Source organism: Phaseolus vulgaris, chromosome 2, assembly GCF_051622355.1.
Source record: "Phaseolus vulgaris cultivar YP4 chromosome 2, ASM5162235v1, whole genome shotgun sequence".
Classification (NCBI taxonomy): domain Eukaryota; kingdom Viridiplantae; phylum Streptophyta; class Magnoliopsida; order Fabales; family Fabaceae; genus Phaseolus; species Phaseolus vulgaris.
The window spans coordinates 37,346,623-37,490,801 of NC_143499.1; the positions used below are offsets into that span (position 1 = coordinate 37,346,623).

Here is a 144,179-nt window from a genome sequence, read left to right on the forward strand (position 1 = left end):
GTTTGATTTTGACATTTTGAGAATCTACTATAGGCATAGTTAAAAACTGGATCATCCTAACTTTTCTTTCTCTTCTCAGGACCTTTGGTCATGTTATGTTTTGATTTTGACATCATAGGCTACAAAAGAGTTACTATTAGGACAACTATAACAACTACTGTTCTTCATTTCTCAGAGAATGCACGTAATGATCGTATGAGTAGTCACCCATTAACATTTTTTGATCTACCCATGTGACTTTCTTTTATTATTCAATCATATTATATGTGTTTTATATCAGAAAATTGTTCGATTTCAAATGGCTTTATCTGCTGACATGTTACCAAATGATATGATTGGATTCGTGATCTTCTCTCCATCTTGATCCTGTGTTTGGGTCACAAAATCTGTGTATCTTGGTCAAGCTTTTCCCACTCCCTCTTCTCTCCTTTACACATGTTTGAATGAATGTGGAAAGAGTATCATTACAAATGTCAATTAAAAAAAAGAAAAAGTTGTTCTTTTAAAAATGGAAATACTTGAGTTATTCCAATGGAAAATGTTTCTGCAGAGGTTTATAATTTTTTCCAAATGTTTTCATGTTGCTATTCATATTTATTGTTCCCTTCTATAAATGTCTGTCACTTAGCCTTCAGAACGGAAATTTTAAAATGAAAAAAATAAAAACAATATATAAAAGTTTGTGTGTTTATTTATTATTTACTGATAAAAAAAATATATAAAAATCTATATTCTTCACCACGAAATTTCTGAGTTAATGTAACGAAATTGTTGAAATTAGGTTAGTTTTTTTTTTATCGGCAATAAGCAATTAAGATAAATTGGCTCACTTGGTTCAACCCTCATCCAGAGAACAAAAGATAAAAATTTATTTTCCCCTTTTTATCTAAAATCCACAGATTAATCCTCTACTTCCTTTTTCAACACTTTTTTTTATCAACCCTTATACATACCTATATAATATAGAATCTAATTGCTCTGATCTCCCAAACCAGCAAAATGAGAGAGTCAAAATTAATTTACCACTATAAATCTCGTACAATCTCAAAACAAGCACAATACAATCTCACTACAACCATAACAAAGGGCAAAATAAAACAACAGACCTTAGTCACCAACCCAACTACCAATCCAACAGTCCATAAAAACCAACAACCATCAAAATAAAGATACCTAAAACCCTAAACTAGACCAAGTCATTTAAATCGATTTCAAACAAGATAAAGTAGCAACACACCAGTCAGAAAAGGAAAAGCAAGCAGAGGGTATTTTTAAAGTACTGAACAAAAGACAAAATATATCTCCATTATTAAATCGAGTACATACATACCAGAGGTTCTAGACACCGTTCAGAGAACGAAAAACTCACTGATGATATCTTTGAATTGATCCAGGACCAAACTTTGACCTGTGCCAGAGAAAATACTTTTGTATGATCAACCACTCCTTCTTTAAACAAACAATTATTCTTGTGTCTCCAAATCTCACTGACCAAAGTTATCCAAATATTACCCATAATAAGATTAACTGAATTAGGTGCATCCGAAAACTTGAAATGTTCAAAATGTGACCCAAGAACAATAAGATCAATTGAATTCAATCCTAAAGCAATCTTCTTCCCATCTGCCCCCCAACCCCACAGAAAATTCCTTGTAAACTCACAATCTTCATTAACACCTTAGACAGAATCTTGAAAAGAGAAAAGTAAAACAGAGGTATAGAGATAAAACACACTTAATCAAACAAATTCTCTCTGCCATTGAAATGTATCTACCCTTCCATCTACCTAGTTTGTTTTTTACTTTGTTGAGATTAGTTGATGGGGAAAATAGTGATACCACCCTGAATAATTCATACCCATTCCTTTTTATGATACAAAACACTCTAATAGCTTCTTTATATTAGGATTCTACTTAAAAAACTGAATTATTTGAATAAAAATTAAAGTAAAATGGCTTTTTAATTTAGTTTTTAAAAATTGTTTTAATTTTAACATTTAAATTAAAATAAATTATAAACTATTATATTAAAAAATTACTAATTAAAAATAAATGTAATAAATATGAGTATTTAAGGGATACTTCAACCCTTATACAAAAACCACTGATGACTTTTTTTCGGTAAGTGTACCAAGTCAGAAGTAATAATTTGTCTCTAATTACAGATATCGAACTCACAAAGAATAATTACTTAAAATTTTAATAGTAACATTCACTAAGTATAAGAATATTGATAAGTGTCGTATTTCAATTAATTTATGAATTAGTAAGTAGTTGATGAGTCAGCTATTAGTAAATAAATTACTAGTTGATAACTTCATAATTTATGATCTTGGAATTAATAAAATAATTTATTAGATTAAAAAATTGAATAAAAATTAGATGATAAATTAAATGTATAAATATATAATTTAACTTGAATAAAATATTATAAAAAAATTATAGAATAGAAACTAATTTAAAGATAAAAAATAATTATTTACTATATTAACTAAGATTTTTTAAAATAATATCTAACTTAGTTAATATAGTTATTTTATAAAATTAAATTTTTTTATTTCTTAATTTAAAATAATGTTACATCAAGTTTTTTTTACAATGTTCACATAACATAATGAAATAAAATATTAGTTATTTTAATTTTTAATATTAAATTTTTAAAATTTAAATTACAATAAAATAATTAACAAACATTATAAATAGTATGATAAGATAACTAAAACAAATATTCACTATCTTTTCGATTCCCTGTTTGTATGAGAAATGTATAAAGTTGAAAAATATGGATGATAAATAAAAGATATTAAAGATAATAAATATACGTATTAAAAAATAAAAGATAATAAAAAAAGTTAAATAAATTATAAATTAGAAACTCGTTAAAATAGTTTGTAAATTATAACTTATAAGTTCTTAAAATAAATCATTTTAAATAATCTTACCAAATTTTTTTTTATAAAAGTCAAATTAACTTATAAAAAATAAATTAACTAATAAGTTAGTATTTATTATAAATATAACAAAACTATTAATAATATTATTGGTACTTTTTTATTTTTTTATAAAAATGGTTTATGTACTTGTATAGAGAAAGTGAACCTAGATAAATAGTACCTGAAACTAGTTGTATAATTGTTGAGGTGTCAATCGTTCGGTCACTCTCTTGTCCTTCAACATCTAGGACTCCCTCCTTAATTCGCTGTCGCTCGATCGGGGTTGACCTACTAAAGGTACTTCAACAATCAAGTAAGTATTCAGTATTTGGAAGGTTTATTTATAGTATTTGGTCATGGTTCATCTGTTATGATGGGTCAAATATATCATATATGAGTGTTAACTTATTTCTATGAATGTTCTCTAACTTCTCAGAACGTTACCCGAATTTGGTGAGACGTGTCGCTAATTCTTAGAAAATCTCATGTAATTGTTTTATTTATTGTAATTATTTTAAATGTGTTGAATCAATCAATTAACTCGTTCAGTCCTTATTCAATCATTCTCATATTGTATGAACAATTTAGTGGATGGCATGTTTCTAAAAAAAAATTGATTTAAATATGATTGAAAAATATTTAAACGATAAGAAAAATACTCAGTTGGCTTAAATGAATATATGTAATTAGCTTATATTTAAGATAAATTAAAAGGAAAAACTAAATTTAAAGATGATTTATTTAAACATAGAAGAAGTTGAGGTTTAAAATAATAATAATCTAAGATCTTTTAAATAATGTTGAGCAATAATATACAAATCACCCCAGTCATTCTTTTGGGGATTCTCAAAGAAATACATTTTTTTTTCATGGTCATTATGGGCAAGAAACACTTGGTCCACATTTTGCATGATTTGCCAATCACACAGCAGACAAACCATGGAACTGGGATTCTTCAAGTTCCACCAATGTCTTATTAACAAGGATTTTCTATTCCCAATATGAGGATCATCAGCATCCTACCATGTGATGCAGGCCATCAAATTAATTCTGTCACGTATTATATATTATGTATAAAATACTAATTGTAGGGTTCTGAAAAATCAAACTCTTTATTGTTCAATACCACTGCCAGAAAACTAAACCCACATGCACTAAAATAATCTTTTGGCTATGTTCATTGCCTTCTGAGTGAGGGATATTAAAAGATGTAAAATATAAAATGGGAAGAAACTTAATATCTTACGGTTTTAGATTTAGTAGAATTAATGTGGCTTTTATTTATGTAATGTGTTCATAATTTATTAATAAATATCCCTCCATATTTTATCTTTTCAACGAGTGGGGATGTCATCCTCTCATTAGCAGCTTGAAATTGAACGAAGAGTGTTTGGTTTAATGGTGTGAATAATGGAATTGATTTGTCAAGTTTAATTTTATAGAAATATAAATGTTTGATTACCATTAGGGAAAATTGTTTTTTTTTTTCAATTTCGGTTTCATTTTTTTTATCAATTTCGGTTTCATTTAAAGTAGGGGTGACAATCGGGTTGGTCTGTTCCACATAGGCTCATCCTGTGTTTGACCTGTAAAATATGGGTCAGGTTGGTCCATCCCACTTAAGGAGTGTAGGTTCATTTTGACCCGCATAAGAGATAACTCGCAGGCCAGCTCACATAAGAAAAATATCTTTTTTTTCAAAAATTAAAATTTCATTAATTATAAAAAATCTTATTGCTACTATTGAAAAAATAAAATTTTATCTCTATTTTAATTCATTCAATTAAGATAAAAAAATATGAATTCAAGTATAAGGGTTGTTAAAAGAATTTATTAAAAATAATTAAAGTTTTGTTTTGCATCTATTTTTTCTATATATGTATGTAAATGTATAAGAGTATCTTATCAAAGTTTTGTTACAAAATATTTAATGAATATGACTATTTTTTTAACTATTATATTGAAATCTCTTCTTTATATTATTTTTTATTAACAAATTTTAAATATAAGACTTTACTTAAAACTAAAATCATTGTCACTCTTAATACTAACTTCTTTAGATAATTAAAATAAAACATTCATTTTTTTAGTACATTAAATTCAAAAACATAATAATAATAATAAAGATTATAGCACAATAATGGATGAATGAGATATGATTTTTCTTTTTGTAAAAAATAATAAAATAACTTTTTATTTATTTATGCAAGCCAGCGGACCAACCTGTCCCGCCCGCTGTTGGTCTGTGCGGACTGCAGGTTATGCGGGACGGACCTAAACAAATCAACGGATCATATTAGTGAATTCGTCCCATACTTTTAGATAGTGAATTGCGCATCGCATAACCGCTCTTCATTTGTCATCCCTAATTGGTTAGGGATTGGTTAAAGGTTGTTTCTACTTTTATGTTGAAAATTTATACTAAATTTTATAAGAAAACTTACTTTGAAAATATAAAAAAACAATCAAATATAATTAAGTTTACAAAATTAACTTCATTCAAAATACACATTATGAGTATAATTAATGCATGGGATCATTTTATTGTCTCTTTTATATTAATTTTCAATTTAAGTAAAACTTGCTGATGACCCAACTTAATATATAGGTCAACTTAAACAAATTACTGTAAAAAAAACTTAAACTAATTGAGACTGTATTTGCTTCATCCTAAGTTGCACTCCATATTATATATACTATTTTAAAGTGTACATGTGAAAATTACTCTCATACTTATACCTAAATTTAAAAAATGGACCAAAATAACTCATTAATCCAATATAAGACTGAAATGAAGCTAAAAGTAAGATTCCCTTTGAAATAGGAATCCAAGTAGCCACCATTTTTGGACACCCTATTTTTAAGGAAAGAAAGCAATTGCAACTTTGCAAGAGGTAGGAGAAGCTAACTTTACATCTCAAGGGATGTGGTGTGGGGTTCTTGCTTCCAACAACCAAACACAGTGCCTAGCTATACTAGACTTAGCTGTATCATGTTATAGTGGGTCTGGAACATCTCATACACATGCAAATCCTCCAATAGTTTTTAAAAGAGACTAAGTTATCATCACAGTATTTCTCACACTTTCTCAATTGGTGCAATTAGAAATCAATAATTATCCCACCTTCACTCCACACCATAATTTAAATCAAACAAATGATATATCATAGACTAAGAAATGTGGCACATGCATTATATGAATTCATGAAGGTAAGGAAAATAGTGGAGATAAAATATACGCATTGGGAGGTGCAAATTAAGATCTTTTGCATATTTTAGCTTCAACTTCATAGGTCTATATTAACCTAAAAACTTTCGGACATGTGGTCCTTTCCCATGTGATACAAACGACTTTTTTTCCCCAAACTAGGGATAGAGATTAATGAATCTTTATCATTAATCTTGTGTTCATTGAAGTTCAAGAAAAACCATATAAATTGTGTTCATATCTCATTTTGGTATTTGTCTTTCACTGTCACATAAAGTGTTTTTGGTTGACAGATATATTCAACCAAAGGAAGGTTGAGAAAAAAAAGTAGAAAAATAATTAAATTAAATATATTTCGTGTGATCCAGGTGTGTTGTAAAATTAATTTCAAGCACATGTTTTACATAATATGTGTAATAAATAATAGTTCAATCTCGCAGCCGAACATTTAGTAACTAAAAGGGAAATGATTATAAAACAATTTCATTTGCCTACTAACAATTTGAGGTTATATTTAGGTTGTTTTTTTTTAATAATAAATAAAATAAAATGAAACACTTCAGGATATTCCAATCTTTATACAATCTTTATATATATAAGATGTTAAAGTCAAGGATAAAGAAACCACACTAATATTGTTTATAATAGTAACAAAACTAAAAAATATCACAATAAGTATATTAAAATTAGTGATAAAGATCAAATTTATCACTATTTATCTATTATTTGTGACTACTCATTTTATTTGTCACAAATGTTATTTATAATAGTGAGAAAATTAAAAAATATCACAATAATTATATTAAAAGGTTAAGAACACATCATAAATAATTACTAAAAAATATATAATATTTTTTTATAATAAGAATATAATTAATATAAATTTATTAAATATTTATAAATTAATAGTTATTTTTATCAATGATAAATTATTAATTATTAGTCTGATATAATATGTCTAACATTATTTTCATTTTATGATAATACAATTAACAGTGATAAGTATAAAAATTATGACTATTTTTTTAATTTGTCACAAAAAGTTAAAAAATAATTGTTCTACTTTATATTTAAACTCAAAACCCTTTAATGAAAAAAAATCATTACTTCCACTATACCACTTAGAATTATCATAATGTTTGTATCAATAATAATATGTGATAAATTCATTGTTACGAAAAAAATTATTAAATTTATGTTATTTTATATTTAAATGTATGGTCTTATTTTTCATAAGTCAATATTACTTTTATTTTGTGATAATGCAATTAATAGTGTTATATATAAAATTTGTTACTATTTGTATATTAGTTGTTACTATATTTTAAGTTGTCACTATTTGTATATTACTTGTGACTATATTTGAAGTTTTCAGTGTTTGTATATTACTTGTGACTATTTTTAAGTTGTCACTAAATTTTTAATAAAAATAAAAAATATACATGTTATAAATAATTATTTATTCATGTAATATGATAAATTTATTTTTCTTTCAATAAAAATATAATTAATAAAAAATTTATTGAATTTTTATAAATTAATAATGATTATTTAATATAAAATATCATATAATACTAACTTCATTATTATTATATCACTAGTAATTGTGAAAAAATATTAAATTTTTTCTATTTTAAATTTGAACCCATAATCTTTTATTAAAGAGGCAATTTTACTTTCATTTACTTTACAATTACAATACTTATTTCGGTCACTAAGATCGAGTGACTGACTTGTCTAATACCGACCGATACATTAACCATTTATGAAATTATACAACTAATGTCTTAAAGTGAAAAAGAAAACATATAATCAGAATTCATGAAATTATAGAATAAATAATAAAAAGTACATAATTCATCGGTCAACAATTTTTTTTTTATCTTTTCTTTTCAATTTAACACTATTTTTATTTTACTATGTTCTTTTTTTCTTCATACTTTATAAATGATACAGACTTACTATTTATTAAATTTTATCTCTTTCTAAAAATAAATATAATTATAAAATATAAATGATTAAGTACACAGTTTGTTATTATGTATAAATGCATAAATATAGAGGATAATGAATCAATCTCTATTTGTAGGCTTTTAGTTATAACTGGTTAAAATATTCAAAAATAAGTTTGAAACTTATAATTTAATCAGTTATAACTAAATTAGTTATCATGTACTGTTCTCCACATATGTTGAAAGAAGGTATATCTTCAAATATCTCAAAGTTAAGATACGAATAAGATGTCAGTATTTAGGCTTATTATGAGAAAAAGACAATTATTCTCTTTGAAATTAGGTTTATCAGTTGTCTTACAAAAATATGAAGTGAAGTTTGTCATTATCATCATAATATATAATATACAATTATTTAATTGTAATTATTATTATTGTGGACCTTATAATATATTTAAATAAATAATAAAATATAAATATAATTATATTTAAGTTAATATACAATGAACGCTTATTGTTAAATAAAATAAGATAATTAAGTATTACTTTATTAAAAATATATATAAAAAAATAACCTCATTTATTAAAATAAAAAATTATAAATTTATTTAAAAAATTAAAAATATATAATTTTATTAAAAGATTATAAAAAATAAATATTTTTTAAGAATATAAAAGTTTGAGTCACATGTAAAATGATTTATAATGAGATAATTATATTTTTTAAATTAAATTATAAAAAACATATGTTTTTTTAAAGTAAACTTGAAGATAAACTATTTGTTATTTTATACTTCTTATATGGATCCATCACATATGTAACCCTATGATTACACCTCTCCTCAACATTACTAAAAAACGGTATGTTTATGAATATCTAAAACTGAAGCAATCATTTTCGTGAGAAGTCTAATCTGAATAATAATAATATTAATGAAATTAATAATATAAATAATATTAAATATATGGATATTATTAATAATTTTTATATTATTAATTATATCAATATTGATAATCATACTAATAAGTATAACAATAATTATAACATAACAACAAAACTTGATTGGTGTAATGGTTAAAGTTTCTACCCTGAGTTGGCTTAGAGTATGTGAGAATTAAAATAAAATTAATTAAGCAATCAATCAAAGTAAAATATACTTGATTTCGTTGTTCTCGTCAAATATTGACACAATTTAAGTATAGTTGATACATTATTCTATTCAATGGATATTTAGAGCATCAACAATAAGTAGAAACCATGGATGGAACATAATAAGTTAAAAATGAATAGAAATAAAATGAGTATGTGTTTTATTTATTTTTTAAATGGAATAGGCCAGACTGATAAATTAGTATAAACAATGAGTTATTGAACACTGGTGAGGAAATAGAATATAAAACATATCTTACTTTTATTGTCTTATGCAATGACGTGTGTTAAATTTTTTTTTCGAAATCCTCGTAATTAATTCCCTTAATTTCTCATTTTCTAAAACACATATTTATATAAATTAAAGTTATATAAGACATGTATGAATATATAAATTATTCAAATATACATACACTAATATATTGTTTATAAATTTTAAAAAAATATTAAATCTATATAAGATTAAAAAAAAAACACTAGACCTAACATTGGTGCAAAACGATTATCAGTGAAATGTTTTCTATTTTCTTTTTTTAAGTGAATTTTGTTGTTTTCTTTTTAAAAACAACTAAACTAAACTGGAGATATAATTAGCAATTAAAAGGGTGCCATAACTGGCCCCACTGCATAATTCGCCTAGCTAGATAAAAGTTTGGCCCATGCGCAAGCCCAACTAAATGACGGGTGTACACTTTACCAGATGCACAATAAATTTTTGCAACTAAAATAATTAGTGGATTAAATTATACTTTAATTCTTTGTGATTTAACATTTTATTAACCAATTTTTATAATTTTTAATTGGTAAATCTTCCTAAATTTTGGATTAAAATGAGAAATGTTAAAATCACAATTAAAATTCTGGCTAATTATGCTTAGGAGACAATAATTAACCAAATATAACTAGAGTTCAGTATTTTTAACTTCAATACAACCTTTGGAGTTTACAATTAAAAGGACTACTGATATGATAAAAATTATAGAAGTAACTTGTAAAAGTGCGTAACTACAAAGGAGTAGAGAGCAATTTTCCTTTATTCAAGGCATCATCAATCATAGTGCATGTTTGGAGTATCATTTTAGAAAGTGTAATTTGAGTTTCATACATAGATAATATATTTGGCGGAATCATAACTCTGATATGGTCGAACTTGATTTTTTTATAAGCATTCTGAACATGATTATGATTCTTAATCCAAATTTAGTGGAAGTGAAAAAAAAAATCTCACTTTTTTATTTGGTAAAATCATGATTTGTATAATATATAATCTAAAACCTTCTCTCTCACGTGAAGGGATAAAAACTCATAAAAGAATAGTAACACTATTGGTATTACGAAGTGGACTTTAAGCCTAACTCAATCCCATAAAACCGGCTCATAGGGTTGAGGTTTGCATCCACTTATATACTATGAAAGGCTCTCATCTCTAGTCGATGTGAGATCTCCAACACACCCCCCTCACGCCGAGAGTGATAGATAGAAGCTCATGCGTGGGACTATATATTATGGGTGGTCCGATAGCGGGTGGCACGATAGGCCCAACACAAACACTCGCTAGGATAGGCTCGAAATGGCTCTGATACCATATTAAGAAGTGGACTTTAAGCCTAACTCAACCCCATAAAACCGGCTCAATGGGGTGAGGCTCTAATCTCTAGTCGATGTGGGATCTCCAACAATTGGGAATATTGAGACCTCATAAAAGAATAGTAACACTATTGAGGATATTGAGACCCTGGACGATTTAGGTGATTTAGATGATCTGTCTAGATGGTCTGATAACTCCTTAAATGATTTGATGACCAACTAGATCTGATGACCAAAATATCATATGTGCATTTATGATCTTATGTTTTGATGATAACACAAATTAACATAAAAGTTACATCTAGTCAACATAACATGTATTGCATTTGTTGAGACTCTCAACAGTTTAAGACTCAATAGACGGTCTATTGAGACACTAGACGATCTTTGACCCATTAGAGTTTGATGACTAGAAGATCATATGAGGAGTTTATGTTTTGACGATAGCAAAAGCAACATGAATGATTTATTTGTATTTTGAAGGTTCTAATCATGTTTTGTATAACTGCAGTACACATTAGACTCTCTGAGCATCTCAACATGCGTTCATGATAGACAATTTGATAAGACTTGCTAATAAAAAAATTCAAAAGGAATGTCTTATTTGTTATTAGAATGATATACTTTATATATGGTTTAAGTGATCTAACAATGGTTAAATGGAAACTTCAATATATAGTAGACCCTCTGAATGTTTACAATTTTGTTTATGTTAGATGGTTTGATGAACGTATTGAACGAGTAAAAAGTTTTTTATTATAACAGTTAAATTGAATCTTTTGAATCATATATACTAAACATGTGTTCAATCAAAGATATGTTATATTAAAAAGTAAAAGATTTCAATCAACGGAATGTCTCTGTTTGACCTTTTTTCGTATATCTCTAAAATATTTCTTTTCCTAAACATATTTGTTCAAATTAAGTCTTACAAATATTTTTTAAATATATTGTGAATAACTATTTTTTTTTCTAAATAGAAGCAATTTGAAAATCTCAAGTACTATATTTTTAGTATCACATTATATAAAACAAAAATATTTTTTTATTATGTATTGATTTGTTTTTTCTAACCCATATTGCAAATACTTTCAATTTAGTTTCTTAAATAGATTCAAAGCAAAACATATCGAAAGATTGTGAATCCAAGCTTTCTTTTTTTAGCATCTAGCACAAAAAAGATAAAGGTATGGAGATATTACAATAACTAAACTTAACCAATTCAAGTATCAAATTTTTTTGAAAATATATGTAAAGAGATTGAAGGTGAAGAAAGAAAGCAAGCCAAGCCAAGAAACAAAAGTTATACTAGTGATCTTGCTAAAAATATAGGAGTTGCAATGTTCAATCGAGCCATTAGAACATTTAGTCCTTTAAGTTGAGTGTGAAACCAGTGTAATTCTTTATATTGTGAAGTTATACCCTTGTAAGTTTTCTCTGTGCTCTCTTTGATAGTGTTATTTGTTTTATTGAGAGTTTTTAATCTTAAGGGAGTGTTAAGAAGGTGTAACCTGGAGAGGTGCAAATACTCGTTGTAACCTGAAGAGGTGAGAATTTCCGTTGTAACCTAGAGATGTGAGAATACTTATTGTGACCTAAAGATGTGAGAATACTCGTTGTAACCTAGAGAGGTTAGAATACTCGTTATAACCAAGTATGTTGGTTAATGGAAGATCTGAAGCAGTTACTTAAGGAGACTAGATTTAGCCCAAATTTGGGTGAACCATAATAAATTCTTGTGTGTTGATCTCTCGTTACTTTTGTTTTTTCTCATACTTTGATTCTTATTGTTAGACAATTTGTTAGATGGTCTGTAAAAAAACTTCTACTAGACAATTTGTTAGACAATTAGATAGACGACTAGACAGTTTAATTTTTTATTTGTTGCGAAAATAGTCTAAGGCTTCATTCATCCTTCCCCCTTCTAGAGCTGATTGTAACTATAGGGGAAGTTAAAGAGAGGTTAGGGTATCAGTTGAGTAAATAATGTTCATAATGAAATCATGGTAAGTATAGGAAATATGTTGGTGCCAATAAATAACAAATAAGTGCTATGTTGAGAGGCATAATCCTGCTATGTTATGTTTCCTGCTTAAGATAGTTGTATGTTGATTTTACTGTTCCACACTTTTTTTAAATCCCTCCACCGCTGAGATTCCTTGTACTTTTTATCTTGATTCCTTAAGCTTCTCCACCCACCATACTTAGAGTCCAAGATCTCTTTCCATAGAACACTCTTATCTGTTTTGAGACGCCAAATCCATTTTTCCAGTAAAGCATAATTAAATAGTCTTATGTCTTTTACTCCTAAACCTCCCAGCTCTCTGGATTCACAGGCCACCCAATTTATTTTTCCTTTTCAATATCCAGGTACGTCATCATATACAGTGCTCTGACAACCAAGTGTTAAATATTAAACTGACTTGAACGTCAGAGTGTCTTCTGCATGTACCATCCGAGTCTAGATTACGAGAAGATCGAGAGGTAAAACGAGTAGAGAGAAAGAAGGAGTTTTGCAAGAAGGAAAACTGAAGTACAATACAACCAACTGATCGAGGAAGAAGAGTAATCTCAATAATTCTTTGGATTTAACTCCATTCAAAAACAAGTTTGGTTTAATTAAAATATGTAATTTGATTCGGTTTGGTTGTTTTAACTTTTAATTTAGAATGAAGAATAAAGTAGATGTACAAACCTAAATTTGATCAGTTTTAATTAATTTTAGGTTTTTTTCTTACACTAGTTTACATCTTTTCGATTTTCGACACCATTACTTCATTATCTTCTTACATTTTAGTAATAGTTATTTTTTCATAACTTTTCATCTTTTGAATTTTTTTTATTAAGGCAAGCATTAATATAGTGGACCAAAATTGCGTGTATTACTAGTCTTCCTTCCTGTAGTGTATGCAGCGTTGTAAATAAAGGCTATTGAATTTGATACACAATTATCTTGTGACCTGCAATGCATCTAATTATGTGGGGACGCTTGTAAAATAATAAATAAAAATATACTAGTATTAATATAATATGGAAAAAAATACCCAGAAATGTTTACACCTTCCACAGGCCTAGAAAACAACACATTTATATATTTTTACTTTATCTTGCATTTCACAGCATTTCAGAATCATTCATACACGTACCAGAAAAATAATATAAAATTTAAACACCTTTTGTAGGAAAAAAACTCAAATGTTGGTTGTATATTTTTACCAAATCTGTTTTTTTGTTTATTCTTAGTTTCTAATGCTTTTTATTCATAAAACTTAATATACAATAAAAAAAAATTATAACAACTCACACTGATTAATCATGTAAGACGCCCTTAACAATTCTTAATCTAGGTTAACCATACATGAAAGTTTAACTAAAAGAAGGATTACTTTATTTTAAGAAAAAATTCTTTAAAAAGCTAAATATTTATATTTTGTGTATACGAAGATTTTTTTAACAGACAATCAAATACTAATATTTTAAAATGTAAAATTATTGAAATGAGTTTTATCAAAATCAATTGTATAATATATATATAGAGAGAGATTTTGAGAGATATGAAGAAGATTATTATTCATAACAGATTGATTTTAAGAAAACTTGTAATAAGATAAATTGAATGTTGCTGAAAATTATTGTAATGGATTTACTCCCGAGATTGTTACCCTTCTTATGAATTGCACCACTTCCTCTCCTTTGTCTTAAAAATAAAATGGTTAGAAGCATGAAAGTTTTGCTTCTAGAAGAAGACATAAACAAGAAGATTCTATATGTCTTTATACTTTGTCTATTTTGTCTTGCGCAGAGAGGTTGACACTTATTATTTAATAAAAGTTGAGAGAAAAAAATTCTAGTTACATCTTAAAATTGGCACAATACCTCTCACGTCTCTTATTCATAGATGATTGTTGTTATTTTCTAAAGCAAAGTAGTCTCAAATCAAACTTATTGGAAAAGTCCTTGATATTTGTTGAAATAGATTTTGTTTGAACACTTAGAAATCAAAGTTTATGCCATTCAAGAATATTTTCATGTCTAGGTAGATAATTTTGTATCTATGTATCATTTTAACCATACTCGCCACATAGGAAAATATTTTATTAAAAAAGTATATTTTAGACCTAACTCAACCTTATAGAATCGGCTCATAAGGTGAAGTTTACACCCACTTATATAATATGAAATGTCTTTATTTCTAGTCGATGTGAGATCTCAAACACACACCCTTCCGTTGAGACTTATCAACTTGTGCATGTGATTATATATTTAAGGGTGGTTCGATAGCGGATCGATAGCAGATGACCTGATAAGCTTAACAAACTATCGCTAGGATAAACTCTAAATAACTTTGATATTAAGAAGTAGACTTTAAGCCTAACTCACCCTTATAAACCCAACTCATAAGGTGAAGTTTGCACTTACGTATATACTATGAAATATCTTTATCTATAGTCAATGTAGGATCTCCAACATATTTTGTTGACATGGAGCATTATAAATGGAAATTAATGTAATACTCTAGAGAAGATTAATTCAAGGTAGGTGACTTGGAAGATAAGTTGTTGGATAGGGTAGAGAAAATCACTTTAGCTAAATCAATTCCCACCTCTATGCCCATCTAAACAATGCACAATCTTTCAATTCCCACCTCTATGTACATCTAAACCATAATCTTTCATTTATGGATGAGCTTTGAAATGATTGATTCTATTTTTCAAAGACTTGATTGAGGAAGGACTAATTTATTTATTTTTATCAGCAAAAAAATAAATAAAATAATATGCAACACTTGAGGGGTGCTCCAACCCTATTACAAAGAGAATGTCCAATAAAGAGGATCTCCAACAAAACCTACAAGACCCAAGAGAATTACATACTCTTGTGTCTCAAAACCAACATCATCAAAAAAGTTTCTCCAAAACCTTGCTCCACTAATAACTTCATGAAGCTACTAAGAATTCTTATTTCATATATACTTAGTTGCCCCAAAACCTTATACAAAACATATATATTTCATAGTATAAACAATACAAACTACAAATGATATATATACAAAATATAATTATATTAAGACCATAAACATATTTAAACTCCTTAAAAAAATCTTCTCAGAGACACAAGTTTCACTTAACTCATCCAGAAAAATAATGTCCAAACTCAATTCTACACAGAAGAGATTCAAGGTAGGTAGAGGAAGGACTAGTATTGGATGATAATGAAAATTGATTTTTTTTAATATAATAATTTATTTCAAATAATTTAAAATAATTTAAAATGAAAGTAATTTATTACTTAAAATTAAATAATTTTAAATTTTATTTAAAAGTAAGAATTTATATTTTTTTTAAAATTTATATTTTTTTTCTTTATATTCTATCTTTCAGTCAATCTTAATTAAAAAAATTATGACTTCAACTATTATAAATATGTTAAATATGTTGTGGACTTAACAAAAGTTGAGGTGTTATCAACTCAAATTAAACTTTTTTTTATTGATGTTAATAAAAGTTTTTTTAAGCTAAATCAATAGTAGTTAATTATTATTGGTTATTATCAAGATTAAATTTTTGTCTATATAAATTAATTTAATCCTTAACTTAGCTTGTTAGTTTTTTTTTTCAAAACGAATAATGTTTATTTTACTTATAATAAACACAATTTGTATTACAAAGTGGACTTTAAGCCTAACTCAACCCCATAAAACCGGCTCATGAGGTTGAGGTTTGCACCCACTTATATACAATGAAAGGCTCTAATCTCTAGTCGATGTGGGATCTCCAACAATTTGTTTTCGATTAACATCAACAAATATTTTTAGTTGACGTCAATTAGGGTCGTCTTCGACCAACATCAATGAAAATGTACGTCAAAGTTATTTCTAGACAAATATTAATATGATTATTTTTTGTCAAATTTAGTTAATATATTTTTATTGACGTTAATGATACTATTTTTCAACTAAAGTTTGAGTTTATTTTTTTTATTATTAATATAAATTAATTTTTAGTTGACATGGTTGGTTATCATTCATTCCTTGATATATGTCGGAACTATTTCTCAGTTGATGTTTGTTGAATTAATTTTTTTTATCTATATTAATTGTTCCTTCATATGGTATATTAACTTGACTTGATTTGAATCATTGTTATTTGAAAGTTGTTAATATTTCAATCAAACCATGTTAAGTTTCTATGTGATTCTCTCTTCTTTCTTCATTACTATTTACCTTCTATCATACAAGAAACAATTTTTCTATTATCGTTTCTTTTGTTTGGTAAACGCTTTGCAATGAATTTGACTGAGTTAATTCCTAACAAACTAGTGTGGTGAACATGAAATTAGATCATCATGACTTATGCAAAGTATAAGGTCGAAAATTTCAATAGTCTGAACGATTTCGAATCGTGGTAGTTGAAGATGTGAGATCTTCTAGTTCAACAAGGCCTCCTCGTAACTTTGGAAGGTGAATTCAAGCTTGATACATCCATGGCAGAAGGACAATAAAACGTTATTAGGGAAGGCTCATAGCGTTATTGTTCTTAGACTTAATGATAAGGTGTTGAGACAAGTCTCGAAGGAGAAGACCACAACAAGACTATGGACGAAGCTTGAGAGCTTGTACATGACTAAGTCCATGGAGGACCATTTGTATTTGAAGTAGGAGTTGTAATCATATAGGATGAGTAGCAAAAAGAAAACTAGCAAATTGGAGAACATTGATGTGCAAATTGATGATGAAGATCAGGAATTGTTGTTCTTGTGTTCATTTCTTAAGACGCATTACCATTTCAAGAAAACCTTGTTGTATGGAAGGAAGACTCTCTTTCTTGAGGAGATTCAATTTGCTCTGAACTCGAAAGAGCTGAATGTGAAGTTTGAAGTTAAGGTATCTGGTGTTGGAGATGACCTTATAACAAAGGGTTGAATGTCTACCAGTAATAATATATGAGGTTGAAGGAGATCAAAGTCAAGGACGAATAATGCTAAAAATACATAATTTGTAACATGTTACCATTGCAAGAAGGAAGGACACACCATACGACTTTGTTCGAAGAGGCAGAAAAAGGCTACCAACCTTGACAAGTAAGAAGAGAACTCAATGGTTAGATGCCATGATTGAAGAGACAAATTCACTTTATATGAACAATACCTGGACTCTTATTCGTAGACATATGGATTTTATGTTGGTCAATTGTAAATGAATTTTCAAACGTAAAGATGGTAATCCAAAAATTGGTTAACGAAAATTCAAGACAAGATTGGTGGCTAGAGGCTTTAGTCAGAGAAAATGAATAAATGATAATGATGTGTTTTCTCCTGTAGTAAAGCATATATCCATTAGGATGTTGTTAGCCATGATTGTTGAGCTTAACCTTGAGTTGGAATAGATAAATGTTAAGACTACATTTCTATATGGAGACTTAGAAAAGACCATCTATATGAAATAATCAAAAGGATTTGAGGAAGGAGGCAAGGATGGTTATGTTTGTAAGTTAAACAAATTTTTATATGGTTTGAAACAATCCCCAAAGAAATGGAACATACGATTTGATGAGTTCATTACAAGCATTGGATTTGAACGTAACAAGTATGACACTTGCATTCACTTCAAGTTTCTAACAAGTAGTCTATTCATTGTATTGTTGTTGTATGTAAATGATATTCTAATAGCAAACAATAATAAATCTGAGTTGTTGAAGGACCTTGGAGCTACTAGGAAGATTTTACAGATTGAAATCACTAGACGATGTAATTTGAAGTGTATGTACTTGTCTTAAGACACTTATATCAAAAAAATTCTTGATAATCTTGCATCTCACTATAACTAAGTGATGAATAATTTCCTAAGATGGTGGAGGAACAACATTATATGAATAATTTTTCATGTGCTGACATTATAGGTTTTGTTATGTATGTTATGGTCTACACGCACCCTGGTATAACATATATTATAAGTATTGTTACTAGGTTCATATTTAACCCTAAGCAGGCTTATGAGCAAACTCTTAAGTGGATTCGTTGTTATTTGAAAGGATCACTTGGAAGAGTCTTGGTTTATGGTGGACTTAAACAATTTTTCATATATGCTCCCATAAAAGGTTTTGTTGACTCGGACCATGTTAGGTGTTTTGACACCATAAAATTTCACACATGCTATATTTTCACTGCTCATGGTATTGCTATTACTTGGAAGGCCAATCTACAAAGGGTAGAGGCTTTGTTAACCATTGAAGTTGAGTACATTGTCATGACAAAAGCCGTGAATGAAACTTTATGACTAAAAGGTCTAGCCAAGGAGGTGAGGGGGCAAGATCAAATTGTCACAATCTATTATGACAACAACATTATAATACAATTGTCCAATAACTAAGTTTACCATGAAGAACTATGCATATTGATTTGAAAATGCATTTTATAATAGAGGAGATTGTATATGCATTTTATAATAGAGGAGATTGTATGAAGATATGTGAATGTGATGAAGGTCTCAACAGATCATAGTCCCTCTGACCTGATTACAAAGGTACTACTAAGCAAAAACTTCTTTCATTGCTTGCATTTGATCTAGCTGATTAGAGATTAAGCCTATAATGTGCTTAATGGAAGATAACAACTCTTGCTCATAAGATTTGTTCTGAACCATGATGGAAATTTTTGAAGAATGGTCTAGTAAAATCTTGTCTTTAAGGTTCCTAGACCATCTTACATAATTAGACTGTCTCAATAGATAGTCTAGTCTCATAGCGTTTACTAAGACTTGAAATGTCTAATAAAACTGTCTAGTGACCGCTCTATTATAAAACAAGAAACATTGCTCACATGTTTTTCTTGTTAGTTTTAAGTGAATTTAATGTGCGTTAGTTATAAAAGTATTCGCATTATATATAAGATTGTGTAACTTGGTTTTAATCTAAAAAATTCAATTAAGTACACCTACAACTTTTTTTAAATAATATATTTTATTAAATTTTTCTTATAAAAAGAAAGACTTTGTTATTAAGATGAGAGAAGACTAATTAACATTTAAAATTTTCAATAAATTTAATTAACAAGATACTATTGAAAAAGTATTAAGAGGAAATACCCCTACCAAATCTTAAAACATAGTTTTATTTATTTATTTTTCTTAAAACTTACAAAAAAAAGAACTTTATGTTTCAACAAATGCTATTTCAAATGTTAGGAAGAACTTTAAGAACTATTTTTGAAAGAAAGAATACTAAGTAAAAGTAAAATTAGGTGAGAGAAAAAAAAGAAAAAGTAGAAAACAGTTGAAAAAAAAATGTTGAATGCTGAGAAGAATAGGGATGTGAGGGAAGAAATTGATAGCCAACATAGGAAGAGGTGATAAAGAGAGAGACCATAATCTATCGCCAGAAAGGAGGTTGAGACCGAGGGAGCAACTGCACGCACTCTAGCTCTCACCGTTTCTTTCACTCCTAACTTCTCAGATCGTCTTCTTCCTCTTCAAACGTCTACGGTTCCTCTTTCCTCTTCGGCGGTTGTCATAGCATAAGAGAGCTTGCTCCATGGAACAGGTTTTGCGTTTTGAAGCTTTAGTTTCAGTTTCAGTTTCAGTTCTTCTTAGAAATACGAAGATATCCGTTTCTTCTTTCTCTCTTATCTGTGTGAGTGAATTTTTGCAGTACGAGAAGGTTGAGAAGATAGGTGAAGGAACCTACGGCGTCGTTTACAAGGCTCGTGACCGCGTCACCAACGAGACCATCGCATTGAAGAAGATTCGCCTGGAGCAGGAGGATGAGGGAGTTCCCAGCACCGCCATTCGAGAGATTTCTCTCTTGAAAGAAATGCAGCACCGGAACATTGTTAGGTATATATCCGCAATCCATGCGTTTCTCAGGAATGTGGTGGTCGTCGTTTGAGCAATTCATGTGCTAACCAAGAATATTATATGGCTGTAGCGATAGAAATTAGGAAACTGGGAAAGATTATTGTTCACTGTGAGTCTCAATGTCTCAACATAGTGTTCATTTTGTGGTGTTTGATTCTGCATAGAACACCAATGTTGAATAGTTTAATTAAGAATTTTGGTTATTATAGATGACAGAAGTGAGGTAGGAATCTGATTATTTCGGCATGGCTAAACTTGTGTAGGATGATGTTGCTGATGATTTGTGCCTCTAGTAATTGAACGGCATATAGACAATGATAACATTTTGTGCTATCCATATTCTTCACGCTTTTGTCCGTGTCTTGTGACATAACTGTTTTTATACTTTAATTCCTTTCGATTAATGTTAATATTTGGCCAACTGATGAAAGCTCTGATATATTGTCGGACAAACTGTACATTTGTGAATTGTTCACTTAGGTGACATTAGGATGCATCAAAGATATATGATCATTTCTGAGTTTGGCTGTTTATGTTGGAAAAAAAAATACATGTACTTAATGTCCCTGTGGCTCAGTGTCCCAGCATATTCGCACTGTTTCTTAAGATCTACCAAAGACATGCTTGCGGGGTGTTACGTATGGCATCAAAATTAGGATTGAGTGGCCCCAGTTATCCTGTTGACTATAGTTCCTTAAATTTATTTGTTGTCCTAATGTTATTTTTCTCTTTAGTCTTTAGTCATTTCTTTATTGTTGTTGGCAAATTGTGGTAACAGGTTGCAGGATGTAGTACACAGTGAGAAGCGTTTGTATCTGGTTTTTGAGTACCTTGACTTAGATCTAAAGAAGCACATGGATTCATCTCCAGAATTTGCTAAAGATCTACGACAAGTAAAAGTATGTGACATGTCTTTTCTTTTCTTTATAGATTTTTGAGCTTTTTTGTAACTGAAGTTATAAATGCCTGGTTCTTTTTCCTCTATCTTTTCTTGGCAGAAATTAAATAAAGCTAAAATAAGAGCCAGTGATGATTAAATAACTTTATGGTTTTGACATAACTGTTGCTTGTCAATGCAGGCCCATACGTATTATGCATGTCTCATGAATTTGTGATGAATTACCAATTATGTGGTATTACTTTGTCCATAAAAGTTTCCTGTTTTTGAAGACAAGTGATGTGTACAATAAGTTTGGCCTTCAGCATTTTGACCTCTGTTAAGTGCTTTATAAAACTGAAGGTGCCAAAGTAGAGTTCTCAGGAACAATTAGCTACATCTATAGGTCAATTATTCTCATGTGTTTCAGTTCAGTATCATGCTGTTTAAATATTATTTAGAATAGTGATCAGAAGAAAAAGCTTTATTTTGTTTCAAGTCATTACAGTATGACAATAAAGATGTTGAACTGACCTGAACCTTTTTTATGTCGTCAGAATTTGTCTCTTTTACTCATAGTCTGCCTACTCAATATTGAAGTATAAGAGGATGAGCAGATTTTGTAATTTTGTGTTAATTTTGCTCAGTTTACGTTAACTTCCCCTTTTTACTTTTTGTATGCTTGATCATGACCAACTATTTCTGCCTTATCATGCACTATTAATTGAATATATTTTATTTTTATTGTGTTGCAGAACAAGATGAGCTAATTTAAATTTTCAAATGATGCTTTCTGCAGATGTTCCTTTACCAAATTCTCTGTGGGATCGCTTATTGTCATTCACATAGAGTTCTTCATAGAGATTTGAAACCACAGAATTTGTTGATAGATCGCAGCACTAATTCACTGAAGCTTGCAGATTTTGGACTGGCAAGGGCATTTGGAATTCCTGTTAGAACATTTACACATGAGGTTTGTGTGCCATGTACTAGAGAAGAAATGACATACAGAATTTTATGGTTGAATGCTTTTGAACTCCAAATTTCACTTACTACCCCTTATAATGCTAAAATGCAACGCATCTTGTAGACAGGATTGGTAGTTTGTTATTTCTTGTCCCGATTTAAAATTCATTAGTATGTGTTTACAGCTGGCCTTCTCCTTCTTCTTGTCCTACATTGTTTTATTTATTTATTATTCAATTGTGGAGAAGATGGTAGAAAATTAAATTAGGTGGTTTGGCCTTTTGAGAAGACTATAGATGCTTGATTGTTGTCGCTTTATTAATATTGTTTGTTAATTTCAATTTTTTTTTACTAGAAATAACTTGTCATAGTTGTTTGAGTTGTAAAAAGTGTATTTTCTTCAGTATTTTGCAAATTAACACAAGAAAATTGCCTCATTGGACTTTTGAAAGATTATTGGTATTTTGGATTATCTATCCAACTTATAGCCAAATTGTTGCCTTTCTTATAAATTTGAAAACTTATTTTCATGAAAAATTTAATATGGTAGCATGAGATTCTCAATATCGGTAGCAAGAGTGGTAGGTCTCTTGCTATTTCAGCTACATTATTGTATAGTCTTTATTTTTTTTAAGTGGAAATATTAAAATTTTATTACATTGATAGATATATGGGAGTAGATTCTTTCAAAGAATATAAATATTGTGAACAGGAATAATTGTAGATGAACATTAAAACTTGAAATTATCTTTTATATTAAGTTATAGTTTTGGCAATTGCTTGTAGGTAGTAACACTGTGGTACAGAGCTCCGGAAATTTTGCTTGGATCCCCTCGTTATTCTACCCCAGTTGATATTTGGTCAGTTGGATGCATATTTGCAGAGATGGTAAATCAACGACCTCTCTTCCCTGGGGATTCTGAGATTGATGAATTGTTTAAAATATTCAGGTGAATAGCCTTCTTTCTATAATTTGTATTGTTCTTTGAGAATTATTATTTTTATAGGCGAAGTGAATATTATTGGAAAATCCCAACCTAGCACAATGTGTGTCAACGTGGGAAGATATGAGACAATACCTTTGGAAATTATAGGCATGTCTGAACAATTTCTTCATAGCACTTTTAGGAGGAAAAAATAAAATAAAATTCTTTATAAGCTAAAATTAGCTTATGCAAAAGTTAAAAATAACAATTTAGAGATGTTATATAAAAGCGTTTCTACAAATTAACTTATGAATTAGTTTATTTATTGCTTATAAAGTAATATTAGGCAACACGTCTTTTGCACCTACAAATCCAAATATATTGGTTAGAGTAAATAGCTTTTATTTCCTTTATTTCATTTTAACAACTACAAATCCTTTATATAAAGAGTTTGTTAGTTGTATATTCATTCAACGCAGAAAAATAATATATAGTTCTTCTTGATTGGTTCCTTTTTTCTATATGGTCTCAGAGCTCATTGAGATGTCTCAGAAAAGGCTACCTATTAAGGATTCTGACCATTAGGAAGTTAAGTGAAGTGTCACTAAGTAAAGTTTTGTAGGGTGAAGGTCGCCGAAACGTCAACTCTTAACGGTGGTACTAGGATAGGTACTTGGCTGTTTTGAGATGCCCAAGTACTCTAATAGGTACTTGGATGTTATGAGATGCTTAAGTCTAACATTGAGTAATATGAAATGCTCAACAAAATCCAAGCATTTGGTACCCCCCCCCCCCCCCCCCAAATTGCTAGCTTTTGAGGGTGGGTTCCCCAACTGTTTGGATCTTTCAATTGGTATCAAAGTTGATGATTCATCTTGGCAACCTTCTCAAATGAGTATAATAGGGTGCATGATGGATCTTAAGTTAGTGGATCCCTTGTATTGAAAGTCTTCTTGACATGGGTCTAGACACTTTGTTCCATTGTGGTAAACGACGGTGCAAAGAGTCACCATTAGTGTATTCATGGTTAAGAATGCTTTCGCTTAAGGGGAACATACCAATATGGAAGGGTTCACTTGAGGGGGAGATTGTCGGCGTCCACGAGTGAGCTAAAGTACCACACCATGTAGAAATAGACAAGTTAAGCAACATATAAGTGGAAAAATCCATACACCTATTGTCTTAAGATTTTGAATTGGAGGTAATACCATGTTTTCTTTTGTGGTTGGATCCTAGCCTATTGGTGAATATCTCCTATTACAAGTTATGCTTGGTCAATTGAGAAGTCTAAGCAGGTGTGAAAATTGAAGTTTATGCATGGTTAATTGAGAAGTCTAATCTTAGTTGTATGAACATCCATATTAAGCTTGGTTAGTTAAGAAGTTTTATCAATGTGAAAATCCAAGTTATGCTTGGTCAATTGAGAAGTCTAACTAGTTACTTAGAAGTGTGAAAATCCAAGTTATGCTTGATCAATCAAGATATATAGTGAATTATGCATTTGTGTATTTTGATTTGTGCTTTATTCATTCATCTTTTATCTTGGGAGTGGATGCGATTTTCTATGGTCTTCTATCTTGGCCTTGGGGGTTTTATAGCAAGGAACCGCTTGTCTATAACTTGGATGGGGGCCACCATGACTTGTTATACTACCCCGCTTGTCTATAACTTGGATGGGGCCACCATAACTTGTTATACTACCCTGACTGATTCCTAATTGATTAGGTTCTAATTGAGAATGGATTGTGAGGGTCTATGATTCAGTCCATGTACTTTGAGATTCTTGTTATGCGAGCGCTTTGTGTGAACTTTTGAGAACTGTAAATTCATCAATTTTGGCTATGTTCCCACTAAATCGTTCCACACGAGGAGCAGTGAGAGTCTAACTTTCCCAAGTTATTTTTTTTACTGTGATAAAAATATCATATTACACTTGTTAAATAATTTACTATGGTAAATAATTAAGATTTATGGTAAAAGTATTGTTACTCTTTAATTCTTAGAAATCTTATAGAAATATTCTCTTAGAAGTATTGTACTACCAAATGCTTCCTTAATGTAAATAATATGCATGTTGTTTGAAATCTTGGGTGGTTGTTGTGTTAACATTTCTCAGAGCTTTGATTCTGTTCTGTTTGTAATTATTAGGATAACGTTGGATTTTTGTCTACATAACCCGATTTTTTTTTTTGGGGCGTGGGAGGTTTGGAAATGACAAAATTTGCTTTGAGAGAATTACCATATACTTTATCTGTGGTCTTTAGACCAGCCTAGAGTTTACTTGTGTATTTTTGGTCAAAGTTAGTTTTTTAAATCTTAACAGATTGTGTTTCAAACCTTGCATTAGTAGTTAGATTGTCCATCGTTATATTTGTTATTGCCTTTCTTTAGTCTAGTATATTTAGTGAGTGTGTATGCCATTTAGGAATACTGATTAAATAGCATTTTAGCCATTCTAAACAGGTTAAAGTTATCTGTAGAGTATGATGCCTATGGCAATTTTTTATTTTTTGGAACCCAGTGCTCTGATCTTTAAGCGCACATGCATGTTTATGGACTTGCTTCATAGGATCTTGGGTATTATGGGATTGTCCTTGTCAATTGTTAACTGACTTGGTTCTCCCCCAAGACAACTGGCTTTTAAGGGAGGGTCTTTTAAATTTGCATCAATTGATATCAAATTGATAATTACTTTTAATTGGTACTAGTCAAAGTGATAGTGTGCAGGCCAACCTGTACGGGCATAGTCTCGCATTGAAATTATGGGATTTTAGGGTGGGGTCTGAAGTCCCATGTCAAGTAATATGAATTTATGAAATGCTCGGAGGAGTATGTAAGTAGGTCTTGGTTCTCCTCCTTGATAGTTAGCTTTCAAGGAAGAGTTTCTTAAGTGCTTGAGTGCATATCATTGCTATAAAAATATGCTTCTCCATGGTCAGTATGTGGATTTTGGTTCTTAGGGAATCTCCTAAGTGGCGTGTGGATTGGAAAACTCTTGTGGCTTTCTCCAAAGGGGATTTTTAATTTTTTACTTTGTATTTATTATCTTTGTGTTTAAATGTGCATGCACACACACATGGTTACTCATCTACAGTCTATCACTACTGCATGAGGGGTGAAGCCATAATATTGTAAGGTAGGTGAGTATTAATCATCTGCCATAGGTGTAAATTGTTTGTACCTGCTATATCTTCTTTGTTAATCAAATCTTCCTTTGAATTATCAATTAATTCATGAATTTAAAGTTTACAGTATAGAAACTGTTATATATTGTAGTATTGCAATCTATATAATGCAAACGATGCATTCTTTTGCTTCCAAACAGGCATGTAACAAATAAATAAACAAAGGTGCATAATGTATGCTTATATTTTGACACATCGTTCCTTGTATGAAGAATCTTGGGTACACCAAATGAAGATACATGGCCTGGAGTGACATCATTGCCTGATTTTAAATCAGCCTTTCCCAAGTGGCAGCCAAAGGTAATTAAATAGATTTCATCATTGCCCAATTTTGTCATCGCTTAAAAAATTGAATTTAATCTTATTTTGTGCTTTACAGGATTTGAAAACTGTGGTTCCAAATCTTGAGCCAGCTGGTCTTGATCTTCTTTCTGTAAGTTGAACATCATATATAGCATTTTTTTCTCCATTATGTTGATAAAATGTGATCATTAGTTATATATTTCCTCTTTAGTGAGGTGAGAGGACTATCTTTTTCTGTTGAGAAATAGCATAAAATAGAAGAAAATGCATTTTGAAGCAGTAATAGTAAGCACAAGTGTTTAGATGGTAATCTTTCTGACTAGGTTGTAGATGAGAACAACCTATATTTGCCCCAAAAATATCTGATTGTAGCTTAGAAACTTTTCAAATTATTTGGAAAGGCCAACCATGCCAAATGGTGATAAGTCTCAAATGATCTTTTGTTACGGTTATTAATAAATTGTACTGGATTTCATAAGTCGTGATTATCCTTTTCCTTTTCTAACTTGAAAGGGAGATACTAATGAATGGCCTCTGGATAACCAACTTGCTTTGTCCAATTTTAGTTGTCTCTTCTAATGACACCAACCAGTTATACCACCTCTGTGGTGTGATTATTTAGTCACAATTTATTCATGTCCAGTACTTTATTTAACTTAGTGAAAGGTCTCGTGACATTTAAGCTCCATCTTTATTATTTTTCAATCCGTATTTTGAATGAGCTTTTTAATAGATATTAACTAGTATTTTTAGCTTGTGTAATACTGAAAAAATGCATACTTTTATATAATTAAATTATAATAAATAAACATTTTTAACATATTGTAGTTAAAATTTATAATAAGAAATAATCTGATATGTTTTGTACAATTTAATTTTTATATAAGGTTATTCTTAACTGTTGGCAATTTATATAAATGCAATTATTGAAATTCAATTTAGAGATTAAGATAAAAGAAGGGTATATTGAGAGAAATGGATAATCTGTTAAGATGATTGATTTTTTGTTTGTTTGTTCAGTTATGAGATAGTGTGTGAAATGTATATTAACAAAAAAGAAGAAAAAAAAAATATGTTAAGATGTCTAATGGGGAGAATGAGAGTCTCATTTTCTAATTATTACTCTAATTCATAATAGTTTTATGTGTTTCCTCAAAATTGTGTTTCATAGATTTTTTGTGGTGCTTACTTCAGTGCATTTATGTTGTATTCCAGCGCATGCTTCACTTGGATCCCAGCAAAAGAATTACTGCCAGGAGCGCCCTTGAGCATGAATACTTCAAAGACATTAAATTTGTTCCCTGATTACTTATCTTCAAGGCTGGGGTGTCTATATTAGTATATGTAGCATTTACGTGTTTTGACTCCAATGTGTGCTACCCTTGCTTTTTTACTTCAATGCTTAGGGACAGATCATATTTCATTTATTTGTTACTTACATATTTTAGATACAGCTTGAGTGTGATCTTATTATCCATTACACTTTTCGTGTTTTAGTCTCGCTGCACTGCAACAAGCAAATTTCCAGTTTGCTTTGTGTTACATACCCAGTGCTGAATGCTGCTTGTAAAACAAATATCTACTTCCATTGGCATGGAGCATGTAAAATTGACTTACCTTCTCATCTGTAATATGCTTCCTCAAATTAGTATCTTCAATTAACAACATATAATATACCTAATAAATATATAATGCCATAAGAAAACCAATGACAAATAAATGGCTGGCTAGTTCTTTTTCTACCTCCATTGTTTCTACATGAGCTGTTGGAAAAGTCTTAAATATTCACTATTTAGATTTTCTGATTGTAGGACTAGAAAACATATTGTATAATTTGAAATAAATTTCTTGAAATTCTATTTTGGATGGTGTATCTTATAAATATATTTTAGATTATATAATTTAGAATAAATTTTTGAATTTAAAAATATATTGTAAATTTTTTAATGGTGTAATCTGAAATATGTTTTTAAACTTTGTATTACACAATCAGAAATACTACCATTATGATATCGGGATAATACACTTTTCATTTAAATGCTAGCAAAAATAAAAGTAACTAAATTTATCCTACACTGCATGTACATTCTTTAGAATATTTAGTAATATTTTTTTATGTTAGAGAGTTTTCCACGTGTTTCTTAATCTAATATTTGTTAACTCGTTTAGTGTTTCAATTATGTTATATATATATATAACTTGCATATATAATGAAACATTACATAACAAAATATCACATGGTTCAATTGTTTAATTGCTAATGGATAAATAATTTGTAATCAGAAATGTCCAATAATTTCTATATATAATTAATCATATATTGTAACACACAATAATAATTTAAATAAGGTCCAATAAACTTTATAATAATTTTAGCAAGGACTACAAACACTATGCAGAAAGAATTGATATAGAATTACTTTTGAAGGCTTACAACAAATAATATAAAAAGAAACAAATAATAATATTATATATAGCAATTCTTTCTAATTTTGTATCGCCTATGAGACATGATATTTTATAAAGAGATAAAAAGCAAAATTAGCAAGCTAATTTAAGTAATTGTGCAAAGAATTTCAAGAATTACATTATTAGAATTATTAGGAAAAACCAATAAAAAATGTTCTTTAAGACTTTCTGTCCGAGAATAGAATGTGGATCATTAACAAATGTGATGATTAAAGAAGAGGATAAACATCGACATATACAAGTGGTACTACTAGTGGGATTTTCTTGTTTTACTAGCTATGCCACTGTTGCTCAGCATCTATGGCGATGCAACTTTTCTCAGATCAACCTGTACTATGCATTCATGTAGATTCAACATAAATTGAAGGGTAGAAACGTAACCTTGACACAATTATTTCTCCTTCTACCTGATTTTACACACTCATTTCCGCTTCAATCAATAAAAACAAAAACAGTTCGTCATCGTCTACAGTGGAACCTGAGAAACAAACACAATGCAAGTGAATTTTGTTTTTTAGAAGAGTGTCAATAAGACTTTTTCAAAGAAATTATAACAGAAAGTAAAAAGAGAGAGAAGGCTGAAAAAAGACAACAGAAAAAAGAGAGTGAATTACTCCATTATCCATCTCTCCAATCTCTCCCTTCCCCACTCCCACTGATTCTAACGCCGCCTCCAAAAACAGGTTCCAGAGGCATCCACTCCGTCAACCCCCGTCGCCAGCAGCCAAGAACCCTAGCCCTGCTCCAACTGCTACCTGACTCCGCCTTCCTAAGCTGAAGCTTTAGTCGAAGGAGAAGAGAAACAGAAGCAACTTAGAGAAACCCATTTCTGATTGTGGCAATGCACATGAGGTGCCTCGGAAGCCGTAATTCAAATGTGAGATTAATTGAATTGTGTGCAAGATATGGATACGGAGATACATATAATCTTTAAAATGTAGATACGGGGACACAAATTTATATTATATAATTTTAAATTATATAAATTGAAAATAAATATTTATGTGCAAAAGTATATTTGAGATTATTTTGAGAGCATGAAAATATTTTCATAACAGATTCAAAAGAATTTGTTTTTTATTTTTATAATCATAATAAAAATTTATATAATAAATTTGAGTTTTCAGAAAATTATTGTATTTATACCTTTTAAAATTGTGTTAGAACTGTGATAGAATTTTAAAAAATCCAACAAATATTTTTTGAATTGAACACTTCATTGATAAATGTCCTACAAGTGTCGTACGAGTATTGGTACCGATACGTGTGTCCGACACGGATATGCCATTTAAAAGAAGTGTCTTATCCTCATAGACTGTGGGTAATGTTTTGTTTTTTTTCGTTTTCTCATTTTTTTTTTAATATTCCATTATGATCTATACTTTGGGTTGCAATGCAACTCTTGTACACAATACACAATGTGATTGAATTCAAAAAATTAATTTGACACTAAAAAAAAAAACTCCAACCTAACAACTAATTTTAATAGTATAATAATAATTATGATTTTATATTAAAATGTTTTTAGTGCATGTATCACCACTCCATTAAATTTTACTTTAGTTGTATTAATTAGTCGTGTCAAATGTGAGTATGGTTCCACACACCTTTGAAATAAAATTTCAATTACCGATTATTCTAAAATGACATAATTTACACTACAATTATATTAAAAATACATTCGTTTACATATTTATACGACCGCATGAAATCTTATATCTAATATTTTTTATTTAGAATGATTTTTTTTATATAAATGATAAATAAAATAATTTTATGTTACACTTAAATAAATTTTAGATATTATGGTCATACAATAAATTTTTAGATATTATGGTGATAAGTGTCATCTCATATTTAATATTTGAAAATTAAATCATACGAGTAAAAAACAATTGTTTGAATATTTGTATGATTATATGCATCATCTTATATTCAATATCTTATTTCAGTAAAAATTAAGAATGTTTTCTCGTAAATAAACTTCGCCCAATAACTTATCATATCAATGTTATTTTTTAATAATTTGTAAGAGTATCAAACATAATTGTTCACACTATTTTATACTTTAATCGTCGTGAAACATGCAAAAGGTAAAATTTTAAAAATATTAAAATTTAAAAATATGTCAAGCACTCACAAATATTTTTTTAATATGTAAGAACAACATAATTCCTGATTTTCCATTGTGAATGGATACATGCATGATGTTTCTCCTTTTGTTTATCTTCCTCCTTGTCTATGTAAATTTTGATTTTTTATTATGAATGAAAATATGTAGGAGCGAACAATATTAATCATTGTCAGGTCTAAATAAAAATCATATTTTGTTTTGTTTTGTGCATGCATTTTGTTTCATTTGTTTCATTTTTGCTGCAGTTAAGTAACAATGCACTTCTATGCAGTAGGCGGCGAAAAAAATCTTATGGAAGTGACCCAGGCACCAGTGGCACTTAAAGCGACTTGTCTGGATTGGTGAGTCAAACAAACACAAAATTTGTGAAGGAAGAAAGGAAATAAGGTCGACATTATCTCAAATTAACAATTTTGTTTTTGATAATGCTATTGATAATTGCAATCGTCCTTTCTGGATGAAACATGGAATCTTAGAAACAATTAGGCTATGGGAGTTTAGTAGACAGATTGGAGTCACTCTAGAGGCGATGAAGGGAATTTGTTGGTCAGACTAGAAGAATTAGAAGTTAGAGATAAAAAACAAAAATCAAAAAGGGAAGGGGGTAACACTTGTGATTTATGAATATAGTATCTACGAACATAAGAGGTCTGGAGAGTCCAATAAAATTGAGATATTTAAAGGAACTAGTAAAATCAAAACGAATCAAAATGCTTTGTATACAGGAAACTAAGGTATCTAATTTATCTAAACAAAGATGTTATCAACTATAGGGGGTAATAATATTGAATATATGTATATTTAGGGGTGACAAAGCGGGGCAGACCATGCGGGTCGACCCGCGACCTGCTAGTCAAAAATGCGGGGCGGGCTCAGTTTTTCAACCCGTTGACTCATTTTAGCCCGCCCCACATAACCCGCAACCAGTGCGGGCCAACAATGGGGTAAGGCGGGTTGGCCTGCTAGCCCGTAAAAAAAAGTTTGTGTGTTTACTTGAGTTAGGCTTGACAGTGATAACTTGGACTAGAAAAAAATATTAATGTTTTTGAATTAACTATGTTAATTGTGGTAGGATTTATGTTTAATGTTTTTAAATTAGCTATTTTTAATGTTTTTGGAAATGGAAGAATATTGATATTTGATTTTTATCTTAATTGAATTATTGATGTTTGACTATGTTTGAAATGGAATAAAAAAATATTGATGTTTGATATTAATATATAGCTTCAATCTAGCAATTTTTCAATAGCAAAAAGTAAAAAACATTTTCATTGAATTTCTAAAAAAAAAATGCAGGCTGGCCCGCAAACCCGCGGGCTGGCCCTTTTGCGGGTCGAGACAGAGAATCTAGCCCGCGTTCATTACGCGGGACAGACCTATGTGAGGCAGGTCGGCCCGCTTTGCCATCTCTATGTATAGTGAACTGTTAAACGAGGCTAGTGGGGTCCTAACTGTATGGCACAACAACGCCTTTGTGTGTGACAAACATATTATTAGTTAGAGTTTCATATATATTACATCGATTCCAGACAAGAACTAATGTAATATGTCTTATAGAAGTCAATAAGTTAAACAAATAAGGGCATATTACATCAGTTATATAACCGATGTAAAATGTAATAGACTTTCTATATCAGTGACATCTACATCAATGATGGAATCGATGTAATAAGTCTCATAAAACCGATATAAAATGTATTATTTGTACTAGTGACATGGGGCATACTAGGGGACTTTAATGCAATATAGGGTCAACCTAGGTCAGTCCAAGGAAAACACGTTGTATGAGAGATTGTATGATATTCTTTCCTTTTCAAATTAAGATTAGGGTATTGGAATTAAAATTGAAATGAAAAATGAACTAGAATGTAAAACATAGTGTATAAAATGTCTAGAGATAATCGTCTAACAGACCGTCTATCAACACTTAAATGTAAAGAACTAAAATGTAAGTCATGGAAGGTAAAAGGTTAGAAAATAAATTGTAATGTAAACTAAAATATAAAAGAGTTCATCCAAAATAAATTTACAACTACTAAATCGTCTAGTCAACAATAGTTTACTAGACCTTCTAATAGTTCTACTAAGAGAAAGCGAAAGAGAGCGTCTAATAGTAAAGTGCATAAAAGTAAATAACTAGAATGTAAATTGCGAGAAACATAAAAAACTGAAATGTTAAATATCGAGACACATAAAAGATTAGGATGGTAAATTGCATAGACGTAAATGACTGGAATGTAAATTGCAGGAAAGTAAATTGTTGAAATTGTAAAGTGCAGGAATGTAAAAACTAGAAATGTAAAATAGAGCATGATTGGAAGCATAAATAGTTGTAGAATTAACATGAAACAAAAATGAATTAGATGCATGAACTGAAGTGTAAATTGCAGAAATGTAAACAAACTAGAATTAAAATGAATTACAGAAAGGAAAAGCGAAATTCATTTTTAGAAACATGAAACGAGGAACAAAACCACGGTTCAATAATTTTCAACTTCAAATTTCAAGAGACCTTAATCTTGATTTCTTGTTAATAAGAAAATAAGGGTCATTCAGTTTATAAGTTCTTAGAAAACTATTTTCAATCAAAAATAGATTCTTGAAATGAATTTGAAGAGAAAATAACTAAAATAGAGCATCACCAAACATGATCTCAAGTTCATTGTTACCCAATTCCATAATTTAATTTACTTACAAAGGTAAATAGCATAATGTAAAAAAAAAAAGAGAAAAAATGCAAAAGAATGAAAAAAAAAGTTTCATAGAATTGTAAATGACAAAAATGTTATAAAAAAACTAAAAGGTAGAAACTAAATAATAATTGTTATTGCGCTTAAGTGATTCGTGAGGTCTTTACTTATACAATTATATCCTATTTATAGAGTTTCAGATCTTTACAAAATGGGTGAGCCTTTTTTTCAACTAAAATCGACCCAAAATACTAATCTAAGACTACATAATGTAAGTGTCTTCAACTTCTTTTTGCCTTTCTTTGACTGTCTAGCTTGTTGATCATTGACCTTTAACTATCTTTCATTTTGTTGATTTTAGCTCTTTAAACTCATTTTTCAATCTTAATGGTTTAATTATCTTTATTAAAGCTCCTCATGTTAAAGACTACTTCAAAAATACTCTTTATACTATTTTTGTTGATTTCATTCACACACTATTTTATACTATATAATACTCTTTCTTCACACTAAATTAAAATACCTTTTAATCCTACAAAAATTTATTATTTTTCAAATTTTCTTCTCTTTTCAAGAACGTATTCATTCACGTTGTTGTCATATGAAATTTATCAATAAAATAACTACGTCATATGTTAGTGATGTGTTATGCAAATATGTACTTATCATATTTTCACATCTTGACACATTTAGTCAATTCAATGAAAAAAGATAAATTATTATTTAAAAAATAACATAACCATGTTAAAAACAACTTAAAAATAATGCTCTATTAACTCGTTATTATGCATAATAGTTATTTTAATATATATGTATGTATAATGATTTTTTATTTATTAATTTATACAAATTGTTGTGCCGACTTAAAAAAAAACTACTTCAAAAATGTTCTTACAACAATCATAAGCAACTATTAGACGATTCAAGCAAAATTTAAGTTGAAAAGATAGTTTTTTTTTTCATTTTTATTAAAATCCTAATTTCTTAACGAAAAAAAAAATCTAAACTAATATCATAAACTAAAAACAAAAGAAATCTCTAAGAGATACAATTAGTCTAAAAAATATGAGAAAAACGAGAGTTATCACACCCTCACACTTAGATCTTTTGCACTTCTATACAAAATAAAAAAATAATTTAAACAATATTTTGTTGAATAAGATGCTATTTTATGTTTCCAAATCTGCGTGGAAAGCTGAAAGATCCTGTTGTTATGTGTGTGTTGTCTAGTAGTTTTTGACTTGTTAATTCACTCCTTGTATTGATCCAAGCTCATTTGAATCCTTAACTCTTTTAAAAGAAATGTTTTCTTAAAATCTGAAAAATTTTAGTCAAAGGTATTGAGACTAAGACAAGTTTTTCAACCTGTTGAATTGTCGAAACAACTGGTTTTTGACACTTAGTGGTTTTCAAAATAATTTGGAAAAGTTTTGCTTTATTTTTTCTTGTCAAACTGAAACAACTAGTTATTTCGATAAAACAACTAGTTTTTTTATGAAAACCTTAACAAAAAATTTATTTCAATATGTTGTTTTGGAAAACAATATGTTGTTTTTATAACAAAATTCTGTTAAGAGTTTGAAACTGTTTTTAAATGATTCCAACTGCTTTTGATTTATGATCTAACAACTTTGACCACTTGCTTAAGTCTATATAAAGGTTTTTTTTACATTCTTTTCAAGAACCCAAGAAAGAGATATTATTGAAAACATTTTTCAAAGATCAAGAGCTTTGGATCATCTCTTGTGTGTGGAATAAGACTAGGTCTTTGTATACTTTTGTTCTTCTACTTAGTAAAGACCAGGAGTATTTTTTTCCTTCACTTTGAACATTGTAATTCTGTGTATTTGGTGTAAGGCAGTTTCAAAAAAGTGTTTCTGGAAATTGTGGTGTTGCCAAGGAGTGTTGTGTGTTCTTGAGGGGTTTAAGATCATCACTCTTGGTGTGTGTTTTGTAATCTAGGTTTGATTACATAGTGAATTCTTAGTGGTTAGCCAATGATTAGATGTTGCTCTTGGTTAAAAGTGAACAAGTATAAACCTCTTTGTTGATTCTCTTTATCCCTTATCTTATACATTTATAAAGAACTATAAAACATAAATTTTATTCAGTTAAACAGAAAATCAATTGGTTGATTTTTCAGAACTTTTCACTCTACTTCCAATCTTTGCGAAAATCTTGTGAAAACAATTCACTCCTCTTGTTTAGGCTACTAATTCTAACATATTTTCAACAACTTTTTCAGAAATTAAAAAGACTTGTGAAAAACTGTAAAAACATATTTTTGAAAACTATAGAAAACCTTAGTACAAAAATTTCAACAATCAAAGTTTTCAAGGATCTGACTAATCTAAACATGTTCAAACATAAAATCTCAGTCAAGTTAAACAATGGATCAAAGTCGATAACCTCATCTGGAAGTGTTTTATTCATTTTCTCAAGTGTTTAAGCTTTTTCAGTTTAATCTCAGCACTTTATGAAACAAACATTACCGTTCACTTGCAGAAAACTTCTAATTTCACTATCTAAAAATATGCAACTCAAAGATTAGAAGGTCTTTTCATATAAGCTTGTAATGTGGTTAGGGTAAATATGGGATAATTGAAAGGATTCAAGGCTTATTGGCTTCAAAGAATAATTAGAAAGCTATTTATTTTTTCTGCCATTACATAATTCCCTTCTTTCACTTTCGTTTTTTCTTTTTTACTATCTTTTTCATATCACAATCTAGATTTTGATCCTTTTCAAACTATCTTCCAGCTTAACCTTTCAATTCAACACATTCCCAGCTTTATTTTAATCAACTTAAAGTAACGCCCCACACTTATCTTCTAAATAAGATGATTTCATAGCTCCTCAAAACTCCAACTCATGGTTATCATGGTTTTTCCAAGTTTCAAGACTTGTAAATCATAAAAAAAAGGTTATAAGACTCAAAAGGAGTACAAAGAAAAATGAGACAAGGTAAGAAAATTTGACTAAATATCTAAAATTTAAAAATGGTCTAAATCATCTCAATAGTGCATAAAAATCTAGAATTAAAAAAAAAATGCAAGTTTAAACATTTGTAAACATAAGTGAATTACACAATAAAGAAACAAGTTCAAATCTCATATAGGTTAATGCTATTAAATATGATCCAAAGAGTAATCTTCAAATAAATTTTTTTTATTTGATGAATCAATTATCGATATTGAAGCATAGTAAAAGACAATAGTCAATCGTGCGTTGATAACATAAACAAGTTAGTGATGTCTTCTATGGAGATAAATTGTCAAACAACTAATGAAATGAAGAAGAAAACATTTGGTTCGATAGTAATTTCATAGATATGCATTTGGCCTTCCACAAAGTTGACATTAAAGGACTTACACCCAAATTACCAAAAATTTGTATAACATACTATTTTGAAGTTTAAGTTGATCTGATTAAAGTCAACCTTTAAGAAAAAGCATTTTAAAAGCTGGAATTAATTTATATACAAATGAAAATAATAATAAAATTAATTTTAAAAAAATAAAATCTGAAATAATTTTAATTTTAATTTTAATTTATATACCAATTTAGAAATTAATTTATAAATTTTTATTAATAATAAAAATTATTTTAAATATCAATAATTTTTTAATTTATAAAATAATATATAATTTAGTTAATATAGTAATTAATTATTTCTTGTTTATAAAATTAATTTTTATTTAATAATTTCTTGTATAAGTATTTATTATTGTAAAAATAAGTAATAATTACTAAAGGTTATAATCATTTGCAAATCTATTTTCAATATTCTGGATTTGATATGAACTTTTTTTACCTACCCACAAAATCCTATCCCTTTATAATTTTTTTGTCGACTTTTGATATCAATTACACCATCACTTTTGTAATTTAGAAGCTATTCTAAAAGCCAAGTATACATTGACTAGTATTTTTTTTATTAAAATGATAATTAGGATTTCGACCTACTTTAATTAAGTTTTATTCTTTAAAAATGATGGATTTTGCGGGTAAAATTCTAACTTCAAGTAAGTTTTATTTTTCAATGGTGAAGGACTTTGCATTGCCAAGTAAAATTTCATTTTTTATGAGAAAAATAAATAAAATTATAGAAACATTTTAGGAGTGTTCAATCCTTAGGCAATTCAAAACATAATTTCTCACTATATTTCATCATTACTATATGATACTTCAAAATTAATATTTCGATCTATATTAAGTCTGTCTTATTAGTTAAGATTAATTAAAAAATAATGACATACAAATATTAATAAATTAAAATATATTTTTCTTGTAAAATTTTATCATAGTCAAGTTATAATAAATACATAAAATTTAAAAAGTAATATAATAAATCTTAATACAAATAGTTAAGATCAGATAAAATTGTTAAATTGAGGTAATAACTAATATAAAATGAGTGCAGGCCTTAACCTTTAAAAAAAATTATAACTTTAAAAAATACTTATTTGTAAATAGGGGTCGATAGAACTAAGACAAAATAAAGATATTGAGTGTTCTAACTTGAAAAAATGTGTATCTAACATTTATTATTATCTTTTAGTATCTTTAATCAGAAAAATGGAATGAGTTTTAATAGGATGAGACGATAATATTTTTAAATGAACTTAATATCTGTTAAGATGGAAAAATAATAAACCAGTTTCTATTTTTTTTTTACAAAATCTTAAATCTCATTTTTAAAGGAATGTATAGCTTACTAACCGTTAACCATTCAATAAACCGAAAAACTATATATTACCAATGAAGAAAATTTTTGTTTGGCACTGTATTTTTTATCTACATCCACACTTTCACAATTGTTTTTTATAATAAAATATTCTATTATAATAATAAATATAAATATAAATAGAATATTATAAAAAAATAATTTATGAAATTGTAATGTGATTGAAAAATGAGAGTGTCAAGCTATTATGGTCATTCCTATATTCAGCGACTTGGCAGTTAATGATTTTTAATAGTACCTTTCCTTTGTTTAATTATATTATTTTCTATCTGTAAAATATGAATATAAGATATTTAATAAAAATAAATAAAATCAACATAGATTATGCATAAGTCAATTTGTATACTTTCTTTTACTAATTTTTAAAATATAGTATTTAAATAATGTATAGATTATTGTTTTTCTTGTGAAAAAAATTGTTTCATCTTACTTTCTTATTTTCTTGTAACCGTTTGTGAAAAAGTTTATAGGACAATAGGCATGTTTAAACAATTTTTTTTTCTATAAACACTTTCTAAAAGAGAAAAATTAAATAAAAAATTTCATAAATTAAAATTATTGTACACCTAAATTAATTTGTAAAAATGATCTTATATAATTTCTATAAAAAAAAAAAAGGCTTACAGATGGATGGTAATTTTACCATAAAAACAAATGTACTTCCTTTATATAGGGCGTATGGATAATTATCAGGTTGTTTTTTCGAAAGTAAAGTAATTTGATTTTGAATTTATGCAAATGGCTAAGTTCTCTTACATCTTGGGCAAATCATATAGAGAGTAGGAATTAATTATGAAGAAAATTTCACTTACATTCACGATTTTTTAAAATTTTAAAAGAATTGTATATGGTAAATACAAATTCTGTGTAAATTTTATGCGCAAATTATTTACAAAGAAATCGTATGTGGAGAATACAATTTTAATTAACAGATAATTACACTAAAATCATACATGTAAAAAATAGTTTTCGCTCAAATTATACATGATCGTACTTGTCATGTAAGTTTAGTTATATCAAATTGTAATAAATTCATATTTAATATGTACGATTTTAGTTAAGTGATTTTTTTTTTTAAACAAAACTTATTATTTTTTTAAATAAAAAAAATAATTTAAGAAAAAATTATTTGTGTTATTTTGATTGAAATAATGTACTAAAATTAATAATGGAGACATAAAAAAACATGTAACCGTATAAAGTGTAAACATTTGAACATAAATCTAAAAGTATGTTGAAGTAAAAGATTTAAACGTATATTGAAAATCGTAAAATGGCTAATAAGGTTTAAAAATATTGTTTTGAGTAATTAATTTAGGACAGAAACAAAATATACAGGGCATGTATAATATAACTTATTCTAAATGAATGAACAAGAGTGGAAGAGTATTGTTAGTAATAAAATTCAGACTTATTCTAACATATATTTTTTCAAGTTCTAGAATGCAGGAATTCCTTAAAACATATATAGAAGGAAATCCCGCTATATATTAATGAGAGAGATACTATACTACCCTCACAAGCGTCTAAGGATCACCACACTTGGTGCAACCCTCAACCCTACCACATATCACTAACCATACAATAATAATAATAATAATTATTATTATTATAACATATGCTATCCATGCATCACTGATTCAGAAGGAATTAAACCCACACTGGGATGAGAAATAGGGAAGCCCATCAGGGGTAGAAGAAGAACTTATCCCATTTGAATCAGACAGCGCCTGCTGAGGAAGAAAGCCACCACCATAACCAGAATAACTGCCATCACTACAACCCATCATGCTCATCACATCATCGTTCGTTTCAGCCTTCTTTCTCTTCTTCTTCTCGTACGCTATGCCTCTCGCCTTCGCCTGCGCGTCGCGAACTTCCCTCAGGTACAGCCTCACCGCGCGTGTGCCGAACGGGTTCATCTCCGGCGCGCCGCCATGCTCCTCGAACGCCGCGCGTAGCCGGCCTATCAGCGCGTCCAGGCTGCCCCACGCCTGCTTCAAGGGACACGAGCAGGGGCCCGGCGGGTGGGAGTTTCCGAAGAAGGCGCAGGTTTCGGCGTGCACCTTGGTTTTTCCGAACTGGTCGAGGTAGCGGAGGAACTCCAGAACGTGGGCGCCGCTGCAGCGCGAGAGGGTCAAGGGTGGACGGTGGTTTTTAAGGTACTGGCCAAAGGTGTTCCAGTCGCGTCGCTTCTGGGACTCGTACCTGCTCAGAGGAGGAGACACGCACACTCGCTGCGGTGGTAAGGGCAATTCGTGATCTGTGTGCTGTCTACGAGTGGAGTTGTTGTACCCCGACATAGCAGCGGCGGCGGCCACGGCGGCGGACATGTTAAGGTTCTTGTTTTCCAGGGATTTTGATTCTAGGGTAAGGAGTAGCACCTGTGGATGTGATGTTAGGGGATTGCACTTTATCTTTTTCTCCTAGATTAGGGTTGGGACCAGGGGTGTGTGTGGGGGATTTTAGTACAAGAATGTGTTTTATGTTTGGTGGAAGATCTGTGTATATATAGAGTTATAAAAACGTCGACCTCAAGCTCGGGTGTGCAAAGAGGAGAGATGGTGGAAAAAAACGCGATTAGGTAATGTGATTAATGTAAAAGAGATAAGAAGAAAAGAAAAGTGAAAATGAAATGGCAAAAGAAGGTATTTAGGGTTTATATATAAAGGTTGTATGTATTGTGGTGAATTTGGGATAGGTGACTGTAGTTCAGGTGGGTTTGGTTAGGATTGTCTAAAGGTAGCTAGCTGGCTTGGAGGGGAAATGAAGTCGGTGATTTTGAAAAAATGATTGGGTTGGGAATTCTTCCCCTATGGTCAAAGGGAAAGAGGTAGGAGTTTGGCATGATCTTGATAAGATGGGAGGTTGAAATATTTGGTTTGTTAGCCAGGGAATTACTCAATCTAGTGGAGAAGAAAGGTGAAGAATGGGGGAGATAGGGGGAGGTAAGGAAGAATTTAGAAAGCTTAAGCAATGGATTTATGGATTATGGGTGAGGATGAATGTAGGGGTAGGCAAGTTTTGTAGGTATAGGGAGACAAAAGAGGGGTCCATGCATTAGAGAGGGAAGTGATGGCAGTTTGAATATCACTTCATTCTCTCCATCATCAAATCTCAATCATTCATGCCTCTTCTTTCTTTCCCTTCCTCCATGGCTTTAAGCTCCACAACAAAACAAAAGTGGGGAAATTGTTTAGGCCTACCTCTATAAGTAAAGTAACTACCATTACGTATTTCTCATTTTACTCCAACATTTAAAGAAAAATATTAGTTTGAGAACTATTGAAATTATATAGTGATAAATTTAAAATTAAATATATATAATAGAAAATAAATTTATAATTAAATGATATGAAAATATTAAAATAATAATATTTGGAGTTACAATGTAGAGATTTTAATGATAACATGTAGAGATTTTAATGAAAGTGAAATTACTTTCAGAACTTCATTTAATTCATTAACTTTAACACCTAATTGATACAATCATTTTGTTTTCACATACTTCTACGAAGTACACCTTAGGAACAAAAGAGGGAAAAATGATGATGTAATAAATAAACACATGAAAAAAAAAAGACAGATAGAAATAATCATTCATCTGACTGCATGTACCTGTATTATATAGAGAGAATTGATAGAAACACTGTAGTAAAAAAGAGTGAAAAGTATTTCCTACCGTGAAACAAAAGTGGGGCCAAAACCTTATTTTTATCAAATCTAGAAGACCAATCACTTTGAATTTATTCTTCATAAGCCACAAAGATATAGCAACAACACAGTGTTTTAGTGGAGTATGGAAGGATCACTTGTACATCCATCTATAACTAAATTCAGTATTCTGAACAACAGTAAGAGAAGGACAAGGATCATAATTAAGGATCACGTGTGCATGTACATAAATGTTGCAGTGGATCATGGATTTACTAAACTGTTAGGGGAAAGAACAACTCAACAACCAAAATTACAAGTTTAGTGCCAAAATAATTCCCCCAAACTTGTTGGAATCGGTGAAGAACAACATCAATAGCTGATGATAACAACATTCATAAAAAAGACAACAATGTTTTTAATTTGGGAAAACTCTCAAGGATAAGTAAAAATTCACCAGCAGATAAAATGTAAAAAAAGTAAACGAGTCAATATATACATTAAAGCAATAACACTTTCAAACTTAAAAAATAAAGAAAGAGAATGTGAAACTAATTTCTCTAGAGTTTCAATTAATGAGCCCAACGATTAAAATGAAGAATAGTATGTTGAATTTGATCCAATGGTAAAAAGAAGCGATAATCATAATTTTATTGAAGTTGCTGGGTGAATATGCGAACGAGTCTATCTTTCTTCTTTCTCTCTTCTAAAAGGTTACAAAAATTAACAATCTCTCTCCTTAGTTAAGTGAGACAAAATGAAGTTGATAAGTTTGGACTTTTTACATACATAGTTGGGACCCCAACCCAATATAAATGGGTATCCATTATTGGTGGATATGAATTTTTCAAACCCCAATATTAAATGAGGGGGTAGATATTAAGGTTTCTTCATTTGTGGGTCCCTACTACTCATAAAATTATTTAAATATTCTTATATTGAAATAATTGAATTAATTTATAAAATTATATTAATAAATTATTTTAGTGAAGTTATGTTTTTAAGTTTTTCAAAATTAAAATAATCAATATGAAGTCGTTGAAGAAATTTTTTTAAAAAATATCTAATTTTGTTTTATGATGTCATTTACTTGTTGTTTATTTGTATCTTTTTGTTTGAAGGTGATAAAAAATTTGTATTATTATTGAATTAAATAATTTGTATTTACATTTATGTTTATGAATTTCTCCTCGTATATTCAAAGGATCCATTGTAACAAAATAATAAAATACATGTTTAATTATTTTTTTACTCCTTATATTAAAACTAAACTAAATTCAATTCATTCGTGAGTTTTAGAACCATTTAATGTGGTTTTTTTCTGTTAGATTTTTCTCATTAAGATTTACTTCAGCAATTCTACCACAACACATTGAATTATATGTTACATTTAAAAAGTTGAGACTACATTTAATTGTTTTAAAATTAAATAAGTTGAGACTACATTGTACTTCTAAAAAAAAAGTTTTGACCAAATTAAAATTTAAAAAAAAAGGTTGGAACAACATTGAACATTTTAAAATTTGAGAATAAAATTGATTTTTACCTTTTTAATATAAGGACTAAAAGAATAATTAAGTCTAAAATAAGCATCTATATGAAATGCAAACACATGAATATACTTGCATAACTCGGGTAAACGTGATTATAAGAATATTGAATCGATAAATATCATTCAAGTACTATATAATTGACAATGGAACATGGGTATACAAATATTCAACCAATAAATATCTTACTCCTAAATCTTTCTTTACCATTTTTTAGTTCTTCTTCTCCAACTTTTGAATCTTTGCAATCATTTCTGTTATCAACAATCGCTCCTTTTTAGTAGTGTATGATTGACATACATTATTTTGGCAGAATCCAAACATCTGACTAAACCCACCGTCTTCAAGAAGCTTAACGTCGTAGCGAACCGATAAATCACCACTCCCACCAAGTTTCATATTGATATGCCATATTGAGTTGGAGTTTGGTGCAAAAGTAGACACATGGTTTAATTGAATTAGAGGTTCCTCTTTGCTTCTTACGAGTAGCTCGGGCAAGGAAGGATGAAGGCATTCTAGTTGAGGAGGTGAGTGAGGTATGCTTGGCGTGGCATTGTGTCTTGAAAAATTAATTTGTGGTGTTTCAACTACGAGGTCGACAACTGTTGTGGTTGTAACTATATATTGTTTTCAAAATAACACTTAACAAACCTTCACCACTCTAATTGTTTCATCTTTTTTTCTTTTTTTAAGGCTTTTGCGTGTCAACCAACAAATATTTATTAAGGGATCGAATCTCAGGCTTTGCATGAAGCCTCTTCTAATTAAAATATTTTTGCATAAGATATGGGTACAAAGAAAATTAAGCATACACAAACAAGATATATACAAGGATATTAACATGATATAGGAGTCTAACCCATAGGACAATAGGATCCTCAGTGACAAGTATGCTATTGGTTTAGGAATTTTTTTTTTATCAGCAAGAAAAAAATAAATAAATATGAACCATTTTAGGGGTGGTCCAACCCTTATACAGAGCACAATAAGTCCTCTCATCCCTTCTAAACAACCTAACCTTCTAAAACTTATAACAACAAACAACCTAACCGAAGAAGTAACTCTACTCAGAGTAAGTAAAACTAGCAGAAACAGTTTTAGATGTTAGCTAAGACCAAACCTTTAATTGTGCCAAAGTGAACACTTCCGAAAAATCGATCACCCCTCCTTCGAAAATATGTTTATTCTTGTGCTTCCATAATTCACTAACTACAGCAATCCAAACACAATTTCAAACAACATTAACCTAGACAAGAGCATTTAGCAAATTAAAATGCAAGAAGTGAGTAGTTGGATCAACATGATCAATCGACGCAATCTCTAACCATGCATAACATTGATTCCAGACTAACCAAGCAATCTTGCAATAAAAAACATGTGTTTTGTCGACTTCACTGCCATCCTGCAAAAACTACATAGATTGTTATCAACTAAAACCTCACGCCTTTCCAAGTTAATTTTTGTGGCAATAGAATTGATCAACACCCTCCTTGAAATTTATTTATTATTTGAATGTCTATTCTATCCTTCGCCAAAAAAAGTACTCAATTCTTCACTTAAATTTACCATGTCTTTGCTAATATAAGGAAAATAGAGGAGTATAATTAAAATAAAAGAAAAGTTGTTTATGATAATCTTGTGACTAACATTTTAGTTTGAAAATTTTGTTTTTAAAATTCATGAAGTAAGAGGTATAAATCATAAAGTCATAAAAGAGGACTATGTTCAACACCATTCATTATTCAATTATTTTTTGTCTTGCAATTTATAAATTATATACTCCAACACCAAATATTGTCTCACGTGTTCATTTAACACATTTGAAGATACCAATTTTTTTAAAAATATCATGCTCCAATCATAACTTCCATTCGGGAGAGAGAGACAAAGAGAGAGAGGGAGAGGTTAACATCAACCTACCACATAAAAGGAATAAGTTAGATTTATTTTATTTTGTTAAATCTTAGATGACAATTCAAGTCATATATATTAAATGAAATAATGCATCAATAACTTAATGAAATAATACTTTATAGTTTGTGGGCATAAAATATAAGCTACGAGCACTTTAAATAAGTTTTAAAATTTTGAGTATCAACTAACGTACAAAAAGAAAAGAGGGAGTTCATTAAAAACTAAAAAAAAAATAGAAAGAAAAAATAATGCCAAGAAAATGGAGGCTAATCTTCTTGATTTATTTAGAGAATAAAAAAGGTTGGGAATGAAGTAGCAAAAATGGAAATATTTATGTATTACTTTTTGTAGAAATACTTTTTTATTATTTTCATAACTTTGATAATGTTATTTCACTTTTATTTTCTTTTGTCTTTCTGTCTCTCTTTTTGTGGTGCAAATATTTGTACGCAAAAGATAATTGAGGAAAAGGAAGAAGTTGAATAAAGAAATTGAAAGAGGGGTTGTGATAAATGTTATAGGTGAATTGAATGAAGAGATATTATGTGTGGAAGTTTGGTGTCAAATCTTCAAAAACGTGTCACAAGTCAAGTCTATGCCTTTATGCTTGGTAGCCTTAGCATGTGACTTTTATTTATTTACTTTTTTTAATTAAATATCATTTGAAATAGGTATGATATATACCCTATAGCCCCATGTGATCTTAAAATATTATTTTTTTATGTCTAATTTTTGTCACTGATGGGTTTTTATGTTACTTTTAATCTTAATTTTTTTTATCCAAATACAATTCAATAATTAGCAGAAAACATTTTCAATTCATTGTTTTAATTTCAATTTTAGGTGATAAAGAAAAGGCCCAAGTTTTCTAACTTTCTGTCTAATTGTACTGAAGTAACCATGAACGCTTAAAAAATATATGATGAGCGGAAATCAAACTAATTAAAAATAAAGACAGATTAATTTTTCTTACTAAATTTTTTTGTAATTATATAAAACTTTTAGTATTTTTTTATTGAGAGTTTTGGTCTTGATTGTGGATTATATTTGTACTAGAATTCTAAGCTTCCATTTAGTAAACAGAAAAAAAAAGTGAAAAATAAGGAAAAAAAATAATGAAAACAAAGATTTTTTGATAAAAATAATGAAATGAAAGTATAGGTTTATAATATTATTTATTTATTTATTTTTATTATATATACCCAATTATTTATATTATTTTTTTTACAAAAAGAATAAACATAAAAAACAAAACTAAAGAATGTTATAAAATTTAATATAACTGATAGAAAAATAATGGATTATATACTAGTATTTTGTGCACAAAAATATGACAAATTTTTATTTAACCTCCATATCTTTTCTTGAAGGATCTGTGAAAAATTATTTTTAACTTTTTTAAATAATTTTAAATAAAACATAATTTTATTCTTTTTTAATAATACCAGTTGCACTACTGTATTTTATACTACTAAAATAAATTAATTTTAGATATTAAAATAATTATTTATTATTTAACTAAATTAAAAATTATTTTATAAATTAAAAGCTCCTACGCAAAGTATTCTATTATTAATAAAAATTTATGAAATAGTTTATAAATTGATATTTAATTATTCATTATTAAGGTTTTAGCTAGTGACTAATTTATATTCTAAGTTAGTCTCTATTAATCTTGTAGAGACTAATTTAATATTAGGACCTAAAACCTAGATAGTCAATTTAGATATCAATTTATAACTTATTTTATAAATTTTTATTGATAATAGAAATTACTTTAGATACGAGTAACTTTTTAATCTCTAAATTAGTATTTGATTTTGTAACACCCCAAAAAATACATCCAACTATTACAATATAAGTTCTACATATTTCTATACAAGCTTAGAGTTTTTCAAAATATTTCTATTACAAGATTATGACTTATAGAAATACAAATATTTACAATATAAGGTTTAAAACATCCTAAAGTCTTCTAGGACCTCCTACACTTGTATAATCGAGTAAGCTAATGAAAAGAAATTTCATAACATATATAATTCATGCAAAAAGAACTAATCAAACTAATCATTTATAAACATTTCTTTAATGTTGTTATATAAAATTTCGATATCAATTACATCATTCATATAGATCACAAATGGATCTATTTTCAATAACAGTCATTAGATTTCATTTTAATCTCAATGACTACACATGAATTCATCATCTTCCGGGAGACTCATTAAGCATGCCCCTACCAGAGACTCATTAAGCATGCCCCTACCAGAGACTAACACATGATCCAAAGATTACCAACTAAACCAAGAGAAAGGATCGGGGTAAGTTCAAACATTTAATACCGAGTGTCTACAGTGGGACTCGGTGTGTATGAATCAGTGAAGCTAGATGATTTCTGTTAAACATAGACTTTTCATACTTAATGACATTTTGTGTGTTTGATGCCTTCCGTATATAAGTATTTTTTATTATTTTTTCCTTTCTTATAATTTTAAAATATAATTAAAAATAAAATAAGAATTATAACACTAAAGCCACACAGTGAAAGTAATAAAGTTGTTCTAAGGTCATTGAATTCAAACGAATTCAAATACAAAGTAGAAGAAATTTAATATTATTTTAATAATAATAATTTTAAAATATAATTAAAAATAAAACAAGATTTTGGAATGTATCCACAAGAATGGGAGAATATTATTTAATATAAAATATATATACCATTGTGTGTTGTTATAGAGTAATTAATTGAAATATTTTAGGAAAACATATAAGTATTATAAATATGTTAATAACTATATTAGAAATGAAATTTTTTGATATTAGGTTTTTTTTGGAATTATCCAAACTTCATGTTTGAAATATTTAATTCTTAACCTAAGTATACTACAATAAAGCCATCAAATAGAAACCAATTTTTAGAACCAAAATAATTAGTTGCAATAGTAATTAAATTAGAGACCATTTTAGAAACTAAAATAAAAATTAGTTTCTAAATTAGTTTCCATTATTTTTAAATAGTTTCTAAATTGATATCTAATTAGCCACCAAGGTTTTAGAGACCAAATTTAGAAACTAAATAATTGGTAGTTAAAACATTGGTTGCTAATTAGATACTAGAAACTATTTAACAATAATATAAATTAATTTAGAAACCAATTTTTGTTTTAGTTTTTAAAATGGTCTCTAATTTAGTTACTATTGCAACTAATTATTTTGTTCTCTAAAAATTGGTTTCTATTTGATGATTTTCTTGTAGTGGGGTGTGTTTAAGAATTTATATGAACTAGAGATATACAATTTGTTTTTTTAGGAGTTATATTGTTCATGCTACAAAATTCTTTCACTAATTATTGTGATAGTAAATATTTATATTTAGTGTTCTATCATGTTTTTTAAGTAATATTATAAATTGAAAATAAGTGGTTAAGTTTAATGTCATGGGTTGTTATGAATTTGTCTTGTAATCCCAAGTTGTAAGGTATTCAATCATGAAAGTGAGAAATGAATAACAATGTATTTCAAACAACCTTTCTCCTTTTCTCTTCTCTTTTGCAACTGCAGGTCCTCATTATATAACTTATACATCAAGTTACTGTCTTCAAACATGCTTTTGCTTTTGTCATTTCTAATTGTCTTTTCCGAGACACAACCAATGCAACTAATAATTGCACACAAATTCACATGCTGTGAAAACAAAAGCAGATTCCTTTTCTCATTTACCTCCTCACTTCAACTTTATGTTTGGATTATAAAAAATTTGAGATGAAAGAAGATAGAAAACAAGTTGTTTGGATTAACACTCTGTTTGTGTCTGATAATGGAAAGATATCAAGTAAAAATATGAAAATCTCCGAAAACAAGATAAAAATTAGAGAAAATAAGAAAAAATCTCTCTTCATAATTTTCGTTCTAACTTGGGGGGAGAAAGTTCTATTTTTAATAATTTATAAAGTTAATTTATTACCATTAAATAAAATGTAACAAATATCATTTTTTATTTTAAAATATATAATAATTAAATTTATAATAGAATAAAAATATTAAAATAATAAATAAAATAAAACTAATTAAATTTGAATATACTTTTACTTTAAAATATTACTTTTTTATTTATTAAGGTGTTATAATAATTTTTTAATTTAAAATTTAATTTTAACTTTAATTTATGTTTATAAATTTTATTAAATATATTATATGTTTTATTGTATATATGTTTATAATTATTATATTAAATATATAGTATATTTTTATATTATAAATTAATATTTTTATTTATATTATAATTAAATAAAAATAATTAATTATATAATATAATATACAAAAAATATTATTATTAAAATAAAATAAAAAATATTAATAATAAGATAATTAAAATAATAAAAATATAATTTTTTGTCACATCATTCACGAATTTTGATAAACTTTCTCTTCACTTTTCACTCTATTTATTTTAATATAAATAATATGAATTTCTCTCACTTTCCTTTCAAATTATCTTCCTAATTCAAACAAAGCATAAGAGAAAGATGATAAAAAATAAAGGAAAAATTTACAAAAATTATTGATTGATGTGAAAGACATGATTGATAAAATATTATTTTTAAATAAATAAAAGTATAAAATTACAAATCTATCTTTATAGTTAAAATGAAATTAAAAAAAATATGATTAAATTTTTTATGCATAAATAAAATAAAATTTATATAAAAATATTTTACAATTTTTTTGACATATATATTTTATACAAATAAAATTCCTAAATTATTTAATATAAATAAAAAAAATTATTAAATTATTAGAAATTCTAAATAAATACAAATTAAAAGTATTTAATATCAGTATTTAAATAAAATATAAATAAATAAAATTCTTAAAGTATTCAAAATCTTATATAAATACAAATTTAAATTATTTATTATCAGTATTTAAATAAAATATAAAATAAATAAAAAATATACCGTGTGTCTATGGTTATGAAAGAAGAATTTTTAAACTTTTCAAAAAGACAAAAATGTAATATCTTTTGGCCTATGAGGATTTTCTTCCAGTCACTGAAAAAGGCACAAAGAAAGTTATTTTTATTTCCTTTTAATCTTTACTCTCTATTCTTCTTCAATCAGTAAATAGAAACACACATTTGCTATTCCATCTGCATGTGGAAGCAAAGAGGGACTTAGAAATTCGGTAAGTTTACATGAATGGATGACAAACCTATTCGGTTTGGTTGCCTAAAAGGAATGGATGACAAACCTATCATCCTTACGATATCCTACTGCAAAATGTGCTGTTCTACACAGAGTAGCTGGGAGGCTTTCTAAAATAGATTTCTATTTTGGAGAAACAATAAAAATGTACTAAAAACATTGCATCATTCAATTTGAGTGCATGATACTTCTCCAGCAATTTTTGGAGTTTTGAAAGAGCCACCAGTCGCTGTGGTCCTCCTATAACAAGCAGTAAGCACAGGGTATTGGATGTAGTTTGTCACAGACTTAAGTCACTAATAACAGAAACGGCTACTTGTTCAATCCCGGGACCATCACATGACAATCAACTTCTTGTCAGTTTTCATAAAATCAAATGTTTACACGAGAATTCACAATGGAATGTGCAAAATAGGAGGAAGGTAGGAATGTACATGTAAGCAAATTACAACATGATTAAAAAAAAATAAAAATGCCCATCTTTGATTTCCTGTTTTGGGGGAGAAAGCCCTTCAAATGTTATTAAGCCACCACTACATGGTGCTAAATTTCCTAATCTGATATATGCCTATGAAACTTGTCCTTTTTTCCAACCTCCTGTTTCATTCACGAACTTCAACTATCTCCAATCCTTGCACGTGCTTCTCTACATCTACGCCTCCTACCAGAACGACCCAATAAAACTCTGCCACCACCATGGCGGCGGAGACGACTAACCAAAGATACACCACCATCATCACCTTCATTGTACCTGCCATCATTATCATTGTCTTCATCTGAGATATCCAGCACGTCAGTCACATTCTGACCTGCAACCATGTTAGAGGTCAGCTCAGGCCTTAGCCGCCTACCAAGGTTGTTAATTTCATTCCCTTGACGGACTGCATGCAACAGGAGGAAGAAATTCATTGCCTCAATACCCATCTGAAATCTTCCATTTCTTTCTGCATTACCTGCACCCTCCTCTTCATCTGTATCAGATTCATTATGGTGACCTTCTATAACATAATCTCCAAAAACTACGGCACCAGGCATTGCCGATGTCACTGTGCTGATAACATCTTCCCTTTCACGTTCCCACTCAAGCCATCTCCATTTCTGTTCATCAGCTGGATCCACCATCCGAGGGCGTGCCAAGGGATGCTCTGCTCGTACATGCTTCTTCAACTCCTTATAGCTCCCCACATATGAGCATTCATCCTGCATGCAGCCTCTTTTCTTTGCATTGAGATAATCCCGAGCATGTTCCACGACAGTCCAACCTTTCACCTGACCCCTGCATAGAGGACACGCAAGCTCTGTGGCTTCAGTCTTCTCAAGAGACAAGTTTGAGTCTTGTACACCTGCATTGCCTTGCATAGGTTCCCCATTAGATGAAATTACTTTAGTATAAGCTTTCTTGTACTGATCAAGGCAATTGGAATGACGAAAGCTAGTTCCACACATATAGGGACGGCAACCCTTGTCATGAGAAGAACAAAGAAGAAGAACAGCATTGTGTGGATATTCCATACACACAGAACATGTTACATCTTCCCACTCTTTCATTTCCAAAGCCTTAGAACATTTCTTTTGGCACATGTCTTCACAAATTTCCCTTTTGAGAGGAGCTAGTGGATATGGAGTCACTCTGTAGTGACGAGAAGCAATCCTGTGCCTTCCCCTGCTACCTTTTGCCATTTTTGATATTCCAACAGACCTGGAATTTAAAAGTTCAAGATGTTATCAAGGAAACTCTGCATAAATCAACATTAGGTTCTCAAACAACAAACGCATTCATATATTTTTCATGTAATCTTGCAAAAAGTAGTCATTGGATTTAGAAATTATTCAAAAAATAAATAAAACACTCTCTAGTTGCTACTGGTGGGTATACATATAATGCTTGTAAGTGTTCACATCCCAGGAATTAAAAATGATGGCCAAACCAATATTTCCTCCAACAGTCAGGTTCCCCACAAAAGATGAACAAGAATGAACAGAAAACGTGGTTTTTCCGCACATTGCACAAACATATATTTACTCATTTTCTACAATGAACCCTAACCCATTGCAAGAACATGTAGTAAGCTGTTTTGTTTTTGTTTTTTTATAAAAATTATATATTAGATAGGAGGTCACCAAGATAGGAGAACTTGTCTTCCTAAGAGCAACTCCAACTCGATTTGGTTGCATGAGTTCCTTGTCGAACGCATGCAAACAACTATCATTGGAGATGCTCAAAGATGCCTACAACTTCAATTAGTCCCCCGTTACAGACAATGTAACCTAGTTTTGTTTCACTCAATTCATCATAAAAGGTGATCTGACCCTCAGATCATGGTGAAAAACACTTGTAACCAAGTTTTTACATGAGTAACGTTTATTTTCCCAGAACTTATATTTTCAACTGACTAACCGATTCAATCAGTGCCTAAGCGCCATATGTTTTGAGGGAGGTAAGGGAACCATGTACACTCAGACACAATGAATATAGCGTTTGAAGAAGATAGTCTTAGACAAGGTAATTCTCCAATGTTGATATGAATAGAAACCTAAAAGTAAAGAATCATCAAGAACTTCAATCAAAGAATCAAAACAAACTATTTTGTCCTTCAAATTTCAACACGTTACTTTTCTTTTATGTATTTTAGGTCATGCTGCAAGGCACTCTGTTCTGACCAAACTATTTTAACTAGTTATCATAGACTTCAAAAATAGTAGTTGAAATGTAAAGCCTATTCAGCTATTGGAGAAATAATGACCCAATATTTTGAACAGACTATTATTTTACTAGAATTTTATTGGAAATAACGAAACTTTTTATATGTCTTCCTATTTAACAAGTCTCAAGATTTTGTAGTTTTATCAGTAAGTTTTAACTAATAGTAGAGGATGCATTAAAGAGAATATGCAAGGCAGTATCTTCCTAGCTCTCCTCTCAGCTATTATACAACAAATGGTTGGGGTGTAAAAACAAAGGCACTTGTTCATATTGATGTATACATCTACATACATATACCAAAAATCAATCCTTCCATCCCCTTGATTTATCCATCTTTTACTGATCAGCTACTCAACAAAAAAGCACCAATAATAAATGTATAAATATTTATGTTATCCATTTGAAACACAGTAATTTAAAATTTGAACCACTCATTGAACACTTCCAAAAACAGTAGCTGCGAAATTGAAATATCCAGTTCACACTTTACTCAATTATAAATAGGTGTTTATTAAATTATTGTATGTTAGGGACGATTGTGATCATAACATCCTTACCAAATAGAGAAAGAAAGAAAGAAAATTTATGTAATTCAGGGTTAAGGATTCTTTCACAGCAATACAAGGACATCTCTACTAGTCAAACATTAAAAACCACTAAATGGATGACCAACCCAAAAATACAATGGCAGGCAACAGACAAATGAAAGACAGCTAGAGATAAACACAAGTTGCCTGATGATGAAGTAGAAGATAACTAAGGCTGAAACTTCCCAAGTGCGTTCTCATAATTAACACCAAAAAGTTAATAGACAATAAATAAAACCTCTAACAACTGTAGATTAATTTACTCAAACAAGCATAAAAATTCTTGGCAGCAAATAACAGGAAACATTGTTCCTTTGGCTGCAGCAATACAACATGGACCTTTAAATTAATAGTACTATTGCAAGTATCTGTACTAGATCTAGGACAATCTATTATTTATTTTCGACAAGAGCTTTATTATATAGGAGAAATAATAAAGAATTAGCTGATGAAACATCCAGTTAAAAGATACCAGAGAAAATTCACTTATCTATTTAAATCAAGGGTACAATCATGCAATACCATAGTAAACCATATTTAATTTTCCTAGTTAGGTAGTATTATTAGACTTTGAAAACAGTTGAGACAGGTTCATGCCTGGCCCAGGTGCCATGATACCAATTTCATTTCAGTTAGGATAACAACCAGAGAAGACCACAAGTCAATTTAGCATTACATTATGTGGCTGTCGAAAATATGACTGGCAGTCTTGTTCCACTAGCAAATTAGCATATGACCAATAATAGCTATGACAATCAAGTGACATCATAGATTCACAGTACAAAATTCATTTAATTCAGTTTACTCTCGTCTCGCTACACAATTGACTTCAGAAAATTTAACAATCTCTTGAATGGGAAGAGTGCAGATTCTACATAAGAGAGCAAAGGAAGAAACTAGCTATGAATCAAAGCATCTCAATAATGATGCGTACTTTATAAAAAATAACATAAGCTTAGAATTGAACTTAAGAAACATTATCAAACATTTATTTCGAACTGAATACAAAAAGAACACATGCCAAGCATAACAAGTCAACACACTGAAGAATAGATACGCGCCACAATGGACTCAAGCACTCAAAGCAATTGAATCACATGTAAAACAAAACAGAAAGGCAACTGCCGGAAACAGCCTCATTGGCCAACAAAGAAGCCTCACACATTCTGATTGCTGAAAGAAAAAAAAAAAGCATATCATCCATCAAACCACCACAAAGGATAGGGACAAACTTACCAGCTCACAATCGAAGTAATGTAGTGGCCAACGAACTGATTCGCAAAATCAAAGTGCCTGGCCACAAATAATTGAATTTGAACAGCAAGAGAGAAAACAAAGTAAGAGATTATTTATACAAGTCGTGTCAGAGGGAAACAACGTGGTGGTGAGGGGCAACAGCAAGCAAAGACAACTAACAAAGCAACATTATTATAATATTAACCAGAACATGGAGCTAAGGTCACAAGCACATGTCGTAAACTTTACCCATCCATCTTACAGATCCAATCAACCCACTTAAAAAATAATTTTATTTTAAAACTAAAAAACAAATGGGCACTAAAAAAAACTGCATATCTATTTGGGAACAGAGAAAACAAAGCAAGATGGGAGTTTGAGGTATCTTATCCGTTCTTCAATTGCCGGTTGAAGAAACTAGGTTAGGTCAGCAAAGATAAGAATGTCGAGATGTTACATAGATGAATCGAAAAATAGGCAAAGGGGGAAACAATTAACATAGAGGAAATTAAATTGAAGCGAAAATTGAAAGGGTGGAGGGAATGGAGGGATTGTGTTCGTACCTGACGGCTAGGAAGAGAGTGAAAATGGAGGAAAAGAAATGGATTTTGAAGGGATAAACATAGGAGAGAGAAAGGAATCAGGTTCTCAAACAAAGGATTGAAAGCAAAGGCGAAGGAATCGAGAGGGAAATGGAAGGGCAAACAAGTTTCTCTCTCATATTACTTTTCTCATGTTTTAGAGAGAGAAAGTTGATAATCGAAAAGATGGAGTCATTTCTACGCTACATACACAACACAATACACATCCTCCATCCTCCTCAATACGCGCTTCCCTAGCGACTGTGCATCACGCTCTTCTCAACGTGATGACGTGCCACAAAGTGCGCCTTCACGTGGTCTCTCCATTACCAAACCAGATGAAGAACCTAGCATATTCTTTTGTACCAATTTTTAAAACTCCTATGATTTACTTGTAAAAAAAAATCATAAATATTTTAAAAAAATAACTGTAACATATATTAAATGTGCAACCATTCAAATTTAAAGATATTATTGTCATTAAAGAACGTTAATGTGCATTAAAGTATATTTTTAATTTGAGGAGAGACTAAATTTAAAACAACATCACGACTTAATTTATAAATTTGTAACCAAGGTCCTTAATTACATTGCTTTGGAGTTTTTGAAAACATATTTCGGTAGATTAAGAGATAAATGTATAATTAAATTGTTGTTCTCAACTCTGGTTTCGAATTTATATGTTTAAAACATTGATCACAAACAAAAATAAAATAAGTAAAAGTATTAAACTATTTACATAAAAGATTACAATATCTTTTTAATTTTATTTTATCTAATTATAATGAATTAAATTTTATTATTTATATTAATTTTAATTTTATACATTTATTTAAATATATATGTATATATTATTTAATATGTAATTTATAATTTGAATGAAAACAATACTGAAGAAAGAATATAAATTACATAAGAGGAAAAAAAGTAATTGTATTATAATTTAGTAATGTATGTTTTTATCTTAAGTGTCTACTATTTTCCTTTTTTTCTCTTTTTTTATTTTTTATATATAACAGAATAATATGAGATTTAAAATATTAAATTTAAAAAAAAAATATATATATATATATATAATAAGAAAATAAGAATGAGAACACTTACTAGAAAAATACCGATTTTTCTTTGGTGACATAAATTCAATAGCTTTAATTAGAAAATGGGAAATTACACCATTATATGTGTATTCACATTTTTATAAAATAAAAAATATCAAAACAATAAAAGTAAATAATATATATAACCAAAAATAAATATAGAAATGACGTCTTAATATGGATAATATCATAAAGATAGAAGTGCAACTCAATGAACTTAAGCAAGTGTTGTCATTATAGTGTAATATCCATCCACGGAACGGATGCCTTTATTCCTTCACTTTCCAGACACTTATTTACTTCATTTCTATCCACAACCAAAATTCCTAAGTTTTATTTTGACATCATTATATAATCATCAAGAGTTTGTACCTATATCTCTTATCCAGTGTATATTAATATACAAGTTCTATATAACTTCATCTATTTTAATTTCTGTGGAAACAAATAGACACAATCTTCGTATGATGTGAAAATCTCATGATTCATTTGTTTTACACCCTTTTGGATATATAAGCCTTCACATGTAGACACAAAATAGTAAATATATTCAGCCCAAATAGTGAAAGGGGAAAAGGAATCTAAAATAAAGTTGCTAATTTAAATAGTGATGCTTGAAGAAACAGTATGGTACTTTCATAAAACAACTATTGTAATTTTTAATCATTTGAATTTTTATCTGCACGAGCAATAGACTTATCTAGTGGCCAAAAATGTTACAAATTCTGAATTTCACAAATTTGTTAAATTGTCTCACTAGCTTGTTTTGGTCTCTTTCCCTACCAATGACTAGCAAGTCAACACAACCAATATTTATTGTGTTTGCAACTACCATAGTGGACGCTTGACATTAGTAATTAGCATTATTAAAGTGAGTCAATACACCTCATTCATATTCACTCCATACCAAAAAAATTAATTTCTTCAATCAACTCACTTACCATCCAAATTAAACCATAATATTAATTCACGTAAAATATGTTTTTGTTTAATAATCAACCTACCTTTATTTATTGCAGTATAATATAATGGAACAATTTATCATTATTGACTAGTCCTACAAATTTATTGCAGTTTAAGAAAGAATATTTAAATAAAGATATTCAAAAGTTCATATAAAAATGAGTTATAATTAATGTACTTCCAGTCAACTTTAAACCCAATTAACTTGATGGTTGTTAAATGAGCACAATTCATTTTGGCACATTTCAAAAAATATAACAGATATTATACAAGTGGCATCATTTTACAAAAGAGATAAATAAATACAAGTGGTAATTCCTTGGGTGGGGAGAGTGCTACAATTATGTACTGTTTAACTGTGCTAAGAAAAAAATCTCCAACATTTGTACTTAAATTGTTGCTCTATCATAGAACATCCCTTTCCTGGTATTTACATGTTGGGCAGGTCACAGATGAGGCCAAGTATGAAGAAGCAGCTGATAGGATGAGCAGAAGATGACTACTGATGTACAACTTTTACGCAAGAACATGAGTTCCTGACAGAATCAAGTGATGACCAACAACTGTACTTGGCCATAGCAACGTCCTGCCGCCCACTTCTGCCTCGTAGATGAAGAATAATCAGTTGGAAATGAAAAGATCCATCTACTCTTAATACTCCATTTCTCAATTTAGTCAAAAGAAGATTCACATTGTTGGATTACAGAGGCTTTGCTCTCTTCATTTTGCATAGAGGTGAAACTTATAGCTTTGTGAGACTCTGATAATGCATTCTCCCCCCTCCATGAACCTACCTTCACAATGGGATCAACATTCTGGGGCTAAGATGAGTTGGTTGAGATAAACAACCATCTGAGAGTTGTTAGGTCCAACTCCAGATATCTCTGCAAACCCATTAAACTTGTCCTGGGCATTCCACCAGTAGACCCAAGATGTGTATGGATAAACTTCAGAATAGAGGATAAACTTCAACTTCTCAGTGCCGGTTTCGGTGGTGATTTAGATTTAGAACTCTAATAATTATGACCGATACATATTCCTTTGGGGAGAAGCAAAACTTAAGGGAGACAGTAATGGTCTCCTTAGAAATGGATGATCCAATAGCCGAGCTGCCGTTGGACGTTCATTTGGGTTAACTTGTAAGCAATCAAGGATGAAATCTCGGGCATCCTTAGATAAATAATCCGGAATACGGGGAGGTACACCCTTGCCAATCCGAAATAATGCTTGCATCTGTTGCAACACATAAGACATTTAGATACAGTGGCACCAGTTATCCAACTGAACTAAAATCCTGAATATTCATTCATGATTGGAAGGAGGCTAAATACCGTCTCTTCTATAAATCAATTAATGAATAATAGGAAAGTAACAAACTTAAGATTAAGAACGATAACATAAGTGTTATAATACATACTCCTTCCAAATCCGAATAAGGAGGTTGGCGTGTCAACATCTCCAAAACTGTACACCCTAAGCTCCATATATCGGCGGCTAACCCATAACCACCTTGGTCCTTTAAGTTAACAACCTATTAACCAACAATTTTAGGTTAAAGCAGTCACAAAAAAAGCTCACTAGTATAAAAATATTTATTTTCCAGTTCACTGAACCATATCTCATTAATCACAAATGGATGGAAAGACTACTATAGTTTCAAGATTATGAATCTGCACTCTGGCACATTTGGAATATGTACTACAGAGTAAAACTGAATTACACAAATGATAAAAGAGCAGAGCCAAACCTCAGGGGCCATCCAGTAAGGGGAGCCTTTGCTTGATCTCACATCATTAAATTTTGTTGCCTGAGAAGGTTAAAGACCGAAAAAATATAAATTATATAACTACAAGCAACGTATTTAGATTGTGTATGATAAGAAGCCGAAAAGAGAATTTAGCTTTATTTCAAGTTACCTTTGCCAACCCAAAATCTGCAAGCTTGACTGCCCCACTTACATCAACCAGTATATTAGCACACTTGATGTCCCTATAAAATTGAATATTTGAATTGAAATATTCAGAATATAGAAAATCAATGGCATATCAAGATATTTCAGAAGTTAATTTCCAAGCACTCCATACAACTTTCTCAAGTTACTTCTTGCACATCCCTATTTCATTTTCAAAAATTTAAATTCTTAGATGAAGTTGCAATAAGTTAAGTTCTTAAATTTCTCATCTAACTATTTTCTAAAGGAAATCATCATATTTCAACTTTCTTATACTTGCAGTGCATGTCAGACTTTGATAATAAGCTCAACACCCAGTATACTTTGAAAACTAGATCATGCAAGACAAGTCTACTTAACAAGCTCCAAATACACCACACAGGCTGGATTTTTATGTCATGGTCATACACTTTGAAAGATATCCGTTCTCATAAAGTTTCAAGCTGGTATAAAATTATAGTTAGATCCACATATGACAAACACAGACACACGCACTGACAGTAGTTGTGAAGAACCCTTTACTATCCAGAATATTTTCCCCTGTTTACGAATTAAACAAAAATATATTGACCCTTTTCCACAAATCACTTTAACATCATTAACCAAACCACAAAACTAACTCATGGAACAGGCTCAAATGATAGTTTTGTTATCATAGGTAGGCACAGTTATTGCTCAGTATCATGATAGGAAATCCATCCATGTTACCTGTGAACCACATTATGTTCATGAAGATACTTCAAGCCACATAAAATCTGCCTTGTGTATGCAGAAACTTGGGAATCGTTTAAAAGATACTTTTGGTAGAGACTTGCTAATGACCCTTTTGACATAAGCTCAAGGAAGATATATAGTTTACTTTTGTCCTGCAAAATACCAAATTCAAATGTAAATAACAGATAATCAATAAAAAACATAAGAAAAATAATTCATTTTAAACAAACAATAAATAATTGAGTAAATCCCTAATTTACTCCTTAAAAAATAATTAGAAAGCCCAACTTGGTCTTCAAAAAGCTTAGTGACAAACTGACACTAAACTGATGCTCCAATGTCTCTTTATTAACACAAGACATATTATTTTAAACAGAACAGATTGGGGAATGAAACATACATTTCCTGTTTTGTTGCATTTCATGTATGATTCCAAAAGAACAATATACATTAATTCTCTCAACAAAACAGTCCAAAGTATTAACCTATCTCCCTCCAATAGTCACATTGTATCTCATTCCCTCTTTTGTACATAATGACATCATTTCCTCATTCCACATACACATTAGTAGAAAAAAAACAATTTGTTAGAATTGCCACAATTTCCAAGATGCTAAATGAACAAAGTGATTTTCAGGCAAGTAAATGTTTATTTACTCAAGTCATGAAAATGCAATTATTCTTCCTAGAATTCATATTCTTTCAGAACAAAAGAGACTTTCTTTCTAGACAACACAGCATACCTTGTCCGAGCCGTAATATCGAACTATGTTTTTATGCTCAAACTTACTCAAAAGAGATATTTCCTGAAAGGAAGGGCAGAGACATCACATATAAGAATACTTCTATATATGAATTAATGATTAAATCATAAGCCTTGATGAAAAGCCTGGGTCCCCCAACCTGCTGAAGCTGGGAAATGCTCTGTTTTCCCTGAGTACCTTCATCCAGCAAAGACACCTCCTTAACCGCAAAAAAGAATCCCTCACTACAAGAAAAGAAAATGAAAATGTTACACCTATAAGAGCAATGTAAATTATAAAACCAAAAAAATGGACCTCCAGATGGTCTGTTTGAAACAAGCTTGATAATAAAATAATTGGACTCTTTACGTTTCCGACATAAGATTCCACTGGGGTAGCTGCTTCAAATAAATTTTGCAAACAAAAGCCAACAAACGGCCAGTACAATGACAGAGCTGACACATTCCATTGACCAGGTAAACCAACTTTCCAATGTGTTTAACTCCTCCTTAATCCTTAGATAATTTCCAAATAGTCTCCTGTCCTAATTTTGGGATCACAATAGTTGTGGTTTATCATATGCCAACGATAAAAAGTCACATTTCAAAAGGAGATAAGCAACAAGACTCACTGGCAGGCCGATATCAAGTTATAAGTATTTCTAAAAGCTGACCAACTGATTATAAGTGCATCTTAATAAAAAGCTACTTAACCAAAAAAAGTCATCTTATGATTAATTACTGTACAATAGATATATATCCTCATGGTTCGTCAAATTCTCTAAGGAGGAGAAATATTCAAAGTTCATATAGAACAGCTGCTGAAGCTGTAAACCTAAATACATGTCTAAAGATACTTGAATTTGGTTATATGTGGATCTCCAACACCCCCTTATGCCCGAGAATTAAACATCTTGAGCATGAAAATAGGAGGAACCCGGTAGTGGATAATACTATATGCACAACAAACTTGACTAGGTTGGACTCTGGTAACATCAAAAAAATTATAATTTAAATTTAACACAACCTCACAAAACCAATTTAACCAACTTGGTAAAGTAAGGTGTTTTAACCCACATTTATAGTTGAGTGAAATCTCCTACACACTTCCTCACGTTATATATTATACTTTGATCATATCTCCAATGGGATCTCGATCACAACTCTTACAAATATAATTAAGTATGAAATGGTGCGCAAGAATTTATAAGCAATTATAAGATTTCATTTGTAATACTATCTGATTGGTGCACATTCGGTACAAATTGAACGCAATCCGAGCACAAAAATGGTATTTAAATCATGTCTGCAACCATAAAGAAACTAAGGTAATCAGGGTTTCCTTCAAAGTGGAAGTTAGTCCAAACAACACAGACAAATAAGTACTACACCAACCAGATATTAGAAGAAACCCAAGTCATTAAATAAATCACCAACCAATAAAAGAGTGAAGTACAAAAAGAAAACACTCACTCAGTGAAGCCTTCATAGACGGTTCCGAAAGACCCATTTCCCAAGACGTCACCTTTTTGCCAGGAGGAGAAAGTCTGTCTGAACCACTCAAAGGAAAAGGAGGAGACATAAGGCACAGCCAGCTCATCCGGCGCGGCGGAATTAGAAACCGAATAAACCCTCTCGCCGCCAATGTCACTGTCATCATCGTGGGAAGTGGTGAAGGAACCTGAATCGGTGAAAAGCACGCTCCTTTCTCCGTTTCTCAACCGGCCGACACTACCTTTACCCGCGTCATGCTCCCCGGAGGACCAAGGGGAGGAACCCAGAACGGAATCGCGAAGGGAAACGACGTCGCCTTGGAGGGTAGCCGCAGAAGTTGCGGTGACGGAAAGAGATTGGATCTCGGGAGAAGCGTGGATAAGCGCGTGGGAGGTAGTGGTGGGCCCGGCGGCGTTGGAGGAAGCAACGCGGGCCTTTCGGGCTTCCCAGTCAGCGGCTGGGATGGAGAAGTCCTCCGGGCCGGAGAGGCCCAAGGTCTTGAAGATGCGGTCGAACTCGCCGTCGATGCCGAAGAGACGGAAGCTGGTTTGGCGATCCAAATGGGTGGAAGAGGGAGATGGTGGAGAGGGTGGTGGTTGGTAATTGAAGCCCTTTTTGGCGTTGAGGCGCTCCAACCGAGGCTGAGCCTGAGCCTGAGGCTGAGCCTGAGCCTGAGCCTGAGCCTGCTTCTTGGTCCGACGCCTCCAGTCCATTGGCTCTGTTCTGCTCCCAACTGAAACCAATCTCCTCACCAACTTGTTCTTCTCCTATTTTTTATGGTCTTTCAGTCTTCTTTTTCTTTAATTATTATATTAAATAAACCAATCATAATCTTTTTATACCCTTTCTTTTGGCTTTATTTAGTTCTACTTTCACTCACACCATCGACTCACCCTTTGCTAAAATAGTTATATTTATTAAGAGATATAATTGGAATTAAATAGATATTTTATTCAAAAAAATGACATCGTCTATTAATATCATTTTCTTTCCTAATAAAGCCTACTCAATTTCTAATGAAGAAAATATTTACTTCAGATTTTATGTTCATATTAGTATTTAATCTTAGGTCACAAAATCTCACTTTTTAAAAAAAATATATATACTTTTCATTTCTTTGAAAAATATGTTTGGCTTCATTTTTTGAAATGTATTTATTTTCTTTAAATAATGTTTTATGTCAAATTTTCTTACCTTGATATTATTATGAACTATTTATCGTGCACTGCAATGATGTTATGTTAGAGTTTTATGAATAGAAATCAACTCTCATTAATTATGTGAAATACTGTTTACTTAAATAATATTATCTCAAAAATATTATAATATAAACAAAACGGACTCAAGACTATGGATCATTGTTCAGATTTTTCTTTTCTACTATTTTCATGTTAATTATTCTACCAATTCATGTAAACTAAATATTTTAATAAAATCACGTTTAATCAATAAAAATATAATGTTTATGTTTATATTTTCAACACGTTGCATGCATTTAATTTTTTATATGTACCTTCTTCATTAAATACTTCGAAATTTAATGCGAAACATGACATCATCTATTTATTTTAATGTTGATCGAAATTAACTTCAAGACCTGTTTGGCTGAGTTTTTACGTAAATTATTTAAAAAATCATTTTTTATAAAATAAAACTAATTATAGAATTAATTCATTTCTAAAATATTTTATATATTTTTAATTTTTTTTACTGTTTACTCTAATTTTAGTTTTAACTTATGAAAAAAAAAATATAAAAAACAACTGATTGTTATAAAAAAAAAAAACAATGTTTATCATCGTGAATAGTGCTATATGATTGAAGATTGAGAATGAGAAGTGAAATAAAAAAGTAGTGATGTTTGAAATTCACGATAATTAAAGTTTCTTTGAAATTGGCATATGATAAACAAGAAATTCAGTGGCTATTGATATTCTCTGGACTTGGACTTATATGCAAAAGGATGTTTCCACGATGGTGGAACCAAACCAGTGGCTGCCAGCAAAGAAAAACAGAAGAAAAACGATTCATAAGTCTGTTTGTCACGATGTTCTTTTGCGAATACCAAAGTCAAGAAAATGGATTAGACTCATCTTTATTTTTATTAATTACATTTTCTTTGAACCTCTGTGTTTTGAATCCTTTTTACACAAAAGATTCAAGTTTTGATTTTTCACCTCTTTTTCTGTGCTCATTATTGTATTATACACAGAATTTTAAATACAGACAAAATAGGACGGATCTAATAAATTATTTTTAATTTTAAGAATGTGGGAGTTATGAGTTTAGGTCATGTAATTATATATAAACTGACAAAATTTAAAATTAGTTCATCATTTTCTTGACTATATATAACTATTATAAAAATGTGAATTTATTTTTAAATTTTGTGTTGATGGATTTTTTATTTAGACTTCTAATTTGATAATCGCGCAATTTTAGTTTTCCAAATTTTAATAATTAAAAGAGATTCAACAAGTCAATTTTAAAAAAACTTTTAATAGTATAGGAGGTCTCGTAGATATAGAAAAGAATGAAACAAGATTTACAAATCTAACTATGAAGATAAAGCAAACTCAAGATGGATTAGAAATTATACAATAGAACTACTCTTTTATAAATGGAGGAGACTCTAGCATCAATATAGGTGAGAAATTGAAATTTACATAAGGAATTTTCATAAGGTGGTGTTTAATTAGTGATTGGGTTGAATAGTAAATTAAAATTTATTTCTACTTTTTTTATGCAATTTTTAAGTTATGATGTCAATTTTAATGTTTTTTAGAAGGTAAATAGGAAGTAGATGTTTAGTTGGATGATTAGTGCAAATTTATTATTTTTGTCTCAAATTAGTGTTTAGCTTGACCTATAAATAAGAACATCTTTTAACATTCTAATTACATCTTTCATATTAATCAAAATTGAGTGTTTTTGTATTGGAGAAGTTTTCTCTTTATTTAGTTTTTTAGAAATTTTCTCTTACAATCTCTTTTTTTTTCCCTTTATTTTCTCAATTTTTAAAATTGTCTTTTCATCTTATTTTATCATTTGTATTTTTTTTTTCATTCATGGAGAACTAATTATTGAGGGTCAATTCTTAAAATTAAAATTAAACAGTTAATTGAGTTTTACATCCATCGTTTAAGATTCCGAGTTTGTTATTCTTCTCTCTAATTTCATATTTGCATTTTATGATTATAATTTGTATTTGTGTTTTTTTAGAAATCAAATTAGACATGGATTGAATCTTGATTTGATAATTAAATACAAATTAGATTGAATGATATTTTGATTTGATTCATATGACTACTTAAATCGATTAATTGAATCGGTTAATTGTTCAAAATTGGATCTAATTTATTTTAGAAAATTATGATAAGATGGATTGTTCAGTTCTTAAATCTTTGAATTAACCTTTCATCTTCTTGTTTGACATTTTAAATTTTTGTTTATATTTTCAATTTGTTTTCAATCCATAAACCCTCAAATTTATTTGTATGAGAAGAATATTAAAAATTGAATGCAATCAACATGTCTCCTCTCATAATCAACCAAGATTGTGTTTTACATTGTAAAGTTTTAGAAAACTTAGAATCTTTGATTTCAAAAACGACATTAAAAATCAATTGTCGTTTTTGTTTTCTTCTTTAATATTAATGAAAATAAATATTTTCTATCACTAAGTTTATTGATCTTCCTTTCTTACCTCTACTCATATAAATAAAAGTTTCAAATTGGATAAAAAGTAAAAATACGTGAAAGTTGTTAATGTAAAAGAAAAAGAAAAGAAAATTTGTGAAATTCTCTTATTGAAAATTTTTCAGTGTAAACACAAGTGACTTAGAACATTATTTGAGTTTAAACATGTGAGAAAGAGTGTGAGAATTATTTAAGATATAATTTTGTAGGATTTCAATCGTGAAGGAAGAAGGAGTAGGAGATGTTAAACTCAATTTGCTTATGTGGGTTGTTCAAGATCATTTCAAGGATCCAAATGCAAGATTGGATCCTTTACAATCTAATTTCATATATAGGACCTCTTTTAGGAGAAACCATGATGACAATGAAGATAACTCAAACAGAAAAAATATTGAAAGTAGAAGAAAACGTCGTGAATAATGATTTGACAATTACTTAGGTAATGTTAAGATGAATGTTTCTCCATTTCAAAAGAAGAGTGATTGTGAATTTTACTTAGAATGAGAAAGAAAAGTTGACCATGTGTTTAATTGTCATGATTATTTAGAAGAGAAAAAGGTATAATAAGCAATTATTGAACTTACTAATTATGCTACTATTTGGTAGGACCATTTTGTGATTAATAAGCATAAAAGTGGAGAAAAACCTATTTATTAATAGGAAGAAAGAAAGGTTATAAGGAGGAGATTTATACCAAGTCACTATCATAGGAACCCACATATAAAATTGCAAAATTTAACCCAAGCTTCCATAAGTGTGGAGGATTATTACAAGACGTTGGAGATTCCCATGATTACGGATAATGTTAAGGAAGACTGAGAGGCAACTATGGCAAGATCCATAAGAGATTTAAGAAAGGAAATAACTAATGTGGTGGAGTTACAACATTATGTGGAGATGAAGAATTTGTTGAAGAACGCAATTAAGGTGGAGAGACAACTAACATCAAAAATTCATTCCTAATTTACTTTACCTTTATGGAGATCTAATTAGAAGAACAATAAAGCTGATGCAAATCCTAAAGACGATGCAAAAGCCAAATATTCAATTGTTACACCCAAATGTATAATTAAACTCATACATCTTCTATATAACATGATATTAAATGTTTCAAGTGTCAAAGAGTTGGAAATATTGTTTCTCAATATTCAAATAAAAGGTCCCTAATTATGATGGATAATGGAGACATATAAACTTTATGTTGTAGTGATAATGAAATGTCACCATTAGAAGATTGTTGTAATGTAAAAATGTTTCTAAACCTGTACACATAAATGTTCTTGTTACAAGGCGTGTTATTAACATTCAACCTATAGGAGACAATGAAGTGGAGCAGCATGAACATATCTTTCATACTAGGTGTCACGAAAAGGACAAGGTATTAACATGACATAAAAGTTGCACCAATATTGCTAGTACCAGTTGGTTGAGAAATTAGATTTTTACCAAGAAAAAAACATCTTAGTCCTTATAGACTTTCAATTGCTAAATGACTATGGAGATATAAAGGTGACTAAATAAGTCTGTTTTATTTTTCATTGAAAATACAAAGTCCCTTGAGTGACCAAAAAAGTTTTAACCATTACACCAAACAAGTTTTGTTGTCATGTTATGATTATTATTATACTTATTAGTATGATTATTATTATTATACTTATTAAGCATTAATATTATCATCAAAATCATTAGCTATTAATATAACATAAATAATAAGAGTAAAAAAATGTAAAACATTTACCCGAGATTGAAGCAACCCAAATGAAATCAGTGGAGACAGCAAAAAATGTGGAATCAACTCAACTCGTTCCAGACACTAAAGAACATCTGAAAGCGACGACGAAACCAAACCCAACAACACAACCTAACACCGAAGATCTGTGTGGACCAAAAAGGCAAACACACAACCTGAAAAATGAGGCAATTGAGGGAGTAATCAGTATAGCAACAAAACAAAACAAAAATGCTAGCTCCTCTTCAGTCCAAAAAACCAAAATCAACAAACAAAAAAATATGTGACAATGAAGACTATAACGTAGTGCAAAGAGAGAGAACACTAGAAGTAGTCCAAATCCCAACTAGCAGCGACGAAACTCTTGCACCACCCACCACCATGGCCAACGTCATCAATGCTCCAAAGAACCCAATAACAAAAACGAAAATGAAAAACGTGTCAACTGTGAATTGTATGCGGCGCAACGAGGGAGAAGAACCGGTGAATGTCTCGCACCACCCACTATCGCGACCAACGTCACCAGAGATCCAAAGAACCAAACCAAAAGTGGATATGCAAAGAATCATGAGTACGCGACACAACAATGGAGAACATAAAACAAATGAGCGCACGAGAAGAAAGTGAACATTAAAACACGAAACCTAAAATTTCAAAACAACACATATAACATCGGTTTTCATATGCAACCGATGTAATATCTATGGCCTAAATTACAAAAATACCATCACTTAATGTGTAATGATGTGATTTTGAACATATTACACGGTTGTGAGTACAACTGATGTAATATCTATGTCAAAAATTGTAAAAATGCCACTGTGTGATGCTTTACATAAGGTTTTATTTAACCTATTTAATACCTTGTTCTAATATTTGTATTTTGCACTAGTGATGATTTATATGAACCATGTTTTGCACTATATGAATGGTTAGTAATGTCATTTGGCTTAACTAGTTTCTCCCTAACACTTTCCTGAGATTAATGAACCATTACTACAAGAAACCATTAAATAGAAACCAATTTTAGAGACAAAAGATAATTAGTCACTATATTGACTAAATTGGATACTATTTTAGAGACTAAAATAATATTGGTATTTAAAGTAGTTTTTATATATTATTAATAAAATTTATAAACTAGTTTCTAAATTGATCTCTAATTAGCTATCAAGGTTTTAGCTACCAACACAATTTACAAAAGCAAATAGGAAGGGGGTTTGGTTTTTAAAGATCTTAAAAGTTTCAATATTGGTGTACTTGCAAAATAGTTATGGAGAATTGGCACGGATGTCAAGGGATTCTAGGCAGAGATAATTAAGTCTAAATATGGAACATAAAGAGATATTTTAAAGTGTATGGTGTATAAACATGAATCATTACTGTGGAAAGATCTCAAAAGATTAACTGATCCACAATATGGGGTGCTTGGGTCATGGAAAATAAATATGGGGTGCTTGGGTCATGGAAAATAGGAAATGAGAATAAAGCTTTATATTGAAAAGATGAATGGTTAGGCCAATTTGTTTTGAAGAATAGATTTCTTAGACTTTATAACAATTCAAAACAAAAGGGGTGTTATCTAGGACAAATGGGTTTATGAGAATATATGCAATGGAGACTCTTACTAAGGAGATCATGGTTTGAATGGGAGAAATTTATGGAGGAAGAGCTAATAAATTTATTAAAAGGCTTTCGTATGTATAAGGATAAAATTGATGAATGGATATGGAAAGTGAATTTGTTGAGAAAATACTATGTAAAATCTGCATATAGAGTGATTGAAAAATAGTCAAACATACGTGGAACAAAAAGGGTTATATTAAATTATGGGAATCTAAAACATTACCATTTGCCACTGTTTTTTGTTGGAGAATTTTATGAGGTTTCATGTAAAAATTTAGACATGGATAAAATCTAAATTTATCCTATTACCTGCGTTCAACTTTTATGCCAACTTCCATAAGGTCATGTTACCTAGATTACTTTTTTTCTTGCAATTTCTCTTTGTGTTGAATGCTACTAGGATTTTATATTTGAACAGTAACTACTTTGTGCCTACTTCTTTTTTAATTTTTAACACATGTTTCCTTACTCTTTTCAAGAATTCGAAACCATCTAGCTTAGATTTATGAGAGTTTGTTTTTCTATTATCTATTTTTTTTTGGGTAGATTCTAGTTGTTTTTTTTTATGGGAAAGTGCAGTTGGATTTTTCTTTTGAGGGATCAGGACTTTAATATATAATATATGATGTTTTCATTTTTTTTTAATAAGGGTTGAAATAGCTCTAGTATTTTCTTATTTATAAAATTCTTTGTTGCTGAAAAAAAAATATTGAAAGGGTTTAAAATTTATTAAAAGATTAGCTTATCAATGTACGTTTTCTTTGTTTTCCAAATTTTGATAAAGATTTTTAAATTGAATGTGATGCTTCTGGGATTGGAACAGAGGTTGTGTTGATGCAATCCAAGCCAATTGTATATTTCGGTGAGAAACTTAGTGGGGAAACATTCATCTGCTGAGAACTTTGCGAAACTGGAAAAACACTCCCTTAGTTTTTCCTTTCAACATCACCTTCATACTCTAAATAAAAAGAACTAGTAAGTGACAGATGCTACTATACCTGTATGAACACATGCACATTAATTAACACATGCTTTTGAACTGAATTTGAGCTTAAGGCAGCATTTTTTCTCAATTAATTAAATGAAGCACGTAACTATATTCATTTTCTTCTGCTGATAAAAGAAAAAAAAGAAAAGAAATTAATTTACAAGAATCAAATATTTCCTTAACCATTAACTTGAATCCACGTGACTACAATTATATAGACTTAAAACATAGTTAAGAAAGACTAAGCAATACTTTAATAATTGAGCCTTGCTAACTGCATTATTTAAAAGCCCTTCTCCACGTGTGTGGCCTCCAACTAGTTAATCATCCAAACCTCACTTCACAACTACCAACAACAATAATAACACAAAAAATTTACAAGGAAAACAAGAAACCACCCTGGTATGTTATTTATACGAAGATACATAAAATGTAATGTCTGATAAGTCTATGGAACATGTGTAAAGTATAACATTCCTTTTTGTCTTCGACTTACTCTTGTGATCAAGTTGAAAAATCAATTTTTGAAAGAGATTTCTACGACCCAGTTGGTGTTACTAGCTAGAGCTAAAGCTAGGTACCATTTTGGCCACTCCTAGGACCAAAGGAAGTCCCAATAGGATGAGTAGCAGTGTGGCTCTCTTTATTCATGAGAGATGTTATGGCTGCAGCAACAGCAACCCTAAACTTAGGATCTGAGGCAATTGCGGACACATTGTCTTCTAGTGGCTTGCTTTCTTCTCCTTTCCAAATTCTATCATGAATGTCCACTGGTCTAGGCTTGTGAAAATTGTTGTTCATTGTAATTGCACCACCACCTTGGTATTTGTTTGGCATCCAAGAAAAGCGACTCTCAGTTGTAGTATTGGAGGAGCTACCAGTAGAAAAACGTAGTGGTTCACTGAGGTTGCTTGTGAGGTCAAGAACAACTCCTTTGGATGGATCACTGGAGTTTATGCTCCTGAAATTCGAAGCTGGGTTTAATGAGTGGAAGGTGTAAGGAAGGGGTGCTTGAGTGAAACTAGAGGTTCCATCTGAAATAGGGTTGCTTGAATCTAGCAACATGAAGGAAGCTGCTGCAGAAGCTGTAGAAGCCATGGCAGTTGCACCCACAGGGAGTGGATGATTATGTGTCCCTTCATAGGTTGTAATAAGAATGGACATGTCATCTATACATCTCTGTACCTATACATATAAATTTAACAAACACCAGAATTGAAGAGATATTAGATAATATCAAACTTTCTAGACAAAAAAAAAGGACTTGATTGATTTCATTTTAATACCTTTATTCGATGAATTATTATTAAACCAGTGAAATACAAGCACGATCATCTGTAATGAATTTATAATAGTTTTTACTATATGCAATTAATGCACAAAATTAAGCCCCATATAATTTCAAGTGGATTGTTTGTGTAAGCCGTTTGTCTTATAGTTGGATATAATTGATTTTGATAAAACTAATTTGAATATCTCAACTTAACTGAAACATATGCTTAAATCAACCCTAACAAAACATTTATTTACTTAGAATGTGTTTTCTCTTGAAAAGTGTGAAATTAATTTTTGAATGTCAAAGAAAACATGGGTTAGTAGAGTAAAACAATTTCAAATCCTTTCAAACTCTAGGGAAGCATAAAAGTGTGGAAATATAAATAGTTGAGAATTACCTGTTTCCTAACGGGGCAACCTGGGGCTACAGTGCAACGATAATAGGCTCGTGGACATGGATTTCCCTTTGCAATTTTCTGCCCATATTTTCTCCATTGGCACCCATCATTCATCTATCACAACATTGAGATGATTAGTTCAATGTGAATCCAATCATATGTGTAATGATGGTATCATGAAGAATACTTCAATTATAAATACATATAGATTTTGAACTCACTGTGGCAGCTTCACATCTTGCTCTAACAGAAACCCTAGCCTTTCTGTTTGGAGGGGTGATAGCATGGGTAGTAATACCAGGCAACTCATGATTCCGCTGTAGTTTGTTCTGCACTGATACAAAACTTGCCAATTGTTGATCTTTTCTCTCTTCCTTGTTTCCCACATCACTTTCTTTTTGACTCGTGCTTGGTTGCAACCTCAGTGATAAACCCAATTCACTCTCGCTTAAACTATCATCATCAGTGTTAGGAGGAGATGGAGCACTTTTTATTTTTTTATTAACCATCTCAAGAATTCTCGATGGTCCTTCACCGCTGCTGGTCGCAATGTCTTGAAGTGAGAGAGAAATTTCATGATCCTATAAAAATGGGATCTATATTATTATTATATATGAAAAAAAAATATAGATGAAAGTCAAAAGATCAATATTATAGGATTTTACCTTTCTTTTATTGTTTTCCTGGATAGCTGAGAATTTCATTTGCAGATCATAATAGTCTTTCATTGTTTGTTCTACAACTTTCCTCAGAACTTTGTTTTCCTCTTTCATGCTTTCCATCTCCATTTGCAGGACACTTAACTGGAGGAAAATACCATACCCTTTAACGTTCTAATTAAACAACTCTAGCATATATGTATCATATTCAAGCAATTAAAAGTTATCAAAAGAATTCTGTGTTTTCAAGAGTTACACATGCATACGCATAAGAAAAACAGTGATAGAAACATGGGAAAAAATAGTTAGTCAAAAAATTTAGCTGTTAATTTACTCATTCAGCACAATCAAATTAAGGAGGTAGAAAGGTATAAGAAAGAGGTTATGATTTTGGATCTGGTTGTTGATAATGAAAATACAAGTACCTCTTTGGTTTTTGTGTTATCTTGCAAAGATGTTTCCACCACTGATGCATCATCTTCTATTTCACCAGCTGTAGTTTCAGGGACTTCTTCCTTGTTATTATTATCCGGAATCTGTGCCATTTCTTCCTGGTTATACTCTTTGAGTTGCTCATCTGCTTGTGCTTTTTGTTCATCATCAGTATCTATCTTCAAAGAGAGATCAATTTCCATCTTTGTGGGGTTTTGGACTCTACCCATGAATTGAGGAGAAGGTTGAGGTTGTGAAGAATCTCCTTCTTTGTCCTCTCTTATGATTTATATATAAAAGTATATACGCCACTTTTGAGGCACCAAAGTCAATTCCCTCGTCCCGAAGACGTTTCTTATCTTGGACACAGAAGGACGCATCTATGATTTGACTTTAGTTGGCTTCTTAATGAACCTCCAATTAAATTAATCAGTCTATAAGCTTGTATGTTAAAATTTAATAAAAACAGGCAAGTGGGCACCCTACTATATTTGATAAGTGAACCCTCCCATTGCCAAAAAGACAAAATTAACCATTGGTACAAAGTAAGTTGATCGTGGGTCATTGACCTTTTTAATTGCCCTTTGTGTGATCAAGAATCAAATCAAGGTCTTGTATAAAATCTTCAACCAGGGCACTGAAAAAAAAGTGAGCAAAAAGCATCACATCACTTCAATTGTTTGACATTATTATTTGGCATAAAATAACATAGCCTTTTTTTTTATCCTTTTAGACCACGTAATTAAGCCGCCTAACATCATGTTTAATTGATGCCATCGTGCTAATAATACAAACCTTTTTTCATCGCTAACAGTACTAGGGCACACGCTAGGGCATGCACATCATGAATTGCATGCTTCTCTTTTCATCTATATTTGTGCATATTAGGGCACGAGTCGCATGAACAGCAATGCCCTTTTACAGTGGAAAGAGAAGGCATTCGTTGAAGGTTGAAGGGGGCACTCGTGCTGCATGTGCCTGCTAATGGCGAACAATTTGACGAGATTCATTGGACCTTTTTTATAGAGTGGAAATAGGGAAAAATATTCTAAGGCTTAACATGCAGCTCATTATAATATCTTAGTTAATATTGCATCATCTATTACCATGGAATATGAACCCCGTACGAAATCCCATATGAAGGAAAAGACCTTGGGATCAGATCTTGATTTTGTCAACTTTAACACCATATTTAACTCCCCTTACATCTCAACTCCTACTTTATAGTTATACTTGTATATACTATATAGTTTAGTTGTATACTACCTCCCACGTTATACTTTAATAATCAACAAAAAAAAAAACCATTTTTTCGTAGTAAACTCTTTCTGTAAGTAAACAGATTTATTTATTATATACTAATCCTTTCACATACAAAATTGTTTATGATATTTTTTGGACCTTCAAACACACACACACACTCTTTTCTACTTCTTTATTTGTCACATCAACTATCGTATCCCACACACTATTTTCTTTCATCGAACTTAAACTGAAAAACGAACTTTCTCCCCTTCTTCTTGGCAAATTATCTACATGTTGTGTACTTGGATTTGTTTCTCCTTTAATTATAACACCCGGATAATTATATGTAGTTGTTGGCTGCAGAAGTTACAAAGAATTTAATTTAAACGATATAAAAAGGTATATGTATATATATCCTACGTATTTTCTTATAGACAAAATATTATTAAAAAGAGTACAAAAGGTACTCCAAGCCAAAATACATTAGTCCAACAAGGTCAAATTTAACGAGATACATAAAGATAAGTTACGTGATCAATACACGAAAACCAGAAAAAGAACATTAAACGTGGTTTATCTTGACGTTAAACCATGTCGACAATTTAACCATTGAAATAAAAGGGAATACTTTAAAAGACTATATTGTTACCCATGATTACTCAACTAAAAAGAAGGGTGTTCAATTCTACATTACTTTCTTTCTTATTTAAAAAAAGGAGAAAGGTTGATTTAATAATAAAAAAATTGAAAGGTTTACCCACCCAATTTTTATTCTCTTCTTTTGTGAACATATAGATGAATGTTTCCATTAAATACTATTATTTTCACACCCATCTGGATAAGTATGACAACAGACAAGATGAATTTAGCTTTCTTCATCTCCTTCCTTACAAAGATGAATTTAATTATTACTTTAGTCCTTATATTAAAAAACACTAAAAAGTCAATTCAGTCTCAAAATTCTAATCCTTAGATAAATTCATAAGTAATTTAACCTATTTTAATTCTTAGAAATAAATTGTAACAAGCAAACTCGAACTCAAAATCAGATGTTTTAAAAACTTTAATCATTACACCAAACAAAATTATTATTATAATTATTAATATAATTATCAATATTAATATAATTAATAATATAAAAATTATTAATATTATTTATATATTTAATGTCATGATTAATTTTATTAATATTATTATTGTTCAAATTAATAAAAATATTAATTATTATAATAATGTTATTTATAATATTAATATTATTAAATATTGTTAATATCATTAAATATTATTAATATTATTAACTATTATTAATATTATTAATCTTCTTTTAACTTATCTTTCCTATATCTGAAAATAAATTTTAACAATTTTCTTTTAAAATATTAATAATTACAAAAAATTTAATCTTGCATCAAACTAAACCCTTCCAAGATAATTTCATAAACTGTGATAAGAAGTTTCGAAAAGAAACGGGAAAACTCAAAATCAAACTTTTTTTATTTGATGAATTTGAATCAAATTGAAAATTAAAAATCAAATTACAACTTGAAATAAAAAAAATAAAATAAGAAGCATTATGCCACAATCAATCTCATTAAAAACATTCAACTTAAAGTCAATCACAAATTTCATAAATTCAAAATTGTATAAATAAAAATTAAAAAAATGAGTTTAATATCAATTTCTTCACTCTTTAAATAACATGGTTCACATCTAACAACCGTTAAGTGACAAAAAAAATAAAATACATTTTTTAAACTATATATTTTTTGATTAAATGCTAAAATTACAAAATAAAAAATAACTAAAATAAATTAATAAAATAAAATAAAATATTAATAAGGATAAATTAGGAACAAATTTGTATACACTAAAAACAATTATAATGAAGAATTAAAGTATAAATTATTATTATTATTATTAATAAATTATTTTATAAACATTATTAATATTATTTATTTTATAATGTTAATAGTATGATTAGTATATTATTAGTTATGATTATAATTTATAATTATTATTTATGAATATTAGTTATGATTTTATAGTTATTTATATTATAATAATAATAATTTTAATATTACATATATAATTATTATGATTAATATTATTTATATTATTAAAACTTTTAAATTATTATTATTTATATTTTTAATAAAAATATTTATATTAATAATTAATAATAATATTAAATTTATTTTGGATATAGATTTGTAGATAAAATTTAAAATTCAGATAAATAGATAATATTTGTATATAATACTGAATTTACTTTAGAAATCAAGTTTTTAAATAAAAATTTGTCGATAAATCTAATTTTTTTTATAGTAATTATATATTGTTACTATATTCAATCATTTAAAAAAAATTAAAACTTACATTAAATTGTTTTTAAGAAAATTGAAAGAGGTGAAATTGATTTTTGTCCTCTGAAGGACTAAAATCATAATTAACCAAAAAAAGGTTGATTGACATTTGCATTTGAAATTTAATACTATATTTTCTGTCAAAGTCGGGTAGTCATGGATTCAACTGCATACTTCTCATGACTACACGTGGATCTCTAATATACACTCCAAGGGCAAAAATTAAATTGAAGGGAGCGTGCTAAGAAAGGATGAAAATACAAGAAAAAATGGAGAGTGAAAAAATATTTAATATTTTTCTTGTGTTCATTATTTACTCCCATGTTTAATGAAAAATCTCACATTCATCAAATTAAATCAGATTGTTATTTGAATTAATTTTATGCTGTTTTAAGATAAGGAAAAAAAAAAAGACATGAAAATAAAATGGAAAAATGGCACAAGTGACATAGAAACCTCACATAACACAGATGTGGGTGATTGATGTTTCCTTATAATATGATAAATCTCTTCACTGCAAGGATAAAGAAGGGATATTCTGTCACATTGAAGCACTACAAACACACATGGAACACCATTCCCAAGTCTTCAAAAAAGCAAATATTCTCATTATTTTTGCGAATTTGTGTGAATGATTTCTTCGCTTTCCTTCTCATTCAAACTTATGTTATGTTTGAATTAGGGAGACTAGGAATGAAGATTTGAAAAATAGATTTAGAGTTATTTAAGACGAGAATGTGAAGTGAATGGGGGGTTTTAGACTAATGTGTGTATAGTTAATTTGTAGAGAAAGTTTATTTTAATTTGTGAGAAATTTGATTAGTGTAATTAAAATTTTAATTTTTTTAATTGATAAAAATAAACTTTTGAAAAAATTATTGTTAAAAATGTAAATGGAATTAAAGTAAATAAATCATTATAAATTTTAATATGTAACAACTTATATTTTAAAATTATAATATTAATTTTTTAATTTTAATATCAAATAAAATAATTTATTTCAATATATTATTCAAATAAAATATTAATATTTATTTATTGTTTTAATATTTGTTTTAATTAATTATTTACAAAATGTAATTATTAATAAAATAAATTATGTTATAAAAGATTAATGTATTAAAAATATTATTTTTCACACTTTCTTCTATGTTTCAAATGGAAAGTTTGAAGCTTTGATATTCTTTCTCAATTAACGTCTTTATTCTTATTAAATTTCATGCTTTCATCTAATTTCTTAGTAAATAATATTTCTACGTGTTTCAATAATGGAGTCAGAAACAGAGAACATTCTTTGAACAGGTCAAATATAAATGTTATACACTTTAAAGTGGAAGAAACACCAAGAGAATGGTTAAAACAGTGTTATATTGGGAGGGTCTTGGATCTAACCAAAGTATCAGGTTTGAATGAAAGCTTTATTCTGGGAGACCTCAGTTTCATAAAGATTAAATTTCTGGGCGGTTTTCATGTTCTTTTGATGGGCGAAAACGAAATGAAGGTTAAAGAAGCTATAGAGGAAAACAAAGAGTGGTTCGGAGATTTGTTTGATACTATTATCCCATGGGAAGATCAATTTGTAGCGGTGGATAAATTGGTTTGGGTGAGATGCAGAGGATTGCCAGTGAAGCTATGGAATACTGAGTGCTTTAAACACATAGCTGCGTTACTAGGAACTCTGGTTGAGGTAGATGAAGCAACATTGTCTTTAGACGAATTAGAGTATGCAAGATTTAAAGTTAGAGTATCAGTGGGTTGTGAGGCAAAGATAACCAGTTATATGAGAATCAACGAAGTCCTGTATCAGGTATCAATGGAGGAAGAATGCACAGTTCCTGATTACAATCTTTGTCAATGTCATTAGGGCGGAAAGTCTGATGGAGCTGATTCTGAAGTAGATTCAATGGCGTCGCATGCATCAGGTTGTTCGGAAAATGGGGCCTTTGAAGACGCAAGCAAGATTGAAGAGGAGGAAAAAACGGTGAAAATGAGCAAGACAAAACCACTGCTTGAACAGGACTGTCGGAGATCTGTACCATTATCACCGTTACACTGCTGTGACACTTTTCCGGCAAAACCCCTAGGGGCTACATCTGCACCTAATTGTTGTCTAATCACCAAGAAGGAAAACGTAGGGTCTGCAACATCAACGGCTATAAGCAGGGCTGACAAGGCAAAGACAAATGGGTCTTTAGAAATGGCCCAATGTGTTTCGAAACAGACACACGTAGCGGATGCGAAAGGGGGGTGCAAGTTACAAAATCAATTTGAGTCAGATTATAATTCAAGCCCAATTACTGGAAGGGTGGAGGAATCATTTCGGATTGGGTTGCTGGGAAGTCCAGTTAACATAGAAAGAATTAACAATTTGGAAGAAGTTGAACACAGTGGGCAACCTCAGAATGAAAAATCTGCCGTCACACACCATGCTCACGGCCAACTCCAGAAAGACGTCGTATCAGCACACCACACTCAAAACGAAGCAATCACTACACCCCAATCCCACACAGTAGAGGAATTGAAGGAGAAACGGATTCAGCTACCGCACACCTTGAATTGGGCAACGCAAAATCAAGGGTTTCTACCCTACCATGCTCAATCGTCGGCGGAAGAAGAGATAGTGAGGGAGGCGGTTTCACTGATCTCAATTTCGAAGGTGGAGGATTCTCTTCGTACGACACACACCACGTTGGAAGGGCGATCTCCTTGTCATCATGTGCCAGCTTCCGCGGAGCACAATTACACACAGAGCTATCTTCACTCAGGGTCGAGATCGCACAGAATAAATGAAAGATTTTTACCATTCGAGGAGCAAAATAAAAGGGAGTCTTGATTGGTATTGGAAGGAACAGGAAAACAAAAGAAGGAAAACAATGAAGTGTTGTCCTTTAATTCCATCGACACAAATGAAAAAAGAGTTTTTTGGATGGGTGAATTAAGCAAAAATAGCAAACGGAGAGATCGCAAGCATATAAGGTCAGTCCTATCTCAAATTAGTAACTCTGTGTCTGACATGGCTATAAACAATTGCAATCGTTTATTTTGGAAAAAATGTGAAAGCTTAGAAACGATTAGATTATGGGAATTGGGTAAACAGTTAGGTGCTACATGTGGGGATGAAGGAAAAATTATGCTAAGTCTGGAAGAACTTGAAAAAAGGGATATAATTTTAAAATCTCAAAGGGAAGCGGGGGAAAATATGGGTTATCAATGAGAATACTATTTTTAAATGTGAGAGGTTTGGGGAGTCCGGTAAAGTGGAGATATATTAAGGATATAATTAGGAAGGAAGGTGTCAAAATGGTATGCATGCAGGAAGTGAAAATAGCAAGTTTCAATTTAAATAATTGTTGTCAGTTATGGGGGAATAACGATGTAGATTATTTTTACAGCGAACCAATTAACGGAGCAGGTGGTATTCTTACAATTTGGCACAAAAAAAAATTTCAATGTTCAAATCATATTATTAATAGATGGTTCATAATTTTTGTCGAGATTTTTAGGGAGAGTAATATTCCTGTTGTTATTACAAATGTATATTCTTCATGTAATTTACAATTGAAAGTGCAAATGTGGGAGGAACTAAAAGGAATCAGACAAAGGGAACCTTGCAATTCATGGTGCATGTTGGGAGATTTCAATGCTATAAGAAAAGAAGGGGAAAGGAGGGGGATAAGTCAAGCTAGAGGAAATAAGAGAGAAATGCAAGGCTTTAATAACTTCATTGATAGTATGGAGTTGGTTGATATACCTTGCATTGGGAGAAAATATACATGGTATAGACCTAATGGAAAGGCTAAGAGCAAACTTGACAGATTTTTAACTACTTTTGAGTGGTTGCAACATTGGCCAGGCAACAAACAATATGTCTTAGACAAACAAGTATCTGATCATTGTGCATTGGTGCTAAAAGCAAATTTAGCAGATTGGGGACCAAAACCATTCAGGTTTCTAGACATTTGGCAGGAACATAAAGAGTTTGACAACTTTGTTAGAGATAAATGGGGAAGTTATTTGGTTCAGGGAAATGAAATTCTTGTGTTAAAAGAGAAGCTAAAAATGCTAAAGAGCGATTTGAAAGGGTGGAATAAAGATGTTTTCGGTTATACAGATAAGCTCAAAATGGAAATCTTGAATAAAATACAAGAGCTTGATAGGAGAGATGACGAAGACGAGTTAGATGAAAACAAGATCAGGGAACGGAGAGAGCTCCTAAGTCAGTTACAAGATATCAATATGAGAAACGAATCCTTACTACAACAAAAGTCAAGAGCATTATGGTTTAAGAAAGGGGATTCCAATTCTAAGTACTATCATGCTTCAATTAAATGGAGGAGGATGAGGAATGAGATCAAAGGTTTACATTGTTATAATTTTGATAAGTGGGTGGAAGAGCCAAGTATGGTCAAGGAGATGGTTAAAGAATTCTACAAGAAAAAGATGTCGGCGGTCGAGGATATTGGTGTTAGGTTGGATAATGTTGAATTTAAAGAATTAACAGATTCTGACAACAAGTTCCTGACTGAACCTTTTGAGGATAATGAAATTAAGGAGGCTATCTGGAATTGTGACAGTAGTAAAAGCCCTGGCCCAGATGGAGTGACATTCAGTTTTATCAAAAAGTATTGGGATTTGTTAGAAAAGGACGTAATGGGTGTAGTAAAACATTTTCACAGTGAAGGGAAGATCCCAAAGGGATGTAATGCTTCATTCATAACATTGATACCAAAATCTGAGAACCCTCAATCTCTTGAAGAGTACAGACCCATCTCACTTGTAGGATGTGTGTACAAGATTCTGACAAAAGTATTATCTAGAAGGATCAAAAAAGTTATTGAGAAGGTGATAGATGGATCACAATCAGCGTTTTTATCTAATAGAGGATTATTAGATAGTGTCCTTGTTGTGAATGAAGTCATGGATGATTTGAAAAGAAGGAGGAAAAGTGGGGTGGTCGTAAAACTTGACTTCGAAAAGGCGTACGATTCAGTGAGTTGGGAGTTCCTAATGTACATGATGAGTAGATTAGGTTTTTGCGAAAAATGGAAATAGTGGATTACAGCATGCCTTGAATCAACCACTATATCGGTTTTGGTAAACGGTAGCCCGAAAAAAGAATTCAAACCGTCCAGAGGCCTTAGACAAGGGGATCCGATGGCACCTTTTTTGTTTCTGATTGTTGCACAAGGTTTGGCTGGACTAGTAAAACAAGCGACAAGAAAAAACTTGTTCTCAGGTTTAAAAGTTGGGGATAAAAAAGTGGAGGTGAATCTACTACAATTTGCTGATGACACTCTCTTTGTGTGTGAATCAAATGTACAAAATATTTTGAGCATCAAGGCTATGTTAAGATGTTTTGAATTAAGCTCCGGTCTCAAAGTAAACTTCCACAAAAGTAAAATAGGAGCAATTGGAGTAGACAGGTATGAGGTAAAAATGTACTCGGAGATACTTCATTGCAGCCTAATGGATATACCATTCACATACTTAGGCCTACCTATTGGTGGTAATCAGGCTAGGTGCTCTTTTTGGGACCCTGTATTATCGAAGATAAGAAAGAAACTCTCAGTATGGAAAGGGAGGAATCTCTCCTTCGCGGGTAGAGTTTGCCTTATAAAATCTGTCATCAATGCCATACCATTATTCTTTCTCTTTTTTTTTAAAAATCCCGGTTGGAGTAAGCAAGGAGATCACAAAACTACAAAGGAAGTTCCTATGGGGATGGGGAACAGAAGGGAGGAAAATTGCTTGGACTAGTTGGGAGAACATTTGTAAAGCGAAAGAGGAGGGAGGATTAGGTATTAAAAGTATTGATTTATTCAATAAGGCACTCTTGGAAAAATGGATATGGAGAATGGGTTCCACTGAGAAGGGCCTGTGGAAGGACATTCTTGAATCGAAGTATGGATTGTGGAGTACGACAAACTCATTTATATTGAATCGAAATAGGTATAAATCCAGATGGTGGAATGATTTATCCAAGGTTAGCCTTTCAGATCAAGGGGACAGCTGGGTCAATTCAAATATGGTTTGGCAACTTGGATCAGGGGACAAGATCAAATTTTGGGAAGATGAGTGGCTAGCCAATGGTCAACTCAAAGGTAGATATGAAAGAATATATAATAATTCTGATCTTAAAGACAAGACTATTGGTAAATTTGGAACATGGTCTACACAAGGGTGGGAGTGGAAATTTAGTTGGAGAAGAGAATGGTTTGAGTGGGAAAGAACGATGGTAGAAAAGTTTATGGAAGACTTATCACAGGTGGTACTATATCCAAACAAAGAGGACATACGATTATGGAATGATCCTCCATCATATACCTTCTCGGTCAAATCTGCTTACAATAAGTTAATTAACCAAACATCTAGGGGGTAACAGGAGTGTTTAAATATCTTTGGAAATTAAAGGTTATGCCATCAGCTCAGTTTTATGTGTGGAGGGCCCTATCAAATAGGATAGCAACTAAGGTGAATCTGCATAAAATGGGAGTCTTATTGGGGGATACAATATGTGTTTTATGTGGAAGAGAGGAGGAGTCAACCCCACACATTCTTGTTACATGCGAGGTATCAACTAAGGTTTGGAATATGTGCTTTAATTGGACAGGGATGAGGTCGGTAAATCATAATGATTTGATAAATCATTTCGAACAATTTTCTTGTATATGTTTTAATCAAGAAGGCAACAGACTATGGAAAAGTCTATGGGTCTCAGTGGTTTGGTGCATTTGGAAGCATATAAACAAGGTTATTTTTAACCAAACAAAGATAGATGCAGAGGAAATTTTTACTATGGCACAAGTACAAACATGGGTGTGGATGAAATATAAAGTAAGAAAAGTTCAGTTTTCCTTCTCTGATTGGATTTTATCTCCTTTTACATGCATTAATATGGCAACAAGATAAACATAGAAAAGCATTATTGTTTCCCAATTAAATACATGTTTTGTTGGTTTTGTTATAAATCTGCCAATGACTGTTTCTATGATCAATATTAAGGGTACGTATTATATTTTGAACTAGCTGAAAGGTTTGAAAGGTAGTGTTATGTGGTGCAGGTTAAAGGGTTAGAAGAACATATATCAAAGGCTGGTATTCTTGGTTTCTATTTGCTGCTGACAGGGGGCAGTTTCACATAGCTGATGCTGGCAAGGACCTACATGGAGATGCTGAAAATATTCAAAGTGTATGTTTACCCAGATTGTGAGCCACCAATCGTGCACGGTGGACTGTGCAATGCCATACACTCAATTGAAGGAAGGACCCTCTATGAGATGGAACATGATGCAGGGTGGTTGCCGCTCACGTTCACTTCCTGCCATTCAGCGTGAATTGGATGGTGAAGAACCTCCATCTACTCTTTCATAAAGTTTTTTTTTCTGTTATTCATCTTTTGGGGAGTGGATTCTTATAGCAGGGTGATTATGTTTTATGTTTGAATAACTCTATCTTTTAGTGTACCCAGTTGAGCGTTTGTGGCTGCTTTAGTGGTCTATGAGTGTAGCCAACTTTTTATAGTTTGTTTCTGATTGTGGGTGTGGTTTTGTTCTTGGTTTTGAGATGTAAGGGTTATTATTGTGGACTCCGTCTTGCTATGTTTTTTTTGTTTTTGTTTTTTAGGAGTCTTTTGTACAAGGGTTGGAACACCCCTAAAGTGTTCCCTTTATTTATTTAATTAATTCTTTGCTGAAAAAAAAAACAGACATGAAAGTCATTTTAAGTTCAATTTTAATTCTTGATTAATTACTTTTTAAGCATAAATAATGTGAACATTATTGTCAAAATTCTTCCATCATGACGAGTATATCATACTTGTAATGATTGAATTTAAATTATAATTATTTTTTAATCAGTAAAAATTAATTCAATAAATCATGATTGTTTAATGAAGATCATCTATTAAAATTATATAGTAATATAGTAATGTTAAGTCTAGAAAGATTGTCTCACACATTATTATAATGTCATGCTCATGTTAAATATTCGTGTTTAACTTTTAGTAATATAAGTCCTTTTGTATTATGTTTTAAATAATTGTTATCGACATCCTTTCTATACACATTTTATCATAAAAATATATAATTATCTTTTTTATCTCTACATTTGAGGTCAATATTAATTTAGTACCGTGATCTTTAAAAAAATCAATTTGGTCCCAAGATTTTTTACAAAGGTTCAATTTGATCACTTTTGTTAAGTTTCTATAAACAACGCATTAAATGTTGATGATGTGACGCCCACAATGACCCGGTTTGCACACGTGAACTAGACGAAATTTTAGGATTTGGGCACAAGGAAATTGGGAAAAGAAGTTTGAGGGAGAGGGAGGTGGCGACGACTATGGTGGTGGAATCAAGGGAGGGGTGATGGCTAGGAAGTGCTGCCAAGGCGTGGTATTGGGTAGTGATAACGGTTCTCTTTAGGCAAATGACGAAAGGAAAGTCGTTGACCATCTTCCAATGTCGTCACTGCTGGATCCCCATCACACTGCTCTCCATCGCCCATCACATCTTTTATGTCTCCATCGCGCAAACCTTGTACTGCATCAACGATTTCAAGTACCAACATCATTGCCACAACTCTTCGTCTCGCCACCAAGAAGCTCCGAAAGATCAAGATTAAGCTTAGCACCACCAATGGTGACTACGACGGTGTTGATGAGGAGTGCCCATTTCATTTTGCAAGAATGCCAAGTTTTCCCCTCTTCTATTCTCATCGTTGAGTGTAGAAGGTAGTTCAATTGTAAGTGTGAATCGCCGCCGCCGCCTCCCTTAATCTTCTTTCCCCAATTTCGTTCAACCTAAACCCTAATCCCTTTTCCTTCCTTGCCTCTGTTGCTACCTACACCTTTGCCTCCCTCCCACTCAATCTTATTTCTCCAATTTCATTCAGTCCACATGTGCAAATCAATGTCACTGCCACGTCATGAACCATTCACGTCATTGGTGGAAACTTAACAAAAGGAACCAAATTGAACATTTTTAAACTTTAGAACCAAATTGATATTTTTTTAAAAACCACTGGAATAAATTGAATATTGACCTCAAATGTAAGGACCAAAGAGATAATTATACCTAAAAAAATTATAAATCACAAGAAAAATTTAATAAAATACATCAACATTTTTAATAGGAGTGAAAAAATGGGTCAACTTGACCTGTTTTAGTCTACTTCATCGTAGTAAAATGGGTTGACAATATTGTTCCAACGGGTTAATGGGCCAACCAATCAAATTTTTAAAATTATATATATATATATATAATCAGATGAATTAAAATAATTATTATCTTTACATATTAAATTACTCCATTATAATTAACAATTAAAACTTAATTTATAAATGTTAATTATTTAAATTGCAATACTATTTCATATTTACATCCTTCAAATAATATAATATAAAAAAGTTTATTTTTAAAATAATTTTATTTTTTACTTTTTTAGATCCCTTTTTGTCTCGTTAGATTAAGCAAGGCAAGTCAAAGTAAACTCAGGGTAGAAAACACTAATCCAATCCACCAAAATTTGACGAACTAGCACAACGATTCACATGGAAAAATCCACTTTACCATTCCTAATTTTCAATAAATTTTAATTAATAATAACTTTATATATTTTCTTCTCTTATATTATTATTAATAACAAATGTTGGTCTCTTGGAATAATACTAGGAAGAAACTCTAAGAGAGAAACAGAGAGAAGGGAGATGGGAGTTTTAAAGAGAAGAAGCTGAAGTCAAAATTTGGGGTCTATTAGAGGAAGTAAAATAGTGATATTGACATGGAGAAAGAAAGCCACCAGAGGAGAGGAAGATTTTTTCCCAAAGTTATTAATGATGAAAAAAAATGAAAGGTTATGAAGGTAAACTTAATGGTGGCTTAGATTTCAATTTCAACATGAGTAGATCTTGGTTGTAAACATTCATTTTCAACAAATAGGTAAAAATGAGTCGTGGATATAAGCTTTTGAAGTTTGTGTATTTATTTTTTTATTTTCAACTTTCTTTTGCCTCCATGCATGATTGGGACCATCCATGGACTCTTAAAATTAGTCTAAACATTGCCAAACTACCTTGACTTCCTTCGTTTTACGGTTTTATTGCAAAACCTCTTCTGGGCCACACCAATATCAGCTTCTATTCAGCCCACAATTTGTTTCCCCTTCACACACACACCTTACGTTGTGGGATCACACCAAAATGATTTTATTTTAATAGTATGATCAAAGATGATCTAATATTCATATATCATATCAATATTAACAAGTAATTTTATAATTTTCATTTTAACAAATAATATTAAATTTTGATGAATTAATGATTATTTTAAAAAGATTCATAACATAAACAATCAAATTATTAATGAAAACAATCTCAACCTTTCAAAAAGCATCACATTGTCTACTTTACAAATAAACTTTAAATAACATTCATCGTAAGCTCGTCCGATAAAGGATGTAATATTCAAGATCAATCTTTTTTACAAATTTAATTTCAATTTGGCACACATTCTTTAGAAGCTAACAACAATTGACTCACTTTCTTACAAGGTTTTTGACATAAGTTTAGTGTTAACATAAGAAAGGAGTATTTAGGATGAAATTACTTTAACCAATACAAAGTTGAGTGCAACAAAGATTTATGTTAGTTAAAAATGTTGTTAACCTTTGCTATACACTATTATAAAAAATATATTTTACATGAATTATTTCTTACTTTTTAACAATTAGAGACTTGTTATAGATGTAGAAAGTAAGACATATAACATAAATTGTGGAATGTGGATACTAATTTATGTTATATGTCCACAAACAAGAAAAGTTGCTCAAAAACAAAGTTTCTACATTGGTTATGAAGTGAATCAATGTAAAAAGTGATAGCATTCTCTAATCTAATTTGAGTTTTTTTTTTTAATTTGAAGGAGATTGGTGGAAGCTTAATGGAAGAAGTGTGTCAAGAAGAGCTCCATTGGAGCCATGAATTCCTTATAGTTACCATGAAAAGTGGGGAGAGTGATTGATTTGGCCATATCACTTGGAAGAGGTGGAAGATGACACCAAAGCTGTTTATCCTAGAGAGGTTTAGACAAAAGAGTGCTTAGGCTTGCAATTTGGCAACACAATACTCATATATTTGATCTTTCTTTTCATGAGCCAAACACCTCAATTTATAGGAGAGAGAGTTGAACATTTTGGAGCCAAAATTTGGAAATTCAAAGTAAAACTCTGCAATGAGAAGGTGTCATGGGGACTCATGCTTTCCATATTTAGCTCATACCTTCTATGCTAAATCCTCTCCACTCCTAGGCTGCCATGCGGACGTCCATGAGTTCCATGCCAAGGTAATTTTCGTCCTCTATTATACCCTAGATATTCTACTGTTACATTGGGTTCAGAGAAGCCAAATTGTTACCCTAACTAGTCACTTTTAACCCTAACTAGACCTATTCTACTATTGGCCCCATGGTTGTCAAACTCGCGAGTCTACGTAGACTCGTGGGAGCTCCGTAGACTCGACTCGTAGACTCGTAAGAGTCTACTTTCATATTAAAAAAATAAGTGTAAATAACTACATTTAGTCCTGAATGAGAATTAATAATATACCAAATCATCTAACTTCAAAGTTTCAAATAAAGAAGGTCATACAAATACTACAAAAGTTAAATTGTTCAATTCAAGTCATAGAAATTAAATAATTAGAAATTCAAATTTCTATGTCCAATCCTCTAATGATATCCTCTCCTCCATCATCTCCATCATCATCTTCATCATCATCTCCATCTTCATCTTCATCTTCATCCACATTGACATCAAAAGTCAAATTTTCAAGATCAAATGCATCTAGAGTTGGAATTGTTATTGCCGGATTTAAGTGAACATTTGCATCTTGAACTTGATCAATCTCATCAATATTATCTCCCTCTTCAGTTATCCATTCATCATCTGATTGAATATCATCAAAGGGAAGAGCAACTATTTTTCTAATTTGCTTATTACTCAATTTCAAGTTGTACATGACATACACCAAATCATTCATCTTTTTCTGATGCAAACGGTTTCTTCTCTTTGTATGAACCTATATTAAATAGGAAATTTAGTAACTAACCATATAAACTAAATAAAGAAATTATAAATAACTTCAATTACCATTTCAAATGAACTCCAATCGCTCACATTCAGAAGAGCTACAAGTCAAGCTTAGAATTCGGATAGCAAACCTCTTCAACTCTGGAGTTCTATACTCAAACATCTCCCACCATTCTCCAGGAAGTATTGTTTTTCTACTTTCCTTTGCGTCATCCATTGCAAAGGCTCCTCTACCAAAATGATACTCAACAAGTTGCACATTAATTATCCTTCTTTCAGCAGCATCCTTAACCAATCTTCTCATGGATGTATACAAGCCTTCTTTCACCTCAGGATCATCAGATCTAAACTCAGGTTCATAATGGAATTGGGGATTGAGATAGTATGCAGCTGCATGCAGAGGCCTATGAAATTGATTATCCCATCTTGCATCAATTTTTCCAAACCTCTTCATAGCTACATACATTCATTCAATAGTAATCAATACCAACTATCATATAAGTAATAGAAGAAGAAGGAGTAATTAAATTTTTAAAGAGAAAAGCTATAAAATAAAATTGTTCTTAATCTTCTCCTTTGCACGATCTATCTCTTCATATATGAAACCCATTGCAGGTTTTGCATCTGAATCCACCAATCTTAGGACCACCATAAGAGGGGCAGCAACTTTGAGGCACGTGGAGATATTCTTCCAAAACTGGTTGTCTAATATCATATTTTCAACCTTTTTTCCCTCTTGTGAAGTTCCAAATTTACTTGTTTTCCATTCTTCAGAACTGAACATGGTCAATAATGAGGCTTTCAGTTCATGAAGACAACCTAGAGTTAAATAAGCGGGGACAAATCTAGTTACACCCGGTCTTATCAAGTCTCTTTTTTGTGTGAACTTCTTCAACATGCTAATTAGCATGGATTTTCCATAAATATAAGTGGTGATCTTTCTTCCTTTCTTGATAGTAAGCTCATGGACCTTCAACTTCTTTTCAAAATCTTCAAAATCAAATCAATGCAGTGTGCAGCACATGGGGTCCAATACAAATGCTCCCTTTTTTGCATCAACAACTCTCCAGCTGCCTTGAAATTTGCAGCATTATCAGTCACCACTTGCACCACATTTTCTTCTCCAACTAATTCAACAACATCATCCAGCATCTTAAAAACTTTATCCAACATCCATATTTTCCAATCATTTCACACATCTTTGTAAAAGCTGGATTTTTAATTACATTAAACGGAATGGCACTTGTGTAAAAAAATTAAGCAACTTGAGCATCCACTTCTTCTTTATAACCTTTCTTCATCATTTGATTTATGCTAGCTTGAACTGCCCCCTACTACCAACTTTTTCTTTTCCTTTAGAACCAAATATATTTTGTCTTTCTTCAAGCCCCTCACATCCTTGGTCTTCATCAATTATATTTAACTTTCTTTTTTTCAAAGAGGCTTGCTTAGCTTCCGCAACAATTTTTATCATCAAATCTCTTATTTCTTCTGGAACATAACAACAAGGTTCAGAGTCCTCCCTAGTTCCAGCAAGATGATGCTTGAACCTAAATATTCCTCCACTCACAATCTTTGAACAATAACTACACTTCACTTTTTTACCATTTCCATTAATATTTATCCCATGCTTCCATCCAACATCAGTTTTATTTCCTGGAGCATTTTTACTTCTATTAGAAGATGCAGATGCAGTTCTATTGAGCTCACTTGAATTTGATCCACTCCCAGACATTTCTTAACAAAAATACTGCTCCTCCAAATTCAATTTCTTTCAAAAAAACAAAAGTGCAGGGCAATCAGCAACTATTCTCAATTAAAAAACAGTTCATTCTGCAGCCAATTAAAGAAAAAACAGAACCCTAGTAATCCCTTCCCTTTCCTACCCTAATTTCACACCACCCAACTCTAACCTTATATGATGAGCAGCAACAACCCACAAGTCCGACGAACACTCCGACACGACCACCACAACGCACCACCGCGACGCCCACCTGCAACAACGTGACGCCACCACCTGCAGCAACTCGCAACGCGACCACCACCACCAGCAACCTACAACAACTCGCGACGCGACCACCACCACTGCAACTTGCGACGCGACCACTACCACTGCAACTCACAACTCAATCTATCTCTGCCACACTCCACAGAACAGAACAGAAACACAAAACGAAACGCAAAAACCTAAGTTTTTTTATTTCATTCAGGCCCCCCATTCAAAACGACACAGTTTTGTTTTTTTAAAAAAACCAGCTGGACTCGCCAACTTGGACCAGAGTCGCGAGTCCACACCGAGTCTACCGATTCCACCGAGTTTACCTCAAAACCGAGTCTGCTACCGAGTTAACTCGGTAAGGAAAAGTGGGAACGTGAACTCGGACGAGTCAACGAGTTGACTCGCGAGTTTGACAACCATGATTCCCAAATACCAGCTCAAAAACCTATGCTAATTGTCCCAAATATTTGGTCCAGTTATTTTATGCTCATAGCCCAATACGTGACCAATGAAATCCTAAATAACTTTATACAATTTATTTAAGCTAAAGCTTGGCCCAAAAATAATGTTGACTAGTCAGCCGAAACTCAATCTTTTTGTGCTCTTCTGACCATATAGTTTATGTTTTGATGAGTTGGAGGTCTTCTTGGATATGCTTTGTACATTCCTTCATCCTAGAGTAGTCCTCTTGTTTGAGCCTACAAAAATAAAAAAAAGGCCCAATTAGACCCATATTTGCAAATAAGTCCATAAACATACTCTAGGTTTTCATCCTCCTTATTATGTTGTTATGTGTGTGATACAATCCAAGTAGCCAAGAAGACCAAGGACTCAAGAGACAATTTGCACTGTGAGCAGTCATCTCAACAATCAAGTCAAGGCCCCACCAAATATTAGACGGATCTCACCTGAAGAAGAACTTGGCATAGACCATAACATCAATTGTTCTTTCTTCTGGTCTTCTTAAAAGACATAAACATGTTTGTAAATAATTTGGGCTCACTTTTGGGGTCCAAATAGCAAAATAGGTTAGAGTAGGTTCACATAGCATAAAAGGGAGTGTACTTAGAAATGGGCTTGTACCAAACCCATTTTTTCAAGACAAGGCACCTAGAATTAGGGTTTTAAACCTACCTTCTAGAAGTTATGCCTAAAGGTGCGGTTTTGACCATGGTCAACACCCTAGGCAGCCCCTCTCCCTTGTCATTTCTACCCTTCACCCATCTTGCCCACCAAGGCACCTCTTCCTATAAATAGGGTGTCTCGCCTCATGTATTTTCACCTAGATTTTGAATATAGTAAAGAAACTCGGTTTGAGTGATTAATGAGCTTTATCTCCTAAATGATTTGGGTCTTATCTTAGTGTGTGAGCATTTCAAGTGGCGACTTTTCCTTCACTTATCTTGGAGTTTTTCACCCTCCAAGTGGCGTGATCATCTTTCACCATTTTCACCATAAGCTTCCTTCATCTCATCTCTTTATCCATCGTTCCTTGCGCCATTTATGTTACTTTTTATGTTATTTCCTTTTGGTCATCTTCATTCATCATTTACTTTCATTCTTCTTAAATTCCATCCGCTACATTATTTGTCACCTTATAATTTTTTTTATCTCTTTACCCTTCTGAAGTGAACCTTCACACTTACTTAACCACTTGGTTAATTTTGTATACCTTAAAATTCTCACCATAATTGTTGAATAAAAAAAATCATAAACAAGGAACAACCAATAAAATATACAATCTTAAAATCAACTCACCATAATTGCTAAACGATTAAAGAATTTATTAATTATCACATGTCACAACATTTCTTTTTAATATTTTAATGTTCTAAATTCCTATATGTTGCAATATTAAGATTTCATTATATTCAAAATTTTCTGATAAAAAAAATTATATTCAAAATTTATACTTTAGGACTAATTTAAGTCTACGAATCTTATTCTTAAAATGTGTTACAATAAATTAATTGGGAAACAAAATATTTATAAACTATTAATCACTATAATTCCTAAGTGATGCATAATTATTATGAATTATGATATTTTCACATCTAAAATCATTTGACAATTACAATATTTTAATTAAAATAATAATTTATTATCCACACGCAATCCATCTATTTATTTATTTTATAAAAAAATGTCTCATTGATTATCATGTATTTTTTTCTATTAAAAATATTCTCTCTCGTTAATTGTGAACGCCCAATTATCCATCTAGTGATAATTTTCCAATAATTATTTAGTTAAATTTTATTTGCTATTATTTTGGAAAATTTTCCAATATAATAAACGCAATAGTCTAAAAATTCTCCATTTTCTAGATTAATTCAAATTCAATTTAAAATATATAATTTTTTATATATATATTTGATTCCATATTCACGTAAGTACTGTGAAATACAAAAGAATGTATCTTAAAACTCTTCTTTTACTAGTTTCATTATTGATAAATATTCATATTTTATTCTTAAAAGTAAAATAACATTTTTATACGTTTTCTTCTCAGGTAGCTAGTTATATGTTTTAATTGTTTTTTCTTCTCACTATTGTGATTTTGGTCCCTTATTTTTATTTCAAATTCGATCTCTAATTATTTTACTTGTACAATTGCACCTATGATTTTAATTTTTTAAATTGCAACTACAATTTAATTATACCATAAACCTTCATATTTTATTTTATTTTTTATTTTTTTAAAATAGAAACTTTTATTAGTCAAAACCTCAGATTTCAATAAAAAATTAAAAAAAAAATCAACCAAAAAATTTAGCCTTCCAACAAAACAAAAAAATTACAAAGAAAAAAAAATTATGAAGCTCCCAAAATCTTCATATTTGACCTAAATGCTAATGTAAAAATGTAATATAATTTTGCTGATATGGCAGTGTAACAACGTGTTACTTAATTTCTATTAAGTGTTAATGGATAAACTGTAATTACATAATTAAAATTATGGGAATAAATTTTGTGAAAAAATGAAGAAGAAGAACCATATTTCCAAAATAATAACAATATAAAAAGATAAAAACAAAAACAGTTATGCTGTTAAATTTGTATATAAAATTTGTAGAGAAATCAAATTAGATAAGTGTACCTCTTACAAAATGTTATATATTTTAATTTTTTAAATCAAATTATGTTTTTCAAATTTATCTTTAAATTATTTTTGTTTGCATATAAAAGTTTCCATATTAATCTAAAATATTGAATGCTTCATTTACACAAATTAATAACAAAGTACTTAGATTATTTTTAGAATATAAATAATTTAAGTACTTTATCTTTATTATTTAATTTTAACTAAATTTAATAATAAAGACACGATTTTTTTTATAGAAAGATATTGATGGTATAATAATTTATAAAAAAATAATTATGTAATTTGATAATTAGAAATATTTTAAAATTTATTATTCAGTACAAATTTAGTTTAATTTCTATATTGTTTAATTATTACTTAATATTTTCATTATCAGAATAATGCTATAAGAATTAATAGTGGTAATAATAAAAAATATCGGTATATATATGTTAGATATAATTTTCTTATATTTTGGACTGAATGACACAAGTATAATTTAATTGATTATAACGTTTCGTATAAAAGTAGGAGGAGAAGATAAAAATAATAATAATAAGATAAGAATGAATAGTTATTTTAGAAAATAAATTCTAATTTTGAAGGACAAAATAAACTTATAGCGAGTGATCAAAATTGTAAAAAATTCTTCAAAAAATTAAACTGTTAATATCTTACTAAAGATTTTGTCAAATTGTTTTTTTATAAAACTAGTTCTTTACAATATATAAAATACAATGTTAGAGTGATCACGAAAATATCTTTAAAATCTAATTTGGTAATAGATTAATAAGACTTATTTGGTGACGATTTTTTTGAAAGACGTCGAAGTGGTAATAAAACATGTAAGAAAAATATTTTAATTGACATATGTAATTTTTAGAAAATAAGTTTAGAATTTTTTCTAAATAAGTTGAAATATCAAAGTTATAGTCATTTAAATTTTAAACATATTTAAAATTAAATTAAATTAATTAATAAAATATTATTATAATTATATTTTTTCAATTAGAGAAACAACTAAGAAATAAAGTTGAATGTTTAGTTATTTAAGAAGAGTAGAAATATGAGAGAAATAGAGAAAAAATGTTTTTAAAACGGTATAATTAATTAATTTAATAAAAAATAAAAGAAGATACGGAAGGATAAATAAAAAATATATTTTTTCTCATCTTCTCCCTTAATCAAACCAACCAAATTAATGCTTTCCTTATAGTATGTTTAAATAAATAAAAAATTAGAGTGTTCATTTTTATAAAAAAATTAAAATATGTTATCTAGGATAAGAATTTAAGAAAGTGAAATTTTAAAAATGTATAAGTAATATAATTATTTAAAATAAACTAAATATAAGAATTTGAAATTTCTTTTATATATATATATTACTTTGTAAATGTATTATTGACTTAGCATTAGTTGGTACATTGATTCGATATAGATCAAAATGTAACTGACTCAGTAAAAGTTGATTTATTATTGATTTCACATAATTTTTTCGACTAATCCTTACATACTTTTGAAATTAGAATTAATTTTTATAATATTAAATGAAAAACTTACAATTAATTTTGACTAGGATAGTTTTAACTAATATAAGGAGGAGGGATTTTTTTTATCAATATTAAATAAAAGATCAAACAATAAAATCCCGATTAATAATGTTATTTTTTTTAATCAATATCAATTAAAATAATTTTGATTGACATTAGTTAAAAACAACATCAGTTAATATCAAGAAAATTCTTTATTAAGGTTAGTTGAAAAAATCTTACAAAATGCAGTTGTAAATTTTCTGAAATTAATATTGATGAAAAAATTATCCATTTATATTTTAAAATTTTTAAACAACAATTAATACTAAATTAAATTTTATAGTTAACAGTAATTGAAATATTATGATTAAATTCAATAAATTTAAATTATTTTATTCCATCAAACACTTAAAAAAATTAAAAGATAAAATTTCATAAATTTAAATTAATTTTTCAAAAACATTTATAAAATAAAATAATAAAATAATCCAAATGTATAGTTTTTTATAAAAGCTTTTATGTTAAGAAATCCGTGGTTAAGTTTCTTGAAAGTGGTTCAATTTCCGATTAATAATGCTTAACAATGCTTGAATTGAATATAAACTCAAGATTCAACTGCTTGATAAAATAAGCAATTAAAACATCGAAATTATTGATTTGACTTGACCAGAAAATTATGTAACTTCATCAGAAGAATATTATTTATAAAAGACATCATTCTCTCTTTAAAATTTTGTATAACTAAAAAAAAGTGTAAATAACGTATTTGATCCATTCAAATATTGGAACTTTTGAGGATTTAAATAATTTTAATATGATCTTAAAATATATTATTTAATGGATATAGTTAAGGTTGACTGTATCCACATGTTTTCTGCAAAATTATTAATCATGAATGGTAAACAATATTTATATTTGATTTCTCTATATAACAGATAGAGATAGAGATGGAAAGAAAAGAAAGAAACTACATAATTAAATAATTAATGTAAAAAAAGATTTTAATAATAGTATAAATAATGTAACTCATAATAAATAAGGAATCGCATGTGTTCATGCAAATTAATTTATCTCTTGAGCCCTACCAAATAAAGAGAAATAATTTGTTAGTTAAATTCAAGAAGTGTCCATATATTCTTACATACAATATATAAATTATAGATTATTTAAATACTTTTCTTTTAAATTTTATACTATTTTTAATAGAATATGTGTAAAAGTGAAAGCATATATGTCAACAACACAGTAACCTAGACCTAAATCAATTGGAGTTCTGAATTGAGTTTAGGGTTTCAAAAGAAAACAAAAGAACAAAATGAACTAATTTCTTGGCCTTTTTGTTTTTGTAATGATAATGAAGTATGGGGAAGCATTTGTATGGTCCTACAATAAACTGTATCACAGTGTGTCTTAAACAAATAACAGTAATCTGTAGAAAGAAGGAAAACATCATAAAGGCCGAAGAAAAAATAACTATCTAATACTCCTGTTCTTCTTTGCTATACTGTATACCATTCTACAGGCAGCGTCCTGTTAAACAAAGGAACATTCATCTTTGTTATCTTCATTTGCTCCTAATGCTAGGGAAACTTTATGCACCATCATTATTAAACTAGTTCCTAGTTAAGTCTCTATGCTTAGCCTGCATCTTAGTTTTTTTCTGATAGAGTTTACCAAAAGAATAATCTTATTATCCATCAACTACCTTCCAGCCATTTCCCCCTAATTTTAACTCACTAATTCACCTAAAGAAACATAGTAAATGAACATCACTTTTATAGTTCAAATCCTGCCATATCAAACTTCTGAGTTGTAGCAGTGCATTCTGTCTTTGAAGCACATGTTGCAGAATGATTGGTCATGGCTGTAACTTCATGTGCTGCAGGAGAAAAGAAATACATAGATCATAAGGAACTCATTTTTCAACTCCGAACATTATTCCAAATTAATTACAGCAAAGAAACAGTTCCAAAAGAATAATAACCTTTTCATAGAAGTCTTGTATCTCCTCTTCAGTGAGGCCTTCATCATCTCCAACACTTTCCTCCCACCCAAGGGAACGTAAAAACGCAATCTCTTCCTCTTCTGGATAAGGAAATGGATTGCTGCTATGCTGATTCTCTCCACTGCTTGAAGGTTTCAGAGGTTCGTTGGCAGCATTGCCATTCACTGTAATTGTGGAGCTGTAGTCACTCTCCATGTTCAGAGAAGATGCGTCTCTAGATTTCAGAATGGGACAACTAGAAACATTCGTTGTGCCGGCTTCAGACTTCTCCAAGGTACAAGACATGTCAATAGGCAAAACGTCAGAAGAAGGTTTTTCCAAGGAACTCTTCCTTGAAAGATTCTTGAAGAAATCATTCCTGCTCTGGGTAGGAAAAGTATGTTTCTTTTCCAATGTTATCCATGAAGAAGGGGTTGAATTGTTACCTAAGCTTCTAGAGGGAGCAGATATAGAAGTGGATCTAGTGGCACCAACTGGGCCGAGCAATGATCTACTATTGGGACTTAAGTTGTCCTTTACTACTGAAGAGACACCATTCAACTCTCGTGAAGAACTGAAACTAAGGGAATTAACAGAACTAGTTTTCTGTATATCTGAGTTCGGGTGAGCACCATGCAAAGAATGACCGGGTCGACGTGAGTAGAAGGGATACTGCTGCCGCCCTGTCTTCACCTTTGATTTCTCCGAAGAGCTAGCAGCCTTCAAGATATTGATATTCCAAAGTTAGTTATACATCAAATACTTCCCAACAATAATCAACTGCTAGTTAGTGATTTTAAATTTCCTCGCAGTTATTGAACTTAAATTACATAGCAAGCTACAAATTCAGTCCAAGAAAGTTTTAACTGCTCAATGGTTTTATTTTTTGGTACAAGACTCCAAGTTATTACTGTTTACTTCTAAGAAATGAACATGAATGCACCAAAGAAAAAAAGATTTTATGTCATGTAGACTACAAATGTCAATTCCACGAGAGTACAAAGTCAAAGATAATGATAAAAGTCAATAACCATTGAGTCAGGTGTCAAATACCTCCCCATAGATACCAAGGAGGAGAATGACATCATCTATCCACACTTTACTAATATGGTTAATAATTATTTCTAGTAAGGCATAAGGCAATAAATTGAGTTAAATAAATCTTAACCAAAATCATTCAAAAGTATCCACAATATACGCATAGGTCTTCGACACTTCCAAAATAATTTATTGATTAGAACATAGATCGATAAAGTTAGAAGAAAATACATTTTACATGTAACATGTTTCTAGTTCTAGCAGATTTTCATGAGGAATATCAATCACAATACAACATATAACAATACCATGAAATTTCTATTGTGCATAAAACCCAAAAATTGTACTATGAAAATAATCAATATATTTAAAATTAATGTTTTCATAACTATTATTTTAAGAAAAAAGAAGCAGAAGAAACACTTACCAGGGATCTAGGTGTGGATGGTGTCACTGGGATTAATAACCTAGATTGCTTAAGGGCCAATTCTTCAAGCTTTTGAGTACTAGCAGATAACTGTATGGAAAATATACCATAAGAGCACTGAACACATTTCAACAAATACAAAACTTTAAAAAGAGTTCAACATCAAACATACTTGTGATGGTGAGTAAGAGTGATGTGGACCCTGAGCCAATGTCTCAGCCATACTGAGACCCATAGAAGATGTGCTTGTAGAAATATTATACTGATGTGTCACCATAGCCTTGCTTCTGATTCCAACTGTCATAGGAATATCATGTGTTGCTGAGGTCAGGCCCTCATTGTCAGTATCTTTCTCTCCATCCCTATCATGCCAGCTTCTCTCAGAACTACTATATGACCTAGAGAGGCTAGGACTCCATTGACGACTGGAATAAGTCATATGATCTACACAGGAAGGATATTTGACACTATCAGAACTGTTCATAGATGTTTATTTCAGTTATGCAATATATTGAATAAGAATATTTCTCGCACAACATTTGGTGACTAAATATCATACACATCATGAATCAAAGTACAAGATTTCACATTGGCAAAAAATAACATCTCTGGTATGTGTAGGAGAAAAAGAAAAAATGTTCATGAGACAACAAATTGTTGAAGAAAATAAAAGGGCAATAAAATTTCCTTTCCAGTGCAGGGAATTTCCCAATCAAGCATTAAAAGATTTGTAAACACCTAGTGAGCCATGAGCATTCCATACAAGAAAGTCAAGATACCACTTCTAATCTAAAACCTTAAGAGAATAAGCATATGGGTCTTCTTCCTTATATACCACTTTTCAGACTCATACTGACTCAATGTCCGATCAAACTAACACTTGGAAAGATTCAAGAGAATTTCCTTTTTTTTTTCCAGCATGGTCATGGGAATGAATGGAAAATTGGCTACAATCATGGATCAAACTTAAAGCTATTTCCAGCCCCCACACTATTTCTTTTCTTTTCATCTAAAGTATAGAAAATAATATTGGAATCTCAATTTTTTTTCCTTACCTTTCCTAATTTTATTTTAAACATAAGAACATGCTATTAACTATTATCAGGTATTCAACACCAAGCATAAACAATTACCAGAATATGGTGATGTGAATTGGTTGTTTGTACCAGCCACCCTACTCTCATTTCCACTGCTTTTCAACCATTGTGGTACTAATGAATGATCACCTCCTTTCATTCTTCATAGCAAATAATCAACCTTTTTCCAGGATGGGATGAATTTGTGCTTCACATGTCTGAATTGTATGAGCAATTCCTTTCTCTTTTCCCGAATGACCAATCCAACGCTTCTTATTATCACTCGGTTAATATAATCGATGCTAAAATAACTAACTGCTCACAAATTGAAGTCTTTCTTCAAATTCCCAAATTGCAAAATAATCAAAGGTGATGTTCTGCACACTTCAATAAGAACCTGCTCACTCTTTCTCAATGTACACATGTACAAAACTCCCTGAACCCTTGGTGATGATGAGGAAACTTCAAGAAAAAACAATATCCCTCATTTTCTGCATTTAACCCCTTCTGCCCTCAAACAATAAGGGGTTTGATTTCAGTCTAAGTTCTTCTCGCATAAAGCAATTTGCTTCATTAAAAAAAAGGGGCCGATAAAATGGATAATTCTGAATCAAAGACACAGAATACAACAAAAGATTATATTATATTGCATGAATTCCCTGCTCTATGAACAACAAACCTAGTGTCTAATCCAATTAGTGATAAATTGAACCACAAAAGAAACCTTCAGGCAATCAATGCTTAAATTTAATAAACCCTCCACTAACCCAGAGAGAATAATAGGAAGGAGCAGCAAGCCAGGTATAACAGGTAGAAAAACTGAAGGATTAAAGGGGTAAAAAGGACTAAAGAATCAAACAAGTGAGAAACACAAGTCAAACATCCTCAGCCATCAGCAAAAACTAAGCACCACCCAGTGACTCAAATTCAGGAATTAGACCAAAGAAGGGACATGGGGTACATTGTACGGGGATTATAAGCCAGCTAAACCGATAAAGGTAAAGACTTTGGGTGGCAAAAGTGAAGAGGCCAAAAGGGGTGTCCTGGTTTCACGCAGAGGAGCAGAGAGAGGAAGAGGGAAAGGGTTAAATCGGAAAAGGGTGACAAAAAAAAAAAGAACTTGGGCAGTGTAATAAGGATGGGGCTCTGAAAAGAATTAAAGGGCGGTGTTGAATTTGGTTTGGAGTTTCATGTGGTGTGCTTCTGCTTCACCCACCAGTCACCACTGCCACCTTGTCTTGTGTTGTACCAATGTAAACGTTTGGTTGGCTTGTGCCTCAAGTATTTGTTTGGTTTAGGTATTTATGTTTACCTTATTGGCTTAAAAGATAAGTACACACTAATTAATAAACTTAATTTGTATCCATAGTCTATGCATGCATGATTGTTGCCAAACAAGATAATTATTAATAAAAGGCTTAATTAATACACACTCTAAAAAATACAAGCTAGATAATTAATTTTAACATTAATTAAAGCAGTCAATATTATTTACTTTCATTATTGTTATATTTAAAAAAAATTATTTCTAAAAATTACATTATTGAAGTTGATATAAAAAAAGAAAATATTAAAAATAAAATTTGATTGAAAGGTATTATTCCCTCCATTAGTTTTTTAGGTGTAGCATGTTTGATTTTTTTTTTCATTTTTACTGTTATCTTTAAAATTCAAAACAACATTTTTTTTTCAATTATAAGTTTACTCTTCATATAATATTTAATTTATATATATAATTTGGGTTGCAAAAATAAAAAAGGTTAAATTAAATTTTGTAATAAATATTTTATTCAAATCAAGAAAGTGTATTGCAATTATTGGTTTTCTCAAAACAATTGAAACTTAAAAGAAAATATATAGAGATAGTATTTGTAATAATCAAATATTTTACTTATATTTATTAATTGTGGAAGTATGAGTTAATTTTGTTTCCTTAAATATACAATAAATAAAATAAAGTTAGTAAATTACTAATTATATGCTTCAATATATAAAGATATACATGTACAAATATGTACATACATCTTATTGTGAACTTAGCATGTACAAATTTGTGGTGCAAAATATAAATCATTCATATGAATTTGGATTGTTGTCTTGTTGTTATTTTTTTTTAATTCCTTTAAAGTTATCCATCTTTTGACATTTGTAAGAGATAAATGTGATATTAAAAAGTTATTATTACTTGTATACCATGAATAATGTTGAAAATAACTCAATTTACAGCTGATTAAGGATAAATGATTAAAGGTTGAACATTAAGAGTTGAACTATTTATTTTCTAGATAATTTTTTTAAGAAAAATTTTAATGACAACAATGTGTTTTATACATGTTATATATATATATATATATATATATATATATATATATATATATTAAGTTATGATTCATCACACTATCCAAAGAATGTTGGTTCCAACTCAGATATCTATGAGTATAATTGTTAATCAAAACTCATGTGAAAGTAGTAAGAATATAAATATTTTTAGATAAAATATTTTATAAAGAATTTAAAATCATCATATTAACACTAACCTTCGACAACAAAAGTTTTTATATAAGGATTTCAACAATGTTTAGTTTTTCATATTAAGAAATACTTTATTATGTCCAAGCTTACAATGATTTTTCTCAAATTATTTATTCCACTTTATTGGTCATATATTTGTCCATTGTTTTTAAGATTAGTCTTGCAACATTGATAAAGGTATATTTTACTTGTTAAAATACAAAATTATGCACTTAAAATCAAATGCATTGAATTGAGAAATCTAGAAATAGAACTTTATACCACTTTGAACTGTTATTGAGATTGAAATTATTTGATCTCATAAGAATCTTGAATTGGGAAAATTGGAAGCTGAAAAAAATTGGTAGAAAACACTCAATCCACTAAGCGCATGCTAGATGTGCTAAGCGGATTCGAGTCACAAAAGGTCAGAACTTGCATTAAGCGAAAAAGTTCCAGAGAGAAAAAAAAAATCTGTAGACTGAAAAGTTGGAGTGATCCAAAGAAGCATTGAACACAAAAGAAATTTGGGGATGAAAAAAGATCTCGAGTTGAACATACGCAAAGGGAGACCGAGCGAATTGATTTCATTCACCAAGCGGATTAATTGGTGTCAGCGGATCTTAATGAAACAATATTTTGTGCTTCAACCATATAAGTAGAACTATAAGAAAATTTGTTATAACCTACTGATAATTAACTATGAATTTAGATCTGTAAATAAATTTGAACTTATGTATGGATTGCTATCGCTATGTAAAATTAGTTACCTATAATTTTTTCCGTATAAAATAATGAAGTAGTTTGATGAGAAAAATCAGTAGGTAAAATTCGTACGTAATTTTAGCAAGCTAGCATGAAAAATTGTTACCTACGAATATTACTTATGAAATTTTACCTACAAATATTACCTATGAATTTCTATCTACAAACTTTTACCTATGGATGTTATCAACAAATTTATTCATAAATTATACATATTCAAATCTATAGAAAATTTCATTAGTATTAATATTATTAACATTATGCTTCACTTTGTTATTAGACGATTTATTGCTTGCAAAAAAAGTCTTGAAATTTATTCAACCTCTCCTTTATGACTAGTTATTCCTTGAGTTGATATCTAAGTTAATCACTAGGGTTAATTATTGATTGACAAAAGGTACAATCCGGCAACAAGACTCATGTAGTCTAAAGGACATACTATAAATCATCTACCAATGTTCAAAGGTGTGGATTATGAACATTTGAAGTAAATAGTGCATGCTTTCTTTGAGCCATGCAACACTGACATGTTAAACATGTTGGAGAAAGGTACAAAATTTGTATTACAAAGATGAGAGAATGTTTATTATTACAAAGGTACTATTGAAAAACTTTTGTAAAGAGGTAATTCTCGAATTACCTAGTCAACATTTGGAAAGTTAAATACAAAAAGTTTTGCACAAAAGTAAAGATATGACAACAAATCTACTACAAGTTTTTTCTGCCAAAGGTGAGTTCTAAAGATCACATAACTGAATATGATAGTTCGTGATTTATAATGCCAAAGGTGAGTTCTAAAGATCACATAATTGAATATGATAGTTCGTGATTTATAATCTACTAGCAGACATCCTGTTCAACTTGCCTCACTTTCTCTATCTTAGCTTAATTTGTCATCAAAGGAATGAAGGACGAAACAAGAGAGGATTGAAAACAAATATGGTTTTATCTTTCTAATTCTCTTTTATTTTCAGTTATTTGAATTTTATTTTTTGTTTAGTTTTTATTTTATTTTATTTTTCGGTTATTTTGTTTTCTATTTATTTGTTTATTTGGTAATTTGAATAAATTTGGTTTTGTTAGTTTTATGTCTTGAAATAATTTTCTTGAATAAATTTCAGTTTTAATTTGTTTGTTTTCTAGTTTATTTTTCTCAAATAAAAAAGAACTAGAATATTAATTTTGAATTGTGGGAAAAAAGAATTTGTGTTTAAATATTAGATAGTGAGATGAATTAGACACATGTTAGAAAAGAAAATATGATTGAATCCCTATTCAAATGTAGTTGAAATTATGATACATGAAAATTTAACAGGATGATTGATTAAGACAGGGAATGACAAGACAAAAAAGAATGAGGCCAATTAAACCAAGTGAGTGTGTGAACCTTAAACAATTTTGAGAGTTTTGCTGATGAATTGACAGTTGTGGTTACTTAATTTTTATTTTTGTTACATCATAAAAGAACATGAAGATGATTGAGGCATTTGTTTGTGTTAATTAGGAACCCATGGCCAAATAGTCAACCTTTATCTTATTAGAATTCCATTTTTTTATGTATCCCCTTTGGGCCAAGATTTTTGTTATTATTGCACCTTAACCTTTGATGATATATTTTTCTACCCTTTAGCATGTTTAAGGAAGGAGAACATAAATGCAATACATATACAAAAGGGAATGGTTGGTTCTGATTGTGAAAGCTCAAAGAGTTAAAATATAGGAAGAATATTTTCCTATTATTGAAAGAAAAAAAAAAGAAAAAAAAAGAAAAGAAAGAGAAATAGAAGAAGAAAAAGAAATAGAAAAGAAAAAAAAAATCATCACGAAAATCATGAAAAGTCAGAAAGAAAAAGAGTAAAAAAGTGACATGGAAAGAAAGTGGTAATTAGATAACATATATGTTCTCTATAATTGAATTGTAGGTATGTTCTTCTTCTTTAAGATGTGCATTTTGTTATCTAAGAAAAACCAATATTTTTTGGAAGCTCAGCCTCATTACAACCCTGAAAAAGACCTCAAGATTCATGTTTCTAATATGTTTGTGATTTGAAGATGAAATGAAAAGCAACTGTGATTTGTTATGATTCAATGAAAATAGAGAGAAACACTTACCCGTGAGAATATGAGAAGATATTCCTTGATCTGGTGGCTAGATTGGGAATTGAACTGGGTTTTCTCTGGTCAAGAGCATCAGATTGTTTGATCCCTTATTAAAGTAATTCACGTAAGCATCTAAAAGGTATGGCGGTGTTCGACTCTGGCAAGGTCCACAGGCAGCAATCCTCAACAGCAAGCAGTGTAACAACATTCTTCTTCTCGAACTTCCCGGATGAGTATGGTGAACTTGATATGCTAAAGGTGTTCCAACGCTGGGCCAGAGTGAAGGAAGTATTCATCTCCCGTAGGCGCAACAGGTGGGGAAGGAGATTCAGTTTTGTTAGGATGTTTGATGTGAAAAACGCGGGTAGGCTAGAGAGGGAGATGGACCAGGCATGGGTGGGTAGGATGAAACTTTACGTCAATATTTCACAGTACAGGAGGGTAGAACAGGAGCGTCGACAGTATATGTCTAGAGCCATAGGGGTGAAAGCGGTGGGTATGGTTCACGTTGAAAGACCTCACCATGCACATGAACAAAGGCAGGAGAGTAACAAAGAGGAGTGGAGGTTAAGAAGGGGAAGGAGAAGGTGGAAGGGAGAGAATTAAACGTAAAGCAAACATATGCGGGTGTGGTGAAAAAATTCTCACAGGGTGCGTGGAAGGGTCCCATGATTGAGGCAAACCAAGTAATCCTACCATGGACGTGTGCTAGCGCAGTGGGCTTCTTTGCAGCAGATCTGAGTTATAATCAGTTGTGCGAAGAGTTCATAGTGGGAGGGATGGATATGGTTAAGGTGAGGTACTTGGGTGATAATTTGACTTTGTTAACTCCTAGAGAATGGGAAAGGTTGGAAGATATTATTGCACTTAATAAGCAGTGGTTTGAGAGTGTCTTTGAGTCTATTGAGCCTTGGTCTGATGCACTTGTAGCAGGCCACAAAATAACCTGGGTTAGATGCTATGGGCTCCCTATTTCGATGTGGAATAGAGATTGTTTTACCAAGGTTATAGGAGAAGTGGCTACACTGGTGGACATTGATAAGGCAACAAAAGCTTGGGAGAACTTGGAATATGCCAGACTCCAAGTGAGGCTCCTTAAGTCGTCTAACGCTAGACTGGCCAAGGGGATGATGATTAACGGTCTTGTCTATAATGTGTGCATTGAAGAGGAGCAGCCCAACTCCTTTGAAGGGAAGTGCAGGTGCACGTATAACCATTATGTAACCTCAGATAGCGTCACATCGTCGGAGTCCTTCATGGAGGAAACCCATTTGTCCGAAAAGAGTGAGAAGGAGGATGGAGAGCAAGGTGAGGGGGAGGTGCAGTGGCCGAAGGAAGTAGTGGAAGAAAGGAATGACGACAAGCCAGATAAGACAAAATTTTCGAATGTTGAGGAACGGACTGCGCAGGCTGCACTTGGTCAGGAAAAAAGTGGCTATGGTGACACAAATGAGGAAAAACGAAAGTTGGAGGAGCAGGCAGGGGAGTCAGCTTTTTCAGTAGCCCAGCTAGTTAACGTTGCATGTAAAAGCAACTCTGTCCAAGCAGCTTTAACTAATTTCCTTGTTGCGCTGGAAAACTCAAATGGTATCAAGCCCAATATGAACTTGGGCCGTGAGGGGTCCGGTGAAGTAACCCAACAGAGTGGAGGGGTACATGCCCAAGGAGGGGAGGACGGGCCGTGCAACGTAAGGGGCGGAAACATGGTGACAGTGCTCTCCCCAGCATGTGAGCAGCCTGCAGGGGTTAGGGGTAGCGAAATGTGTCCAAGTGTAAGGTTTAATGGTACGGATGATGAAGGGAGCTCGGGGAGGGATAGTAGCGGCAACCACAGCATAACAGGAAATGCCAGTGTAAAATATAAATCCTTTTCCAGGGGAGAAGGTATGATTGGGCAAAGCGGTAGTGAAGTGAGAAGGGGGAAAACAGCATTCACAGTCCATAATTAGAGGGTGTGGTGGACGAGAGGAAAAAGATGTCGGTGCTAGTGGTGGTAAAACCATGCGACACATGTGTCGGAAAGGACAAGGGGAGGTGGGCGAGCACAGTACGGTGCAGCAAAGGAAGACTCGTGGAGGAGCAAGAAACGCTTACGCTGGGAGCGACACAAATTCAAGGGTCAGTGAAAAATCCTACTCGTTGTCTGATGGGGATATAGCTAATTGTAACAGTAGGTGCCGTAAAGAGGAAGAAGTTGTGGAACCAAGTGCAGTATGGGAGGCGGGTAAACAACTTGGGGTTGCTTGCCATAAGGTCGAGAGTGATGTTGTTAAGGAATTAGAGAGAATGGAAGCCAGAGACCTTGAGGGTGCAAAGGAATATGAGGAGGGAAATAAGAGGAGTTTCCTATGATTGTTGTGAACCTAAATATAAGAGGTATGGGGGGGGGGGGGGGGGGGGACTAAGGCCAGGTACTTGAGGAATGTTATCGCCAATAAGTATGCAGAGGTGGTGTGTCTATAAGAAACCAAATCTGTTGTGTTTTCGGATGCTAGGTGTTTCTCAATTTGGGGGAATAATGATGTAGGCTGGATCCATAATGAAGGTCTAAGTGGTGCTGGAAGTTTGCTCGTGATGTGGCATAAGCAAATGTTTCAGTGTGAAAGTCATGTGATGGGCACAAGATTCATTGCAATGTTCGGTTTGCATACCAAAACGAACCTGAGATGTGTGGTAGTTAATGTATATGGAGCATGTAACTTGAAAGATAAGGAGGCCTTATGGGAGGAAGTTACGGACCTCAAGAGTGCCAATCAAGATAAGGCCTGGTTCTTATGTGGAGACTTTAATGCTGTTAGATGTGCAAGTGAAAGGAAGGGTGTCAGTGAAAGGGGCAGTCAAAAGAAAGAAATATCTGGCTTCAACAATTTTATAGAGAGTAATAGTTTGGTGGAGTTGTTGTTAGTGGGGAAGAAGTACTCCTGGTACAAAGTCAATGGTACAGCAAAAATCAGAATTGATAGTGCTGGTGACTGATGAATGGTTACGGGAATGGCCAATGGCCAAGCAGTTCATATTGCCTAGGGAGGTGTCAGATCATTGTGCCATTGTTGTCAAGTGCCTGATGAAGGACTGGGGGCCTAGACCGTTTAAGTCAATTGACGCTTGGATGATGGAGCCAACGTTCGAGGAGATGGTGAGATCTAAGTGGTGCTCGTATGCTGTTCGAGGTGACAATATAACAAAGTTTAGAGACAAACTTAAAAGTCTGAAGGCGGACCTCAAAGTCTGGAACAGGGAAGTGTTTGGGCATATGGAAACCGAGAAGAAAAGGATTCTGAAGGAGATAGAAGATCTTGATGTGTTAGACGATGCAGACAGGTTGGAGGACCATGACAGAATGAAGAGACTGGATCTTATCGGCCAAGTGAGACTGGTTAATAAGAAAATTGAATCCCTGGCCAGGCAGAAAGCTAGGTCCAAATGGTTTGTGCATGGGGATGCTAACTCTAAGTACTACCACTCAGTAATCAGATGGAGGAGGCTTAGAAATGAGGTGAAAGGGGTACAAGTGGGGGATCAATGGTGTGAGGAACCCCAGGTGGTGAGGAGGGAAGCCAGAGCTTTGTTTGAAGAAAGATTTGTGGCTCGACACGATTTTGGCGTCAGACTACACAATGTTCAGTTCAAGAAGCTCACCGAGGAGGAGAGTGCGAGTATAGTGTCTAGTATCACAGAGGAAGAGGTGAAGGAAGCCATATGGATGTGCGAGGGGTCTAAAAGTCCAGGCCCATATGGGTTTAATTTTAACTTCATTAAGCACAACTGGGAAACTATTAAGCACGATGTTCTTGCTGCTATACAATCCTTTCAAGAATCTGGAATCATACCGAAGGGGTGTAACGCCTCGTTCATAGCACTTGTCCCCAAAGTAAGAGACCCGACAAAATTAGATGAGTATAGACCTATATCTCTAGTGGGATCGCTGTATAAAATCGTTGCGAAAGTGTTGTCCTGCCGTATGAAGAAAGTGCTACCTGCGGTCATTGATGAGTGTCAATCAACTTTTCTGAAGGATAGAGGGTTACTTGACAGTGTAGTAGTGGCTAATGAGGTTGTAGAGGAGTTAAAGAGGGGAGGCAGAAGAGGGTTGTGCCTGAAAGTAGATTATGAGAAAGCGTATGATTCGGTCAGTTGGGTCTTCCTCCTAGATATGCTACAGAGGCTTAGGTTCCATAGCAGATGGATCATGTGGATTAAGAGCTGTCTGGAGTCGGCAACGGTGTCAGTCTTGGTTAATGGTAGCCCCATCGCAGAGTTTAATGTCACTAGAGGGTTAAGACAAGGTGACCCCCTGGCCCCTTTCCTATTCATTGTGGCTGCAGAAGGTCTGTCGGGCCTTGTGAGACAAGCGGTCAAAGCCAACCTGCTAGGGGGCATCAAGGTGAGTAGGAAGGAGGTCGTGGCTAGCGTTCTACAATTTACGGATGACACGTTGTTTCTGTGTGAAGACTCATTCTAACGTATTCACTATTAAAGTCATCCTCAGGTGCTATGAACTAGCTTCGGGGCTGAAGATTAATTTCCTTAAGTCAAAGCTGGCAGGAGTTAATGTTAGAAGAGAGGTGCTAGAAGTATATGCAAAAACGCTACATTGTACTCTAATGAGGGTACCATTTAAGTACTTGGAACTTGAAGTTGGAGGTAATCCTAGAAAAAAGTTATTTCGGGAACCCATCATCGAAAGGCTAAGCGCAAAATATAGCGTTTGGAAGGGAAAATCTCTGTCGCTGGCTGGGAGGATCTACTTGGTGAAGGCGGTATTTACAGCTATACCACTATTCTATCTCTCGTTCTTCGAGGCTCCCCGAGGGGTGTGTGATAGAATGGTTAGTATACAAAGAAGATTCTTATGGGGATGGGGGGAGGGAGAAAAAGCAGATACCGTGGGTAAGCTGGGAGAATGTGTGTAAGCCGTTGGAAGAGGGTGGACTGGGGATAAAAAACGTTAGGAACTTTAACGAGGCTCTCCTAGCTAAGTGGAAGTGGAGGCTCTTGTTTGAAGAAAAGGGGATGTGGAAGGACATATTATTGTCTAAGTACAATCTAGGTGTTGAACGTAACAACAAAAGGGCGAAGCTACATTCATGGTGGTGGAAAGATCTGTGTATAAGTTGTGGAGAGGGGGAATAGGGTAGCTGGTTCCACGAAGCAATCAGATGGAAGCTAGGCAAGGGTGACAAGGTGAGGTTCTGGGAGGTTGGGTAGTGTTCCATTAAGTGTAAAATATCCCAGGCTCTTCTCTGTATCTGTGGATCAGGATAGAAAGGTGAACGAGGTAGGCGTGTGGGTGGAAGATGTGTGGAGTTGGAGGCTGCAGTGGAGAAGAGCTAGGTTCCAATGGGAAGCTAAACAAGAAAGTGACTTGTTGAGCTTTGTTGACAGTGCTCGCCTGTGCAAGGTGTCCACGGATTCCCAGTTATGGGATGGCGATAGCTCAGGCTTATTCTCAGTGAAGTCAGCATATGAGTGCCTATACAATCGCACCAGAGGAAGCCCAAATCGAGTGTTTAAACTTCTGTGGCAGGTCAAGGCTTTCCCCAATGTGTTGACAACAGCGTGGAGGGCTTTATTAGATAGACTTCCAACAAAAACGTGCCTACTGAGGAGAGGGGTGGTCGTTACATCATTGCTTTGCGTGATGTGCTGCAGTGAGAATGAATCAGTGCAACATTTGTTTGTGGAGTGTATTGTGGCCCAACGCATATGGGATCGTTGTCTTAGATGGGTGGGTATACTGTCTGCCCAGCATAGAGATATACAGAGTCACTTTGAACAGTTTACCTTGTGTTGTATCAACTACAAGCAGAACCTGTTGTGGAAAGGTGTGTGGGTGGCGGTGGTAAGGTGTATATGGGAGCAAAGGAATCTAATAGTATTCCAGCAAGGGGTAGCAGATGAGGAAGAAATTTTCCACCTAGCTCAAATCAAAGTGTGGTTGTGGATGAAACATAGAATGCGCTCCTTTAACTATTCCTTAACGGAATGACACCTAAATCCTATTATGTGCCTTAAGAGTTAGGCGAGCCAAGGGCAGATGACTGCAAAGGAGTAAGGATAGCTAGTTCAGGGTGACAATGTAGTCTAAGGAGGATGCCCGATATGTGGATGTCATGCTACTAAGTCTGATTCAACTACCTAGAGTGCATGTTATATCAACCAGGGCCGATATCAGCAGTTTGGTTTCTGTATGGTGACGATCCTGTCTTGGAGGGACCAATGCTGAGCAGACTTAAAGTGGAAGGGTGATTAGTATAGCATCACGGGACTGCTTGTGTGGTGTGCTGGTGGATGGTTATCATGTAGGTATCCTAGGTTGTGGTAGGGTGAATTATGCGGTCAAACATGAAGTACTACAGTGCATACAAGTTGTTACGGGGGGGTGGTAGATTGATCCTCTGGTTTGTGGCTAATGCGTGTGGATGGACTGGTTGTGGTGAGCTACATAAAATGCAGTAAGGGTGTGGCGTGAAGAGAGATCAGGAGAGAGACCCTTCTGTACTGAATGGATGTGCGGTGGTGTGGGGAGAGCATTCAATGCCCACAGCGGTAAAAAAGGTAGAACGGTGCTTTATGGCTTAGGGGTATGTGTTTAGTGGGGTGTTGGGATGGCGCACAAGTGGCAGTCTAGAGTGTGCGAGACAACACTTATTGCTGGTGTCTTCTACCACTTAGGTGGGTAACTCTCTTTTTTAGATACTTTTGGTGTAGGAAAGTTTGTACCATATTGGTTGAGCTCTCCTTGTCCTTTATATAGCTTTTCTTTGTCTTTGGTATCTTGTTTTATCTTTGTATAAGGGTTTGGACACCCCTGAAGTGTTCCCTCTTTTATTATATTTATTCGTTGCTCATAAAAAAAAAAAAAAGATATTCCTTGATGAATTGTCATTTATTTGTTTTCATTTGATTCTGGAAATTGAATGTGTTTATATTTTTCTATATTTGAATTTGGAAGCATCATAAGTTTCTAATTTGATTTGTTGTTTAGTGAATTAAGTTGTTTGATATTTAAATTCAAATATATTCATTTACTTTGCTTGAGGACAATCAAGATTCTAAGTTGGGGAGAGTGGTAAGTATCTAATTTCAGTAATATTTCATATTAAAATATAAACACTTATGAGGATTTATTGTTAATTTACATATGAAATAATCCCTAATTTATGAATTTATACCTTTTTATGATCTTTATTTGAATAAGAGTATTTTATTTCCAAATTTGGTTTTAATTGCAGATTTCTAGGGAGGATTGAAGATTTAGAGTAAAGGAGAATAATTTGAGCTAAAAAGAGAAAGCTAGAAGGTCCCAGAATGGAAAAAGATGTAGAGAAAGATTGAGTCTTTTTTATGTTTTATTACTTGGCCCATTAACGCGACACAGGAAGTAACCTAACCCTAGAAAATTAGTTTAAATAGGGGGCTAGAGGCTCAACCCTAGTGTGCAAATTGAGAGGAAAACACCATAGAGTGAATGGTAACCCATTTGGGAGAATGAAAGGTGCTAGAAGTATGCATGACTAATTCTACCATTTGGGATTGGGAGTAATTTGCTCAAACTCTTATGTATTGAGGTGATATCTTATATATTAATATTCAGTTCTTGATTGATTATTGGTATTGTTGTTTTACTTTTAACTTTCCGTGACAAATTGATAATCTTAAATTTGACTGAGAGGTATTTGTAGGGTTCAGACCTAAACATCAATACTTAACATATTTGAGTGCTAGAGATAGACTTGAAATGTTAATTGTCATTAACGTATGATTGTGATTTCTAAGTTGTTTTTTATAAGTATGCGAGAGGTCGATATTTAGGAAATATTCTTAAGAATTTTATATTATATGCGAGAGATCATTATAAATGAATTTTCTACGGACATCAATTTCAATAAAATAGCTTAATATTGACATGCTAATCAAAATACATGAGAGTGAGAAAGATGAAACCTAATCCCTATTTTTCCAATTGAAGCAACTAATTCTTTGTTTGTTTTATTATTAATCAGTTCCAACATAACCAACTCAAAACTCTTTTTATTGTTTCAGTGTTATATTTAGCGAATATTGTACTCGATAATTCATTGTTCCTTGTGGGATCGATATTCGTCCTTAGGGACAATTATTACTTCTGACAAACGCGGTGCATTTGTCGTAAAAAGTGTGTTGAAAGTGATTGTGTTGGCAATGATCAATAAGAAAATAGGCAAAGAATTAGTTGTTTCAAGTTGGAAAAATAGGGATTAGGTTTCATATTTCTCATCCTCATGTATTTTGATTAGCATGTTAACATTAAGTTCTTTGATTGAAATTGATGCATGTAGAAAATTCATTTATATCGATTTCTCGCATATAAAGTTCTTAAGAATGTTTCCTAAACATCAATTTCTCACATATTTATAGAAACAACTTAGAATCACACTCAAACGTTAATAGCAATTAAAATTTCAAATCTATTTCTAGCACTCAAATATGTTAAGTATTGTTGCTTAGGTCAGAACCCTAAAAATACCTTTCAGTCATATTTAAGATTCTCAAACATGTCACAACTATTTAGAAGCAAAACAACAATATCAAGATCTGAATATTATATAATATGTAAATATCACTTCAATACATAAGAGTTCGAACAGGTTACTACTAATCCCAAAGGGTAGAATTAGCCACGCATACTTCTAGCACATTCAATTCTCTCAATTGGGTTACAATTCACTCATTGATGTTTTCCTCTCAATCTGGCACACTAAGGTTGTGCCTCTAGCCCCCTATTTAACGCGCTTTGGGCTTGTTGATAAAAACATAAAAATTAGCCCAATTAATCTGACACATTCCCACTCAAGCGAAAATATCTCGCTTGAGCGAGAAAAGCGTCGATTTTCGAAAATGCCTTTGGAGTATTCTCACTCAAGCGAGAATGAGCTTGCTTGAGCGAGAAGCTCTACTACTAAGTTGGACTTTTTTTCTCTTTTTTTGCGTTCTAGGCCTTCCAGTTTTCTCTTTTTAGCTTATATAATTCTTCTTTAGTCCAAATCTCCATTCTCTCCTAGAAACCTACAATTAACACCGAATTTGGGAATAAAATTCTCTTATTCAATTAAAGATCATAAAAAATGTATAAATTCATAAATTAGAGAGTATTTTATATGTAAATTAGCAATTAATACTCATAAGTGCCTATATTTTAATATGAAATACTACTGAAATTAGACACTTATCATTACCTTAATTGAAAACTTTGATTTGTATGAACTAATACTATCAAGTAAGGTTCGAAAATGTTCAAACAAGGTCATTTAATATCCTACAAACACAAAAGTCAAGTTTAGACATTCCCTGATACATTAGGCTATCTAACGCTTAGAAGACGAAGTGACCTCCTATCATGTATAAGCTTTAGTGATCTTTTAGCATGACCATTAACACTATTTCATTAGGTTTTCCTTGTGCTTTGGAATCATCTAACTTATTGTGTTCTTAGAGATCATCTGACGAGAATGAATGCTTGATCATCTAATATTAAAACGATGACAAAATATTATGATTATTCTTGACTTTTAAAAACATCTAGTGTGTTGAGTATCCAATGATCGTCTGACAAGATCTTCTATTGTGACCTTCTACTGTTAAATCGTCTAACATGTTTACTTTAGTGAAATTGTCTATCAGATTTATATTGTAGACTGTTTAGCATGTTGATTCTCCAAATACATCTTACAAAAGTGTCTAGTGTGTCTTTATACTGTGAGATCGTCTAGTCAGTCTATGCACAATAAGATCGTCTAATAGTTTAACACTACAAGACTGTCTAATAGATTTTTATATAACTAGATCATATAATGAGTCCTTATCTAAATATGCACACATATTATCTTTGTTAAAATTCTTAACACACCTTATAAAATTTGTTATCATTAAAACTTATAAAGTATTATTACAAGAAAATTATTCGAATAGAGACTAATTTTAAAGATAAAAAATAATTAGTCACTATATTAACTAAATTAGATATTATTTTAGAGACTAAATAATTTTTTGGTCTCTAAAATAATATATAATTTAATTAATATAATAACTAATTATTTTTTATTTTTAAAATTAATTTTATTTAATTATTATCTTATAGTATATCATATTAAAAGAGAGTCTAATAGATAGTAAATCTAACACGTACCTTTCTAACATTTTAAGATGACGCCCCGCAAATTAGTAAGAATTTGATAAATATTTTAAAATATTTAATGAGTATATTTATAGATTTTTTTTAACTTATATTAATTCTTGAATGCTAATAACACAATATATGATTCAATTATAATATTTATTAAATAAAAAACTGAAATTACAATTAATATAATTTTTTTAATATTAATTTATAGCCGGGAGAATAAAGAACATGGCGGGTGTTTACTTTAAGAAATTCTTGGTAAAAGTTTTGGAAAAATACTTATCCATCTTTCCTTGACAAAGAAGTCTTGAACAACAAAATAATAATATCCTTGACAATATTTTAAACAACAAAAAAAAGAAAAGAAAAAACATGGCATTTCCTAAAACAATGTTACGGATAGGTGTTAAGTAGAGCAAAATAAAAATAAAAATAATAAAAAAATGAGTTAAATAGAAATAGGTGTAAGAAGAGGAAGAGAGAATCTGAATCCAGATCCACCACCGTTTCAGCAACCCCAATTCCCCTCGCTCCGCCCACGCAGCCATGTCTCTGAATCTCCGTCAGAAGCAAACAGGTAAGCACTCTCAATTCCGATCTCTGCATTTTCCGATTCCCGGTGAGCCCCGTCGTTTCCATTCCCACGCTAACTATCCATTGGCGTTTCAGAATGCATCGCGCGCATGCTCAACCTCAACCAGCCGCTCAACGCCACCACCGGCACGGCCAACGAGGAAGTGTACAAGATCCTCATCTACGACAAGTTCTGCCAGAACATCCTCTCCCCCTTGATCCACGTTAAGGACCTCCGCAAGCACGGCGTAACGCTCTACTTCCTCATCGACAAGGATCGCAAACCCGTGCATGACGTTCCAGCGGTGTACTTCGTCCAACCTAATCAATCCAACGTGCAACGTATCGTTTCGGACGCGTCTAAATCACTGTACCAGAGCCTGCACCTCAATTTTTCCACCTCCATTCCCCGCCCCCTCCTCGAAGACCTCGCGGCCGGAACCCTAAACTCGGATTCCATTCAGCGAATCTCCAAGGTCCACGATCAGTATCTCGAGTTTGTAACCCTAGAGGATAACCTTTTTTCGCTGGCCCACAAGTCTTGCTATGTTCAACTAAATGACCCTTCCGCTGGAGACAAGGAAATTGAGGAGCTTGTTGAGAAGATCGTTGGTGGGTTGTTTTGCGTGTTGGCCACTCTCTCTGTTGTGCCGGTTATCCGCTGTCCACGTGGCGGCCCTGCCGAGATGGTTGCTTCTGCGTTGGATCAGCGCATTAGGGATCATTTGTTGTCCAAGAATAATTTGTTTACTGAGGGTGGAAACTTTGTGAGCTCGTTTCAGCGCCCTGTATTGTGTATTTTTGACCGGAATTTTGAGTTGCCGGTGGCGGTCCAGCATGATTTTCGCTACCGGCCGCTTGTCCATGACGTGCTTGGGTTGAAGCTGAATAGGCTGAGTGTGCAGGGGGAGAAGGGTGGGATGAGGTCTTATGAGTTGGATTATGCTGATTCGTTTTGGGTTGCGAATGGATCGCTGGAGTTCCCAGAGGTTGCGGTTGAGATTGAGACACAGTTGAATAAGTACAAGAAGGATGTGGATGACGTGAATAAGAGGACTGGTGGGACTCATGGTGCTGAGTTTGATGGGACGGATTTGATTGGGAACACGAAGCATTTGATGAATGCTGTGAACTCTCTGCCTGAGTTGACTGAGAGAAAGCAGGTGATTGATAAGCATACGAACATTGCGACCGTGTTGTTGGGGGAGATCAAGGAGAGGTCCCTTGATTCTTATGCTAAGAAGGAGAATGACATGTTGGCTAGAGGGGGCATTGAAAGGGGTGACCTGCTTGGTGTGCTCAAGGGGAAGGGAACAAAGATGGATAAGCTTAGGTTTGCTATCATATATCTTATCTCATCCGAAAGCATTAATCAGTCTGAAGTGGAGGCTGTGGAAGCAGCTCTGAGAGAGTCTGAGGTTGATACTGCTGCTTTTCAGTACGTGAAGAAGATAAAGTCGTTGAATGTTTCATTGGCATCAGCTAACTCTGCCAGCAGAAGTAATATTGTTGATTGGGCTGAGAAGCTCTATGGGCAATCAATTAGTGCAGTGACAGCTGGTGTAAAAAATCTTTTATCTAACGATAGGCAGCTAGCATTGGCAAGGACAGTTGAGGCCTTGATTGAAGGTAGGCCAAATCCTGAAACAGATTCATACCTTTCGTTTGATCCCCGGGCTCCTAAGTCTGCTGCTGGAGCAAGTAGCAGCCATTTGAAAGGACCATTTAAGGAAGCAATTGTGTTCATGATTGGTGGTGGTAATTACGTTGAATATTGCAGTCTGCAAGAGCTTGCACAACATCAGCAGCCGGCCAAGCATATTATATATGGAACAACAGAAATTCTAACTGGAATCGACTTTGTAGAGCAGCTTACATTATTGGGGCAGAAGATGGGTTTGGGCAATGTTGGTTCTAGTTCTACCTCAGCTCAGTAGTTCAGAGGTGAATGTATTCACATTTCAGTTTACCAAATTATTCTTTAGTGTGCAAAGGAAAACTCTCAGACACAAGCAAAATCAATCTGTTTTTGTTGTCCATTGTCTATAAACGATGAAGGATTATGAGCCTTACATTGCCTTCTTGATTATACAGCTAGTGGATTGCTTCTCTTAGTAGTTTCCTTTAGCACAGTCATATATGCTTTATCTTCATTGTAGTGGAAAGTTTTTTGAGAAGCATGATGCGCCATTTATGTTTAATTTTCATTCTGTGAGATGTTTTGGTTATTGGGAATCATTTTGTATTAATTAAGATTGATCTGTTTGACCGATTAGGGAGTTCTACCTTAAACATTAATGTCCATTGAACTCTTATAATGAAAATATGTTTATTATCAGGCTGATGTCTTTTATCATTTTATAGTTTTTCTTTTTCTTGCCAATCCTAAGATCAAGTCAAAATCGATAAATTGTGTGATGGCACATTTGTTCTGCTATCCTGTATGTTACTACCACTTTTCAGTTGGCACCAATGCATTATCATCTTAAATAAATGACTGGCTTTTAGGCACAGCAAGCATAAGATATAATGATTCTACGAGGATTACATGTTTTTGTTTGAATGTGCTTCAATTTGACTATTTCTCAAGTTTTGTGTTTAAATTGACTTGTGTCAAGGTGTTATTTTGTATGCATTGGATGCAATATGGTTAAAATAAAAATTCAGAGCTCTTTCTCAACCCCCGAGAACAATATAAATTTTAGTTTTGTTTGTTTAAATTTTTTAGGACAGCTTTCCATGAAAACTTTTTCTAAAGCAAACCCAAATTTGATAAGTTTCAGCCTATCTCTTTGTTTTCGTTCTTAACACAACAAATTGATGCTTCTCTCTGTCAAGATCTAACCCCATTTCGCTTCTCCCTGTTCTCCTTCTTTACACGAGTTCATGCTCATCCCTCATCTCCTGCTGTGCACAGAACTCGAAGTGGTCTTTGTTTTCTACTTTTCTATCTTAATTTTTCTCTTTGCTTATTTTCATTTTTTTTTCTTATTTCTGTTAGATTCAAATCTTGTCCTTGGTTTCCAAACTAAAAGTTTTGTCTTCCCTGTTTTTCTGTCTGTCATTTTATTTGCCTTTTTATCTCTATTTTTTTTTATCTCAGTATAGAATGATTATATAATGGGTCTATATTTTTGGTTGAGTGCTAGTAACAGTATATTACAAGTTAGAATTTATTCAAAATTTCAAATTTTGTGGGTCTCATTTCTCATTTGATGATTTTCCCGATTTAGAAATGAAAGGTATTAAAATTTGATTTCTAATAAATTTCAACCAATAGTAAAGAGAGTGTTAGAGGAAGTGTTGTTAGCATTCCTAATATTTTATTTCATTTTTAAGTGATCCTTTCTTCTCCATTTTGCAATTCTAAGTATATTCTTTTTCCTTTGTTCAGAGAGCATTGATTAACAGTTATTTCTGGGAGTTGCAAGTAAAAGTAGTGATTTAAATATTAGTTAGTGCAAATAGGGTGAATGCTCTATTGTGGAGGATTCCTGTTTGGAAAGGTTTATTGCCCTCATTGATAGTCTGATTAAAATTTGTGGTGGTTCTGTGGTTGTTGCACTTTAAATGATAGGGAAAGGGTTAGCTTGAGCAACTGGTATTGGGCATATGTGCAGTGGATAATTCTTGGCTCATTTTGATTCCAAGTGTCAGAGATAACTATGCACCAATGAATTGATGACTCATAGTGGAGTTAAACCCAGTTCCCAGGATAATAACGAAACAATTTCCTCTTTGAACAACTAAGTGAAATACAGTGGTTATTTCTGCTGTTAGTAGATAACGTGCTATTTTGACAGAATTCATTATAGGTACTGTAGTATTCTTTGAAGTGTCATATACGTAAGCTTGAAGTATCCATAAGAGCAGGGTTCTATGAAACTATTGCATTTATAACATGATGATAGCTTGTAATAATGTTTTTACATTGCTTGATAACCGCAACCCTTTGAATAGCACTGTTAGGTAGGGTCAGAGGCAGAAGTATAGATGAAGAGCATTAGTGGGAAGTTATTATTTTTTATTATTTGTTTGAATCTTATCTGAATGAGCAGAGTATGGATGATAATGGAAAACTAGATATATACCCGCGCCTGTAAATGGGTTTTGATTGCTAGTAATTTAAATAAATAAATGATGGAACATGTAAAAGAATTTGCTTCAGTTAATAAATAAAAACTACGTTCTATTATATACCTATAATATTCTCATCTGAGAATAATAAATGAACTACTTTCCATTAGGAAAAATATATATTAAAAATAAAACTTTCAGAAAATAGTGAAACTAAACGTTCATGAGAATTCCAATTACATGTTTTTGCACCCTATAAAAAATAACATGAAAATTTATGTAATTCGAAATATATTTTTAAAAAATGGTATTCTGGATTATATAATTTGAAATTTTAGATTTGATAATAGTTTTTAGATTATATAATCTGGACACAGTATTTGAAAAAAACTTCTGAATTACATAATTCAAAACTTAATCTCATATTAGAAAAGATTTTCGAATTATATAATCAAGAAATTAATTATATATCTGTAAAAAAAAAACTTTCGAATTATATAATCCGGAAGCTAATTATAAATTTAAAAAAAAACTTCTGCATTACGTAATATATTATAGAATAGAGGAAATTTTTTTAAATAACAAAGGCAGAGAAGAACATATGGAATTGTAGAAGAGTCTTCCAATTCATACATAAATCATTGAAGCATTTTAAACCTAAATTAAATTTGGGCTTGGGAATTTAAATTTTGGGTAAGAAGAGAGTGCGAGCCTTACATTTTGGGAACTATTTCCTCAACCTACCCGTTCAATTTGAACATGACCCGTATTTATGAAAAATAACAAAAATAACCTTAAATAAAAAGTGAGACTATAATAAAAATATCAACAAAAATATCTTAAATAAAAGTAGGATTGATAAAAAAAACTTCTAAAATTATTTTTTCCATAACAAGTTTTTGGATTTAATTTTTTAGAACATTTTTATGGAGTTTGAAGATCCTTTTCTGAAATATGTTTTTTTTTCTGGAAATGTTTTTTCGAAAACGTATTTTTTTAAAATTTCTTTTTCGGAATGGAATTTTGATTTTTAAATTCTTTTTCAGAATTTCATTTTCAGAACACAATAATCTATTCAGAATTTGATTTTTCAAAATGTATTTTTTAAATTTTGGATTTTCTTTTCAGAATAAAAGATAATTTTGGAAATTTCAAATGAGAATCGGTTTCATGTCACAATTGATAAGTTGGTGGAAGAATTTGCCTAAATTTTGATCCATGAATGTACTTAGGTATAGAGATGTGTGAATGTTAAATGAGACTACTTGGAAAGTAGATTTCACAAAATGTACCTTCTAAGATATGTGTGAGGGGCTTTTAATTAGATAAATGAATATTAGAAAAGGCATTAGTGTAGTGGAAGGATGTAGTTGTAATAGGTGAAGGTGCTACAACAAAGAGACGCTTCTTATGTTAAGTCTATATTCATACTTCATTTATGTTTTATCACTACATTTTTGGTTCCTTCATTGAAGAACTTGTTAGTATGGCTGAGAACATGAGACCGGAGCTTTTCACTAACGTTAAGCACAGTGATGTTTGGACACTCCTCTTAAATGGTGTGTCTGTGTCGGATACACGTATTCGATATTGACACCTGTAAGACACGTATCAGTAAAGTGTCAAATTCAAAAAATATTTGTTGAATTTCTGACAATTCTAACATGTTTTTGTAGGACTGTCTAACAATAAGAATCAAAGTATGAACAACATCAACACACAAGAATTTATCATGGTTCATCAAAACTCGAGTTAAATCAAGTTTCCTTACGTAACTGTTTAAGAGCTTCCACTAACCAATGCACTTGATTATAACGAGTGTTCTCACCTCTCCAAGTTACAACGAATATTCTCGCCTCTTTAGGTTACAACGAGTATTCTTGACTCTCTAGGTTACAACAAGTATTTTCGCATCTTCAGGTTACAACGAGCATTCGCACCTTCCAAGTTACACCTTCTTAACCTTCCCCTAAGATTAAAAACTCTCAAGAAAACAAAGAACATACTAAAAAAGAGTACAAACAAAGCTCACAAGGGTATAACTTATGATGTGAAGAATTGCAATAGTTTCACATTCAACCCAAAATACTAGAAGTTCTACTGGCTCGATTAGATGCTCACCACAACTCCTGTATTTTCAACAAGGTCACTTGTATAACTTTTGTTGCTTGACTTTTCTTACTTTTGTTCTTCACATTAAATCTCTTTATATAACTTATTTTCAAATTTGTTCTTTAATACTTGAATTGGTAAATTTGTTCTTTAATACTTGAATTGGTTATGTTTGGATATTGCAATATCTTCATCTTTTTTTGTGCTAGAAGTTCCAAATAGAAAGCTTGAGTTTGCAATCTTTCCAATATTGTTTTGTTTCAAATTCGTTTAAGAAACTAATTTGAAAGTATTTATAATACAGATTAGTAAAAACAAATCAAAACATAATTGAAAAATTGTTTCATTCCAGATAATAAGTGCATCTAAAAATATAATACTTGAGATTTTCAAATTTTTTATGTTATGAAAAGATTTAGAGATATTCACAATATATTAAAAAGATATTTATAATACTTATTCTGAACAAATATATTTAGGAAAAGATAGATTATAGAGACATGAAAAACAGGATAAGAAAGAGTCATTCCACATAATAAATTATTTTCGTTTTGGATATAATATCTTTTTAATAGATATATGATTCAAAAGATTTCATTTAAATGTTAAAATAAAAAAATCTATTACTCATTCAACACGTTCATCAAACCGTCTAGCATAAGCAAAATTGTACACTCTTTAGAGGGTTTATTGTATACTACAACTTCCAGTTAACCAATATTAGATCATTTAAATCACAAATAAAGTATATTATTCAAATCAAAAATAAGATATTAGTCTAAATTTTTTTATAAATTAACAAGTCTTATCATACCGTTTATCATGAAGACATTATGAAGAAGCTCATAGTGTCTATTGAGTATTGCAGTTGTACAAAACATTATTAAAACCTTCAAAAACATAAATACCATTCATGTTGTTTTCGTTATCATCAAAACATAAACTTCTCATATAATATTTTGGTCATCAGACTGTCCAGTAGGTCATAAATCACCTCATGTAACAAACAACCTATTACGTCTTAGACCATTCGTGGCCTCAACAAATGTTATACATGTTATATGGGCTAGATTTAGTTTTTTTGTTACTTTTTGTTATTATAAAAACATAAGAACACAAATGTCCATATGATATTCTAATCATCAGATTGTCCTCATGGTTTATAGACCATCTAGTTGGTTAAGAGACCATCCTAGGGACTTATTATATTGTCTAAATCGTCCGGGATCTCAACATGTATGATTATGATAATGGTAAATTTTGTCAAACAAACATAATCTAATATGAATTTGAATAAATTTCTTTTAGAGAAATTTTATCTTTCATGATGGTTAATTTTTTGTCAATTAAACATCTTTAAAAATTAAAGATATTATTCAAAATCGAATTTATTGGAATATTGTGCAAAATATATGTACTGACAATTAAACCTAAGAAATACTAAAGAAAGAAAGTTCAGGAAAGTAATATAAGAAATAGATAAAATACATGAATTAAATGGTTAAGAACATTGCAATAACATATTCATCCGTGAGCTTCCTCTGATCTAGGATTTAAGTATTTATATATTTCATCATTATTACAAAATACAAGTTTAATAAATTCTATTTACTCAAGACTTCAAATAACTTTAAATAATTTTCCCTTGATCTCTGCCCTTAACGACATGCTGAGCTTCATTCTTCAAAATCTCCACGTTCTAACGGTCTTATCATTAAGAAACATCATTCCGAAAAATCGAAATAATCTGGGAGTTAACAGATACTTTTGAAGAATCTAATGATTTTTAGAAGAGTGTCCGATACTAAGCTCAACCCACTATAAATTTCACCCATAATACTTTCCAGGTATATATACACTGGTTCAGCAACCTCAAAGTTACCTCAGCTTCTAAATATTGGTTTGTTAAGTCAAACTTCCGACACACTTTACCAGTGCCAAATAGTCACATGGAACATTTCATGGCAAAGGGATTTCTTTTAGAGGTAGGAATAAGTGACCACCTTCAGCACATGGAAGACTGGTCCAAAGAACCCACAAACAAATAATATTGTTAGTAATAAATACCATATATTCAATTTCGTATAGGTTGCTAAATGCTTATAAAAAATATATCAGTCCCCAAAACACTTTTTTGCATGGTTTTTTCCTTTCTACTTTCTTTTCTTTATGTCAGGCAATGCAATCATGAAATTGTTGTTCCAAATTAAGTTAAGCACATCATCATCATAAACAAATATTTATTTGAGGATCAATTAAAAAAATAACATACCTAATCTTCCAGACAGCCAAAGTTGAAATCACGTACTGTTGACACTGAAATTTATCTATTAGAAGAAACAAAACAAAAAAAATGAGCTGAGATTTATGGCAGTTGTCACCACGCTACAAATTCACTAAGTTATGCTCATCCTAAAATAACAAACAACTACCCCTTTCTTACCTCTGAATGTTTGCCAGAAGACATGTTTCTGCCATCTCAAACCAGCGTTTATAGATTTAGTCTACATTAAAATTTTGCTTAATCAGTCAATATCATCTTTTCCATCTGACAGTATTAACATGGTTAAGTTGAATGCGACCATCTCTAACTCTAACATTATCTGACATCTATTGTTGATTGAAAATCCTTCTAAAACAATGAAGTTTCTCACTGGCAATCAGTCTACCCAACTATATCCTGCTTGCTTCTTGACATTTTTTTCCTCCATCAATACTCTCACACTCTCAGCGTCGTCCCATTGTCCTAAATTAGCATACATATTATATAACAATACATATGGAGCTGAACTTTCTGGTTCAAGTCTGATCAAAGCATCAGCTGCTACTATGGCCAATTGTACATTATTATGAATTCTACAAGCACCTAGTAATGCACCCCACACAGCCTTATCTGGTTTAAGTGGCATGGTGTTAATCAAATGAATAGCTTCCTTAAGCTGCCCCTGGCGTCCCAAGATGTCCACAAGGGAAGCAAAGTGCTCAACCCGTGGCTCAATACCATAGTCAGTGACCATGGATTTGAATTGTCTCCTCCCTTCTTCAACTAGTCCTGCATGGGCACATGCATTTAAAACTGCAATGAACGTTATATGGGTAGGGTGAATTTTAAGCCTTTTCATCAGATTGAAAAGCTCTAGAGCTTCTGCCGCTAAGCCATGAGATGCATAGCCTCCAATCATTGCATTCCAAGTGATCACATCTTTATAAAGTTTTATCTCATCAAACACAGCGCTTGCATCAACTATTGCCCCACATCTCGAGTACATGGTAATAAGGGAATTATTTATCGGTGAATCAGGAAGAACAGTCTTCGTGACAAGCTGATGTATCTGCTTGCCTAAGTAAAGATCCACCAACCCAGTACACACACTGATAACTGAAGATAATGTGTGTTTATCTGGCCTCTCTCCCTCAAGCTGCATCTGAGAAAATAACCTAACAGCACCCTTGTAGTCTTCGTTTTTCTCATAGCCAGCTATCAGTGTATTCCATGAGATCAGGTTTTTGTGGGGCATCTTCTCAAAGAAATCTTTTGCAAGATTCAAGTTACCGTTCTGTGCAAACCCAGTAACTATCGAATTCCATGAAAGTACATCAGGACTCGGCATTTCCCTGAAAAGCTTTGAAGCTTCATCCATGTTCGAGATTTGAACATAGCCACTGATCACAGTGTTCCAAGAACAAGTATCACGCTCCACCATCCTATCAAAGAGTTCCCTGGCAGAGACTATGTCTCCCGCTTTCACATAGGACATCATCATTGAATTCCATGAGATCACATTTCGCCTGAACCTCCTTTGACCCTTGTCACCCCCACCACGATCATCTGGAATCTCATCAAAAAGGCGCCGAGCTTCTTCCACGTGACCTCTTTGACCATAACCTGCAATCAGGGTGTTATAAGCATGCACCAAATCATCCTTCCTATCATCATCACTCCCAAATTCATGCAAAATCCCAGCAGCCATGTCCAATTCACCGTTTCTAACAAGCCCTGAAATAAGGGCACAAAGAGAAGCCGAATCATGCTCAGGCATCGTCTTAAAAAAACCAACCGCCAAATCGACATCACCATTTAGTAAGAACCCGGTGATCACAGCATTGGAGGACACAACATTACGCTCCGGCATGGCATTGAAGAACTTCAAAGCCTGGTCCATCCTGCCATTTTTAGCATACCCACTGATGACCGTGTTCCAAGAGACACAATCTCTCTGCGGCATTAGCTCAAACATCTTTCGTCCTTCCTCGATGAACCTGCTTCCACGACACGAAAAGTAACCCGAAACAATGAGATTCCAGGACACGATGTCCCTTTGGGGCATTTCGTCGAACAATTGGCGTGCCTTTGCAATCTCTCTCCGATGTATGTACCCACTGATCATGGAATTCCAAGTAACGGCATTTCGGTGCTTCATAGAATCAAAAAGTGCTCTCGCTTCGCTTAGTCTACCACTTCGAATCAGATTGGATATATTTTTGTTGGATTGGTGTAGCCGTGACGAGTTATAGTTACGGGTTAGAGAAGCTGAGGTAAGACAACAGCTTCTTCTGCTTAATCTTCCATACAAAGTAGCCATTAACAAAACCAAGATACTGAACCAATGTCTTAGGCTCGTGTTTCAAGTTTCTACCATGTCATGCTACGCGTTCTCTTCACAAATAAATTCATTACAAATTTACTTTATAGAGAATATTCAAACATAATTTTCTTAAAATTTAAAAATATTACTTTTATGACTTCTTTTCAATTTTTAAAAACTCATTTATGATATATTAAATTAAAATAATATTTTTATTGATAATAATCTCTTATAACAAATCCCAATACGCCTTAAATATTTATTTTGTTTCATAATTAAATAGTTATTTAATAAATTATTATCTTATCACATAAAAATTCATGTCATATCTCTACTAATAATGAAACTTGCAGAAATAAATTACTAGTAATTGATAAGCTCTACTAAGAAATTTATTGAAATGAAATAAAATAAATATACAAAGAAAGTATATGTTATTTCTCGAATTCAAAAAATTATTTTAAAAATTCATCTAAACACTTCTTAATTTTATAAAAATTAAACATAATCTTTTTATAAGTTCTTTAGGTTTATTTTAATAAGTCCCAAATAAAAAGTAATTGATCTCAAATTGAGTTGAAAGAAAATTTTCAAACTTATGTTCTATCTAGTTATCTTCTTTATATACGAGAGTTGTATAATCTATTTTTGCATAAATTGTACATTTCTTTATTGTGAATACACGGGTATAATATATATTGTTTAGTTTATACGTTGAATAAATTTATTATTATTGTTGATATTGTTACTGTACATGCAATGTATAATTCTCCATCTTTTATATTAACATAAACATATTTAACTTTTTAGAAAAAATATTTAGTAATGAATATAACTATAATAACTACAATCACTAAAAAAAATTATTAAAAATTTAGAAAAAAAAATAATTAGTATTTAAACTGATTTCTATAACTAATACAAATTTATAGAATAATGGTCCAAAATAGTTACCTAGATTTTAATTATTGATATCTTATATTCTAAAATAGTTTTCAAAATACTAATACTAATAGAAACTAATTTAAAATATAAAATAGTAAGTAATTAAAATCTTGGTACTTAATGATTAAATACTAATTTAAAAATTATTTTATAATTTTTTATTAGTAATATAAATTACTTTAGATACTAATGATTTTTTTATTTTATAAATTAATAATTATTGACTAACATTTAGACGAATATTGGAGATTTAATCGATCTTAAAATAAAGGGAGATATGTATAATGGTCACTTTGTAATGTTCATATAGATATTGACATTTTTGTTGGAATTTGGGGATTTGTTGACTATATGATAATGTCAAGTATTTATTAGAATAATATATTTTATATTTGATAAATCACCTACTATCACTCTTATAGTGTAATTTTCATTTATTTAACGCATTGAGATTTCATAAATGTATGATAATTTCATGTCCATATAAGGAATATTGTGGCTTAACTAAAAGATTTAGAGGTTATCAATATATTTTAAGATCTCTTACAGTAAACAGAAGCATAAGTGATCTATTAATTAATTTCTGACCATGTGTTTTTAAGATGAGGAAGAGTTACTAATAGAAGAATGTGAAAGGATGAGCTTGACAACTTTTTGGAAGAATAAGAATAATTAAGTTGATTACAAGTGAAAAAAATTTGCTTAGTCAGTCATAAAAAAGTAGTCCAAGTGTTTCTTTGTAAGAGGAAGGGTCACATGAAGAAGGATGGTTAAAGTTTAAGAATTAGTTACAAAAGAAATGTAATTTATTTGCTTTTGTTTGTTATGAATCTAATATTTTATTTTTAATAAGATATGATGGATTAATTTTAGTTACACAATCCATGTTTAAGTGTGTAAAATTTAAGGACATCAATGAGAATTGAGTAAAATATTTATTTAAGGAGTAACACAAGTTCACATGTAAAGCTACTATTACATAGCTACGAGGTAGTTATGAGTTAGTTAAAAGTAATTAGGAATTTCTAAGTAACTTAGATGAAATTGTTACAAAACTATTAGATCACCAAATAACACGAGTCTAATATTGATAAATGCTCTAGCCCAATTGAAACATATAATTCTAAGCAACAAACTCTAATAGACATTCTAAGGTCTTAAATACTACAACTAGACACCTATGTCATATAAAGAAGTTCAATACAAATTCTACAACTACTTTCCACTAGAATTACTACCAAAATTCAACAAGTCTAAGCAATGAATGAACTTTTGTTTTTCACTTGCAACTTGTTTTTGGTTGTTTTTCTGTATAATTGCTACAAGCTTTTATTTATGTCTTCCATGGTGTTGTTTTCCTTGAAAGTCGTCTTGAGTTCATAGATCCTATCATCCCCTAGGAAAACTTACATAAAAAGTAATATTTGACGTAAAGATGTGTATGTGTGTGTACTTGTTTGTGTGTATGGGATCATAGTAAGAAAATCACATGGTAGATTTATATGACAACAAAAAATTATTTGTAGAACATATATCAAGATAAATATACGATAAAAAAAATCAATTTTAGATTAGAGTAAAGAATGAAAATATGTTTTAGATTAATGTATCAAACAATACACTTGTCGTGAGTCTTAAGCAAAGAATAATGTATTTTTAATCTAAATTATGTACCAAAGAATTGTGTTATCAAAATAGAAATTCATATCAAACTATATAGTACGAGAACTAATGTTATAGGTGACAAGTCTTTCTATTTAAGAGTGTAACAACCCAAATGCTATTTAAGAGTGTAACTTTCCCATTGACAATTTTGTTGGGAACAATTGATGTCAGCTGCAACAATCTCCCATTGATGTTTTCTCCACTAGGAATCAAACTCGTGATCTTGCCTTTGATACAATTATTGAATTGAGAACTTAGCTCTAATCCAAAAGTTGTAGCTGATAAACAGAGCACAACTCTTTCTACTTAAGAGCGTAACAACCAAAATACCACGATTCGATTATGAGTTGGTTCACTTGGCCTACGCCGCATGATAATTGATGTCACTTGCAATAGGTTTATCTAATGAGTTTTTTAAGTGTCAATCAATTTTAGTCCTTAAACTCAAGAAATATATGTGATATTTTATTCATTAGACAACTACAGGCTAGACATTTCATGAAGAAGTTTCAAACAACTTATGAAGAAACAATAAATGATTTATTAAGAAGTTATAGACGCATGAAAAGTTAGATAATCATGATCTTAGTACATGACTCCAATAAAACATTGGATTCCTAAAAGATCATTTATCTTTAAAGAGCAGTCTCACGACTTGAAGAAGATTTGAGCACACAACATACTTTTTTAGCACCGAATGTTCATTTAAGTGCATATGAACAACGTAACTACTTAAATAAAGCATGTCATTTTCTTCAATAAAAAGAGTATATCTATGTTCAAAGAGTTTTGGAACAAAGGACAAGCAAAAACACTAGGAAAAAACATATTTATTTGTTATGCATATGCTTGCCATGCACATGAAGACTTGATGAAACAAAAATTAATCACAAATAATATTACATGAATCCACTTGTAATTCCACATTTGGTTAGATATTTCTGGAGATAAAGGATATTTCATCATTGATAAGTGTCTAATTTCAGTAATATTTCATATTAAAATATAGGCACTTATGAGGATTTATTGCTAATTTACATATAAAATAATCCCTAATTTATGAATTTATACCTTTTTACATTTTTTATGATCTTTATTTGAATAAGAGTATTTTATTCCCAAATTTGGTGTTAATTGCAGATTTCTAAGGAAGATTGGAGATTTGGATTAAAGATGAATGATTTGAGCTAAAAAGATAAAGATAGAAGGTCCCAGAATGGAAAAGATGCAAAGAAAGATTGGGCCTTTTTTATGTTTTATCATTTAGCCCATTAGCGCGACACAATAAACAACCTAACCCTAGAAAACTAGGATAAATAGAGGGCTAGAGGCTCAACCTTAGTGTCCTAGATTGAGAGGAAAACACCATAGAGTGAATTGTAACCCAATTGGGAGAATGGAAGGTGATAGAAGTATGCGTGGCTAATTCTACCCTTTGGGATTGGGAGTAATCTGCTCAAACTCTTATGTATTGAGGTGATATTTTATATATTAATATTCAGTTCTTGATTGATTATTGGTATTGTTATTTTACTTTTAATTTTCCGTGACAAATTGAGAATCTTAAATCTGACCAGGAGGTATTTTTAGGATTCGGACCTAAACAACAATACTTAACATATTTGAGTGCTAGGAAGACTTGAAATGTTAATTGCTATTGAACGTGTGAGCTTCGTTCTAAGTTGTTCTTATAATTATGCGAGGGATCGATAGTTAGGGGACATTCTTAAGGATTTTATATGCGAGGAATCGATATAAATGATTTTTATACGGGCATCAATTTCAATCAAAGAACTTAATATTGACATGCTAATCAAAATACTTGAGAGTGAGAGAGATGAAACTAATCCTTATTTTTCCAATTGAAACAAGGAATTCTTTGTTTGTTTTCTTATTGATCAGTGCCAACACAATTAATTCAAAACTCTTTTAGTTGTTCTGTTTTTATATTTAGCGATTATTGTACTCGATAATTCATTGTTCCTTGTGGGATCGATATCCGTCCTTAGGGACAATTATTACTTTTGACAAACGCGGTGCACTTGCCGTAAAAAGTCATCAATCTTCCACTTTAAAGCTTGTTTTCTAAAGGTATTCCTTCAAGTTCTTCCACCTTGAGTTCCTTGGTGGGTGTTTTCTTGGAGCTTCAAGCTTTGAATGTTATATAATTTTCCTTCTTGATTAGTGATCACTTTTTACGGAAAGTGCACTGCGTTGTCATAAGTAATAATTTGTCTCTAAGGATGGATATCGAACCCACAAGGAACAGTTGAATAATCGAGTAAAATATTCACTAAATATAAAACATAATAATAAAAGTTTGTTGGGATTCGTTATGATGGCAATGATTAACAAGAAAACAAGTCAAAGAGTTGTTGCTTCCATTGGAAAAATAGGGATTGAGTTTCCTCTTTCTCACTCTTTTGTATTTTGATTAGCATGACAATATTGTGTTCTTTGATTGATATTGATGCCCATATAAAAATCATTTATATCAATTTCTCGCATCTAAAGTTATTAAGATTTTTCCTAAATAGTGGTTCCTCGCATATTTATAACAACTTAACCTTAAGATCAGACGTTGATAACAATTAACATTTCAAATCTATTCCTATCATTCAAATATGTTAAGCATTATCATTTAGGTCAGAACCTTAGAAGTACTTTCCAGTCAAATCTAAGATTCTAGGTCATGGTAAACTAAGCATTACAAACAAAGCAATAATACCAATCATCAATCAAGAACAAAGTATCGTGTTTAGATATCACCTCAATACATAAGAGTTTGAACAGATTACTCTCAGTCCCAAAGAGTAGAATTAGCACACATGATGACTATTACAAGCAGGGTGAGCATGAAAAGAAGATTTAGGGTGTTTCTCCTTGACAACTGCCTCCTCTAATGTTTCTCACACCTCCTATTCTCCCAATTGGGTTACAATTCACAATTCACTCAATGGTGTTTTCCCCTCAATCTTGCACACTAGGGTTATGCCTCAAGCCCCCTATTTAACCTAAATTGTTTGGGCTTAACTGGATTCTCGCTCAAGCGAGATTAAGCTCGCTTGAGCGAGTAAAACGTCGAAATTGACCAATGCTGCTGGAGCATTCTCACTCAAGTGAGAATGGGCTCGCTTGAGCGAGATACTCTAATGCTCAGTTGGGCCTTTGTGAGCTTGGTGCATGTCGGGGTCTTCCAGCTTTCCCTTTTTAACTTATATTATTCTCCTTTTGTCCAATCATCTCCATTCTCCCCTAAAATCTTGAAATTAACACAAAATTTGGAATAAATCATTCTTATTCAAATAAAAATAATAAAATATGTAAAAAGGTGTAAATTCATAAATTAGAGGTTATTTTATACTTATTTTAGCAACTAATACTCATAAGTGTCTATATTTTAATATGAAATATTACTGAAATTTGACACTTCTCAATTAGTCTGTCATGTTCCAACTTCAACTCATGTACCTTCGAGATCTTAATAATTTTCATCAATCGACATGTTATTTATACTCTTTGATGTCTTGAAAGTTGTGACCTGTGATCTCCATAAGCTAGGAAAACTGTGTAATATTTTTTCAATATGATAATAATTATCATAGTGTTTGTCAAGATACATAAGCTCATTTAATATGGTATGAAACCTATTAGACATATGTTTTATTTCATTTGGTTCCATTTCAACAATTCATCTTGGCAGTTAAAAAGAGTTAGCTTATTTCTTTTTATCTCTATCAAACCATGTTTGTTATCATTATAGTGTCCCAGATCTCCTTTGTGCCTTTGTAAGCATGAAATTTTGAGTACTCTCTCATGACAATGTACACATAAGGGTTTTTTTTATCAACAATAAATAATATGTACATATGAACCACTTCAACGGTGATCCAACCCATATACAAAGACACAATGACAATCAGACAACACAACACCTTCCAAACAACTACTCAAAATACTAAACCAGTAAAAAACAAACTCTAACACCGAATTAAAGTGAATAAAGACAGACCAAAGGATCAAGACACCAATCAAAAAAAAGAAAAACAAGCAGAGGGAAATTTAGAGGTGAACCAAGACCAAACCTTCAATTGAGTAAAAGAAAATATCTCAGATTAATCCAAAACTCCACCTTTAAAAATAATATTATTCCTATGGCTCCAAATCTCACTAACCATTGCAATCCATATATTCCTCATCCCTAAAATTACCGACTTCGAGCATTACACAACTTGAACTGCAAAAAATGGGAGTAAGCATGAATGGGGGCAATCGATGAAATGTCTAACCACGCATAGTTATTCTACAATCAAAGAATAGATGATTTAACTCCTCCACTTTTACTCCCCACAAAAGTAGCACAAAACGCTTTCGACCGCAATCCCGTGTCTATGTAAACTAACCTATGTTTAGGGTTTAGGGTTAGAATTTAGTATTTAGAGTTTAAGGTTTAGGGTTTAGGATTCAGACAAGTATTGTTGTTTTTGATTAATTGTTTATAAACCTTAGGAATAAGATCAATATTCTCATCCATTGGAATGTAGTTTCCATTCATATCATTATTCTATGTGATATGATTCAAATGTATTCATGTGTTGCTTGTAATAGTAATGATTTTATAAACAAGTTCACGAGTTCTTTTAAAAATATTTTTGTAACAACCAAGAGTGCAAAACATGAGTATGAAACGAAGAAACAAAAACTTTGTTAGGCTAACTAGTGTAGTACGAAGAAACAAAAACTTTGTTAGGCTAACTAGTGTAGTAGTATCCTCAAGAATACAAATTAAGCTTTGATTGCTACTTCCACCATGAAAACTAATTTGTTTCTTACCTCACCTAGTATATGTTTGAAAAGTTTTTATATATGAGTTTATATATGAGTTTATATACCTCTACCTCTAGGTCATTGAAGTTATACTACAACAAGAATAAAAGTTAACGTAAGTTTATTAACATTAAATTAGTCATAAAAGAATGTATCAAGGAAAATAAAGTGATTATTACGCACATTAGTACTAAATTAATTATTATCACTTTTTTTTTTTACTGAAGGTGCATGCCACTAAATTTTTTTAAAGAACATATAGCATAAATGAAACTTGATTCCATAATGTGACAAACACTATAAGTACATCTATTGTGTTGACAAAGCTTTTATTTGATTTAATTTTTTTTCATTTATTTTATGCAAGTACTTGTTTGTTTTGTAAAATATCTCAGTTATAACTAAAATAAACATATGATTTATTTATTAAGTTTCAAAATATTGAGAAACTAGATATATTTTTACACATGAAAAATTATATTAACTTTTAGAAGAAACGTAGATATAATTTATATATTTAGTTATATGTTATAATTAATAATGAAATAAATAGATTAAGTGATTCATTTTAAAACAATTACTCATTGATTATGTCATCATATGTGAAATCTTGTACCGATTTCCTCTAAATTAAAGGCTATAGAAAAGTTGATCATTTTTCTACTAAATATGCTCTTTTCTTCTGCCTATAACATTATTGTGTACTGAGAATTAAAAAATCTGAAAACCTAGAAACACATATATGATGATATTTTTTTTTCTATAAAAACTTTTATATTGGTAATTATTATGGAACTTGACATCTCAAACAATAATTATTTAAACTCACATAAAAATTATTATTAAAAAAAATTGTAAGATATTGATTATTTGTGATTTAGTTTCATCTGTGTATGTAAACACTCATAGAAAATGGCTTGGAGAACAAATTTCAGCATTACCTTACCATTCTATGAATTCACTTTCTTCCAAACCCTGTCCTTTAAGTAATCACTTTTAGGATTCTCGTTTACCTTATCATTCTCCTTCTTCTTTCATCCTCTTTCTCTCTAGTTTCTTTACAACATATCTTTGAGAGTTGTAACTTCTCCATACATTTACCCTACAAAGCACAAGTTCTCATCACCTTAATACTAGTGGCTAATATCAAATGTTATTAATCATACAAATAAGTTGCTATTAAAATATAACTAAATAAACTAATTAGAAAACGTAATTTCAAATTAGGAATATTATATAATTTCGTGTAGTAGGTACATGTCACTGCAAATACCTTACCGTCCAATTATTTTACTTACAAATTTCTTTAGCCATCCAATTTTATCTACTTATTTTTGTGAGTTTTACTATCTGATGATCCCAAATTAAAGATAAATTGGCAAGTTACCAATAACTCGTAAATATTTATTTAAAAATAAATTTAAAAATCAAATAATAACATTTAATAATGTTAAATTCAATAAATTAAATTGTATAGTTTAACATAATAAAAAAATATAATATAATATTTTTATTTCTCAGAAGATGTGTGAGTGTAATTTATTTTAACAATACCAAGTTAAATGAATTAATTCGGTATCAAAAGACAGGGAAATCCTACATTTTTTTAAAATTGTTAGAAACATGTATAAAATAATTTATAATTTAATATAAAATATAAATAAAACTAAATTAATATTTTTTATTCGGAATAAATCATTTTATTATTATTATTATAAAATTGTAAAATATTTTTAAAAAATGTTAAATTCTTAAATAAAAAGACATATTATGATTTTTATATATAATTATTGTCATATTCCTAATTACAACAACTTTATCTCATATTTATAATTAAAGTACATAAAAAATTTGCTATTGTAAATACGTTACAATACAATCAAATTCAAGAACAACCTTTAACATACATTTAAAAGTGTAATAAAGTGATTTGCTTCTGTTCTTGATTTTTAATTTGAAGGTCGAACTAATTGAATCATATGATATAAAAATAGATAAAAAAAATTATTAAAAAATCAGTTTTTTTATTAATTTATTATTATTATTTTAATTACATGTCTCATAATTCAAAAATTCATGTATCCATACCTTACATTGTTTGGTACAAGATTACATTATATAAGTTTACTTATACATTGAAAAATTAATTAATTAGGTCTTGGACGGTGTGGAAGTAAGCCTAAAATTAGTTTTGTGAAAAGTTTATAGGCCTTCTAATAAAATTTTCGAAGAGCCTAATTGTCACGTGCAAATTTGATTACGTGCAAACTTTGCAACCCTAATGCTAAAGTGCATTTTCTCAAACCCATGCACTATTTAATGGTCGGTATGCCAATACTTTTAGTTATACTAACACTTCATATTTCTTCTTTTGTTAGGTTATTCTTCTCCATCTCCGAACAATGCATGCATTTTTATTTTATTTTTTTTCTTATTGTAATATTTTTTATTTTTTATTTCATTTGTAGATTAACTTTTTTCTGTACATTTCCCAAAAGGAACCTTTATGTAAAAAAATTCGAAGAAACTCACATTTATAGCCAAACCTGTCGATAACTTTTGAGTAAGTTTCATTTGTCCACGGGCATATTACTTTCTTATGTTCTCAAACAAAATATTATTGGTGACATGCCACAATTTTGTACAAAAATCTCTTTGTTATGGCTAATTCGATGATAAAAGATGTTCTATTCTATTTCTAATATGACTTGTATTGTTTGTGTATTTAATATTCTAAATACTATGTTTGGAATAAAGTTTGCAAACTTAAAATTAAATTCCGTTTGTAAAAACAATTCAAAACTTAATTACTTGTATGAAATCCAGTTTTTATTAAAATGTTGATGTGTAAACATACTAATATAATTCGAACAAACCTCAACATGTTAGAAAATGGTTTTGTAAATTAATAGATTAATTGATACAAAAGAAATCATATAATTTGTTTTTACCGGAAAATGAATTGGAGAACTCTGAGGTGAAATGAGAAGATGTTTTTTATGGATCGAACTTTGACTAATTACTAGGAAGAGGATGAGATCCATCTATTAAATATTTTTTGATGCTTAAGTCAATAAAAATACTTAAGTATGATAGCAAATGATGAAATGTGAGTAAAAAATAGATAATGAAGAGTTTGTATTTATAAATTTTTCGAACAGTAGTCATTAGATTGATTCTAATTTTAGGATAACCATCAAAATAACCATTATGATTTATATGCAATCAATTAGTCATTATGATTATTGAATTGATCATTTATTATTATAAGAAATTATTATTTATTCTAATGATAAATCATCATTAGTTTTAAGATAAAATTAAGAATTCGAAATATTTATCACTTGAACGAGTTGTGAACGTGAGAGGAAAGTAAATGATCTATACAACATTTTTTTATTATTATATTTTTCTACCACATCATTCATCTTATCACATGGAAAGGAATGTTGTTTACCTTCATATATATACCAAGATTATCCAAACTATCACTATCATGCTCATCTTCATCTATGATTAATCAAACATACATAAAAAATATATATATATATATATATATGTGTTAATACAATGTATTTGTGATGTAATTATGGAACAATTATATGCGAAAGGGAATGATTTAGAGTAAATTTATGGTTATGAGGAGTATGATGGGTGATTAAAGATATAGATGTTAGGTGCATATTGAGTGGTGAAAGTGGATGGAATTGTGATTATTAAGCATAAAAAAAAGGTAACACACTACTTTCTTGTATTAAATGAGTAACGATGATGTCGTGCTCGTACAGAACCGATAACATTGTGATTTGGTAAATGTCAATTGTGAGCGAACACTAAGCGAGCAAACGGTGGCGTTTAACGTGTGAAATCCGTAGTCGTATAATTGCATCACTTGTACGACAACGATCGTAACTAGCATATCGACCAACAAAATCTATTCTCACAAACTTCATTTTTGCAAGCTTTCCAACGTTTTCCTCACTCTCCTAATCGCCATCTTCAACTGTTCAAAACTCAATTTGGGGCTTCCAAACCCCAATTCACCCAACACACAATCTCACTGTCTCACTCCCAAAATCAAAATGGCAAAATCATCTTCCATAATTATACAATTAAAAACACAATCTTAATCTTTACTAAATCCTCCTCCGGGATTAGCTAAAACAGCAGTACCCAGATTCATGTTGAAATCATACTATCAAGAAGGAAAAACACTATCCAAAACCACTCTTTTTTCCATGTTTTTCTTTGCAAAATCAAGAAAAAGCAATAATCTCAACAAAAGTTTATATATTATATATATTTATTAAAGAAATTGATAACCTAACCCAAATCATAGAAATTATATGAATGAACAGAAGACTGGATTAGATGGGTCAATCTCTGATAGCACTCAGAAGCAGTGTTATAAACCTTAGTAACAGCTAAAAACTGAGAAACAAATTGAAATTTCTGGCTATACATCTAGAAATTTCCAGAACTTTCTCATTAATTAACCAAGCATGCAAAAGAGTCTAGAGCAGTGAAAACCAATACGTACAAATTTTACATCTTGCAAACTCCGATAGTTAGCTTAGTAAAGTTATACCATCATCATGTTAATGTCACTTCCTAGTTGCGCCACTCGTTTTTCTGTTCCTTTTCTTCTTCGCTTTCGCTGCAAGAACAGGCGCTGTAACGCTGTACAAATCTTTAACACAACGGTACCTCTTGGTGGTGCTCGCAAAGCTTTCATCTTGGGAGTCCACGGCTGTTTCTGCGACGGAGGAAACATCGCCACCGGAATCGACCTTGCTCTGATGCGGTTTCCCTTGCACCACGCTGTAGCTGCAGCTGTTGTTGCTGCTGTGGTGATCCTCTTCAGAATCTCCGCTGCTGAGTTGAATGAGTTGCTTGGCTGCTTCGATCTCCGAGTGGGAAAACGTGATCGGCTTCTGGGTGGTCTTGATTTGGTATGTAGCCATGATTTTTGGAACAGAGAGAACGATGAATGGTGAATTGGAACTGAAACTGCTCTATCAGACATCCTTGTTTTTATACTGTTTCAAACAATAGGTCGGTTAATTGCTGCAGTCCATCTTTTTCTATTGAGTTAACTTTATTTTTCTTATTTTCCATTCAGTTGAAATTTAATGTAAAACAATTACGTTTATACCTAATTCTAAAATCATTACATGTTTGAGTTATATAGCCTATTTATTATGGGAAATAATAGTTTATAAATCAAATAAATGTACTTTTAAAATATCTATAATGAATTTAAAACAAACTTTTTTAAAAAATAGTCTTTATAAAAAAAATTATAATTTGAAATTATTGTTTTTAATTCTTTATATTCATCATATATTTTATTTTTATTTTAGAGGGACCAAAAAATAAACAAATTTTAAAGAGATTAAAATTAAAATATATTAATTTTACACTTTTTTATGACATATAAAGTAAACATCTTAACAAAAATTAAATAAGATTATAAGATTTTTTATTTAAACTAACAATTTTGTATAAATTTTCAACTTAGATTATGATAATTTTTTTATATTTTAAAATAAAAATCAATTTAAGTACTTAATTCACTATTATAAAAAAACTTATATTTATATAATTTCATCAGTTTGGTAAAAAAAAATTAAACTTGACCAGTTCTATAATTTTATGATAAAAACTTTAGAACTTAAAGAAAAACAAGTTTCAATTTAACTAGATGAATAAGGACAAATAATAAAGGTTAACTAAAATAACATGATTGAAAAAACAGTATTTGTAATACCTGCTATGTAAAAGGTAAATCTAAATATTTGCATAAATGTATTTTGAATAAATATAAGTAATCAAGTAAAAAACGTATTCAAAAGGTATTTTATTCTAAGAGTAAATCAAATTTAAATATATAATAATGAGGTAAAAGCAATTAAAGGTAAAGTAAAATTGAAAATTTTAAAAGATCGAAAAACGTTAATATGTAAACTATAGATACAGAAAATAAATAAATAAATGAGTGCATGGAATATTAAAGTAATGATACACAATGATTTATGTAATGTGTTTTTCACATTAAATATAACACAATGATATATATATATACACACACTCCATCATATTTATTAGTTCTAATAAATACAGATGAATTCCATTTTTAATTTAAGTGAATGATTACAAATTATAAGATACAGGCATATCATTCAATTATGTTGGATCCAAATTTATCAATAACACCTCCATATAATATCTTAATCAATTTTATGTTTGAAAAATCGATCAACTTTCTTGTTTTCCCTTCTTATATTTTATTGATAATAACATGCAAGCCTATTTACTTTACATTAGTTATATTTATGATGTAGAAGCCTTTATGTATTCATTTTAACACCAAGTTAAAAAATTAATCTTTGGCTATCTACTATTAAAACATTAAAAACTTTTATTGTTTTTATTAATTAATAATATATAAAAGAATTATATTAATTAATATAAATTATAATTTTCATTATATAAATCAATACATTAAGTCCTAATTAAATATAAATATAAAATACATGCTTCTTAATCTTTCTTAATTTGAATGGAGGGAGTTATGCCTTTCTATTTTTGGGATGGACAAAAATGAACATTTTGAAAGGATGTAACAAATGAAAATATATTATGAAACGTAATATTGATGCAATGATAGGTCTAGTTGCAGTGTAATTTTTCGTCATTATCTACTATACATTACAAGAAAAATTATTAAATAAAAAATAATTTTAAAAATAAAAAATAATTAGACATTATTAACTAAATTAAATACTATTTTAAATATTACAAAATTATTGGTATCTAAATTAGTTTCTATTATTGATAAATAATTTTTAAATTAGTTTCTAATTAGTTATCATAGTTTTAGCTACCAGTTATTTAGATTATAAAATTGGAAGAATGGAGATGATTGGGCTAAAAAGGAATAATATAAGCTAAAATGAGAAAGCTGAAAGGTTCCAAAACGCACAAAAGCACAAAAAGTCAAACTCAACAATAGAGAATCTCGCTCAAACAAGCTCATTCCCGCTTCAGTGAGAATGCTCTAGATGCATTGGAAAAAATTGACACTTTGCTTGCTCAAGCGAGTTATATTTCGCTTCAGCAAGAAAGCGCCAGAAACATTAGGCCTTTTATGTTTTACTCAACGAGCTCATCAACGCGACGCAATAAGTCACCTAACCCTAACAAATTAGGTTAAATAAGGGGTTTGTGGCTCAACCCTAGTGTGTCAGATTGAGAGGAAAACATAATTGAGTGAATTGTAACCCAGTTGAGAGAATAAAAGGTGTTAGAAGATGTGTAGCTAATTCTACCATTTGGGATTGAGAGTAATTTGTTCAAACTCTGATGTATTGATGTGATATTTAAATATGATATTGTGTTCTTGATTTATTATTGGTATTATTCTTTTGCTTCTAATTTTTTTTTTTATCTAGAATCTTGAATTTGACTGGAAAGTACTTTTAGGGTTTTGACCTAATCAGTAATACTTAACATATTTGAGTGTTAGGAATAGACTTGAAATGTTAATTGTCATCAACGTTTAATCTTAATGATAAGTTGTTTTTATAAATGTGCGAGAAATCAATATTTAGGAAGCATCTTAATAATTTTTATATGCGAATAATCGATATAAAGAATTTTTATACGAACATCAATATCAATCAAATGACACAATATTGTCATGCTAATCAAAATACAAAAGAGTGGAAAAGATGAAACTCAATCCTTATTTTTCCATTTGAAGCAACAAACTCTTTGGCTTGTTTTCTTGTTAATCTTTGGCATCATAACAACTTTCAACACACTTTTATTATTATTTTTTATATTTAGCGAATATTTTACTTGATTATTTAACCATTCCTTGTGAGTTTCATATCCGTCCTTATGGACACATTATTACTTTTGACAATGCGGTGCACTTGCTATAAAGAGTCATTAATACTAATATATTTTTTTAGTTTCTTAAATAATATCTAATTTAATCAATATAACAACTAATTACTTTTTGTTTTTAAAATTAATTTTTATCTAATAATTTTCTAATAGTAGTAAGAATGTTTCTGATTGTTTCTCGGTATTGATGATGTTATATATGTTAAAACTATAAGAGGGATAATTTCTATTAAGAGTATTATTGCTAATGGGTAGAATAAGCTATGAATTAAGAATTAAGAGTGTTTAGTAGTCGATTATAGTGTGATATTGCTATTGAGATTGTTATTACTAATGGGTAGAATAAGTTATGGATTAAATGTGTTTATTAGTTGAGTATTCCATCTTTACATAAGAATACTCTTATCCTATGGCAAATTAGACATAAATGGCTTAATTAAATTACTAAAAGTAGTTATATGTGTATATATTAGAATAAAAGAATGAGTTTAAAAGGGACCCGAATTGAAATATGACATTTTTTTAAATAAATGGTCAATTTACTTCAAATTAGATTGTATTTTGAGGTTTTAATTTCTTGAAAAATAAATATACTAGTTTTAATATTCTTGAATTTTAAAGAATATCAAAGTTAGAATATTCATAGTACAATAATTAAAATTAAGAAATAAATCCGTTGTACTTTCAATTTTTTTTATAACACCATAATAATAAGAGAACATTCAAAATAAAGATTTTGAACCCTGTTAAAACAACTTGTAAAATTCTATTATAAGAACATTTTGATCACCTTAATCAAGAATCAACAATAAAAAAAATAAGCTCGAAATTCAAAAGAAGATATAAAAGTTATCTTCTATATGTTTTTAATATAAGACTTTGAATCCATTAATTTCGTAAAGAAAGCTTCTAAGAAATGTTTTTCCAACTAAG

The 144,179-nt window shown here is 31.0% G+C and overlaps 9 protein-coding genes, 1 long non-coding RNA gene and 1 pseudogene across 14 annotated transcripts; 2 read left to right on the forward strand and 9 right to left on the reverse strand.

Annotated features, from left to right (window-relative positions):
• Positions 1 to 20,052: 20,052 nt before the first annotated feature.
• Positions 20,053 to 28,567, forward strand: LOC137811786 (cell division control protein 2 homolog). 3 transcript variants are annotated; one of them, XR_016518693.1, is made up of 8 exons: positions 20,053 to 20,365; positions 20,474 to 20,658; positions 21,458 to 21,578; positions 22,356 to 22,529; positions 23,309 to 23,472; positions 26,774 to 26,933; positions 27,013 to 27,066; positions 28,152 to 28,567. XR_016518693.1 is itself a non-coding variant. In XM_068613616.2 (8 exons), exons 1-8 carry the CDS (start codon positions 20,357 to 20,359, stop codon positions 28,239 to 28,241), a joined length of 885 nt encoding a protein of 294 aa, XP_068469717.1. In that variant the 5' UTR covers positions 20,053 to 20,356; the 3' UTR covers positions 28,242 to 28,567. The 3 variants fall into 3 exon arrangements, 2 of the variants coding, with proteins under 2 accessions (XP_068469717.1, XP_090154842.1); XM_068613616.2 differs by having other exon boundaries at positions 26,846 to 26,933; XM_090298716.1 differs by having other exon boundaries at positions 20,112 to 20,365; positions 21,759 to 22,529; positions 26,846 to 26,933.
• Positions 28,568 to 29,501: 934 nt separating this feature from the next.
• LOC137809738 (uncharacterized) lies at positions 29,502 to 30,302 on the reverse strand. The gene is made up of 2 exons (XR_011080804.1): positions 30,020 to 30,302; positions 29,502 to 29,883 (listed from the first exon to the last, which is right to left on the reverse strand). It is a non-coding gene; the product is annotated as an uncharacterized LOC137809738 (long non-coding RNA).
• A 10,053-nt stretch (positions 30,303 to 40,355) lies between these two features.
• LOC137811787 (protein LIGHT-DEPENDENT SHORT HYPOCOTYLS 5) lies at positions 40,356 to 42,268 on the reverse strand. The gene has a single exon (XM_068613617.2). It carries the CDS (start codon positions 41,307 to 41,309, stop codon positions 40,617 to 40,619), a length of 693 nt encoding a protein of 230 aa, XP_068469718.1. The 5' UTR covers positions 41,310 to 42,268; the 3' UTR covers positions 40,356 to 40,616.
• A 9,370-nt stretch (positions 42,269 to 51,638) lies between these two features.
• On the reverse strand, positions 51,639 to 56,742 carry LOC137811789 (uncharacterized). 2 transcript variants are annotated; one of them, XM_068613619.1, is made up of 3 exons: positions 56,389 to 56,742; positions 55,826 to 55,882; positions 51,639 to 52,997 (listed from the first exon to the last, which is right to left on the reverse strand). In XM_068613619.1, the coding sequence occupies exon 3, from the start codon at positions 52,976 to 52,978 to the stop codon at positions 51,914 to 51,916; it is 1,065 nt and encodes a 354-aa protein (XP_068469720.1). In that variant the 5' UTR covers positions 52,979 to 52,997; positions 55,826 to 55,882; positions 56,389 to 56,742; the 3' UTR covers positions 51,639 to 51,913. The 2 variants fall into 2 exon arrangements, with proteins under 2 accessions (XP_068469720.1, XP_068469721.1); XM_068613620.1 differs by lacking the exon at positions 55,826 to 55,882 and having other exon boundaries at positions 56,389 to 56,622.
• A 1,871-nt stretch (positions 56,743 to 58,613) lies between these two features.
• On the reverse strand, positions 58,614 to 64,173 carry LOC137811790 (mitogen-activated protein kinase kinase kinase 1-like). The gene is made up of 8 exons (XM_090298717.1): positions 63,347 to 64,173; positions 62,035 to 62,119; positions 61,875 to 61,937; positions 61,126 to 61,283; positions 60,383 to 60,455; positions 60,214 to 60,273; positions 59,884 to 59,997; positions 58,614 to 59,699 (listed from the first exon to the last, which is right to left on the reverse strand). Exons 1-8 carry the CDS (start codon positions 64,078 to 64,080, stop codon positions 59,487 to 59,489), a joined length of 1,500 nt encoding a protein of 499 aa, XP_090154843.1. The 5' UTR covers positions 64,081 to 64,173; the 3' UTR covers positions 58,614 to 59,486.
• Positions 64,174 to 71,565: 7,392 nt separating this feature from the next.
• On the reverse strand, positions 71,566 to 74,810 carry LOC137811788 (putative WRKY transcription factor 9). The gene is made up of 5 exons (XM_068613618.2): positions 74,167 to 74,810; positions 73,748 to 73,885; positions 73,304 to 73,663; positions 73,083 to 73,196; positions 71,566 to 72,594 (listed from the first exon to the last, which is right to left on the reverse strand). Exons 1-5 carry the CDS (start codon positions 74,401 to 74,403, stop codon positions 71,983 to 71,985), a joined length of 1,461 nt encoding a protein of 486 aa, XP_068469719.1. The 5' UTR covers positions 74,404 to 74,810; the 3' UTR covers positions 71,566 to 71,982.
• A 14,610-nt stretch (positions 74,811 to 89,420) lies between these two features.
• Positions 89,421 to 89,833, reverse strand: LOC150029149 (uncharacterized). Its single transcript, XM_090299423.1, has one exon. It carries the CDS (start codon positions 89,816 to 89,818, stop codon positions 89,486 to 89,488), a length of 333 nt encoding a protein of 110 aa, XP_090155549.1. The 5' UTR covers positions 89,819 to 89,833; the 3' UTR covers positions 89,421 to 89,485.
• A 99-nt stretch (positions 89,834 to 89,932) lies between these two features.
• On the reverse strand, positions 89,933 to 91,657 carry LOC137809446 (uncharacterized; annotated as a pseudogene).
• Positions 91,658 to 97,800: 6,143 nt separating this feature from the next.
• Positions 97,801 to 102,290, reverse strand: LOC137811791 (uncharacterized). Of its 2 annotated transcripts, XM_068613621.1 has the most exons (5): positions 101,067 to 102,290; positions 100,106 to 100,377; positions 99,934 to 100,023; positions 98,469 to 99,188; positions 97,801 to 98,363 (listed from the first exon to the last, which is right to left on the reverse strand). In XM_068613621.1, exons 1-5 carry the CDS (start codon positions 101,167 to 101,169, stop codon positions 98,343 to 98,345), a joined length of 1,206 nt encoding a protein of 401 aa, XP_068469722.1. In that variant the 5' UTR covers positions 101,170 to 102,290; the 3' UTR covers positions 97,801 to 98,342. The 2 variants fall into 2 exon arrangements, with proteins under 2 accessions (XP_068469722.1, XP_090154844.1); XM_090298718.1 differs by lacking the exon at positions 97,801 to 98,363 and having other exon boundaries at positions 98,430 to 99,188; positions 101,067 to 102,286.
• A 14,538-nt stretch (positions 102,291 to 116,828) lies between these two features.
• On the forward strand, positions 116,829 to 119,458 carry ATSLY1 (Sec1/munc18-like (SM) proteins superfamily). The gene is made up of 2 exons (XM_068613622.1): positions 116,829 to 117,124; positions 117,217 to 119,458. Exons 1-2 carry the CDS (start codon positions 117,094 to 117,096, stop codon positions 119,055 to 119,057), a joined length of 1,872 nt encoding a protein of 623 aa, XP_068469723.1. The 5' UTR covers positions 116,829 to 117,093; the 3' UTR covers positions 119,058 to 119,458.
• A 5,320-nt stretch (positions 119,459 to 124,778) lies between these two features.
• MEF9 (mitochondrial editing factor 9) lies at positions 124,779 to 128,056 on the reverse strand. The gene is made up of 3 exons (XM_068613623.2): positions 125,753 to 128,056; positions 125,582 to 125,636; positions 124,779 to 125,329 (listed from the first exon to the last, which is right to left on the reverse strand). Exon 1 carries the CDS (start codon positions 127,890 to 127,892, stop codon positions 125,970 to 125,972), a length of 1,923 nt encoding a protein of 640 aa, XP_068469724.2. The 5' UTR covers positions 127,893 to 128,056; the 3' UTR covers positions 124,779 to 125,329; positions 125,582 to 125,636; positions 125,753 to 125,969.
• Positions 128,057 to 144,179: the final 16,123 nt, after the last annotated feature.

Excerpts from the sequence above, each read along its gene's own strand:
- LOC137811786 (XM_068613616.2), top strand. Across the intron at positions 21,579-22,355 it reads AAGATCTACGACAAGTAAAA|ATGTTCCTTTACCAAATTCT; the intron begins GTATGTGACATG and ends TGCTTTCTGCAG. Across the intron at positions 22,530-23,308 it reads TTAGAACATTTACACATGAG|GTAGTAACACTGTGGTACAG; the intron begins GTTTGTGTGCCA and ends AATTGCTTGTAG.
- LOC137811787 (XM_068613617.2), bottom strand. The coding sequence starts at position 41,309 with ATGTCCGCCGCCGTGGCCGCCGCCGCTGCTATGTCGGGGTACAACAAC.
- LOC137811789 (XM_068613619.1), bottom strand. The coding sequence starts at position 52,978 with ATGGCAAAAGGTAGCAGGGGAAGGCACAGGATTGCTTCTCGTCACTAC.
- LOC137811790 (XM_090298717.1), bottom strand. The coding sequence starts at position 64,080 with ATGGACTGGAGGCGTCGGACCAAGAAGCAGGCTCAGGCTCAGGCTCAG. Across the intron at positions 62,120-63,346 it reads GTCTATGAAGGCTTCACTGA|TGAGGGATTCTTTTTTGCGG; the intron begins GTGAGTGTTTTC and ends CTTTTCTTGTAG. Across the intron at positions 59,998-60,213 it reads CTTACTGGATGGCCCCTGAG|GTTGTTAACTTAAAGGACCA; the intron begins GTTTGGCTCTGC and ends GTTGGTTAATAG.
- LOC137811788 (XM_068613618.2), bottom strand. The coding sequence starts at position 74,403 with ATGGGTAGAGTCCAAAACCCCACAAAGATGGAAATTGATCTCTCTTTG. Across the intron at positions 73,886-74,166 it reads ATAACACAAAAACCAAAGAG|TTAAGTGTCCTGCAAATGGA; the intron begins GTACTTGTATTT and ends ATTTTCCTCCAG. Across the intron at positions 72,595-73,082 it reads GTTGCCCCGTTAGGAAACAG|GTACAGAGATGTATAGATGA; the intron begins GTAATTCTCAAC and ends TTATATGTATAG.
- LOC150029149 (XM_090299423.1), bottom strand. The coding sequence starts at position 89,818 with ATGAATGATTTGGTGTATGTCATGTACAACTTGAAATTGAGTAATAAG.
- LOC137811791 (XM_090298718.1), bottom strand. The coding sequence starts at position 101,169 with ATGAAAGGAGGTGATCATTCATTAGTACCACAATGGTTGAAAAGCAGT. Across the intron at positions 100,378-101,066 it reads ATTCACATCACCATATTCTG|ATCATATGACTTATTCCAGT; the intron begins GTAATTGTTTAT and ends CTTCCTGTGTAG. Across the intron at positions 99,189-99,933 it reads CATCCACACCTAGATCCCTG|GCTGCTAGCTCTTCGGAGAA; the intron begins GTAAGTGTTTCT and ends AATATCTTGAAG.
- ATSLY1 (XM_068613622.1), top strand. The coding sequence starts at position 117,094 with ATGTCTCTGAATCTCCGTCAGAAGCAAACAG. Across the intron at positions 117,125-117,216 it reads TCTCCGTCAGAAGCAAACAG|AATGCATCGCGCGCATGCTC; the intron begins GTAAGCACTCTC and ends TTGGCGTTTCAG.
- MEF9 (XM_068613623.2), bottom strand. The coding sequence starts at position 127,892 with ATGGCTACTTTGTATGGAAGATTAAGCAGAAGAAGCTGTTGTCTTACC.